This window comes from Neltuma alba, unplaced genomic scaffold, assembly GCF_004799145.2.
Source record: "Neltuma alba isolate B1F8T4 unplaced genomic scaffold, ASM479914v2 tig00011992_pilon, whole genome shotgun sequence".
Classification (NCBI taxonomy): Eukaryota; Viridiplantae; Streptophyta; class Magnoliopsida; order Fabales; family Fabaceae; genus Neltuma; species Neltuma alba.
In genome coordinates, this window is record NW_021636565.1 from 107,391 (window position 1) to 218,614 (window position 111,224).

General features: G+C 33.4%; 8 protein-coding genes and 1 long non-coding RNA gene across 13 annotated transcripts; 5 read left to right on the forward strand and 4 right to left on the reverse strand.

The window, feature by feature from the left end:
- Positions 1-7,417: 7,417 nt before the first annotated feature.
- On the forward strand, positions 7,418-26,588 carry LOC114720614 (homeobox-leucine zipper protein ATHB-13). 2 transcript variants are annotated; one of them, XM_028906274.1, is made up of 4 exons: positions 7,418-7,429; positions 24,772-25,148; positions 25,264-25,646; positions 25,989-26,588. In XM_028906274.1, the coding sequence occupies exons 2-4, from the start codon at positions 25,046-25,048 to the stop codon at positions 26,358-26,360; spliced, it is 858 nt and encodes a 285-aa protein (XP_028762107.1). In that variant the 5' UTR covers positions 7,418-7,429; positions 24,772-25,045; the 3' UTR covers positions 26,361-26,588. The 2 variants fall into 2 exon arrangements, with proteins under 2 accessions (XP_028762107.1, XP_028762106.1); XM_028906273.1 differs by lacking the exon at positions 7,418-7,429 and having other exon boundaries at positions 24,714-25,148.
- LOC114720616 (transcription factor PRE6-like) lies at positions 11,215-11,974 on the forward strand. The gene is made up of 2 exons (XM_028906278.1): positions 11,215-11,512; positions 11,644-11,974. The coding sequence occupies exons 1-2, from the start codon at positions 11,393-11,395 to the stop codon at positions 11,794-11,796; spliced, it is 273 nt and encodes a 90-aa protein (XP_028762111.1). The 5' UTR covers positions 11,215-11,392; the 3' UTR covers positions 11,797-11,974.
- Positions 15,842-19,078, forward strand: LOC114720615 (binding partner of ACD11 1). Of its 3 annotated transcripts, none has more exons than XM_028906276.1 (5): positions 15,842-15,899; positions 16,760-16,904; positions 17,956-18,028; positions 18,211-18,324; positions 18,419-19,078. In XM_028906276.1, the coding sequence occupies exons 2-5, from the start codon at positions 16,789-16,791 to the stop codon at positions 18,857-18,859; spliced, it is 744 nt and encodes a 247-aa protein (XP_028762109.1). In that variant the 5' UTR covers positions 15,842-15,899; positions 16,760-16,788; the 3' UTR covers positions 18,860-19,078. The 3 variants fall into 3 exon arrangements, with proteins under 3 accessions (XP_028762109.1, XP_028762110.1, XP_028762108.1); XM_028906277.1 differs by lacking the exon at positions 15,842-15,899 and adding an exon at positions 15,922-15,936; XM_028906275.1 differs by lacking the exon at positions 15,842-15,899 and having other exon boundaries at positions 16,045-16,904.
- A 20,018-nt stretch (positions 26,589-46,606) lies between the features above and the next one.
- LOC114720623 (transcription factor MYB88-like) lies at positions 46,607-52,770 on the forward strand. The gene is made up of 14 exons (XM_028906288.1): positions 46,607-46,758; positions 47,021-47,060; positions 47,245-47,432; positions 47,520-47,566; positions 47,667-47,723; positions 47,868-47,940; positions 48,176-48,231; positions 48,326-48,505; positions 48,597-48,760; positions 48,920-49,065; positions 49,656-49,792; positions 49,885-50,087; positions 50,197-50,342; positions 52,015-52,770. The coding sequence occupies exons 3-14, from the start codon at positions 47,346-47,348 to the stop codon at positions 52,123-52,125; spliced, it is 1,407 nt and encodes a 468-aa protein (XP_028762121.1). The 5' UTR covers positions 46,607-46,758; positions 47,021-47,060; positions 47,245-47,345; the 3' UTR covers positions 52,126-52,770.
- Positions 48,638-53,397, reverse strand: LOC114720624 (uncharacterized). Of its 2 annotated transcripts, none has more exons than XR_003737982.1 (3): positions 53,088-53,397; positions 49,358-49,457; positions 48,638-48,808 (listed from the first exon to the last, which is right to left on the reverse strand). It is a non-coding gene; the product is annotated as an uncharacterized LOC114720624 (long non-coding RNA). The 2 variants fall into 2 exon arrangements; XR_003737981.1 differs by lacking the exon at positions 53,088-53,397 and adding an exon at positions 49,838-49,921.
- Positions 53,398-54,063: 666 nt separating this feature from the next.
- Positions 54,064-60,139, reverse strand: LOC114720609 (UDP-galactose/UDP-glucose transporter 3-like). The gene is made up of 7 exons (XM_028906269.1): positions 59,993-60,139; positions 59,752-59,839; positions 59,527-59,657; positions 59,411-59,441; positions 59,154-59,257; positions 58,922-59,043; positions 54,064-54,819 (listed from the first exon to the last, which is right to left on the reverse strand). The coding sequence occupies exons 1-7, from the start codon at positions 60,092-60,094 to the stop codon at positions 54,411-54,413; spliced, it is 987 nt and encodes a 328-aa protein (XP_028762102.1). The 5' UTR covers positions 60,095-60,139; the 3' UTR covers positions 54,064-54,410.
- Positions 60,140-70,527: 10,388 nt separating this feature from the next.
- Positions 70,528-73,711, forward strand: LOC114720621 (probable serine/threonine-protein kinase PBL3). The gene is made up of 6 exons (XM_028906285.1): positions 70,528-70,858; positions 71,563-71,900; positions 72,023-72,158; positions 72,437-72,573; positions 72,663-72,786; positions 73,112-73,711. The coding sequence occupies exons 1-6, from the start codon at positions 70,798-70,800 to the stop codon at positions 73,561-73,563; spliced, it is 1,248 nt and encodes a 415-aa protein (XP_028762118.1). The 5' UTR covers positions 70,528-70,797; the 3' UTR covers positions 73,564-73,711.
- Positions 73,712-73,852: 141 nt separating this feature from the next.
- On the reverse strand, positions 73,853-74,478 carry LOC114720612 (probable serine/threonine-protein kinase PBL11). Its single transcript, XM_028906270.1, has 2 exons — positions 74,343-74,478; positions 73,853-74,223 (listed from the first exon to the last, which is right to left on the reverse strand). The coding sequence occupies exons 1-2, from the start codon at positions 74,476-74,478 to the stop codon at positions 73,853-73,855; spliced, it is 507 nt and encodes a 168-aa protein (XP_028762103.1).
- Positions 74,479-74,719: 241 nt separating this feature from the next.
- LOC114720613 (probable serine/threonine-protein kinase PBL11) lies at positions 74,720-76,369 on the reverse strand. Its single transcript, XM_028906271.1, has 6 exons — positions 76,259-76,369; positions 76,101-76,152; positions 75,660-75,985; positions 75,319-75,454; positions 74,991-75,081; positions 74,720-74,885 (listed from the first exon to the last, which is right to left on the reverse strand). Exons 1-6 carry the CDS (start codon positions 76,367-76,369, stop codon positions 74,720-74,722), a joined length of 882 nt encoding a protein of 293 aa, XP_028762104.1.
- Positions 76,370-111,224: the final 34,855 nt, after the last annotated feature.

The window sequence follows — 111,224 nt, forward strand, 5'->3', positions numbered from 1 at the left end:
CCATGGATTTCATAGTTTTTGTGTTTTGATATGATTATTTTCTTTGGTTAAAAATATGATGTTTAATCTGAGTTTAAAGAGATATGATTTTTAGCAAATCTGAGTCTTTGATTTTATCAGATCTGAGTCTTTAATTTTATCTTTATTAAATCTTAGTTGCTTCGATCTGGTGGCTGAAGGTGAAGCTAAGTGACGCTATTATGGTAGGAAAGAATCTATATTTACTCAATCAAAATGTTTTTAACTGGTGAGAGACTTCTTTTGAGGCTTTGTTCTCCCATTCTATTTTGATCAGGAGGGTGAAACGTAACCTGAAAAAACAAAAAATTTTCATGGCGGTTATTTATATAATCACCGTGAAAAGTTACATACCACGACGGTTATTAAACCACTGTGAAATCTTCTACATTTTATGTTGATGGCATAAACGTCGGTCTCAAAACCGTTGTAAAAAGCTTATTTTAACCGCTTTTTGAATGTATTTTTTGTAGTAGTGTGAAGAAAGTAAACAGCCATAAAAAAAATATATCTATATATATATGATAAAATGTCAATAAAACAAAACCAATCTAATTGGATGCATATATATGACATGCTATTGTCAAGATTAACATCATGTCTTGCAAGAAAAAGGTTATTAAAAATGTGATTTGGAAAACACAACCTGTCATCATGAAAGAAAAAAGGAAGTACAAAGTGAATGGTGTCATAATTAGCATAAATAATAAAAAAGATTAGGACCCAAAAAAACCATTCAACAATATGATTGGTGAGTTTAATAATCTTATGTACAATAATCAAGAAAGTCAATTATATTCCTAAAAGGCCTACTATCATCATAGTAAAAGATTGAAAGATTGAAGTTCGTGACTAAAAACCTTTTAGCTATGTCAGTATCAGTCTTGTTTAGAATGACTTATAAATAACTTGATTTTCCAAATAAAAGGTAAGTATGTGAAGAAAATTTTATTTTGACTTATATAAAACATACTTATAAATACTTATAAGAGCATATCCTAATGAGCTAGAATTCAGTTGATTTCGCAATTATCCAATGGATCACAGAATAGTTACGTGCAAATATACGAACATGAACTCTTTAATACTGCAAGTTCGGTTCCGAGGCCCACAAACTAGATGCAGCCCAATTATAGTTGGCACAAAAGAGAAAGAGACCCGAATTATCAGTCAGGTCGGTGGGCTTAATTTTAGGCCCACATTGTAGAGAAAGGAAATTCTATAATGGACTGGGCTCAGCCCGCAATGCAAGTGGGTCACTTCCTTGTTAACAGATGAGCAACGGGTCTAATCCAACCACGACATTTAATTATCACATTTTGGGTCCAACCTTCCTTCCAGTTGTTCTGCAATTTTTCCCCCTTGTGCAATTAATTTATTTAAATGGTATAAAGCTGTGTTTTATGATTATTTATAATATATTGAAAATAAACCCACCTTTGCATGTGGTAAAAAAATTGTTTGATTTGATTATGTTTAATTGTATGAAATTATGTTAACAACGTAAAAATCTCTTGGCTCGTTGATATTGCACGTTTTCTTCTTAGAAAATGTAGCGAAAAATAAGTCTCCACTTTAATTAGAAGAATAAGCGAAAAATAAGTCTCCCCTTTGTTACCCGTTCTTGCCATGCAGGGTGACTGCGTGATGAGTGGTAGTCATTACAAGAATAATAATCCCCCGGTCTTAAAATATAAGGCCCCTATATAAGAGTCTTATATTTAGTACCAGAGGAGTAATATAAAAAATAAAAAAGAGAAAGGACTGAGTCATTAAAGAGTAAAAAGTTTTAGAGATTGAGAAGGTGTTTGAATAGAAATTAAATTATAATTTTAGAAGTAATTTTACATTATACGAAATAATTATATAAAAAGAGTTTTTGTCTCGATGTGCCTGAAAATATTTTTTAAAAATTATTTTTTAGATTAGCCAAACACCTCCTGAGTTATGATTAAAGAATTGAGTTTAAGACGAGTTAAAAGTTAAAAGATTAATTTTTCCTAATATTTTTATTAAAAGAGAGAGAGAGAAAATGAAAGGATGGAGAGAAGAGAGGCATGGATCAAGTGAGGTGGGTCCCGAAACTATGCAGAGAAGGGGCAAAGCAATAGTCTCGTTTTGTTGCAGCCTCAATTGTTTGCTTCAACAATTTACCAAAATCACCCTTTAATTGTCCCTCATTTATAACTCACTCAATCGTTAAAGATAAGTTATATAATACTCTACTACACATGTATGGTTTATTGTTTTTCTTATTTATTCTCTCATTTATTTACTCATTCATACTACCTCTTAATTATAAGATCTCGTCTGCAAAAATTTTATAATTAGAATCAGAAATAGTATTATCATATTATGAATGAAAGGTTGATATGATGCTCATAACCAATATGCTACCTAACATGGTTTTCATATTATTATCATTATGGTTAATTTTAATCCTAACTATAATCTATTTTATTTTATTTATTTATTACTCCCTCCGTTCCTTATTATAAGAGACATTTGATACTTATAGCATGTTCCTATATATAAGAGACACTTAAAAGTTGTCTCTACTTTTTTATGTTGATTTCCTATTTTACCCATATTTATTGTCTCCAACTCACACTCTCTCTCCCTCTCACTTCTTTGTCTTTTAATAATTTAATTGTTCTCTCTCATACTCTCTCCCCTCATTAATGAGGGCATTTTTGGAAAAAAATTATGCTTTTTATACATTGATTGCTCTTAACTAATTTTAACTGCTTTTTTGATCAACATAATTTGATTATTCGTTTCTTATAATAAGGAACGGAGGGAATATTATTTTTAAACGACCTCCATTGACTGCAGTTTGCACAAGAACATATATTTGGAGGGGGGAAGACAGAGAGACAAGCAGGAACATGAAGGCACGTGATGGTGACCTTGGAATGTGCATTTGACCAATGTGATTTATGAAATTCCAAAATAAAACACAATGTTTCTAGTTTTAGACATATTAAAACACTGCATGTGCTTTCTCCATAAACATCATAAGAAAGCTGGAGCAGAATTTCGTCCCTTCGATTACCCCCTACCCTATACTCTCTTTTGGGTTTTGTCCTTTCACTTCTTCACGTGCCTTTGGTTTTTTTTTTTTTTCCTTTTTTTAAGCCTCTCAGTGTATACTCCACCCCGCTACAGTCCAACCAGATTTGTAACAAAATATCTTTTCGCTCCCCCCCCCCCAAAAAAAAACAGAGTAAAACGTCATATATCAAACCAGGAAAAACTTTCTTCAGACATTATAACATTTTCAAAATGATTTGAAAATATTACTCTTTTAATTCTTAATATAAGACCTAATTAACTAGTTTGAATAGATTAAGAATGTTAATTAAATTAATTAATATGATATGTTTTTTTTAAAACACCCTAAACATTTTTCTTAATTCCCTCTCTCTTTCCTAGGTTAATTTGGAAAAATTTATAAATATGTGAATATCAAATTTTAAATTATGTTTTATATTAATAACCGAAAGAGTATAACTGTTAAGCTAAACAATCTTAATCGATTAGTTAAACGGTCCTCACATGCATACCGTTTTTGCTCCCAGCAACTCCATTTACTTTGGCAGACATATTTTGTGGTTTATTAGTACAAGACTAATGGCAAAAAATTATAAGCATTCAGTCAAGTGTTTCTTCAGAAGATTGGACCCATGTTTTCTTGGCGTTACTTTGCTTTGCTTGAAAATTTTTTTGGGTGAATAAAAGACAATCCCTCAGTTTTTAAATATAAAGTCATCTTAACTAATTAGAATAATCCGAAAATAATTAATTCTTATTTTTAATTAACATGCATGTAGAGAATATGATAATATTTGATCTATCAAGTTTGTTTTTATTTTGCTTTTGGTCTCCTTAAGTTTCAAACCATAAGTTTTGGTCTCTCAAAAATCAAAATGATCCAGATTTTTAGTGGATTATAAGGACCAGTGCTCTAAATGAAAAAAATTTAAAAGGTCAAAACCAAAAATATAAAATGAGGATAAAATTGAAGGATAAAAAATTGTATTAACCATTCTAAAAATATCTCTACCACTTAATACACACACATGATAAATTATATATATTATTTTTATTTGTTTCAATAATGTTTGAAAAATAGTACTAAATTTGCGGAGCCGCGTCATAAAAGATACATGCATGCAGCAGCTAGCAGTAGCACCTACCGTCTCAGAATTCTGAGGCTTTCGTGAGCTGAGAAACTCAACGCCCACAGAATGACATGAATTAATTAATGGTCTACATTCAATGAATTTTAAATCTATCGTTTTAATTGCAATTAATTTAACATATCAGTAAAATATAATCAAAATTAACTCACAGAATCTCCTCTTATCTAGGGCTGATGACTGACGACCCCATGATCAGAATTTTAAAATTTTCATGAGTTAAAAACTTGGAAATCTCGATAGCATCGCAACAACAAAATAAGAGATTATTTTTATTTCTTGACGCTATAAACAAAATTATTTTTGTGTGTGTATCATATGATAATTTAAATTAAGAAAAATTAAGGTCTCTCGATTACCAACATTTGGTTAATAAAACTAAAAACTTGATTAATTTGATTACCGTACCAGCGTTAGAATTTTTCTAATTTCCCACCAAGAGCACAGCTCCAAACAGACGTTGAAGAACATACATAACATGGGTGGTTTTTAGTTCCAAGATTCCTGTGTTCTGAACAACCGAAAATGTGTTTTGTTTTTCTCGGACTGACCATATGCATGCAAGTTCAGAGATTATATATATGGTAAATAATAGACTTGCTCTTATATATTTAATATTCAAAAAAATATTATTACCATAATCTTGCATTTTCACCTCATTAATTACCACGCCAATATGAGTCAGTCAAACGCCATTTAGGTGGTGTTTGGGAAACCCAAAACCATAGTTTCAGAAGCACTTTTTCGTAAAACGAGGTAATCTCCTCCACATATTTACTTCGTAATCCGTAAAAGCATTTCTGAAACCATGGTTTGGTTTCTATCCAAACACCCTCTTAGTGTTCATGTGGGCTTGAACCATTGTTTACAGGAGAGGATAAGATACCTCTGACCGTCGCTTTCAACTAGTACACTTTCAAAGAAGCTAATAGATTTTTTTTATTTTTATTTTTATTTTTTTTGTGAGAAAAGAAGCTAATGGATCGCAACAATGGTAAATAGATCTACGTTCCTATTTATCTTCCTATTTATAAGTGAATTGTATTATAAACTTGTAAATCAAGAAATCAATAACTTTTTTCCATTTGTTTTTGTCAATAAAAAGGTATTAAAATATGTTTTATATTTTCTCTCACCTATTTATTTTTTTATGCATTTATTAAGTCAATAAGAATGAAATTAAAAAAGTTCATTAATTACTCTACAATGAAATTAAAAAAGTTCATTAATTACTCTACAAGTGACTTATATATTTAACAACAATTTTTTTTCTTATAAGTAAATTATAAATAGAAATAAAGCGGTATTATATATTCTTTTCTTTTTCTATGAAGACTTCAATGTTAACTTTTCAACCATCCATCTCCATGACCCCGTCTTTTTTTATTGCATGGTTCTACGTGGTAAGAAAATGTTGATTAATTACCAAAATTAACTAGTCTCTTTGCATTTGTATTTATGTGGAGTTCCAGATTTGGCACATTCAGTTTGTTGGTTTATATATGTAATGTCTTGAAAATTGACACGACGTGAAAAGAAGAGAGTTCAAATATTGCAAAGTGTTAAATAGAATAAACTTGGCTTCTCTATTGTCTCAGATAGTGTGTACATTAACTACTGTCTTTAATCTAAAAGTTAATTAGGGTTGAATTTGATTCTAAATATAAAATTTTAATCCTTTTTTTTGTTGCAATTTTATGATTTTGTTCTCGAAATATCCCTGCTTAATTGTATATGTTAAGGGGTTCTTACCATATTTTTAATACATATAATTAAATAAAATGGTTTAGAAAGATCGTCACACATGTCTGTTAAAGCAATCAATTTAATTAATTTCTTTAATACCCACAAACTAATTATCAAATTTTTGTGTTAAAGATAGAAGATAATATTATTTTTTTCCGGATGTGTACATGAAAGAGTCATACATCCCCATTTTATCTTGCCTGAATACATCTCTACCAATTTAACAAAAGCTTAGGCCAATATAATACTTCGACATTAATACTCTGTTTCACCTTTAGTATTCGGATGTGTTTTCTTTAGATTTTGCGCAAAGAACGGGGATATATATATATATATATATATATATTTTCTAATTTATGTCTAAGAATATTTAGAAAAATAAAATCAATGTGATAAAATATATATAATAAACAAAAGCTGATATACAAGTATACAAATATATAGAGAAGCAGATATATAGGAGCAACGTAATAAATAAAAAAGGGTACATAAGTACCATAATGTTATACTGCTCTGATCATATTTATAGGGCAGAGAGAGAAAATTTTTTTAGATCCTATTTATAAGTCACTTTATTAATTTTCCAGTGCGAATGTACTATTTTGTCCTTCATTTATTATGGTGTATGTAGTTATCTTTTTTAAAGAGTATATATATTAAATATGGATAAAATTAAAAAATTATTATATTTTAATAGAAAGTTTATGCATTTTAAGATTTTCTTTAATCTGTATAAAACATATTAGAAGTGCTTTATAAATATTGACTAGAGGAGTACTAAGAAGAGAAGTGGGCTTTGATGCTAAGGCATTACTCCCTCCGTTCCTTATTATAAGAGACGAATAACCGAATTACGTTAATAAAAAAAACAGTTAAAATTAGTTAAGAACAATCAATGTGTAAAAAATATAATTTTTTTCAAAAATACCCTCATTAATAAGGAGAGAGAGCATGAGAGAAAACAATTAAATTATTGAAAGAAAGAAAAGTGAGAGGGAGAGAGAGTGTGAGTTGAAGACAATAAATATGGGTAAAATAGGAAATGAACACAAAAAAGTAGAGACAACTTTTAAATGTCTCTTATATATAGGAACATGCCATAAGCATCAAATGTCTCTTATAATAAGGAACGGAGGGAGTATTTAGATAAAGAGACGTCGACACGTGACCTGTGGGCAGCAAAGATGGACTGGAGATCAGAGCTAACCCTTCCCCATATTGCACTAGAAACTAATTAATTAATCAATCAATTAATTAATGGTTTTTATTATTAAATACTTTCTCCCATCCACGATATAACTAACTTCTACGAAAATTTCTTATCTCTGTTTGGATGAGAGAAACGAGGGAGGAACGACAGGAAGAAAAACTTGATGTTTTCCTTCTTAAGTTTTTAGGATCTGTTTAGCTCAATAAGAGAAAGAAGAGGGGAGGGATTTTAATGGAGGGAGGGGAAGAAGAGAGTGGAAGGATTTTAATATTATCTTGTTTGGATTTATAAAAAAAAAAAGGGAGGGGGAGTTTTAATATTATCTTGTTTGGTTCATAAGAGAAGGGGAGGAAAAAATATTTTATATGGACAATTTTACCCTTATTTTATTGAAAATACATGCATAATGGTCACAATATGACAAAAGATGAGTATAATAGTCACAACTTAGTCAAAATATTGTCCTTTCCCTTCCAAATTGTCCTAATTTTGGAGGGGAGGTTGAGGAGAGGAGGGGAAGGAAAATTTTTAAAATTTTTCCCTCTCCTTCCAAAATTTGTGTGTTGCCAAACAAGGAGAAATGATTAAAATCTTTCTCCCTCCCTCCCTTTCCTCCCAAATCCCTCATACCAAACACACCCTTGGTATTCCCTCCTCCTTATTTATCTCTCGTTTTTCCTCCATCCAAACATAACCTTACTTTATAATATAAGTATTGGAGTGTAATATAATTAATATTTATTTCTCAATTCTATCATTATAATTGATGTTTAAATTTAACTCATTTTACTTTTCTTTCTCCTTCACAACCTCATTTAATAAGGGTAAAGTTAAAAAAGAATTAATTTAAAACAGATTTAATATGTTAACAACCATTTAATTTAATTATGATGAAGTAGTTAAAGTAATCTATGCTGCCTACGATATTTAATATAAGAACTAGTTTGACTTTCAATTTGATCCTAAATATAAGACCTCAATCCACTTGATCTTTCATATTTATCTATTTTTTTAAAGTAGTTCTTGTAATAGCTGCACATCTTAAATGTTTCATCAAATGACAGTTCTAGTTCATATACATGATTAATAAGGATATTCTAGAAAAAACAACATATATTTATTACAAATAATTAATTTAATTACTTTTTTAATCTTTTCAAATTAATCATCTAGGTTTTATATTACCTTCAATTCTTAATATAAGAGCTCGTTTGACTTTTATTTTGATTCTAAATATAAGACTCTAATCTACTTTGTCTCTTATATTTATCTGTTTTTTTTCTAAAGTAGTCATTATAATAATAATAATTCTAGTTAATATACTTGATTAGTAAAGATATTTAGAAAAACAATACCTATTTATTACAAATAACTAACTTAAATAATTTTTTAAATTTATTTAAATTAATTAATTAATTTTTATATTAAACATCGGGGTAGTGTTAAATCTCGGGGGAGGTAGTATTATGTAATGTAATGGAGTATAAGATACTAGTCAACAATTTGGGCTTCAAATTGGAGGGCAAGTGTGCTTTTGTTTTATATATCAAGATTTCCAAATGCAGACAAAAGCGAATGCAAGTGATTCACTGCAAATCGATGAATGATCCTAATATCATGCCGCCACTTGTTTAATGCTACCAAACTAACCAGCTCAATGGCTACCTATTCTTTCATAGCCTTAGCTTCTATAGGCTTTTATATGCCTATGTTTGTGATTTTATTATATTATACATAGAATTGTATGTGGTAGTTTAATTTAAGCAAGTATTTAATATAAAAACTAATTGACTAATTTGAGTTAATTAAAAAAATTTGTTAAGTTAGTTATATGTATTGTATTCCCTAAAATATTCTCGCTAATTATATGTATTAGTTAGAACTATCATTTAATAAAGTCATTAACATGTGCAACTACTACAAGAACTACTTTTAAAAAAATAGATAAACATGAAAAACAAAGTGGATTGAGATCTTATATTTAGTACCAAATTAAAAGTCAAGCTAACTTTTATATTAAAAACCGGAGATAATATTATATCATTAATTATCCAAGTTCAAATGATGATCAAAGCTATAAATGATGTGGATAGTGTAATCTCATTACTTGTAAATGCTATATACTCCACAATTTTTCATATAAGAGTTATTTAAATAATTTCAATAAATAGAACATTAATTAAACAAACAAATTAATTATAATAAATGCATTTAACATATATAGTTGAAAAAAATTAAAATGATAAATATAATAGATAAAAAGAATGCACATTTTATATTTATGATCGAAACACAATTCTTCTAAATAGTTCATATATTTAGTATCAAAAAGAGTGTATATATATATATATATATATATATAAAGTTGTAGTAAGTATTACTGGGATAACACAAGTAAAAACACAACATAGGAGTGAATAAATCGGGTGATAGAAATGAGTGCAATTAACTTTTAGAATGACTTTCAATCCAAATTTTTATTAATTTTTGTGAAAGATGTTGCATAAAAGAGTAACAAATAGAGTCTTATATAATATACAGTAGGATGGGAATACATTTAATAAAGATTTTAGGTTGTGTTTGGTAGGAAGCATTAAAAATGAGGGATTGGAATTAGGATTATAATTGAGAAAATATATTAAAAGAGTATTTAGTACAAGAGATTACTTGTTATATGGGATTAGCCAAACCCATATATGTGGGATTGGAGAATACCATGAGGAGAGTAGGTATTCCCCAATCCCACCTCTATGGGTTTGTCTAATTCCATATAATAAGCAATTACTCATGCTAAATACTATTTTAATATTTTTTTGCAATTGCAATTTCAATCTCAATTCCTCATTTTCAATGCTTCGTACAAAAAGGACCTTAGGGTAAATGTGAACCCAACAGTTTAATCTTTTTAAATAGTGCAATTTTACTCACAATCTATTAAATTTTGGTGCAACCTGGTAATCTATTTTTTAATGTTTTGATTGATAAAAGGAAGCAAATTATTAATTCTAACTGTTAAGATGAATAAAAGAAAAATCATGATTTTAAATAAATAAGAAAAGGAAAGATTGCACGAAATTTAAAAGATCATAAATAAAACTATATCACTAAAAAAAATTAAGATGTTGGGCGTACTTCAGAAATAAAAAGGGGATGCTACTTTACCCAAGACGTTACGTTGTGTAGTTATGAGTAGGATATAAGTTGATAAGTTATTTAAAAGGAATGGCCCATGCACATTCAATGGAATTGCGGAAATTTTTGTAATAAAAAAGAGGGAAGAAGATGAAAAGAAGATAAAATGGGTTTGTGTGGAGAGAGAGAGAGACATAAGAGGACCCGCGTCGTGGGGGCGATGAACAAATACATTGGCCTTGTCCATCGTCCCACCCCTTCTATCCTCCATCATAACCCTAATTTCACGACATACTCTCTGTCCTCCCGCCCTCTATCTCTCTCTCTCTCTCTCTCTCTCTCTCTGGAGATACCATTAATTACTATATATTAAACACTTAATATTACTTATATCTTAGCTTCACACCTATATTAGAGTTAGAAATTCTTGCGTACTACTATCTTCTATCCTTAATGTAAGAATTAATTTAACTTTCAATTTGGATTTAAATACAAGATCTCAATTCATTTTGTTTATCATATTTATCCATTTTTCTTAAAATAGTTTTTATAGTAGTTGCACATATTAAATATTTCATCATATGGTAAGTCTAGCTAATACACATTATTAGCAAGGGTATTTTAAAAAAAACAACACATAATTATTACAAATAACTAACTTAACTAATTTGTTTAGTCTACTTAAATTAGTCAACTAGCTCTTGTATTAATTATCTAACATAGAAATTAACAAGACTGGTGAGTCGTTGTTGATCACATGGTGAAGCCTACTGATAAGAAGCGTAGCCCACCGCTTCGTCCTATGCATTTGTAAACTACCCCTCTTCTTCATCCATCCATTCTTGAAGATTCTCTGCAGGCTTATATATATATACCGACTCGCACCATATTCAACACACCCTCCCTACTAATACTGAATTTCTCTGTCTACCTCTCTGACATGTATATACATGTTCCAGACCCACTTCTTCTTCTATTAATTTGCGACTTATTGTTCCTTAGCTTCTCTCATCTCTCATCTGTGTGGTGAGCAAATTACGATCTTCCAAGCAATAGCAAACAGCCATTTCTGACAGATTTGAGAATGTCTGGCAGAAGATCTCGTTCCGGACAGTCCACAGAGATCAGTGATGACCAGATCAACGATCTCGTCTCCAAGTTACGACGCCTTATTCCCGAACTCCAACCCACTCCCTCCCACAAGGTATTCGTTATATATTCATCTCTCTCTTTCTCAGAAAATATGAAATCATATAATTTCCAACTATATGAAAACAGCAGAAAATCTAGGTAGCTAGTTATTTATTGGAGATGTGGGGGATATGACGGATGCAGGTATCGGCGGCGAAGGTGTTGAAGGAGACCTGCAACTACATAAAGAACTTGCACAGAGAAGTTGATGGCCTAAGTGACCGCTTATCTGAGCTTTTGTCCTCCACTGACTCCGACAGTCCAGAAGCTGCCATTCTTAGGAGCTTGCTTATGTAATTTTAATCTCCTATTATATATATATATATATATATATATATGTCCCTCTTAATAAAGGGCTTTAATATGTGGCCTCCATGGCCGTCCTTGAAGTACGCTTGTAGACTTAGCTTGTAGAACTAATTGTCCGTCTTATCTTGCTATGTGAAAGAATAACACGGACTATATGTATTTGTCTCTTCTTCTTCTTCTTCTTCTTCACTGAGAGAGAGAGAGAGAGAGAGAGAGAGAGATTGGAGCATGGTAAAACTTGACAAAAGATGATTGTGTGGTTTAATTAATGTTAGTGATGCGTATATATAATAACGTGAGAGAAACAGAGAAGTTATGGGTGGAACCATGAAAAGATTTAAGCAGGTTATGAAGTTGAGAATGGGATATAACTTATTAAGTACATGCATGTGACGTTAATTATATGACCTCACAACATTATTAGTTAATGTTTCAGAATAATTAGAAGGACCCCCCGTATTAATAACAAACTCATCAAACACCACCTTTTTCTCGACAAAATCATGCATAACTAACTGCAAACACTCGCATATGGACGAGAAAGGATGTGTGTGTGTGTGTGTGTGTGTAGGATTCACTTTAATTTTTTTTTTTTAGGATTCACTTTAATTATAATCAATCAAAATTTTCTGGGAGCCTCAAAATATTGTCGTTAAGGACGTTAATTACCCAGCTTTTTTGAAAGAACAAAAACCCTAGTGTGTTTAGATTTATTGTTTTAATTCATGACCAAGGTTCAAGACTTCAAGTGAATAAGAGATCTATTTGATTGATTTTTCTCTTCTGTAAATTCAGTAGCATGCTGTATGCTTATCAAACCAAAATAAACATAAAAGATTGAGCCGGGAGCCTAGAATAGCAAGTCATGCTATTAGCGATTTGTAAACATTATATGGTTTCCTGCAACTTTTTATAAATGTAATGATTTAAATTGCCCAAAATGAATTTGGGTAATTTAAATTTAACATTAAAAAAGTAGTACTCCTCTAGTTCTAAATATAAGACTCATTTTGTAGTGTAATTTTTTTAAATATAAGGCCCATTTTGTAGTGTAAAACCGGAGAGAATATATATTTTTTCATACAGAACATTCAGGCGATCGAGGGAGATCATGAATAAAAATAATTTACATTTTACATCAGCCAAGTGGTGCCGTGTTAAATACACGCAACGACGACGGAATCTGGAAAATTGGTTTGGCGTGTTAATATTTATTCTTAACCAAATACTGCTCGGATCTTTAATGTAAGAACCACTTAATTAATTTAATAATATTTAAAAAGTTAGGTAAGTTAGTTAATCATAATAAATGTGATATTTTTTTCCCTAAAATACCATAACCATATTTCTTAATACTCCTTCCTACTTGATTATAGTTGAGGGAGTATCAATGAGAATAATTTTAAAAAAATTAATAAATATGAGAAATAAATATTATATTTAGGACCAAAATTAATTTAACAATTAAATCTTACATTAAAAACCAGAGAAGTAGCATTGAAAAACCTTAATGACGTTTGGTTAATAACAGAGAGAATAGCATTTCATTTGCGTCCCTTGTAAGGGAACTAATAAGATTTTGATTCCTACTAAAAAAAAAAAATAATACAATCAATCTAAAAATAATCATTGTTTCAAGGGACCCAAATATTATTTTGCCTTAATATTATTATAATTAAATAGCTGAAAATGCTCATGGGATTGAATAAACGATTGCGACTTTAAAGTTCACGATAAAGTTATAGAGACGTGACCTATCTCTATCCCAGAAGATTAAAAAGATAATGGAAGAAAATGGAAGAATATATACGAAACCTACAGTTAATCAAGCCAAATAATTTTAATAATAACACTACTTACAATTCAAATGTACAAAGCAGCTCTACAGTGAATTTATAAAGATACTTATAGATCTGTTTTTTTTTAAAAAAATAAAGTGTGACATGAAATATTCATGATTTACAGTTATGAATCATCACCAAATGGATTTTGAAAATGAACATAGTATAAGAGTGAGAACTAGAATCATGTCCCGTTGCATTGCATGGAAATTTGTGGTGTGAAGAAATAAATAAGCAAAAGCTTGGTTTAAAATTACCCACGTCACCATGGCTTCGTGTGTGTGATCAAATTAGATTGGCTACTCTCTGTTATTGCCGTGCGTTGAACAATGTGCGTGAACTCTTTCTTCAAAAGGTGCATCCATTCTTTCTTTCTTTAAATCTCTCAATCTTCAACAAATCTACCTCTATAGAACTACCCCCCTCCTCTCTCTTATGTATATGACTTGCAAGTTGATGTCACAATACAATATTCACCGAGTTACTACACATACAGATATATATATGTGTGTGTGTGTGAGTACATCAATATATAGCAAAAAAAAAAAGAATAGTAAATCCTAATAAAAACAATAATAAACACAGAGATAAATACCAATTAAATCATATTTACATAGATATATATCTCAATAAAAGATATCAACAATATATATAAATACTGAGATTCAAACCTTCAACCATTTATTTAAGTGATGGTGAGAGTCTTTATCACTTACATAAATTTGAGTTTATATATATAGTACTCTTCTTAATATAGGACCCAATTTTTGAGTTGGTTTTGGTCCTAAATATAAGACCCATTTATCATATTTATCAATTTTCTCTAAATTACCCCTATGAATACTCCCTCAACTATAATCAAGTAGAAGAGGAAGAGTGGGTATTAAGAAAGATGATTATGGTGTTTTAGGAAAAATGTGTCACTTTTTTTATAATTAACTAATTTACCTAACTTCCTTAATCTAATCAAATTAGTTAAATGGGTCTTACATTAAGGACCGGAGGAGTATATGCTTAAAATCATTAATACGAGTATACTTTTCTCAATAGTACAGATGAATATTGAATGAAGCGTGCGTTTCATTAGGTCACTTATGAGTTAACAAAACGACTTAATTATTGTGTGTGTGTGTGTGTATATATGTACGGTATATTGCTAGGGTGCAATTTTGTTTATTCACTTATTCATTTACTATATTTATACCCAAACATATTTTTGGGGGTGCTATTTTATCTAATTTGGAGCAGGAGTGCTTAATTCAAATTTTTGATACATTTTATACAGTTATTGGATTTTTGATACTATCAAATCATACTGGAGCATTATTAAACATAATTCTTTGAATACAATTTTTTTGGGGCATGGGCGAGGTGTTTTCTACATATAAAAAAAAAAATCTTGTGTAATCAATTAATTATACTATCTTCAATTCTAATTGTAAGACCTCATTTGTAGGCTACATACGAGTTCTTATAGTTAGAACCGGGTGTAGTACTACCTCTAGTCCTTAATATATGACCTTATTTGAATTTTATTTTGGTCTTACCCCAATCTATTTTGTCTATCATATTTATGTATTTTTTTCCCCAAAGTAGTCTTTCTAATAATAGTAGTTCTAATTAATACACTTGATTAGTAAGGATATTTTAGGAAAGATAACACTTATTTATTACAAATAACTAACTTAACTTTTTTTCTTAATCTTCTCAAATTAATCAACTAGCTCTTATACTTAAGACTGAAGGTAGTATCTTATTCTTCTTCTATATTTTTTTCCCAAACATGAACATTCTTGAATCCAAAAAAAAAAAAGAATAAAAAAGGGAGAATTGCAATGAAGTAAGGAACTTAATTACTAAAAAGCTTCAATAACAAGAGAATAGCTTACAATGATAAGTTTTAGTACAGTAAATGATACAACTACTTACCTGTCATTTTATTTTTTGTTATTAGGATTTTATCGTAATTCTCTCAGTGAAAATACAGAAGCCTGGGTTTAGAATGAGTTTAAAGCCCATGTTTTATAAAACGGCCTATAATCGGATTTATTGGATTTCGTAGAGAATGGAGGCCCACTCAACCTGAATTGGCTGGACTAGGAAGCCCAATTAGTGTTATGTTTCGATTGCCACGTGGCACACATCCCATGGCGACATCGTGAAACAGCAACCGCAGCCAGCACAACGAAGTCGGGAGTCAAAGGAGAGTCTCTCGCAGCTTCTTTATGTACGGGCATTCTACTATTTGAGGTCTGTTTTCTTTCTTCAATCTCTTCGATATTAACCTGTATGAATTTTGGCAATCATGCATTCGCGATTCACTGTTATTTTTTCTGTTTCTTGTTTTTAAAATTTTCTTTCTCGGTTTGGTATTTTGTTCTCTTCGCTTTTATAAAAATTTGCTTCTTCCGCTTTCTCTGTAGTCTTTTTTTTTTTTTTTTCCTTTGCTCTTTCTCAGGAGAGGGAGCTTCTGTTCGCTTTTATTGTTCTTTCAGTTGTGATGTTATGGGAATGTTTGTGTTAGGCTCTCAATTTGGGATATAGGATGAGTTCGCGGACAACTTGATCTAATTTTGGTATTGAGTATTTGGAGAGCTGGGAGTAGGGGAAGTTCAGTAGTGTGACCATTGTATGATATGGTTTGTAATCTTTCTTTATAGCACCTTTGTGATCTCAAATTAACAGTTAATCACTGATTTCGATAGCGGGGGGTAGAACTAGGAATTAGCCACTGAAAAGTGTGAAAAGCTATTATGAAAATAACAGAACTGAAAATGCTTGGTTGATGCTCAAGTCCGGTCCAGTCGTGGTAGGGTGTCGGTTGCCTTGAGAAGTGGTGGAGTGGCTTTGTTGGGCAGTATAGTAGTAGTGGTGTTGGAGTTCTAGTGGGGGAATCGAGTTTAAAGGGTCAAGGTGAATGGACAATGTAAGCGGCTGGCGATGGTGGTTAAAGTAACATGGATTTGATCATAATGGATGAATAGCTTATCTTGAAATGTTGAAATTGCTTATTGCATTTGAAATGTTCTTTCTACTCGTCCGTTGGTTTGCTCATTTCTTCTTTTCTGAAATGATTAATTCCTTCTGCTTTCATTATGATCACTTTGAAGGGAAATCTGCTTGAAAACATATTGGAAAGATGGATTCTGATGGATATGTTGTTGAAGTTACAAGTCTATCCCCACAAGCCACAGAGAAAGATGTCTATGAGTTTTTTGCTTTCTCTGGTGTAATTCAGCATGTCGAAATTGTGAGGTAAATTCTAACTGCGAAACTTAATTCTTATTGGATTTTGAGGATGATGCTTGTGCTACTTCTTGAGGATTAGTTGATTTTGAGGATGATGCTTCTGCTACTTCTTGAGGATTAGTTGTTCCCTTTAGTATATTGTAAAGAGTTCAGTTTGATTGTGTGCGCTTCTTGCTGCAAGGTGAAGGTGGAGTCCAATATATTCAGTCCACAATTTCTCTAAAGTCCATGCTATCTTGGATTTCCGATTCTTAACTGAAATAGCCCTTTCCATAAAAAGAATGCCTTCTCCCAAGTTTATTTAGAATCCAATTATGAAAACAAAACAATTTAATTAAGTGGATTTGCTAAAGAAATTTGCATCCTTATTTCTCTCAACAGCCAAAATGAGCTTCTGAACCACCTCCTCATGGAGGACATTGAAAAAAAGTACAACCCATTTGAATATAAAGTCTCCTCAGTTCCATGAAGCCGTTGAACCTGTAAAAGCTAATTGCGCTTTACAATATTATATGAGGTTTTTCTTATGGCAACTCCCTGTAAAGTGGTTGATTTTTTTATTTTTTATTTTTAAAATTCCAGCTCATAATTTTGAATATGTAATTCACCATAAATTATTTTCCTTTACTTTCTTAGAGCCATTTAACTTGTTTCTTAGTGTTACTTTCATTCTATAGTTTATGGCATATAATTCAGCCTGGAAATACTGGCTATGGATGGTGATGGTCTGAGACGAATCCCATGGGTCTTCGCTTTATTCTCTTTAAATTTGTAACTTAAATATTTAAATCTTTCTTTCGGGAATTTTTTTTTTTTTTTTCCTTCTGTTGGTTTCTTGCTATAATACAGATGATGTATAAATTAGACCTGAAATTGCTGCCCTAGAGATAGACTGCTACTCTTTGTGCAGGGCATGCTGGACATAATTGCTTACCTTTGCTAATTCTATGTGAATCAATCATTTATAGCATTTGCCATAAATTTTTCTTTAACATTAATATTGATTTTTGCATGTTGATTTGTATTTGATATTAATCTCACTTATATTTGCACATAGGTCTGGCGACGCCTGCACTGCTTATGTGACATTCAAAGATGCCTATTCTCAAGAAACTGCTTGCTTGCTCAGTGTGAGTATTGGCCAAAATTCTTTTTCTTGGTATACTTATAATACTTTAAAAAGTTAGTTTTTTGTAATTTGCCGTTCTGCTAATTCACCTTGACAACCATTCCATATTTGCCACTTCTAAACATTATGGCTAACCAAGCATTGTATAATCTTTATTCAAACATTTATTATCTTGTCTTCTAGGGTGCTACTATTTTAGATCAACGTGTGTGCATAACACGCTGGGGGCAGAATAGAGATGAACATGACTTTTGGAGCAGCCCTTCCTATAGGGATGCAGAGGAAACCACTTACACTGTAAGTACCTGCATTTCCTTTCTTCTGCTAAACTGCTGACGATTATAGATTTCTCTTTTCATTCAAACGTTGTTTATTCTCATTTCTATTGCAGCAACCTCAAAGCAGTCATTTTGTGTCATCTGCTGGAGAAGCAGTTACTGTGGCACAGGATGTCGTCAAGACCATGCTAGCAAAGGGATATGTTCTTGGTAAGGATGCGTTAGCTAATGCCAAAGCATTCGATGAGTCTCACCAAGTTTCAGCGACTGCCTCAGCAAAGGTTGCTGAGCTGAACCAGAGAATTGGCCTCTCCGAGAAACTATCTGCCGGAGTCAATGCTGTTAGGTCCATGGATCAGAGATATCATGTCTCAGGAACAGCCATGTCAGCCGCATCAGCTACGGGAAGATCAGTTGCAGCAGCTGCAAATACCGTGGTAAACAGCAGCTATTTTTCAAAGGGAGCCTTGTGGATGTCAGGCGTTTTATCCCGAGCTGCAGATGCAGCGGCTGATCTGGGTGGCCGGAGTGGCACTGGCGGCAGCAGGCAGTGAGCCGTTGGGTCATTTGACCCATATTCTTGTTCATACTTCTGCCGCACTGCCCGATAGGTTTGTTGATACAGTTATAGGTTTATCAATAATGTTCTCAGTTGTTGTATGATATGGTTTCTTCAGGATATGAATGAAGAGGATAATCGTTAATACAACAAATCATTGTGGACAAACTAATCTTACTGACTATTAACTCTTTTTTAACTTGAAGTTGCTTAATTGCTTTCATGGTTTGATAAGTTGTTCTCGGAATGAGTTCTTTTTCCATTCCAGTGTGACTAATTAGGCTTCATTTCACCTTCAAGTACATTTTACGGAAGTCAAAACAAAACTTCTTTCATGGCAAATGATGATTTTAAAAACTAATTGCAAGTCATTCCAAACGGTTCTTCGTATGTTATGAGGATTGGTGCTTAAATTGGGCAAGCAATGAGCAATTTCACAAGGGAAAGTTACTGCATCAGTAATTTAGGAGGTGTTTGGATAGAAACAAAACTAGGATTTTAAAAGTGTTTTTACGGTATACGAAGTAAATATGTAAAGGAGTTTGTTTCGATTTGCAGAAAAGTGTTTATGAAAAGTATCTTTGAGGTTACCTAAACACCCCTTAATCATTAAAAAAATTTTCATAATAAGTACTAGTACAAAAAATTACAAATAGGATTTTTTTTCTTGGTTAGATTGTTTATATGGAGTGATATGATAATTTTTCCATTTTACAACCTAATTAGATTTCAGCCTCGTGCGTCGCACGTGACAATTAGTTCTCGAAATTGCTGTTAATCCTATGATATATCTTGGCGACATGCAGCCCCCAAGTTAGTGTTTGTCTTTCAATCCAGTGGATGTCTGGATATAGTAATGAGGGATCAGTGGCTATAAAAGAAATCAATATGTTTAAGCCAAGAGAAATATTCCGGTTAAAAAAAAAAAAAAGGGTCATGACAAATATTGTGCATGACTCGTAAACATACTGCTAACAGTGAGTTCCAACAAATATATCAGGCTGATTTCAGTTTGTACAAAAATTTTAAAAGGCCAGCCTTCGGCCCTTACCTAAGTATAGGCCCAACCTTCAATTCTTGAGGGCCTAATTAGGTCAGTTCTCAACGGCAAGTTCTTATGGTTAGCCCCAGAAATGAAGGGCGGGAAAAAAAATCTGACCTGGGAATGTGCAACAAGGGAGACAGACAGATAGATTGAAGAAAAGGATGAAAGATTGAAAGATACTGAGCATGGCGTTGATGGAGGCAATATATCTAATCCACCACTGGCTGCCTTGTCCATTCCACATTTTTGGCCATGTCTTCTCTTTTTCTCCCAACAATCTCCTTCACCTCTTGTTTTATTTATTTATTTCAATTCACTCCCAGCTACTAAGCAAAAGAGCCTCTCGTTTCCTTTACATTTCCCAGTTGCCACCCACTAGCTCCAGCTTCAGCCCACTTGTTAGATATTTTCAAATAAAGCCGCCATGCACACACACACACACACACACACACAGATTTTGTTCCATTCCCATGGTTTTCAATATATAATAATTTATCCTCTTTTTTTTAATGTACTAAAAAATGATAATAATTATACTTGGATTAAAATTCTGGCGCAACTATTTTTTAGCATTATAAATTTAGCTTTTCAAAATTAATTTGTCTTGTGAAAAAAAAAAAAAGATTCAGACAACACTATTGCTATAATTAAAGTTGTTACAAAGTACTTCTATAAATGCTATGTCAGTATTAATTATGTTCTTTTCTTCAACGTCTTAGTCCTGATCTGTTTAGTGAAAACGATTCATTTTTTTCTAGTTATAAAAATTAATTAGATTTATGCCTTTCCCTTTATTAATCTCTTTCCATATCGTCTTTTCCACTCTCATTTTATGCAAGAAAGTTCTGAAAATGTTACAATTATCACTTGGTTATCATACTTTTTTTGGCCAAACAATTGGTTATCATACAATCTCAATTTTCCTAAAACATTTATTGAAAACATCAAGAATAAAATTTATTTAAAAATAATATTATTTATATGTTATGAATAAATACAGATAAGATTTGAACATTTCGCAAACCTGTGTACTTTCCTGGTAAAAGAAAGCAATAAGAAAAAGAAAACAATAAAAGCAAAAGCGGACCAGTGGTTGAAGGATCAACATCAAAGCATATCTCCTCATCAAGAAAAATCCAAAAAATCAAACATTTGGAAAATAGAGGAAAGCAATAAAAATAAACTAAAATAAAAGAAGAGGGAAAAAAGAAAAGAAAAGAAAGAGTGCGTTGGAGGAAGCAATACAAAATAGCACATGGGATTTGAGTAGGGCGAACAAACCAGAAGCATAATGCCATGTGGACGAGAAGATTCCATAATTTACCAATTAATTTTTAAATAAATATACAATTATACCATTTATTTATTATTAATAAAAACAAGCCATTAAAGTACATTAGAGTAAGTTATTATATTTTTACGGAGAGTTAATAAAAATTTAAATTTTTTTAGTTACGATCAAATATGTTGAAAGCCTTTATAAATACAATTAGAGAAATAGTTTGTAGATTAAAAAATTAGTTTTTTTAAAATATGTTTTAAATTTTCTAAAATCACCTCTTTAAATATTTTATAAAAAACTACTTTTAAAAAATTTCTTTAACATATGCAATTAGTAAGAAGAGTTTGGGGAATTAGACTCAAGTTCAAAATAACTTGAAAAGATTATGAGTTTATGAAAAAAAAAGAACTCAGGATAAATTTTAATTTTTTTTAAAAAATGAGTCGATATATTATATTTATGGTTAAAATAAACATATCTATTAGTTTTAATATTTAGGATCTAAAAATAATAATAAATATATTTTTTTAAAAAATTATTATTTAGGGGAAAAAAGGAATTGAATGGAGGGAAAGGAGGGGAAAAGGGAAGGAAAGAACATGGGAGGGGGGGTATCCTTTCAGGCTCCAACTAATAAAGTCATGTGAGGCTGAGAGAGCAACTTGTCTTTGCCTACTTCCTTTAAAGCTGTCTTCCCATGTGGGCCCCCCCTTCCATTTCCCTTCGTGTCTTCTTGCCATCCTTTTCGGTGTGTTCTCTGCCTTCGCCATTCAAGCGCATCGCCATCATCTTGTTCGTTCATTTACATCTCATGACCATTTTCAGAAATGACGTGGCATATATTTAATTATTAGATTAAATGGATGGATGAGATTTCCCCTGATTAGAAGTGAACAGGATCCCGTAAGTGCATGCAATCCAAATTCAAATCTGACCCCATCATTTATCAACGCACTCTATGGTTGAACCGGATCTGCAGCATGTTTATTCTTTGCTTGAAATCGTCTATTTTCTTAAAATAAAAATAATTTTTTGCTCATCAAGTTTTTTAAAATAATAATTATTTCAAGAAATAAAATCTAAAATTTAAACAATTCAAATAAGATATTTACAATTGATAAAAAAATTATACTATTTTTTTTAAATTAAAAGAGCGGCCACGGTGAAATTGAACTTACAAACTCTCACATAAAAAGACCTTTCATGTATCTTTCTTTTGATAGGTCCTCTCCTCTACGTCTTGTCTTCTGGAAGATCAGAATCATACCCACTTTGTAAAATAAGGCTGCTCATCACTTTTCTTCATCAAAAGCCACATTTGAACTAACCCCTATTTCATAATTCACAATTCATGCCCATGCATGCACGCGTAATCTACCATTTCCCGTAAAGAAACATTGTACTCTACCCAAAAACCCAGAAACCATATAAACCAGACATTAATATAATCACATTTAATTGATTAATTAGTCCATTTCTTGAAGTTGAAATGCATAGTCACCTTCAGGGCTTGGACGGGTTGGGGAAAATTAGAAAGACAACTAAGCAGGGCAAGTTAGTGAGGTGTCAATATCAGGCTTCCTATTGATCTCATACGTTAAATCAATATATGTAGATGGGACTTCTCAGAAAGAGAGAGTCTCAAAGCCGTTAAGTCATGTAAGAAGTTGAAAGCTTTATCGTGTTCAGCCCATTAATCTGGGACCATATTGTGTTGGACCTTGAATTGAAATCTAATTCGTCTCGTCGCTCAGGTTCATCTCCCTTTTCATCTCTGAAAAGAAAAAAAAAAAAAAACCAGAGACAAAGGAAGCTAAGCAAGTAACTTGAGAAGTTCTTATAGTGAAGTTCCACTGTACTGTACTGAATAGTTATTTACTTCTCCTGTCAGTGTGTGTGTGTGAAGATGTACTTTTCCTCATGTTGCCACATTAATTTGTTGGATACAATTGGCGTATCCATGTATATAGCAAATACAACATCCTTCCCAATGGCAAAATTGTACAATGTCCTTTTTTACTGGCTGATGTGAAATACTAACCCCAAATTTACCAATTTAATTGCAGATACCTGTGCGCACACACATGCACAAAGCCCTTACTTTAATTTTCTGGGCCCTCATTCCTCCGTCTCTCTCTAGTACTGGTGATGTGCAAATTACAGCACATAACTTAGATGAGCTGCTCAAGGCATACAAGGTGTTTGGTTTATGTTCTGAAAGAGATTGACTGTTTATTCTATTGCGAGCATACATGTTTTGAAGGGAAAGACCCATTGGGCTGGCACCAGGAAAAAGTGAACAAGTTTATAGGCCATTCCACGAACACACATCTTATCCAGTCCAATTTTATTTGATATGAAACTTTTTACATTAAGCCAAGTTCACTCACATTTAACGTGTCCTAAACACACGCGCGCGCGCATATATAATTATGTGTTGAAAGTCATTCAAAGGAAGCACAGAACGAAGTGGGGTGGGGTGAGATGTAGTGGAGATACATGTAGAGGATTTGTGGAGAGGACAAAGAAGAGGAGGTGTGTTATGTGTCAAGTGAAGACCTCACATACGTTTACACAGAGAGAGGCTAAACTGAAACTGATGATGACATTGAATGATGCGGAGAAGGAGAAAGATAAGATCATAAGGGTTTGATAGGAAAGGAGGTTCGTCCTAATGCACGATGCTTGTTGGTGGGTTAGGTAGCAACCCCTGCCCCTCCTCTTCGGACCCATCCCCTAGATTCCTGCTCCTTTTCTCTCTCTCTGAAAAACACAATCCATTTTGGACTTCATGTTTTCGCCAACTCATTTCTCTTTTCTCTCAAGTAATCTCCTTTCTTTTCTCTCCACATAAACTTTAATATATATATATATATATATATATATATCACCACAGATATAAACCCACACCTTGTGGCAATTTCTTTTTTTCATTTTCAACAAGAGCTACCACCTGCCCCCTCCTCCATCTCAGGGCTTTTTACTGATATACATATATATATTTATATATATATGCTTTGATTTGTTTAATCTCCATGTCCAGGCCTGAATTCAAGTCTTTTAACAATGGAATCTAGTGTCCAGCTGCGATGTCGATCAATATAATTAAAGACAACTGTCTTTTTAAGGGAAAAAAATACCCCCATTACTTGTCTCCTAACGGAGAAACTAGTGTATCATTAGCAAAATAATTACATGTTATGCGCTTACACATGCAAACCCCAATATCAAATAAGTTGAAGCACATAAGCTACCTTTCTAAGCACTTTCTTTTTCCTTATTCTCCCCCCTCCCTTCATTTTAAGATTTGATTACCATTTTTTTTAATTTAAAAAATGTCGGAGGAATTGTGAGTCCTATTGCGTGTAATAAATTATGGTGGAGTTTCCTTTCCCTGTGCTACTGGTAACTTGCATATAATAAGGAAAATTTCAGTGATATATAGGGAAGTTGAGGGCCGGAATTTAGAACTCTAGATCAAACATCCTCTCTCTCTTCTCCCTACTCTCTCTCTCTCTCTCTGTCTTCCCGACTTCCCCCTCGCACCTTCCTTTTTCTTTTCCAAATATTCACATAAAAGGGGAGAGAAAAAAAGAAACTCTTCCTCATAAACCGATAAGGTATATAAGTCATCCTTCAGAACAATTGTCCCTCCTTGAATAAGCAATAATTTGCTCTTAAATTTAGCAGATCGAGGAAGTCCAAGTCTTTGTTATCATCTTTTGTGCACATCAAGTGACTGTTTAAGGTTTGAGCATCATCAACAATAAGCTTCTCTTCTTTCAACGCAAGATGATCAGAATACCGTACAACTTTTGAAGATTAGTGACAGGCCAATCGTAGCAAGCGAGAAAATGGCTTTCTTCTCAGCAAATTTCATATTACAGAACCCTCACCAAGAAGACCACCATCAGCCTCCACCGTCACTCAACTCAATTCTGCCTCAAGATTATCATGGTATCCTTCCTCTCCCTCTCTCTCTCTCTCTCTCTAAAATCAGCACAGTCAAGGCAAGGTAGCTACTCATATATATATTGTGGTACTGAATTGGGGTCTTTAATGTTTGATGCAGGAGGAGCGTCGCTTCTAGGGAAGAGATCTATGACATTTTCAGGACTTGAACTTGGTGGTGAAGAAGCAAATAATGGTGATGAAGACTTGTCTGATGATGGATCTCAGGCTGGGGAGAAGAAGAGAAGGCTTAACATGGAACAAGTGAAAACACTTGAGAAGAGCTTTGAGCTTGGGAACAAGCTTGAGCCTGAGAGAAAAATGCAGCTGGCTAGAGCTCTTGGTCTGCAGCCTAGGCAGATTGCTATATGGTTCCAGAACAGAAGAGCTAGATGGAAGACAAAGCAGTTGGAGAAAGATTACGATGTTCTCAAAAGGCAATATGAAGCTATCAAAGCAGATAATGATGCCCTTCAAGCTCAAAACCAGCAACTTCAGGCGGAGGTTAGTAATCTTCTTGAGCTCTTGTTAACTGATAAACAGTACAGCTTTTTCTTAGCTTCTTGCTGTTTATGTTGGATGAGAAAGAGAGACTTTTTGTCAATTAGATTCTGTAGAATAAAGCTCGGTAATCATTATCTTTTCTTTCCAAATATATGTTTATGCTTTTTTGACCTTTTCTTTCATTCACTTCCCCAATTAATAATAACTTTGTAGAAAGCTGCTTTCTCCATTTTTTTGCAACCTCTGGGTTGATGATTGGCTATAACTTTATATATATATATATATATATATATATATTGGTGAATGATTAGCTAATTTTATTGTTTCTGAACTGATATGCAGATATTGGCACTGAAAAGCAGAGAAGTGCCAACTGAATCTATCAACCTCAATAAGGAGACTGAGGGATCTTGTAGCAATCGGAGTGAGAATAGCTCGGATATTAAGTTGGATATCTCAAGAACACCTGCTATAGACAGTCCTCTATCCACTCATCATCAAATTACAAGCAGACCCTTATTCCCATCATCGACATCTAATTCTGCTAGGCCTTCTTCAGGAGTGGCTCAGTTTTTCCAAACCTCTTCAAGACCAGACCTTCAATGCCAGAAGATTGATCATATGGTCAAAGAAGAGAGCTTGACCAACATGTTTTGTGGGATTGATGATCAAACAGGGTTCTGGCCTTGGTTGGAGCAGCAACATTTCAACTGAAGAAGAAGCACAGAGAGGGGGTGGGAGAGGGGAGGAGGGAGGCTTCCTATCAATTAAATTACCATACTTTTGTCATTTGAGTTCTTATATTAATTAAAACCCATGTTTTTTATTACTTGATGTATAAAATAGGGTATATCAAGTGGAGTTTTTTTTTTCTTCCCTTTTTGCTTTTGGGGCTTGAAAAATTTTTACATGGAAGAATAAATTAAGGTCTAGCTGCAGCGAAAAATTTATTATTATTTAAACTTGTGGCGTAAACTAATAAACTTCACTGGTTGAGTTATTTCTTGACGATGACCACACTTCTCTTCCCATGAAACATTAAAATAAGAAAAAGAGATTCCTTGTGCTAAATTTTGTGTCATCTTTAACCCAATTTTCCTGAAGCTTTGCTTTGGAATCACACCTTTCTGATGTGCTTTGAAAAGGAAGCCCCCCTGCAATGATTTATGCTGATTTCATCAATGAACAACAACGATGAAGAACAAAATCTACTCGAACTTAACAAAGTTTATCTATATCTATATATATATATATAGATAATGGAAGGGAAGAGAATCAAGCACACAGTCCAAGAGGGAAAGAAGACAAGAGGAAAACAAGGAGAGTTGGAAATGGTCATTCTCGTGAATGGGACATCGTCGATTTTCCGTTGATGAAATGACAAAGGAAAGAGAGAGGGAGGGATCATGAATTGATCAGACACGTTTGATTGTACTCACTTTTTGGCACTCATTACCTTGCACAGTCCTCAGTACTGCTATACACTGGCCCCGCTCTTTCTAAGTGTTCATTTAATAATGTACTTCCCGTGATGTCACTGTCCCCCACTCTTTACTATCCAACAAACTCACTTTCCACCCCTTTTTCATTTCACCCCTTCTCTTACATCATTTCTTGAAAACCATGTCTAAAACTGACGCTACTTCTGTGTGTATACTGTATAACTTTTCTCTCTCCCATCGCAACTTCCTATATCCTAATCCATCAGAGGATCAAATCTACTAAGTTTCACCTGAATCCATGCAAAGTAACAGTAGAAAGCACGAAGCTCAGATGAATGTGTGCATTGCATGCAGAACCGTTGTTGCCTTGGTTAGTAATAAATTTCAGTACTGAATCTTATGTTCACTTTCAGATTAGCATTTTTATGTTTTCTGAACGTCGGGGTCACGAGCTTGGAATGTAAAGCGAGCAGACCATCATGTCATGATACTCATAGTGGCTGTCTCTCGCAACTCACAAATCTTGTCATCTCGTAGTCTGTTTGTGTACCTTCTAGCATGGTTCGCTATGCTTTTTTCCAAAGTTTCTGTCACAAATCGATATCTACAGTTCTCTCCACTAGATGAAACAGCATGGCATATGTGTATATGCATATCACCTTTGATTTAACTTTTTGCCTATAGATTAGGACACGACTGATCTGTTCCCTACCTCACTTACTGCTCACTTTCATATGAATTTACTTCTGTCTCAGCAGAAAACAATGGTATTCTGAGTGAGAGTTCAATTTATTAGACGAATATGGGATCTTTGAGAGACTTTAGATCTGGGGCTCAAGAAATATTGCTTTGGGAGTTTTGTTCGAACCTTGTATTATTAAAGACAAAAGAGCTTTATTCTAATGGGTAGGTAAATTTACACAGTGGGGCTAAAATATAAATATATACACAATTGGCATAAAATTTTCAACGCAGGGGGTCTAAAAAGAAAGTCGCCAACTACTCCTCCAAATTAAATACTGTCCGTCTGTCTGAATATCAAAACTCCACTCCTAAATGATAATCTCATCATGCTGATATGTTATTAAGAAGATACCAGGATTTAATCAAACTGGTAATGATTATCAGTGGTAAATCTGTTAATATAGAAGAAATCGGGGTCAAGTATCATGATATATTGTAGACCATATAGAAAGGATGGTTTAATATTAATTTTCTGTAAATTATAATAACATGCACAGTTATTACTGTGTTAGAAGGAGAATATAATATTGAGATTAATCAAGTATAGTAACATCTGACATATTTTGTAATGATATTAAGAATAGTATTTGTTTTATCCAGGAAGATTCCTGGACATGCACTAAGGTCAAACCAAAAACATATAATTTTCTTGCAAGCAATTGCTTCGCCTGAACTCTTTGCAACCGTAAAGAGTTCTTTTGTTATTTTAATATCTGATTGCCCCTAATTTCTTACGTATGTTAATATGCTTTTCTTAACATCAACGTAATAACTCTCAATGTGTCACAGATATGACTAGGTTTGGTTTTTTTAAGACAAATATTCAAAACATAAAATTTTGACAAATTTTTTTGCACGCCAAATATCAGATCTAAAGAAGTGATGAGGATCATATTCAAATGAAAACCTGAGAAAACACCGAAGCCTTATCTAGCCAGCCATCATCTATCTTCTGAATAAATACACAAGTGCCAAAGAATCCATTCTTGTGGCATGTGAGAAAATCTGTATTCCCATCAAAATATCCATTTATATATTTAAAGAACTGGGCTGCTATGGTTATGGGATCATGTGAACATGTTTTTTTTTTTTTAATTTGAAAAGAGAGGAAGGGGGAAAGAAAGACTTGGTGACATGTCTGAATATTTTGGCATTTCATAAATAATATATTAAAAAAATATAGTGGAATCAGAATATACAGAACCATTAACTGGTGGCCACGTGCATGGTGGTACCTGGCTATATGTTAATGAACCCTAATTAAACCTATATTATAGAGTAGTTAGGATTATTTTGTAAGAGTTGCAGAAGAATAAGAGCATTCCCAGCATGTCTGGGAATATATATATACACATAGTGTTTCCACAAAATGTGTGGATACCATGTGAGTGACTCTTGAAATGTCAACATGTAATGCTTTTCAGATACTACGTTAATATATTTTGTACAGAGTATCTTTTTTTGTTGTTTATTTTAATAGTGATGTTTCTTATGTGTGGAAGTGCATATAAAGAAAAACGACTAGGTAGGGTCAATGTGGACGGTTAATTAGTACTTAAATAAAGATTCCTGATCAGTAATGATTTCAGATGATAAGGTTGTTCTTCCTAGGTTTCGAAGAAAGCGTTAATTATTGATGGAGTAAATTGGAAGTTTATTGATACTGTTAAGTTAATTATATGCATGTTAACAAAAAGTTGTATATATGTACCTTGTAGGATTAGCAAAACCTGCATGAGAAGTATTATACATACATACATATATATATATATATATATAGAGAGAGAGAGAGAGAGAGAGAGAGCGACACTAGTATATTGTTCTATGTGTGGTTTCAAATATGTTACAGGCGGATTGCTTTTGCTGTTCAAGATGGGAAACTTGATTGCTTGGGAGAAGACTGGGCAATTTTAAATTATCATAAGTGATTAGCAAAACCTGGGCATTGTTGTTTGTAGATGCTTTTTATTATGATATACTCCTCCGGTCCTTAATATAGGACCCAATTGTTGAGTTGGTTTTGGTCCTAAATATAATACTCATTTTTTATATTTATCAATTTTCTCTAAATTACCCCTATGGATACTCCCTCAACCATAATCAAGTAGAATAGTGAGAGAAGGTATTAAGAAAGATAATTATGGTGTTTTAGGAAAAATGTGTGACATTTCTTATAATTAACTAACTTACCTAACTTTTTTAATCTAATCAAATTAGTTAAATGGGTCTTATATTAAGGACCGGAGGAGTATATAATAATCTTCATCCATTCCAATTTGATTCAATGTAAAATTTGTCCTACTAGTTTTTTTCACCTATGACCGCCTGCAAGAAACAAATAGTTAAGCAGCTTTGTACGTTACAGAAAACTGTTTTGGAGGGCGACATACCAGCAGATCAAAACACTCGTTTTACATATTCATATATCACAACAGAAGATAAGACTTAGCTTGTACATTTGATTATTACGAGATCTCTTAATAGTGCTAACAAAAAGGATCATTTGATTATTATGAGATCTCTTAATAGTGCTAGCAAAAAGGATCACTAGGGTGAGTAATAAAGCTCTTGTCACTTAGCAAAAGTGGTTGCTTCCTTGCATAATCCCTCCCTCAGAGTCTAAATTCAAGATTAGAGCAGCAACATATATTGCTGAAAATCTGAACTTTTCTGATCCTCACAATTGGGCTCGGAACCTTGTTCGTGAAGCCCAGGACAACTGGGTTTCTTCCTTGGGCTCGGAAAACAAAGGGCAACACATAATTGGGCCTGGCCGGTTTAGGTTGGGCTCATGTCTAATCATCAATATAATCAATAAAAATACACATTATGAAAATTGAGTCTAATAAAAAGAACTAATACCTCGTAATACAAACATACTTATGCATTAAAAATAACACACGTGTCATTTTTCACCCTGTTCTTTATTTTTTCTATAAATTAAGAATGCATCAGCTTTCAGATGTGAGCAAGGAGACTTTCCAGGTCGTATAGAAAAGCAGAATGACAAAAATATAGTAAGAAGTCAAGTAGTCAACGATGGCCAGCAAACATTATCATCATTTTCTAAATGTAAGATATTTGGTCCTCAATATAAGAACTAATTTGATATTTAATTTGATCCTAAATATAAAATCCTAATCCACTTTGTCTTTAATATTTATTTATTTTTTTCAAGATAGTCTTTGTAATAGTTGTATATGTTAAAGATTTTATCAAATAGTAGTTCTAACTAATACACATTATTAGGAAGAACAATACTTATTTATTACAAATAACTAATTTAATTAATTTTGTTAAATTTATTCAAATTAATAAACTAGCTCTTATTATTTATATATATAGTATTCGTGAGAAGAAAATGTACCCGTTTTCAGAGTCATTGAAGAACTGGTTTGAAGTTACAAGCTAAGAAGACTAAGGACCGCTGTGTCTGTTTTCTTCCAAGAATGTCGTCTGTAGCGACAAACTATAAACACGTACTCATTCAGAAACCAGTTTCAGTGTTGTAAGCACTCTAAGCTCATTAGATTTAAACCATTTATATCTCTGATTTAAATGGTCCCAATTTAAAATCTTCAATTAATTATTTTTAAATGGAAAATTTTTTTTTTAAAAAGAATGATAGTTAAAATATTATCTCTATTTTATGTTCTATACATATTAAAATAATGGATGCTTCAAATATGATGAGCTGATGAGCTTTGGGTGCCGAAATGGATTCCTCCTCAATCATTGATCTGATCATTGCAACCATAATGATAATAATAATAATCCCACTCTTAGACAGTGATCCAAATAGTCGTGATCAGTTAGGAGTTTCTAAAAAATGAAGAAGGGTATTGTTTCAGGCGTCGCCATAATTATGGTGTTGACCAGCGTCCTGTTCCCAAGCATTGCCATGGCAAAAGTCCACATCGTCGGAGACGACAATGGATGGCGTGCCGGAGTTGATTACCACCCTTGGGCTGCAAATATGAAATAAGTTCTTCTCCGCCGGTGACTTTCTTGGTATGTATGTATATACATAGAGACACACACACACATATCTTCATTCTGCTTTTTGTGAAGTGATATTTGATGCTGGTGGGTCTGGGTGCATGGCGGTGTCCAAGTACGAAGCTGGAAAAGATCAAGCATGTCTACGAAGTCGACGGGGCTTCATTCCAGAGCTGCAGTTTTCCGGCAGCTGGTGGTTGGTCGAGTGGAGATGGAGTGGTTGTGATCATGGCTCCGGGCCGGAAATGGTTCATCGGCGATCACTCCAATGAGGGCCAGAAGTTTGTCATCAAAGTCTTCCTTGTAGGGTTGCCCTTTACTTTTCCACCTTCTTCTCTGCCACCTGCTCCTTCACCTTCAACCTACTAATGGATTGATTTCACTTCACAATATAATATTTCATGTCTCAACGTCCTCATGTTTAGTTCAGGGCTTCTTCTGTAAATAAATGATCACTCATTGCTTTTCTGTGTTTTTATTAAGATTCATATATGAACACTGGGGCATTTGTACTACTTTCCATTTGTTATTCCAATAAATGGGTCATTCCATTTGGTTTTCGGGTTCTTTGTGGAAACCACACGTATAATTTTATTATATACAGCATGTCTTGTGCGACAGAAATTATAATTGACTTTTGTGAGAGGCGCACACACATATTTATACGGGGTTAAGCTGCGTTCAGCACCATTTTAGAAATAATAAAACTTGTTAATTTGGTCTCTAAAATTTATTTGTATCAATCAAGTCCCTAAAATTTCATCACCATGCATATACAAGCAGCGCACCCTTATGATTTGAAGAGGATAAGATGAGTTATAACAAGAGGTATGTGAATGGAAGATGCCTTGGAAGCAAAGTGGCTGATTGATGAAGATTAAATTTTAGAATTAAATTGATAATTGAGAAAAAATTGAGGAATGAGAAGTTTCATTATCTATAAATTTTATCTTACAATAAGTTTAATAAACTCTGGGACCAATTATGATGATACAGTCAATGTAAACTATATCTTCTCCCAAAGAAAAAATCAATAAATCCAAAGTTCTTCTCCGTTTTATTTTATGAAAGTTGCAAGTAGTTCAAGATTATGGTGTCGTATGAATAAATATTTCTCAAATTTATTAATTTTCTGATGTAGTCTACAAACAAGGTCGAATAATTAAGATCAGAGGTAGTATTTATTTATTTTTAATTAATGAGTATATTTTTTGTCCTTTTGACTTCGCATAGTAGATTTTGTTTTGCTATGCCAGTGTTTATTTTTTAAAAGAATAATATGATGAATTTATGTAATTTCATTTCGATTTAGAACATGATAATTATTGGCATTGGTCAAACACTTTTAAAAATGAACAACGCATTTTTTAGCATAGGACTAAATAGCTGATACACATATCACTTGGGCCCAACGATTTCTCCCATTATTTTTTTTTTGCCATCAATTTCCCCCCGTTTGAGTTGGTTGGGCTATCATCTATAATTGGGCCCCTATGCCTTTCTTACAAGACCATACTTTCATCAAGTTGGGTCCAGTTTCTTTGACATTTATTCAACATATTGTATGAAAAATAAGTATTCTTTTTTTTCTAAGGCCAACATGAAAAATAAGTATTCAATATCTTTTATTCTCATCAATTTTCAGCCCCAAAAAATGTCTGCAACTACAGTTTAAAACAAAAATTTTGGCTGATAAAATTTCTATATGCTTTGCTAAAAAATTTCTACATGCAACTTCCACATATCCTTGATAATGTATCAGAATTCAGAACTGATTTTTCTGTCCAAAAAAAAATCAAAGAAAATTATAAATAATGACTAAGTTAATAGGCTTGGGTTTGTAACGATGGCATGACATGGTTGATGACACAAAGGTTAATATTTTGCGTGAGGGAGAGGATAACTAAAATGTCCCACAAACACACAGTTCCTAAGTAGTCTGATGTTTGATGGACATTTGAAAATCTTAAAGATTAAAGATTTGACTTTATCAGTGTTGTCGGCGCTATTTACTAGTTTGCTCCCATTTTCTCAGTGTGTGGGGACTCGCATTAAGTTTTAAATGTCCTCATTTTCTTTTCCTGCAGTCCCATTTCATCCATGACATTGACTTCACCTTACAACTTCATTTTCACATTAAAGTTTTGTGATTTTATCTCATCCCTATCCCACCTTTTTTTTTAATCACTTTCACACACACGCACTGTTCTTAATTTTCTGGTAAACTAATGTTTTAAAGACATGATATTTACTGTCTCCAAGTCCCTTGTTAAATGTGGTTTAGATACTTCTGGGCAACTATACTCAGCATTAAATTGATTTTGAAAAGTGAATCTCATTCTGTATTGTCTATTCTGGTCAGATATTTCTGTTGTGCATTACCTATTTCTACCTAGACTTTTGAAAAATGGAAAATGTTGTTGGTCTATATGTCACTTGCCTCAAAATCAACACTACCTAATGCTTAATTAGTTTTGTTATGGAGTTTGAGAATCATAACAAGACTTTCCAATTCAACTCCAATCAGTAAAATTACTCAGTAAAAGTTAAAAGTACGCCAGTATGAGCCTTCAAATTCTGTCCTGTCAAAGTTTTTTTTTTTTTCAAAAAAGAAAAAACTTTAGGGTACCAATAGGTGTTAGAGTGGGAATCACCTATTTGGAGGACATGGACTTCAGATAAAAAAGAGGAAAAAGATAAAAGCTTTACAAAAAACAATCAAAACCCACTTACAGATTTCAATTATATTCTTACAATGACCACTCTATTCAGCCTAGAGTTCTGACATAATTTTGTGAAAGGGCTCTTTTAAAAGGGATCAATCATTAGATACAGCTAATACTCCTTCCCTTTGTCTCTCCTCCTACAATGTCACTCTGATCCTCTCTTGCTTGAGATTTCATGCAGCAGCTGTGGCTTTCCTTTACTTCATTCTCTGATTCCCTATTATGAGCATCCACTAAAGGACTTACACATTGCTCTTTGTACTGCAAAATTAGGTGGGGTTGATAGGAAAAGACATCAAATTTACTTGTTCGTTTCTGCTTGAGACACCTTCCTGGAAATTTCTATATGTCTTCAAAGATCTGCTTAATACTAAGCATGCCAATAATTCATTTCGTCTTCATCAGTTTGTCTTTTCTTTTATTACAAGTGTTTTGAGTTAACATTTTACCATATAATCTTAAACTTGAAGATATTGCAGTTCTGAGTTCAAACCTTTCAATTTGATGAAGTCACCAATCTGCCAATTCTCTTGGTCACTTTCATAGAAACTGTTTAAAATTCAACAATTGTTGCTTATAGGACCCTCAAGCAATAATGGTCAATAGGCCAGTGCTGCAAGAAATGATATTTTATACATCAATCAAGTGGTTGGGATAAGTAGGAGCTTCATGCCACATTTTTTTGGACCGAGAAATGGAGCAAAGTCCCACACTTAGTCATCCCCATACTTTCTTTCATTAATAGTTATCAATATCATACTGATATACTCGGGCAGTGCAAAAGAAAAGGAGCCAAAGGGACCAACCTCAAGTCACAAAAGCAACCTGAAAGCTGGGGTTTCTGCTTCATTGGGACTTTTGACCATCTTCAACAACTCTTTTGTTTCAAGTTTTCTCTAAATATAAACATATATATTGATACAAAAGCAAGAATATGCAGAAGTGTGGGTTGCAGGGGCAATGAGGAAGGGAGGGAAGGAAAAAAAAAAAAAAAAGAGGTGGTGTCAAGTCATGGTAGAAGCAGAGAGCATTACCTTCTGTAAGCCACATCTTTATTGAAAGGGGATAAAGAGATAGACCCATTTGGATTATACAGAATGTGATTCATCCATAGTTCCTCTTTGCCAATTGCTTTGCAGGTCTATCATGAGGCCCCCACGCTCCCTACCTAATGTTTGGCAAGCACCTATCTCTAAAGTTGGCGTCAAAAAATCAAACCCATATACCAAATCATTCAGTATTAATCAAACAGCATTTTGTTCTTATAATTCACATTACTTTGATCAATCCATAGTCTAACTTCATCCCATCGTCTAGCTCTGTATAAATTGGTTTGGTTATAAGTTCCTGTTGGATTTCATATTCGACCTTGATGGGCCTTAATATTTAATAAATTAAATTAGTTTGACTGACTAAAAAGATCATATTTGAATTGGTCATGGCCAAAACCAATATATCTTATTTAACTAAGATAGTATAAGTGGTTGGAAGATATTCCTAATATCAACCACTTATCCTATACTTAAAAGGCGGATAAGATACATGATATTTCATATCGTAAATATCCCGCACATCCACTCTGGAAATAGAGGTGGACACTATGAGTCTAAATAGACAGAGTGAAATTATCTGTTCTCTCTCTCATGATAAGGTGCCTCTATTGTGCCCAAATAAAATAGGCTCTAGTATTTGAATTTTTGTGTGAGGGCACCTGTTAAACCACTCTAAACCCGGATCTGGTATGTCTCTCTACCCACATTTATTTTCTAACCGTTCCTATATTTAGTGGCTTGCTACTTCATGACCATTAAGATACTTATACCGCTTGGAAACAGAGGCAGAGGATTTATGTCACTTTCTCAGAGAGATTGGAATCCTCAAGTTTCAACACTTCAAATTAACGGACCCCACTTATTTATCACATATAATTTCCTTTCTAATTATGTTTTTCAGACTCTAGAATTGAGAGGGATATGACATAACTTGTTCTCCTAAGTGTTAATGGATTTCCTTAATGTTATGGCAGAGTCCTCGTGGCTGCAAGTCAAACAAAATTGTAGCATTTGAATTCAAATTTATCAGTGGGAGGCTTAAGCTGATACTATCATGACCACTGAGACACTACTGGAATTTGAATCGGAAAAGCATTCTGATTCTGATCAATATCTATGATCTGTGTTGGAATCACAATAAGTAGAAAGGCACAGTGTCACAATAACTGTATCATTGCAACACTGGTCTTCTGCAGAGAAGCTTCTGCATTTCTCAGTGACATAAAAATAGAAACATAATTTGGAGCACAGAGTTCTTGAGAGCAATAATGACATGGGAATCTTGTTATCTGAAAAGGGACACAGCAAAAAGAGCTGAACTAGGGGAATATAAGGAAGAAGGGAGGCATAGGATTCCCAAAAAACTTTTTCTTTTGTTAGAGCGTGGTATGGTAGAAAAGATAGGGAGAGAAAGTGAGTGAAGTGAAAAACAAACCCACAGAGCCTTGAAAAGGTGGCTCTTTAGTATCAAAAAGAATAGGCTGTGGTTCCCACAAGGAAGTAGGAATCCCAAGTAGATGAACCCCAACATTCATATAAAACTAAAAATAGATATATTATGTAATAGCATTTTGAGCTTCAATTTCTGTTCCACACGTGGGGCCTTTGCTCCTCCTGTTTATCTTTCGTATGGGATCAACCAAAGAATATTTTTCTTTTTCTTCTTTTGATCTTTGATTTTAAAAATTGAAAATAAAGAAAAAGAGGGTTTTGGTGGGGACAGAGACATGCTTTGTGTTTGTATTAGCTGCTAATTTTTCTTTTGTTTCATGCCTCATGTCATGCCGGAAGACTCTTTAGATTAGTGGATTTCACGTTCAGTCTTATCTAACTCTTTCAAAAAATGAAAAAGAACTAAAATTGATTATATCCTCTTTCCTTTGTTGCAGATTCACCCCGTAAATTTATTTTGTCCCACATAAGTGGATCTGTTTCTCATTTTATTAGTGACATTATATGCTTTAGAATTATGGACATTAAAATGAAACTCGAAATATATTATGTCTGCGTAAGATGAAAAGTACTGCTTCAAAATATGCTTGTGAAAAAAAAAATAAAAGGAAAAAAAAGTGTTTGTGTTCGTACTGTTTGATAGGGTTGTTGAGAATATTTTGTAATGAAATACAACTTTATATGTAGGGTAAAATGCTGTCCTTTTCCAGCCTTCTTTTTGGAGCTTCTTGTCCACTTTCTTTGTAAATCCAAATTGATTTAGCTAAAAGGGCATGATGAAAGGAGAGGCCTAAACAAATCTTAATGGCATCCTTTAGAATGAAAAAAGTATTGATTATGTTGTAGGTTGAATAGCCTATGATCAATTGAATGTCAAAAGATCACAAAAGCGCAAACATAAAGAGAAATAAATCTGTACTTAGACTAAAATTTAAACACAGTTCACACGCTATAAAAGTTAGTTCACCAGCTAAAGTTGCTGTCCTTGCGACACATAATATTGCTTTTTCTTAATTTATCCTCTGTAAGAATAAGTAAAAATTGGGGGAACATGGTTTGAGACTTAAGTGCCTTGATTATGTATGTGAATTCATGCACCCCAGATCAAAAAACAACGTAGCTTCGAGACTGAACTTTCCATTTATTCCATTTTATTTTAATTTGCGGATTTCTCTCATTGGCTTTGCCAACTTTGTTCATATATATGTTTTGCTCCTTTTTCCCCACATGCTTTATGGCTTTGTTTTATGCTTAGAAAATTAAAGAAAGGGAATGATTACTTACCCATTTGTATGAAGAATGTAGAGATCTTATTATTATCAAAGTATATATTTTTCCATTTGTGTAAAAGTTCTAAAGAAGAATTGAGGACATGAATTTGGACATAATGAACTCAAGCAAGGTCAAGTGAAAGTAAACTTTATTAGCCTCACTGAGAAGTTGAAAGAGATTAAGTCTACTTCGTATTTTCTGAACTAACACACCACACACACACACACACACACACAGAGTTCATGTATGATTAAGCAACATTGAAGCAAACTTTAGTGACTTGGGACAAAATTTGAGGGTCACACCACTCTAATGGTAACACAAAAAGGCACACCTCAAGCTGTAAAAATAAACAATGAAAATCTCACTTTAGACTCAGCAAATCTATATCCAGATATAAAAGTAAGTGATTGGGTTGTGAATAAGAACAAAGAGTCCTTCAAAGTTATGGTAAAGTGAAGCTACATAGGCAAATCAAGATTAGACCAAATAAGTAGGTGGCAATGAAGTTATGATAAGCTCATTGAATATTTAGCGGTTAATCATTTCTAGTTACACATTTTCTTTTTGTTAAGATTAAAGAGTTTAGAGAGAGAGAGAGAAGACCCCCTCGTCGTAAGGTTGTGTCTTTTTCTCAAGAAATTTTTGTTTTGCCCTTATTTTGCGCAAAAGAGACGTGGGACATATGATTGGGTGGCAGTTTCAGGCTTGACATGATGAAAGTGTTATGAAAAGAATATGCATAAGCCCCACTCTTTCTTGTCAAACATCAATCTCTTTGGGAACTTGGGCCTCTCCACCAAGCTCTCCATATATCCCTTCTTCATTAATAATCTTTTACACTGTCATAATTGGGTTCCCATTTCAATTTTAATTTCGGATTTTAAATTTTTCACCCTCAATAACTCTGTGCGTACCATGTGATATTACCAACTTAGTCAATCTCTGCAGGTTTCCTTTACCGTTGCTTATGTCTGCTACTTTTCTGGTATTGTACGTACTGTACATATGATCATGTCTGCATTAATTTGCATATGTATCTTAAATATGTTATTCTTTTCTTGTATGTTCAAAGAGAAACATCCATGCTGAAACTAAATAAAAGGAACTCGCATCAAAATTTTGGTGATCTAACCAGCTTTATAAATGTGAAAGATTTTGTAATACTTCATCTGCTCATGCATTGTGTTTTCATTTTTGTATCAGTTAGCCCTTCCAGGGTTTACTTAATTTATGTAGCCACTGATCAGCTGTATAAGATTGATTTGATTATGAGTTCGTAATAATCACAAGTTATATACTTATGAAAAGGGGTTTAATTAATCCTATAGAGATAAGCATTGAGAAACAGTAAAGGAATATAAACATGGGATGAAGTTAACATCATTAACATGGGTCCTGAAAAACCCTTTCAATTAATTAGCAAGAAAAAGCCATTGAAATTATGCCTAAACAGACCATTTCTTTTCTTTTACTTTCAACATGGAGGAAGATTAGCTAGCTAGCAAAATGCCAATTCAAATAGGCCAGTCAAGAAATTTCCTGAAAAAGTCCACACAAAACTGGCCACATGCACATTTAAAGGTGTTGTAACCAGTGGTGTATATGTTTACAAAGGGCCCCTTGATAATAATGCAATTAATTTCCCAACTTTGCCCTGTTCATGGCTTGGCCATCACTATTATGAAACCTCACAAAACAATAATATTTAGGTAGGCGCTTCACGGTCGCACTAATGCCAAGCCACAAGGACCCAACATTTTCTTCTCCCTCAAATGTGCCATATATTATATGAACAAAGTCTAGCTGTGACCAGTACAAAAACTAGAACTGCTAGGACCATATACATATATATATTCGAAAACTCTAGTACTGTGAAGCCGTTTTATGGCCCCATGATTGAACGTTTTGAAATTATTCTACTGGACACATGCACACGGGACGACTTGTAGTTTGTGGGTGGATACACACACATTCTGATTCAAATATGGGACATGTAATTACTAGTTTCGTGCACTATGAAATAATGGGTCCTACTAATCTCAGGCGTGAGATTTGTCAAAGATTAAGATGAGTGTTAACGCGTTTCAAATAAACTTTTGTTTTTTACGGGGTTTTCTGATCTTCAACTCGATCGCTGACACGCAAGAATAAATAATGACCATATATGATTTGAAAATCAAAAAGAAGAAGAGGAGGCGATATAGCTGGCTAGGTTTGTAGGTAGAGGATGGGCAGGGGTGAAGAATGGACAAGTAAGAAAGGAACAAAGACGAAGTGTGGCCATGAACATGATCAATCAGTAGCCGAAAAATGACAAATTCATGGCATAATGGAAGGAGAGGAGGTGCAAAGTGTTCACCTTTTTGAAAATGAAACCGTGCTTGCTTTCATACGCATCTATATATATATAAATATATATTATGATCATATATTTTTATTCACGTTGTGTTATGTTTTTGAAAAAACTTTGAAAGATGAGCGAGAAAGAGGGAAGCTTTATGGAATTAGGGTTTATTACTGTCTTTGATGGCTGCTTGTGGGACAAAACATCACCGACTCTGATCTTTTAGTGGACGTACGTAGCTCTAAGGTTACCATATTGCTCGTCACTTGCTCTTTTTTGAGCCATCATCTCCTTGCTTTTCTATCTTGTTGGGGCTTCACCTTCAGATTCCTTCCCCTCACATACAAAAGTTATCTCTTTTATATAATGGGGGACTTCATCACTCTCACATGGCCAAAAAGAAACGTACTAGCTAGTGTGTGTTTCACATTTTTCACTTACTGCTTTATTATTATTGTTGTTCATTTTTGGCCCATTAATATGCTTCAATATATTAATACATTGGTTAAAAGAAGTATGCGTGTGGGAGATTAAAATGGAATGTCCAATATGTCGCCTTTTGTGTGTGGCCACGAAACCTATCTCTTATCCTTAAAACAACAAGGACTGAAATAGTAGTATCAGGAAACAAAAAAAGAAGGAAGAAAGACAGAAAGAGGAGATTTAGTTAAACGAAATCAACAATCCAGATCAATAACACAGGCGATGGAGATGGAGGACATCGTTATCCCTACTCCGATCGCGATCCCTCCGCCCTCGTTATCCCAACTGCGCAGCCCTGAATATATCCGACGGCCGCCGTTGATCTCCACGGCCGAGCGTCGACGACGCCGGAGGCTGCATTCATTGCGCGACCACACATCGTCTTCATGAAACACCGATGAGTCAGTGGCGGCAATGGAGGGTTGGCCGTGGAAGTTATAACCGTGGTAGCTTTCCAAGGGTCATTCGCTCCGGCGGCTTGCGGTCGAATTTCGAATTTGCAGTCAATTCACATATTTCAATATACATTAAATCTTAAAAATATATTTGTGGACATTTATTTAATTAGTAGTTGTTCGAATCGTTTAAAATAAGTGATTTTTGGAATAAAACAAAATTTGGTTAAACATATTTATCATGTACAATATAAAATTAATTTTCTAAGATTAATTCAATCATGCACTAACAATCTCTTTATATCTTATAGCTTTTATTTTTTATATAATTAAAGGAAAAATAAACATCTTAAAATTAGTTGGAGGAAATACATAAGTTTGGCCAAATAAAACAAATTTTTTTTTGTCATTAGCTCCTCATGGGGCATGGTTTTCACTTTCATTTTCTGTATTGGAATTTTCCTTTTTTATTTAATTTATTTAAAATTTCTTGAAGGGTGACGAGATTGAAAAGACTTAATAAATTTTGCCCCGTTATTTAAAAAGATAATATGTGTATATATTTAAAAAAAAAAAAAGATATGGATTTGCTGGGGCCATGAGGATGGGGAGGAACATTGGGTACTTTAAATCAAGATGCGACTTTTGGCGGGAGATTTGGGTGTCAAGACAGGGACCAATGAGGTGTCCATTTTTGTAGTTTTCCCATTTTGGGCTCCACCACCACTTTATTTCCCTTCCCTCTCCTTCTGTTTTCCTTTCTTTTTTAATTGTTTTTTCGGGTAATCACTATTTCGACTTTCAAGATTTTAAAGGGCCAAAAAGCCTCGTTCGCCACCCAGGATTTCTCATTCAAGCTCCTCCTTTTTTTAACTCCCCACGTGTCACACCCACTTCTTGTCCACGTGGCACAGTTGAACTGGTAGGTATGACCTTTTTCTTCAGTTACCAATGATTTATTATTATTAAATAATAATACAAATAAAAAAAAATCATTAGGTTTGGTACAATCACACATAAAAAGGGTTCTAGCTTCCTAATACTCCTATTCTTAACACCTATGTGTTTTCCTATGCTAGTGGACTGGTTAGAGATCTATTGAATGCTCATTGCCTAATTTTTTTTAAAAATAAAATTTAAAAAATTGTTTTGCATGTTTGAATTTTTAAATGGGTTAATTTATTATTGGTCGGCTATTTTGAGGCCCACAGCATTTCAAATTTTGACGAATAAGATGTAAAATTATCATAAATAAAAAAAAATGACTGCTGACTTTGTTAGGTTAATGTCAATTCAATTAGATAATTGCATTGTGTGGGCTCTCATTGCATTATATTTCAGTACTTTCTTTTTCCGTCGCCGTTTGTCAATTTTTGTTTTCAATTTTCGATTTAAACTTTATAATTGACATCACTTTTCTTATTTGGCAAATAATTTATTTGTGTGTGTGTGAATTCCTTATATGTATGGCTCCAAATTTGTATTAATCATTGATTTTGAAGAGTGATGAGCAGAAGTTTGACTTTTTTCATGATATGGTCGAATTTTAAATTTTTAAGAACAAATTAATCATTTGGTCCTTCCACGTTTAAAAGGAGAAGGAACGGACAAGCACCAGTTGGTTAACAGTATTTGTAATCTTCAGTTAAATAATTAACGGTGAGGATGTAATTATTAAACGGACCAAAAAAAATATGATAAGTTAAAAAATGACAAAAAAATAAGTTGAGATCCAATTTTCTTCAAATATGCTAAACAGGTCATAATCGAAATTTTGTTAGCTAATAAGAGTAAACATTTTTCGACACAAAGAATTGATAAAGAATTTTCTCGCACCTTATATTAATATAAGTTTATATTCTATTGTCAATATAAAATACTCCTCCGATCCTTAATATACGGATCTAATTGTTAAGTTAATTTTAATCCTTAATATAAGAATTATTTTTCATATTTATTAATTTTTTTAAAAATTATCCCTATGAATATTCTCTCAATTATAATCAACTAAGTGAGTTAGGGAAGATATTAAGAAAAATGATTATGATGTTTTGAAAAAAATATAACATGTTTTTTATAATTAACTAACTTACCTAACTTCCTTAATCTAATTAAATTATTTAAATAAATCTTATACTGAGGACCGGAGGAGTATCTGGTTGCTGAGTATTATCTAAATACTTTTACAAATACTATTTCCTTTAACATCAAATATAAAAGCCACCCCTACTAGTTAATTTTTTTAATATGGACAATCAGTAAAATAATTTGAAATTTTTTTTGAACTCGTGTAAAATAAGTTAAGATTTTGTATTTGTAATTAAATTAAATTTTCTAATTAATTCCTACATTTCGAACCTTGAGAAAGTATTTAGTATTAAAAACTAAGAACATCACATGAAACTTTCACAAAGTTAAATGAGAGCACATGACATGAACATTATTTAATTACAAAGGAAGAGTCATAGAGACGCGTTTTGACGCTTAGCTGGATTCAGGGTTTGTGATGGTTTTCAAACATACTTATAAGCATATTTTATATAAATCAAGATAAAATTTTTCTTACATATTTATTTTGTATTCTGTAAATTATAATTAAAAAATTACTTACAAATCATTCTAAAGGCTCTTAATCTTACAGTTAACTCCCATACATTTGTCACTGGCCATTTGCCTGAGTAATGTGCGCGTGCGGGTGGGGTGTGTGTTGCGGGCTCGATCCTAACCCATTTAACCCAAAAAAAAAAAAACTCCCATACATTTTCTTATCTGTTATCCATATCCTCAATTTTCAATGTATTATGATATATCATAAAATTTTAAAATAAATTATGTTATTTGCAAATCATAAACCATCTAACTCATTTATTAATTTCCTTTACTGTATGAAAACAAGTGTACTTTTCTTTTGTGAGTACATATAACTATATCTAGATATTTGATATATTTTATTATTGATATAATATTAATATGATAAAAAAATTTATTTCAAAAACAAAATTAATATTCACAACATTTTAATAAAAATCACTCAAATTATTAATTGTCGACAAAAATTGTCCCATCAGACAAGAATCTCACATCACTTATTGGCTGACTGGATATATTGTCCCATTCAAATATGATCAATTCGGTTTGCTGGATGAACTCAAACACAATGTTAAAAGTTATCAACAATTGGAAGCTTTGAGTGTATGATCTTTTAAGTACATATACTAAATTAATTAGCCCCATTTTTCAAATTATTTGGTTTAGCTTTTTTTTGTAAAAAAAATTTTAGGTGAGTTGACTTTGTTAGGAGTTTACCAGGCTTAAAAAACACTCATAGAAATACTTACAGATCCCACCAACAATGTCTTCATGTCAGTAGTAAAAGTTGAACTTGTAATATTTTGGATTATAAGCTAAATTTTGCCGAACTAATTTGTGTATACATTTTTGTGCAGTTAAGCACATTTTTATTTAATAGTAAAAGGATTTTTAGAATCATCATTAAACTTATATAATAAAAATAAATAATTTGAAGAATGTACCTATGGTTCTTTATTTTAATCAACGTGCTGGCAACTCTCTATTCTTGCTAATAATACCCACGTGCTTCTCTCAACTGAATTAATAGTTCAAATTTCTCTGCAATAAGAGGTGGAAGAAGTTAAGAGTTTTTCTTTTCCTTGTTAAGAAGCAATCCACCATCTCATATTTTTAGTACAAAAGCTAATTTAATATTTAATTTAGTTTTAAATATAAAAACCCAATCCATTTTGTCTCTCATATTTATTTATTTTTTCTTAAAGTAATCCATATAATAGTTGCACATGTTAAATATTTTCTTAAATGGTAGTTCTAACTAATACATATGATTAATAAAAATATTTTAAGAAAAATAATATTTATTTATTATAAATAATTAACTTAACTAATTTATTAGAAAATTAGCTCTTATATTAAAGAGTAAAATAGTATTAAGCTAAACTGTTGGATGGACGGTCAAATACAGGTCAAGTAGGATCGTCTCGCTTTGTGCCAAAGATTTTCTCCTATTTAATATCATTTTTGTTTATTGTGAAAAAAACGCATAATACAAATATTCCTTATTTTATTTTATTTTCATACAGTGCTCTCATTATTAATGACACTATCTTTTCTCCTACATTAATATTCTCATAAAAGGGTGTGTCAGGAGAAGTAATACACAAATTTTTTTTTGCAATAATAACAAATAATATTCAACTTAACTAAATTTTCTTAGTATTTATAAATTAGTTAAATATGCTATATAATGACTAAAAGGAGCAAAATGAAACTTAAAATTTTTTTTATCAGGTACCTTTTCAGAATATATGCGAATGATCCTTATTACTACATCCGGTTCTTAATATAAGACTTTGTTTGACTTTCATTTTGGTTTTAAATATAAAACCCCAATTCATTTTATCTCTCATATTTATATATATATTTTTAAAGTAGTCTTTCTAACAATAGTAATTTTAATCAATATACTTGATTAGTAAAGATATTTTAGAAAAGACAACACATATTTATTACAAATAACTAACTAAACTTCTTTTTTTAATCTTTTTAAATTAGTCAACTAGTTCTTATGATTAGAACCAGAAGTAGTATAAGTTATTTGATGGGTACTAATTCAGTTTTTTTTTTTAATATCACCACCCACATTTAAACTTTAAAGACATTATTAACTATGAGAATGTACAGGAAAGGAAGTACCCCATATGTTTAAATAATAAGTAATACACACACACAGAATGCAATGATAGGTTCACCGAGTAATGTACTGTACAGTGCACGCAGCATTCTCATGGAATTCAGCGTTTTATTCAAACTTCCCCTCATGCCCGCGCACTCTCCGAACAATAAATCCGTTGATTTTAATATTTTTATAATTCTCTCTCTTTTTTTTTAAATCGCCATTCCTCTTTTCTAGATTTCTGATTTCTTGTAAGAGAGAGATCAGAGAAGAATAATACGACGCCATGACCGTTTTGAAAAAAGCTCAGGAGAGAGAATGACTGCGTTGGAAACAAAATACTACCAAATGAAACCAGACGCCCCACATCACTCCTCTCTGCTCTAGAATTTAAAAAGCTTTCAATTTTCAATCAATCAATCTCTACGCGTCCATTTACCGAATCCTTAATCACTCTCACTATATTCATTCATTCGTTTGTTCATTGCCCAGGTATTTGCCTGCTCCTCACACAACCACATGCTTCGACTTCAATCTACTTTTGCTTTCTGATATTCCCAAAGTTTATCATTTTTCTTTCTTTTAGATCTACGCACTTTTCTGGGTAATCGATTAGATACCCAAAAAAATACCATTTTGATTTAACCCTATGCGCCCTTTAGTGATCCATTTATGTATTCTTCATTGCCCATTTCCAATCTGTACCATTTCAGTGTCACCTAATTTGAGCATTTGGCTGTGCTTTCTTTTACAGAGGGAGATAGGATCCGAGGAGGGTTTTGGCTTTTGGCAAGGTAACTTTTGGGGATGGAATTTATGCTTATTACGGTTCCCGTTTTTGAAAAACCCAATACACAGTTTTTATTACTAGTACATCGGCGTAAAGGTGAATGAAAGAGAAGGAAGTGGAAGAAAGATGGTTTTTGCCCCCCTTTTTTAATAATTTTTTAAAAAAGTTTTCATATTTTATAAAAGCAGAGAGCGTCGGGCTTAGCATGCAACTTGGCTCCAGTCAAAGGAAGGAGCGTCCGACAAGGAGAGCCTCCCCATTACAATAAACCCTTCAAGCACAGAGAGATATGGGGAAGCTGAAGCAGCAGCAGGAGCTGGGTAAGCAAGAAGAATCTCAGAAGAAGGAGCGTCATATTGTGACGTGGACACAAGAGGTCTTTCAATATTATATTCCATTTTTATCTATTTATTATTCATTGTCAATCCACTTCACTATCTCATAGGTTGTGTGTGAGTTGCAGGAAGATGATGTATTGAGGAAGCAGATAAGCATCCATGGAACTGAAAAGTACTGATTCCCTTCTCACTGTTCTTTTGGGTTTACTAGTGCCACCATTTTCCTGGTTATTTGAAACTGAGGGATTTTGAATCGCATTAACTGTTTGCAGTTGGGCAATTATCGCATCTAACTTCAAAGACAAAACGACAAGACAGTGCAGAAGAAGGTGAGGTTTTTTAAATTGGCAGTGTGGTTTCTTGGAATCCTCTGTTTCATCCTTTTCACAATCAACTAATGAAATCTTTTTTAATGAGTTATTATTGTTTCAATCCGATGATGCCTAAGTAATAATTAGTTGTTAATATATCAGATGGTACACTTACTTGAACTCTGATTTCAAGAAAGGAGGATGGTCGCCGGAGGAAGACTTGCTCTTATGTGAGGTAAACTGATGATTTGATGCTACTTCAAATTTTTGATTTCTTTCTTTCTTTCCTTCTTTCTTCTCTTTTCTTTTTATGTTTTACCCCCACTCCTTCATCGATTTGAGAGATATAAAATGATGGCTAAAAAGATAATCTTCTATGTGAGTAGTTTAGTAGATGATAGAATTTATAATTTCACCAAAAAACGTTTTTGTTTCCCTCGTGTTATCTGATATTATGCTGCTCTATATAGGCTCAGAAACTATTTGGCAACAGATGGACTGAAATAGCAAAGGTGGTTTCAGGCAGGTAAACAAAAGTCCAGTCTTTGATTCATGGAAGTATCAAATATACAATATTCCTGTCGTTGACAGTCAAGCTCAATGCAATGCTTTTTATCCAGAACGGATAACGCTGTGAAAAACCGTTTCTCCACTCTGTGCAAGAAGAGAGCAAAATTTGAAGCCTTGGCAAAAGAGAATAACACTTCGTTCACTGTTTCAAATAACAAAAGAACTATTTCCCAGCAGGGTGATAACAGAGAGTCAACATCAGAGGCTGCGGCACCTGCTAAGAGGATGAGGTATTCATTACATTTATTGGTCTCAAATAAGTGAAATAAACATTCTATGAAGAACATTGATAGATTTCATTCTGTTTCTATCTCAATATAGGAGAGCCCATATCCCTGATGCTACAGAAAAGATCAACTATGGAAACAGATCCCATAAGCAATATGAAGCGACAATAAAACAGCAGCCAAGAGCGCCATTTTCGATTTTGGCTCAGAACTTGTCAGATCAGCATGAAGCCTCCAATGACAAGATCAGCAGAAATGGTAATTTGTTTAAATTGGCTGTGGAGCTTATTCTTGCTATTGTGATACCTGAAATGGAAGAGCAGAAAGGATTAATGTATGACTTTTGGAGCTAGGTTACTGGAGGTTTTGGAAATCATTTTATGCCAATGTAACTCTCAGTTTGTCATGACTTTGCAGCCTATGATTGCAAGACTCAAGGAACATTTCTTAAAGAGGATGATCCAAAGATAAGCGTGTTGATGGAACAAGCGGAGTTATTAAGTTCACTAGCTCTAAAAGTTAATACAGATGATGTGGACCAGAGTCTTGAAGACGCATGGAAGGTGAGGGGTTGGGCTGAGTTTCTGACCATTGTTTACTTTGAGTATTAAATACAACAATGTATGATTCTTCAAGAATGATCTTCTCGGTTGTTGTATATCAAAAACGAGAAGTAACTAGTCAGGAGTCAAACCCGTTGATAGGAAAATCATGAGTCATTCAACATAGTTGGCATTGACTTTAGAAACTCAAATAACTATTCACATTGCTGGAATATATTTTAGGCACTAAGTCTATTCTGCAAGACCTCAATGCATTCATTGCTATGCAAGAACTGATAGTTATGATGCTCACCCGCTCAATCAGAAGCAAACTGCAAATATCAGGCACTACATATTCCGTCTTTTGCCTAATAGCAAGTACCATCTGAATCATCTATATTGGTATTGTTGTCCTGAAAATTCAGAAATAGCTTTATTGATAAGTTTGTTAGCATACAGTCAGTATTAAATGCTTAATAATGATAAGTTCCTAAGTTAAATATGCACTGCCAGCTGCGGTCCATAAAGCTTAGTTCATGAATGATATAAAGAAGAACGTAATTGTTCATATTCTTCAAACATTTTTTGATGCTTTAAAGTGATGATGCTAGGTACTTCAAGAGTTTCTGAACCAAACCAAAGAATCAGATATTCTCAAATATAATATTTCGGATTTACAGCTCGTAGATCTTAAATATATGATGGAGGAATTTAAGAGTAGTAATGAGGGAAGCCAGCAATGTTGGAGGTACATTTTAGATTTATTGAACATTTAATTTAATGCAGGCTCAACCTGTAGTTTCTTGGGAAAAAATCTCATATTTCTTCAATATGTTGAAGGCAACCAGAACTATATGAAGACTCTCCAAGCAGTTCTGAATACAGTACAGGATCAACTCTTCTGCCCCACTCAGCAAGTGATAATCTGGAACACTCTCTGCTTCAGGATATGGCAACTGATCTAAAGCCTATCCAACTTGGAGATCAAAAAGGAGTCAGTGAATGTGGGAAAGAGGATCTCTCTTCTGCAACTGTAGGTCAAGGTAAGATGACCCTGGCCCCTTACAAGGGCAAATATGGTTTTCTAATTTGTGGTATGCTAATATTGTCATGAATCATAACTGGCAAATAATATATTTCTTTCAATGGCAGATATCTTTCCATCTTGTGAGGAACAGATAAGCAATGATGGCATTGCTTCTACCTCATCAAGCACAGAGTTCAATTCCCCTCTTCAAGTTACCCCTATGTTCAGATCTTTGGCCGCAGGAATTCCCAGCCCACAGTTTTCAGAAAGTGTAAGTTGCCCATGCACTTTGAAATTATTTAACAATCTTAAGGTCCAACAGCTAAATTATGGTAGTAATAGTAGTGAAGATTATAACAATCCTTGTAAAACTAAGGGGATTTGAGAGACAAATGAACCCTTTTATCAGCTATAGTAATTCTAATACTACCTCCGGTCCTAATTACAAAATCTCATTTATAGTTTACAAACAAGATCTTATAATTAGAACTGTAGGTAGTGGTTCTTATGCAGTCTCGACATTAACTGGCAGCAAGACTTCCTAAACGCTGAGATGATTATTATTGCAATAGTAAGCTGACTTGAATTTGTCTAAAAATGTGCTTATAAAGAAATCATGTTAAATAAGACTGACTGGAAAAGTTCTGCCTTGCCAGAATCAATATGCAGTTTGTTTTGGCCATACATTCGGTTTGTTGTTCTCTCAGTTCAGATAAATTTTAAAAAGTATGGTTGAAATGGGGCTATTCCTAGTGACACTAAAAGCTTTGCTTTTTTGAATCTGTGGCTTAACTGATCTCATTGAGGAAAATGTTTTATTCTTATAGACATTTCATTGACAGTTCCTTTCTATTTTTCGAACAACATAACATTTTCTTTTGAAAACAAGCATTTTTCGGACATAAGACGGTAAATATTATACATAAATAAGGAATATTTCAAATGAATAAATTACAGTTGCAACGCATTGCTTCTAGTCTCAAATAAAGAACAATTACGACAAAGGAGCATGTAAGATAATTTTGGTCACAATGGAGACAAATTCCTCACTAATTTTGCTTCTATTTTCAGATATGTTGATCATTTAAATGAACTAATTGATTTGTTTCCTTGACAAGATAGGCATATGTAAACTATTGATAAAAAATATGGACGAGGGAGGCATTTACCTAGCATAGGGTCAACCTATAACACCAAATTATCAAAAAATAAAATAAAAAGGAAATAAAAACAAAGAAGAAGCAAACAAGACATCATATTAAGTAAAAAGAGTGTACGCTGTTCAGTATTATCCCATCATCTCCTCAAGATTTTAAGAATGTGTGTGTAACTTTGTCTAGTCTGCTGAACTATGTGGATTGCATGATACTGTACTGCTGAATGGTCCAAGATATTATAACTGAAGAAGTAATAGAGTTTCACATCCCGCATATGAATTGCTTCTTTTCTCTCTAATTTATACATACATACTCCCCCTGGTCCTAAATAGTTAAGATGCTTATTTGTAATTAATATGTAGAGAATCTGTAACCTTTTTTTTTTTTTTTGTAAATTGTCCCTTCCATTTAATAATTAAAATTTAACTTGTAGAGATAAAAATGCCCCAATAAATTTTATGAAAAAGAAACAATTAATATAGGAAATAAGAAGAAATTGAACCTTATATTTAGAATCCAAAGGAGTACTTATTACATCAATCCTATTGCATCATGAGCAAGGGTGGTTATCCACTGATGTACCTATTAATATTCGTATTAAACTTCTATTATGCAATTATCAATAATCTTTGACTAAAAGTTACCAGAGATGTCTCTAAAGTGGAGGGATCTGAGTTTAAATCCCAATGAAAACCAAAATTACAAACACACATTCACACCCTTGTGTGTGAAAGTTTGTTGCAAGACTAACCCCTTGTTTCTTTCTTTGACATCTTTCTTCTGCAGGAAAGGAACTTCCTAATGAAAACGCTTGGATTGGAGTCCCCATCCATGAACCCAAGTGCCAACCCATCACAACCACCACCCTGCAAAAGAGCCCTACTACACAGTCTATAATCTAATCCCCCTCTTCAGTTGGTAATGAAAAATTCGACTCCCTCGCCCCTTCTAGAATCCTTTATCTCTACCCTTGGCAATTCAAGCTCATCTTTGCTTGGTTTTGAGATGAGATCCCTGAGATTGCAACCTCATTGTCTTAATGATCCTAAAATTTTGAAAAAGGCGTCATCCTCTTCCTCTCCCCAAGAATGCTCCGGTGCATTCTTGTGATAATTTGACATATCTAACAATGTCATTCCTCCATACCCCGCAGTCAGTCAGACTTACCCTTTTTTTAAAAGCTGCACTCAAGATTAGTTTGCTTAGTGTGTCATTATTTGGCTTGTTTTTCTCTTGATACCATTCTGGATTTGTTTTGGTTCAATCCAGCTCTTGGTCATGATTTGTTTCTTTTTTGTACAGAGTCTGCTATGTAAGCAGTAGTCATTCTGAGTGTGTATACATCGGCCCATCGCCTATCCTACTAAATATATGAACAGAAACAGAAATAGAAGAGAGAGAAAAAATTTAACCAATGGGAAATTGGTTTCCTATTTGTTGTTTGGGTGTGCATAAAGTATAGAATAATATATATATGGATTTTTGATGTACTGAAACTTCAGAACGGTTGGAGTGGAAATGCATTTTGGTTTTTGGTGTGCCTCTACTGTTTCCGTTGTCTCTTTACTTTTCTGGATTTAATCTAGTGAAGCAACATAACAGAAAGCGAAGAACGTCTCAGTAGAAGAAGATTAGAAGAGTAGAGTTTCGCATTGACTCCACCACCCCCATTTCACCAGAAAGAAGAGAACACTAAATGGAAAAACGCTAGAAAACCATAGAATCATAGGAAAGCCTAAATGTCACCCAATTTATTGATGTTCTCTCTTTCACACCCTTCTGCAAAAGACACAGATTCCCAGCCACAAAAAGCAAAAGAAACTTAACAGGAAATGAAGAACGAAATGAAGTGTACTTACTGATATATACACAGAGAAACTAGTATTATGACCTGGCAGAGGCGTGCAGACCCCTCTCTCTCTCTCTCACGGGGTACAAGGTTTGTTGGCCATGGAGTTCAGGGAGAAGTTGGATGTTATTAAGTAAGAAGCTGGAGAAGGTCGCAAGAGGTTAATGGTGGTGGAAGACAGAAGGCATATAATAATGAGGAAACCAAAAAGTAACTGGTTAAAAGGAAGCGAGGGAACTCCCCTCAAAATAAAGTGCTTTCATTTGTGCCCTCACTTTATCAACGGAAGGTACACCGCCTGCCCCCACTTTGCATTTACTTGATTTAATTTTACGTTACCCGACATTTTTCCTACCAAGAAAAAAAAAATCAACAAGTAATACATCATATACAATCTTTGGTGATATATATCATATAAAATTTGTGATAACATAATTCATAGGTTACAAATAATATAACTTGTTATATAAAAGTCATATATAATATGTGAGAAAATGTATTTAGTACTACTTGCCCATAATTCATATACATTTAGCATTAGTTTAAAGTCGGCATATTTCAAATAGAGTCATCATGTGTCAGTCAATGATGGAAGAAAGAAAGCAATCATTCATTCTTCTAAAATCTTGTCATCCACATTCCTGTAAATTCTCAATTTCTCATTTCAGCATTAATTCTTCGCTTTTCGCCTCTTTGTAACAATCATTGCTTAAACTTTAAAGGAGTGGCTCTGTGGCCTATTGAAATGAATATTTTGTGTATATCAGAAGCCAAGTTCAATCCTACTTACAACCTCAAGCTATTAATACTTACTTAATTCAAAAAAAAAAAAAACACTGGAGTGGTGCCATCTAAACTGCCCGCAGTTGATTTAAGCAAACTTCCACCCGCAAGAGGCTAAACAAAGTGATAGACTGATTAAATGTTGTTACTTCACACGATAATGTAACGTTTGGTTAATCCACTCAATAAGAGTCAGAAGAAACAGACAATGAACTTGAGGATTAAATCCGGAAATCACACTTACAGATGGTAAGGCTCTACACTAAGATACAAGGAGGCAACTAATAGTAACCCCGCCAGAAACGAGCAAGACACTACCTACACTTGTACTACTCAAAAAAAGAAAAGAGGGAGAAGAAAATAAGAACCCATATTTTAGTTGTCGATACGGATGACGCAAATGAAAAAAGGAAAAATCCAATGTATAATTCCATTTGGGCTTGATGCACCTTTCAAAAGTAAAAGAAGAGATAATAACAAGGGGGTTGACCGGCAAATGAGCTGAAAAGGCACTAACGTTTAAATTCAAAATTGCTTAAAGGGTTCTTTTTCACGTCGTCTTTCTCTTTTTCTGAGATCTCAGCAACTTCTGCCACTTGAGGTAGATCTGGTAAGACAATCCAGAGAATACCATGAAAACGCATCCCCATTGCTTGTATGATAAAGGATTCCCGCTCATTAGTGACGACCCCACAATGCCAACAAACTTGCGAGTGGTGGTGATCGTGGTGTTTGCCAGAGATCCAAATCGGCCTATAGTTAAAAAGATGAAGTTCTGGCCCACCGCACCAGACCAACAATATAGAAGAATATCCCATGCTGCCTCTGGATGTTGGACGCAAACGCGAATTGCCTCAGATCCTCTCCCATATGGCAAGGCAAACATGTATATCATATTGTACACGGTAGCCCACAAATTCATGCCCCACATTATACCACAAGCACTTGTTTTTGGGTACGTGAGCAACACAAACATACACTTTAAAAAGTTCCAACTTTAATAATTCAATATAAACGCATCAACCAGAAGCTCAAATATATAACTTTGTGCATGCAACAGACAATTTAGTATTTCCCACAACAAGCATCAGAAATGTTACATATAACAATCAAAAGAAATGATACAAATCAAACACATCCAGCTGAAGTTTGCTTTAAAATGACATATATCAAACCATCAACCAGAGATAATAATAACAGGGACGATATGGCCTGCACGCAACCAGATATCACATGGAAGAAGAAGTAGAAGAGAAAGCCAGAAGAAAAGCTATATATGTATGCATCTAAACTGCAAACTCCGCCTATATTGTATAGCCAGTCCCAAGCCCGGATAAAGAAGGAGGGTTGTGTTAGGCCCTCGATAGTCAACGTAAAAACCCGTCAAATCTCATGAACATGGATCAACGAAGTAATTACGCTAATGCTAGGTCGTTGCCCAGAAGTGACACGCTGTATGGCTCGAGTACAGTGAGAAATGAGCTAGAGCCGCTGCATCGTCGCTCGAATGTAGTGTTAAATGAGCGAGGGCTACCGCACTCTCTTGGACGGAGGCGGCTAAAGGAGTTAGTTCATGAGACTGAGATTAGATTTGGCACTTGGAATATTGGGACGCTGAATGAGAAATCTATGGAAGTAGCAGGAGTTATGAGGGACAGAAGGATTAATATCTTGTGCCTCCAAGAAACCAAATGGACTGGAGAAGCTGCCAAAGAACTTGGAGAGTATAAACTTTGGTATACAGAAAAGGTGAGTGCAAGGAATGGGGTTGGTATCATCGTTGATGGAACATGGAAAAGAAACGTGGTAGAGGTTAAAAGGTTTGAGGACAGAATAATATCGTTAAGAGTAATTGTTGGAAAAGATACTATCAATATCATTAGTGTCTATGCACCTCATGTTGGGGCAGAGACACACCTTAAAGATAAGTTCTGGGAAGATATGGAGGGGTTGGTTCAAAGCATACTACTCGAAGAAAAAATTTTATCGGTGGGACCCTTAATGGACATGTCGGTAAGGAAGCAGGACAATTCAGCGGGGCCCATGGTGGTTTTGGTTTTGGGGAGCTTAATAGTGGAAGACAATATATTCTCGACTTTTCTCTTGCATATAATCTTAAGATTGTCAACACTTGTTTTAAGAAGCGAGAGGAGCATTTAATCACGTACAAAAGTAGTGTCTCAAAATCACAGATTGATTTCTTTTTGGTTAAGAATCCAGACAGAAGATTGTGTACTAATTGCAAAGTGATTCCAGGAGATGGGGTGACTGCCCAACATAGAGTACTTATTCTTGATGTATGTTTTAAGAGTACCAGGCAAAAGTACTATCAAGTGGTAAAACCCAGGGTTAGGTGGTGGCAGTTAAAGGGTGAGAAACGAGAGTTATTCAAAAGGACCCTTGTGGAGGAAGGGATTTGGGAGTCGCAGGGAAATGCAAACATGATGTAGGAAGAGATAGTTACAAGGGTTCGTTTGGTAGGTAAAGAAATTTTGGCAAATCCAAAGGTCCTGGTCAGAGAGATAAGGAGACTTGGTGGTGGGATAAAAGTGTGCAAGAGAAAGTCAAACAGAAAAGAGATTGTTTTAAGGCCATACACTTGTGCAATAGTGTAGAAAACCGGGAAAAGTATCAGTTGGCTAAAAAAAAGACGAAGAAAGCAGTGAGCGAAGCACGTACTAAAGCTTATGAAGGGTTTTATCAGGAGTTAGGAACAAAGACGAGAGAAAGAAATATTTACAAGATTGCGAAGCAAAGGGAGAGGAAAAAGAGAGATTTGGACCAAGTAAAGTGTATAAAGGATGAAGATGGTAAAGTGTTAGTTACTGATGGTGATATTAAGGACAGATGGGAGGCTTATTTTTACAGGTTGTTTAATGAGGGAAGCAATTATGCGACTCAGGACTTACAGGACTTGCTAATTAACGAAGATGATCAGAATTTGGCTTTCTACCGCAGGATCCGTATCAGAGAGGTTAAAGCGGCTCTCAAGAAAATGGACAATGGAAAAGCCGTTGGGCCTGATGGTATCCCTATTGAAGTTTGGAAACGTCTGGGAGATGAGGGTGAGGTGTGGCTAACCAAGCTTTTTAATGAAATTTTATGCTCTAAGAATATGCCGGATGAGTGGAGGAGAAGCATTTTAATTCCTATTTACAAGAATAAAGGAGACATTCAAAACTGTGCAAGCTACAGAGGGATATAAAACTTATGAGTCATACAATGAAGTTGTGGGAAAAAGTGATGGAATATAGGTTGAGGCTGGAGACTTCTATTTCAGAAAACCAATTTGGATTTATGCTAGGGAGATCCACTTCGGAAGCAATCTATTTACTAAGAAGGTTAATGGAAAGATATAGAAAGGGATTTACATATGGTCTTTATTGACCTGGAAAAAGCTTACGATCGTGTGCCAAGAGAAGTAATGTGGAAGGCTTTGGAAAAAAAAAGGTGTACGGGTTGATTATATCAAAGCCATACAAGATATATATGAGGGGGTAACTACCAGTGTAAGGACGCCTGGAGGTGAGACAAAGGACTTCCCTATTCAGATTGGCCTACATCAGGGATCCTCTTTGAGTCCGTACTTGTTCAACATGGTTCTGGATGTTCTAACTGAACCTATTCAAGAAAGAATCCCTAAGTCCATGCTTTTCGCGAATGATATAGTTCTCATGGCGGAATCAAAAGAAGAAATTAACACTAGATTGGAGTTATGGAGAAGGACGTTGGAGTCGAAAGGTTTCCACTTGAGCAGGAACAAAACAGAATATATGCATTGTGATTTTGGGGGGAGGCAAGGCAATGGGGATTTGGAGGTGAAGATGGGGGAGCAAATCATTCCTCAAGTATCAAAGTTTAAATACCTAGGATGCATTATACAGGAAGATGGGAAAATTTGTGGAGACGTTTCTCATAGAATACAAATTGGTTGGTTAAAGTGGAGGAAAGCTACCGGAGTTATTTGCGATAAGAAGGTACCTGAGAAACTTGAAGGAAAATTTTATCGGACTGCTATAAGACCGGCTATGTTGTATGGTAGTGAATGTTGGACAATAAAGGGAAAACAAGAGCACAAAGTTGAGGTAGCAGAAATGAGGATGTTGAGATGGATGTGTGATCATGCAAGAAAAGATAGGATTCGAAATGAAAATATTAGAGCAAGAGTCGGTGTGGCACCTATCCAAGAGAAAATGGTTGAAAATCGCTTAAGATGGTTTGGACATGTGCAGAGAAGGCCATTGGAGGTCCCGATGAGGAGGGTGGATCAGACAAGATGGAGTCCCATTAAAAGGAACAGAGGAAGACAAAAAAGAACGCTTAATGAGGTCATTGAACGAGACCTCCTAGTCAACAACATATCTAAGGACTGGGTTGTTGACAGAGCACGATGACGTCATGTGATTCATGTAGCCGATCCCACCTAGTGGGATAAGGCTTGTTGTTGTTGTATGCATCTAAACTGCACAAGCAAGGTTTGTTACAGTCAATTCAGATGCCTTCTTCCACACTGTATTGGATTTCCCTTTGCCAGGTAAACCAAATCGAATGTACTGAAGAAGAAATAATAATATCATTTCATAACCTCTCTTTTTTTGCCAGAAATTTCTTTCAAAAAATTCTATATTGGGCTCTCTTTGCTTCTATTGGCCATCAAGTACAACCAGTTTATTAGCTGTGAGGTCACGCAACAGAGAAACATTCTTTTGACGGAAAAACAGCGCTGATATCAAATAACGCCTCCCAAATGGCTTGCAAAGCACAGGTCTTAACGCATCTTTGTATCCCATATACAATATAATCACCATTTATGTACATTTAAATGTACTACTAACAGATAACCACTTTAAATGTACTACTAACACATAACCACCACTAAAAACGCAGTTTCATATCCATGACACCAAAGGGAGAGAAAGAAGCAGAACAGAGAGTGGGAGAAATCAGAAAAGACGATGTGAAGTTAATGCAGCGGTTCGAGTTTAATCATGCACTTGCTCTCAGTCAGATTTGAATTGCCATATGCGAAACCAGTACATGGAAAAGCTTCCTTTTCATTGCCTTGCTTTTAAGGAATCCTGAGTAGCATTTGTAAATCCATCGAAAGCAAGGTTTACTAAACATAGCCCATAACCGAGGGGAGCATTTGGATGTGCAAGCTTGCTGATAGTCCTGGAGCTTGTCTGCAAATAAGATAAGAAAACATAAGAAACTGAAAGATGAGCTACATTCATAGTTCTAAAGCGGCCAAAAAATCTAAAATCACGCTCGAATCCTCTAAGACGTTCCTAACCTTTAGAAGTGCAAAAGTTGTTACCCCTCCGGCAACAAGGAATGAACAAAGGTATTCAGGAATAGTGTATCTTATGCCATGGACTAATGTACCCATCAGCGTAACTGCATCATGTGAGTTAAAATATTTTATATGTTAAATGAAATGATAACATTTTAATTTTAGAGTAGTTTACACACAATCCAGAAATTCTTAATTAAACAGGAGTAAGCAAAAGAAAAGTGGAGGGAAGAAAAGATAAAGCGCAAACTACTGACCTGGAATCATTTTAGAGGACTTAGCAAGGACCTGCAAGTAGTGAACATAATATTATGTCGATGATAAAAGAATGATAACGAAGGAGGCCATAAAAGAAATTTGTAAAGGGCCATACCTGCGCCGGGTAACTGATATATTTCAACGCTTGAATTCCCATAGCTGGGCCACTTGTATTGGTAATGGCAGCACTCCAGTCAGACCACCAAGGAGCACCACCAGAACCTTCATCGGACCATATCTTTATCACTGGTGTAATAAACCACCCAGGTCAAAGAAGAAATATTTACAGACCATTTTACACACGTTATGAACAAAAATACCAGTTAGGACAGAAACTCACTGATGTATGACCAGAATACGCGTACTACATTCTGTGCCAAATTTAGAAATGCGAGGTGCTCGAACCTCTGGCCATCAGGACCAAATCGCTTGGTCGACCCATGTGACAAAGGACGAGATACATGAGAATGTTCGTAACTTAGAGAGCATACAGCAGAAACGCTCATATGGATTCAGATAAAGCTCAAAGAAAGTATCGAACGTATCAAAGGGAAATTAGGAGAGGAATATTCTTTACTTACAGAGTTTCGTGGAGAAAACACTGGTAGATATAGGCAGACCAAATCCCGGAAATACAAAACACCAAGAGTAACACACGGCGGATTCCGGCGGTGAGCCTTCATCAAGGCGCCACAATGTGCCCGCCAGTTCCTTCTGCAAGGTAGCTTTCTGGCGGAACAGAACGGGACGGAACAGAGCAGTGAAGAACGAAAAAGCGACCATGAGGAAAGAGCCCCAAGCGTGGCAGAAATTCCACGGGGCAAAATATGATTGGATGCTCCACGTGTGATTAAAGTATTGTCTCTTATTATATTAGTACTCCTCCTGTTTTTAATATAAGACCCATTTAACTAATTTGATTAGATTAAGGAAGTTAGATAAGTTAGTTAATTACAAGAAAAGTGACACATTTTTTCTAAAACACCATAATCATCTTTATTAATACCCCCTCTCTCTCTTCTACTTGATTATGGTTGAGGGAGTATTCATAGGGGTAATTTAGAGAAAATTGATAAATATGAGAAATGGGTCTTATATTTAGGATCAAAACCAACTTAAAAATTGGGTCCTATATTAAGGACAGGAGGAGTATTAATTAATGAACTTGTAATTATAATGCTACTTCGAGCTCCCACAATCTCTCCTCATACCGTACCATGATGCCATGTCATATTCTCACACTTTACCTCACCATCTCTAAACCTTTTTGCTGGGCCAAGTTTAATTTTATATCTGGGCTCTGAACTTTTTTGCTGGGCCAACTTTCTATCACTAAACTCACATCACAACCTTTTTTTTTTTAATTTCTATTAACAATTTCAATAATCATATTTATGCTCTGGCAGACAATATCACAGCAAAAATCTCCTACGAAGTAAAGTTGGTAAGAAATAAGTCATAAGTTCAAATCTTACTATTAATATAGGAACTTTATTTGTAGATAGTTTATAAGTATTTTTATAAAGGCTTTTTAAGTTTTAAGATATGTACTAGTTTTAACGAGCTTTTCAGACCTAACTTACTCAAACATGAGGATTTTAAAACTAGTTTTTAGGAAATTATACCAATAACATTTCTGGTTTCTGGATCGGGCCTTGAAAAAAGTCATCATAACAACAAGGAGTAATTAACATTCTAATTTCCCTATTAATGACTAATTAATAATGGTAAGATGAGATTCCACCTGCCATTTTATTTAATTACATAGTAAGGCCACAATTGCAACATGAAGAGACCAAAATGGTAGGACATTCTGAAGTGGTCAAGTGGCACAGATGTGAGGCAACTGAAAATAATGACCAAGGCCACAGCATATGCCATGTCGCTTTTTTAGTATTTGATTGACGTTGTGAATCTTGCCCCCACTTGACAATTCCACTTCTAATTAATTATTCCATTTTTAATTGGACTCGGTCAACTATCCATTATTTTACTATATATTACCTCTGATTCTTAACATAAGAGATAATTTGATTTTTAATTTGGTCTTAAATATAAGATTTTAATATACTTTATCTTCAATATTTATCCCTTTTTTCCCTTCAACTAATTTTTATAGTAGTTGCATATGTTACGGATTTACTGTCAATTTGTAATTCACATGCACATAATTGATAAGAGTATTTTAGGAATGACAACTTCTATTTATTATAAATAATTAATTTAACTAAAAGACAATGTCTATTTATTATAAATAATTGACTTAATTAATTTTTTTAATCTCCTCAAATTAATCAATAAGGTCTTATATTAACGACTGAAAGTAGTATAAGAGTTTGTTTGACTTTTATTTTGATTTTAAATACAAGATCATAATCCACTTTATCACTCATATTTATTCATTTTTTAAAATCATTCTTGTAATAACAGTAATCCTAGTCAATATACCTGATTAGCAAGGATATTTTTAAAAAGATATCACATATTTATTACAAATAACTAATTTAATTAATTTTTTTAATCTACTTAAGTGACTTAACTAGCGCTCTTGGAAATTTTTTTTTTTTTGGGACTCAAAGCGCTCTTGGAATTTAGCAATGTTGAAATATCAAATTAAACAAAAAGACAAATTATTGTAATTACGAGCTTTGCGTGTAGAGGACACCATCAAGTTGGGGTTGATAGATTCGTTGAACTAAGCAGGACCAGCATTTAATAGCGTTCGGTAGATAAATATAAAAGGAAAAAATTGATCACTAGTCCCCACAAACCATACATAATTTGTTATTCTTTTCAATTACAGGGGCAAGCAGCAAACAGTTTGAAAGCCATAAATAATATCGAACTTACAATCGAACACTTACAAGGGAGCAAAACTATACATAAAGTCATTGACTTGATTTGTAATTTACTAATTCCTAAACTTCATACTTCTCTAAATCAATCCATATTCAAACATAAATTTTAATAAAAAAGAAGTCAGTTGAGTGAAAACAATAACGTTTGGGATGGTTTTGAATGCAATTAAATTTTTACCCAGAATTTATTTTAAAGTGGAAGCAACTAATTTCGGTTTCTGAATGCTCTGGTTTTTTTAAAAAAAAAAATTTTAATATTCTAAAGTTGATTTTTAATATATTATCCAAACAAGTTTCTAACAAGTTAATATTTTAATAAAAACATATTCAACATGAATTACATTACATTAATTATATTTTAATATCTTGACGTGAATTCGCAAAAATCAATTAATTCTTGTAAGCCACAACAACTACAGGTAGGTTTTGTGTTCATGGTAGGTACTAGCTACTAATTACATGAAAGTGCAGGTCGGCAAAAAAAAAAAAAAACAGAAAGTTTAGGGGCTATCATACTAATAATATCATGGAAGTTTAGGGAGTGATTTAGAAGAAATTAAAGTTAAGAGGATATATACATATATATATATATATATATATTTTTTGGCTAAAACAAGATTTGAAAAGGTCAGGTTGTTAGGGGGGAAAAGGCGAGGTCACGTGAATTGACTCGGAAAGGTAGTGAGAAAGGAGAGGACGGATTGTGGTTGGAGGGGGGAACAGTGGAATGGTCCTTTATTAAACTACCTGTGACTTACGCTGATTGATGAGGCGCTCACGCTTATGCCGTGACCCTTGTGTTTCCCCCTCTTTGCACTGGACAGCAAATTTTTGTCCTTGTTCTGCTCGAAAACGACGTCGCATCTTCCGTCTCTCTCCTTCTGTGTCTCATGTAATTAATCTGAGTCGCTGACTGGGGCCCACGCTGCTCCTCAATCACAGATGATCTCTTCCTTTTTTTGACCTTGTACAGGTGATCTCTACTGGACACCGGTTCTTGACCAACGTAACGAGTCATTTCTTGTGGGGCCTGTTGGCAGACGATACTCTTCTCATTCTATTTTTAAATTACTTTTAATATATTTTATATAAATTAAAAAATTTTTAAATTTTATTAACTTTTATTTAAAATTTAATAACTTCCTCACTTTATTCTTATTTAATATACATTATACCTCTTATGAATAAAAGCAATATAATAATAAATAAAGAGTAAAATTGTACATATATACAAATTTTTTTCTTAGTATCTTATAAATAAGATGAAAAAATATTTTCTCTCTCTACTCTATAAATAGAATCACAAGAGTATTTATTTGTCTTTAACATGTATATCAAAATAAACAAAATTCACGACCTATATAATAATTATTTTTTTGGTTTTCCTCTTCGTTTAACATGACATTATTTTAAAGTTTTACTGCTTTGAATAAAAGTATCATCAAAGACAAAGTGAAAATCTAAGTCAGAATAAGTAAGGATGGATGATGAATTGTTTCTCTTTTCCCTGAGCACATGACTTCTTTGATATCGATATACTGTCTGGTATTAAATATAAGTATCACATTTAGTAAGAATTTAAACTTTAATTTCTCATATTATAAAGGACGAGCTGTTTTCATTAGATTTAATTCCTGTTAAAAATAAAATGTGTTTTTTTTTGTCATAATAATTTAAGGATAGCTGCAGGATTAACCCATGACCTCCCACTTCTTTGAAAAAAATTTGTTTTTTTTCCATGCCATTATATCAAAAGATTATTGGTTATTTTTGGATCAGTAAACATTTATCATGTACAATAATTGATTGAAGTATTAAACAGTTTATTAATACAAATTATGTCATCAATTTTTTAAAAAAAGAATTTATCCTCGGATTAAACCAAACCCGGAAAAGCATTTGATGAAACTCAAGTTGCTGATGATAAGGTAGCAAGTGTAGGAAAGTGCCGGAAAATGTTCAGGAACCAACGGTGTAAATTCAAGGGGGAAAATATATTATACAATAGTGCATCTCCTTGGAAAAATACTACCTATATCCTACTTTTATAAAAAATAACAATTGAATATATAAATTTTTGACTTTACAGCTGAAAATGCGTTATATTAACCTCGTGGGAAAATTGAATGACTTCAATTTTTGGCAAAGGAGCAAATTAGTGTAAGGACTCTCTCTCCCTCTCTAAACCTGTTTGGGTGCCTTTTAAAACTATAGTTTGGAAGGCAAAATCATTGTTTAGATAAGATGTCACCCAAACAGCATCAATTTTGGAGAAATAATCCAAGACTATGATTTTGGAGCCCAAAATCATGGTTTCAGGAGAAATAAATATATTCTGTTTTTGGCTCAAATTGGAGAGTATGATTGTACCTGTCAGAGTAGATCTCAACAATAATATGACTTTAATATCCCTCAATTATTTTTTTATAAACATATTTAATCTTATATCTTATAAATATATATACACATATTAATTAATTATTAATTATTAATTATATTATCTTATGTATTATTAATTATGTTGGTAAAAAATATATTATTAACAATTTTATTCCTTCAAATTAAAATATATCATAAAATATATCATTTATATAATTATCATATTAACTTATGTTTTTTTCAGTAATTTGCATATATAAAAAGTGCTTCTAATAACAACTATCCAAACACTCTCATTTCTCAGAATCACTTTTTCACAAAATCTATTCTTCAAAAATCTATTCTCCCCAAAATCTATTTTTGAGAAGTTATTCTTCAAATCATGGTTTGGTTTCATCCAAACACTTCCAGATCTGTCTTTAAGGATGAGTATATTCTATTGACAATAAAGATTAATTCTTCACTTCACTAAAAAAAAAAGATTAATGTTTCGCATGGTATTGAGATCAATAATCCCTTACTAATTAAATTGTTGGATATAGAGGGAAAACAAATGCCACTCGTATCAATTTAACTTGAGGGTTGACGGAGATAAGCCTCCATTTAGCAGATGATACTATCTTCGATTCTAATTATAAGAACTAGTTACCTAATTTGAAGAAATTAAAAAAATAAATTGAGTTAGTTATTTCTAATAAATAGATTTTGTCTTTCTTAAAATATCTTTACTAATCAATTGTTTTGACAGGAATTACTATTATTAGAATGACTACTTTGAAAGAAAAACATAAATATGAGAGATAAAGTAGATTGAGATCTTATATTTAAGATTAAAATAAAAGTCAAATGAGATTTTATATTAAAAACAGGAGGTAGTACTTTTTAGTATTAAAAAGAATTTCAAATTAAAAAAATACTTAGCATTAAATAAATAAATTAAAGTGAAATTTGATTTGCAAGGGAAAATACCCGGAGGCACGCAGCTTGATCCGCAAGTCATGCGTGTTCGCACATGAACCCACAGTCTAACACGCACATGTGGGTCTAACACGCACGTGGCAAAACGCTAATGATAAGTCAAACTACGCATTCTCGAGCAAAGACCTGAAGTTTGAAAAGTCAACATTAAACAATTACACATTTTAATATACTCACAGCTCATCTATACTTTATTAGAGTTTAGCTATATTCCATTTACGCATACTGTTGCCCCTTTTACAACTAGCTCATGTTAATTTTGATCAAAATAATATAAAAATAATATAAAAAAGACATTCATTATGGACTGATTTAGATGCTACTAAAAATTGTTACTCCTCCGGTCCTTAATATAAGATCTATTTAACTAATTTGATTAGATTAAGAAAGTTAGGTAAGTTAATTAATTATTAGAAATATGACAAGTTTTTTTTTAAATACCATAATCATCTTTCTTAATATCTCCCTCTTCCTCTTCTACTTGATTATGGTTGACGAGTATCTAGAAGGGGTAATTTAGAGAAAATTAATAATATGAGAAATAAGTCTTATATTTAGAACGAAAACCAACTTAACAATTAAGTCCTATATTAAGGACCGGAAAAGTAATATATAACCTGCACAGAGTTAGTCTAAGTGTCTAGAGGTGTAAGGCTCCGTTAAATTTCTTTGGGTTTCAAGTTAAAATTCCATAATAGACATCTATACTGAGAGGAGCACTCACAAGTCACAAAACCCAAATTGGATAGTTAGTTGTTCAGAAACCTAGTAATATGATTCAACGAAAACGTAGCATCTCAGATAATAATATAAAAAATTGTTAATATAATTAACTAATTGATTGATCATATCATTTATTAGAATTTAGAAATCCTATACTTTAGAGTTCATTTTTAAAAAAAAGGTTTAGATGATCTAAATATTTAAAAAATAATTAAAATTAAGGCGGGCTTCAATGTTTAAAGAGTTTAAGACAGAATCCTGAACAATTCAACCAATCTTTATTAACTTTTATAGATGAAATTATTATATTATGTTTTGTCATGTGACCTTTTATTTTATTACAACTTCTTTCATATTATTTGTTAATATGAATTTCGATCCACAACAAGTTTACAGTTTTATAAATAATTAATAAATAAATATTTTTCTATATAAAATATTGGATATTAAAAAGAATGAAACTATTATACGTATCTTTTGCTGTATAACCTTGTATATTTATTTGGTGATCTATCAGCATGACCATATTTCGTCATGAATGATGTATTAGTGTGAACCTTGAAAGCAAAGTTGATCGAAGTCAGTCAAAAGGAACTTTCCTGGGAACTTTGCAAATCCCATCCATCTTAATCCGCAAATTATATATTCCAAAAGTTGTCCAAGTCACAACTTACAATTTTACTTTCTTGCTTGGCTTTAAAAAAAAAAAGCCCTTAATATTATTTTGGAAAGTTAATAAAATAAAGCTCTTTAACTTGAATCATAAACTATAATTTGGTTTCATACAAATCTCTTGTCTTTAAAAATCTTTCACACTACTATTAAATTTAAAGTGATTCGGTGTGAATAATCTGAATTTTTTTAAACTTATATAGGGACGGATGCTATATATATAAATTAATAATTGAAGGAACAAGTTTAATTATGTACTCCTTGGATCTAAATATAAAATTTTTTAATAATATAATTTATATTAAAAAAATTTTATATTTAAAATCGAAAGTATAAAACAGGAACTGATTAGTGAAAAAAGAAGATTAGACCATGGGTGCGGACCCCAACGTGGAATTCTAGTGTCCCAATAAGTGGCCTCTCGTGGGCATCTTTTCAAATTGGAATTTTAAGATGCCCTTCATTTGTTTGACCATTCAACATACTTTTTTGTAATTAAAATTTAAACTAAGCATTTAGAAGTTGGATATTAGAAATTTAGAACAAGAAATATTATAAATCAAAGCAATATCCCGTGTTAATTATGTTTTTAGTTACACGTCAAAGCTATTATTCCTTCCTGCCCTCTATATATAAGATACACATGACCAAATTAGGCAAATAAAAAATTAGTTGAAAATAATAAATTAATTAAAAAATTTAAAGAAAGGCGACGGAGACATAGGCACAACAATATGTAATTAATGGAATAAAAATGAAAAAAAATTGTTAAATTTTAAACGTCATAGAAATATATTTATAAATAAAATTATAACCATAACTAATAATTGAAAGCACTAAAGCAGATGCTGATAGAAATAAAGATCGAAGTAAGAATCCGAGTGATGGTGGAGGAGAAGAAGGCGTCCCGCATGATTGTGTTGGGAATAAAATAATGATACATTTATTCAAACAGGCCATGATGCCTTCTTACTTCGAAAACAATTAAACTCACCAAATAAATAATGGTAAAAATACATTTATTATCTTAATCTTATTTCTTAGTCACATCTAATGCCTGATCTCATTTTTCTGATACATCCAATATTCTGATATTATTTTTTTAGTTACATTTAATATCAGATTAGTATAATTTTTAGTCTTTTAAATTTGTTCTTATTCTGATTTTAGTTTCTCAAATTTTAAATTATAGGTTTTGGTTCCTAAAAGGGACAAAATAGTCTGAATTTTTATTGAATTATATCGATTAATGTTATAAATAAAAAAACTTGAGGAACAAAACCTATTATTTGAAATTTAGAGATTAAAACTAAAATGAAAATAAATTTAAGAGACTAAAATTTATATTATCTTTTTAATATCATTCATTAAAAATAAAATTAGAGTGTCTGATGTACCAATCAATGTAATGATGTATTTGAAAAAAGGGTTAGAGTTTACCCAGTAAAAAATTCGGTTGCGAATTATCTTTTTTGTTCGTACCATGTAGGGGCCAGTGTTGACGTTGGTGCTCAGATCAACATGACGATTGACTATCATTACCAGCACGGGCCCCTCTACCACTCTTCCCATTTTACCCCTGTATTTTTTTTTTGCCCGAATTTCTTACATGGATTTCGACTAATCCAGATTAGGCATATTCATAAATCATACCCACAAAGTGATATGTATTAATGTATAATGTATTATTCATTTACCCATATTCAAATCTTAGTTATTCTGTGCCTGTGTTTAGGCAAAAAAAAAAAAGATCCTTTCCATTAATGTTAACACCTGATCATTTGTGACTACAAATATATTCAAGAGTTTTAAATGTATTTTTTTTTTTGCCTTATAAGTACTTTTAGAATAATAGGTATTGTCTTGTATCCTAAAACCTACTATACAGTAATGCAATACATAATTTCTAAAAACTGACGCAATATTAGTTTTATATATAAATACAGGCAATACTACTTTTTTTTCCCCAACCGTTTAAGATTAAGTCAATGATATATGCGAACGTCGGAATATTAATTTTAAAAGATTATGTAAGACATCAATTAGTTCACAATTTTTTTTTTAAATACTCATAACTCTTCCAATTGGTAAACAAAAAATAACTCTTCCAAAAATATATTCGAGAAAATTATGCACTATATATATAATCATATATTTAATATTTATTGCTCCAATCTTATAAATAAGATCTAAATAGTTAAATTATAAAGGGCAAATTAACTAAAATTGATTAAATTCAATAAATGTGTAACAAATATATTTTATTTTCTCAAAAAGTTGTTTATTCATGGAAGGAGTGTGTGTGTGAGAGAGACAATAAGGGTGGAAAAAATTTAGACAGTGATAGTATAATAACTAATTAATAGAACCAAAAATAAAAAAATTAGTTAAAATTTCAGACATCCTTTAAATTATGGCTTATAATTTCTTAATATAAGAATTAGATAATTAGTTTGTGAATATTAAACAAATTAGTTAAGTTAATTATTCATAATAAATAATTATTATTTTTCCTAAAATATTTTTATTAATTATGTGTATTAGAATGAAAACTATTTAACATGTGGAATCACTACAGAAACTACTTTGAGAAAATATGAATAAATTTAAGAGTTAAAATGAATAGACATGTTATATTTAAGACCGAATTAAATTTCAAACTAACTCTTATATTTAATATTGAAATAAATAGGACCATGGTCAAATCTTTGATGATTCTATCATACATGATTGAGTTGCGAAAACTTCTGAATAGGTATCCTATGCCTGATCGAATTGATCGGGTCATATAGGAATAAGGTTCAAGTCTATCGGTCTGTTAAGATGTCTCAGCTGCATACATTACTGACCATCTGTTTCAAAAATCATATCTTATACATAAGTGAATAATATCTTAATTATATTTCACGTGGGCAGTTGAGCACCCTGCTTGCTAAATAATATTTATTTAATAATATCCTAATCTCATAATAATCAAATTTTGGGGCGTGCAATCCTTTCCCCCGCTTTCCTTTGACTTTTTTTGAATAAACAAATCATTCCACGCTTCTCTTTTTTGGGATGAAATTTCATTCCACATTTCGTTGTCAGCGTGGGATCCAAGTCACCATTCTAAGCCCCCCCTGGTTTTTAAATGTGAAACCTCCCTTGGTATTTTTCTTTTAAAACAATTTTCTTATTTTCATGACACAATATATATATTTCTTATCTCGGAGAACTCAAATTGACGTCTATCTACAATCATTAACTAATTTTTACGGGATAATTCGGGATTTTACTATCGACAAGATGATTCGGGTAATGATCCTTAAAAAAAAGGCGTTGACAATTTGACATGAAAAGAAAAAGATTTTATGGAAGTCAAACCAGTACTAAAATAAAATCAGACCAAAATTGATTTGAGGGGTATTATTGTAAAATGATAAGCAGATGAGGCAACGCCCACGAAACAGGATGGAAGGGGAATATAAGCCCCACTGCGCGGTTGTTGTGTCCGCATAGGCAAAGCCAAAAAGGACTGCTTCTTTCCCTGCGTTTTTTCCTTTGTTTCCCTTCCATGAAGGCATCGATTCTTCCGTGGTTCGTCAATAAATTTCTTTTTCTTTCCTGCCAAGAACCCATTTTTTCCCACTTGCTTTCTCTGAGACTTTATACGATACCATAATCAAGTTTTCTACTTTCTCTTGTATTTCCTCTGCGGCATCAATAGCAGAAGCTCAAGCAGCTGAGAGAGAGGAGGGGAGAGAGGTGGGGAGAGAGAATTCTGGCAGAGATTAATGGGTAACTGCCTAGATTCTTCTGCCAAAGTAGATGCAGCTCAAAGTTCCCGAGCTTCTGGTAACTAATCCAATTCTTTCTGCATCACTCCCTCTAGATTACCCTCTTTTTTCTTTTTTTCTCTCCCCCCCCCCCCCGAGACGCGTGATTCTGCTCATTTTGGCTTATCAGTGTTAATTTTCGTGGTATTCTGGGATTTGGATTTTCAATGGGCTGATGTTTTGCTGAATTTCTTGGTTTGGGTCGCTGGGATTGAATCTGCGAGCTCATTTTTCTCAGATTTCGTTTTCTTAACTACGGTGCTGAGTTTTCTGGGCCTATTTATAGTCTTTGGTGTTTTAAGTTTGTTTGCTTTAGCTTTGGATTGTTAAAAGTGTTGCAATTCTTCAAAAATATCCCTCCATGGGTTGTAAATAAATCTTATTTTAAATAATTTATCATAAATTTCTAGTTCTTTTTTGACATGGCTGCTTCCAGAAACAAAGCGGGTGACATGGTTTGATATTGATGCGGTTGTTTTCTGAGCAAGTTCTTTGGGCTTTGGGAGATCAACTTTAATCTCCGCAAGTGGATTGTCTTGTGGGATGATTGATGTGCTAATTCTTCCTCTTCAAATTTAGCTCTACTGCTTAAAGTATGATGTATATTGGTACTGACCTACATGGTTATAGTATTGTGGTTGACTTTGGAAGGTCTTCTAAAACTGCTCGCCTGGTGTGTCGGCATTGTTCATGTGCTAACCATTTTTATTTTTCTTCTGTCAGGATCTGGAATTTCCAAAACTAGCCCTTCATCTGCACCTTCCACCTTATCAATTCCATCGTGCAGTGAAAGAAGCAATGCCTCAAGTCTTCCCACACCAAGGTCTGAGGGTGAAATCTTGTCTTCTCCGAACCTAAAGGCTTTTACATTCAACGACCTGAAGAATGCCACCAGAAATTTTCGTCCTGATAGTCTTCTTGGTGAAGGGGGATTTGGCTATGTTTACAAGGGTTGGATTGATGAAAACACGTTCCAGGCTGCAAGACCTGGATTAGGGATGGTTGTTGCTGTGAAAAGGCTAAAACCTGAGGGCAGCTTTCAAGGTCACAAGGAGTGGTTGGTATGTATCTGCTTTCACACTTTTATTTATCCCTCAACCTTTCTTGCCTTATATAAAATTATATATTTTTGCTTGTTTTCAGTCATGAATGGTCTAGTTACTGAAAACTTGTGAATTTTCAGACTGAAGTTAACTACCTTGGGCAACTCCACCATGTAAATCTGGTTAAACTAATTGGGTACTGCTTGGAGGGAGAGAACCGGTTATTGGTCTATGAGTTTATGCCCAAAGGGAGCTTAGAAAATCATCTATTTAGGAGTAAGTTACGGAAGCCATTACACTGTTATTTTATGATATGTGTCTCTTCAGTTATATATTCATCATTTTTCACCAAATTGCCTCAGGAAAAATGGGAAAGAAGTTAGCAGTATTACTTATTCCAATAATGGTGTTTTATGTTCTTAACTATCATATGGTGACATTAATCTGTCAGTTCGTTGATAGCAGATAGGTTTAAAATCGATTATGAATTGCTCATTGCACTTGGATTTGTAGAAACTTGCTTGTTTGGACTTATGAGTTCATTATGTTGACAGGAGGGCCACAGCCACTCTCTTGGTCAGTGAGGATGAAAGTGGCCATTGGGGCTGCCAGAGGGCTCTCTTTTCTCCACAATGCCAAATCACAAGTCATATACCGTGATTTTAAAGCTTCCAATATCCTGCTAGATGCGGTACGTTCAACAAATGGGGATAGAATTAAAACTTATATGTTTTTATTAGATTGTTTGAACTAATCATTTGTCATGCAATGGGATTGCAGGACTTCAATGCTAAACTCTCTGATTTTGGCCTAGCTAAGGCAGGTCCTACTGGTGATAAAACTCATGTATCTACTCAAGTTATGGGTACTCATGGATATGCAGCTCCTGAATATGTTGCGACAGGTCTGGTTTAACTTCACGCAGAACATTACTGGTGCTTTAAATTGTTGGTGGTCCTTAATCATTTAATGGCCATTTTAATATTTTACTGGACAAATTAATCCTTTGAAAGTCTAGTATGGATCTGATCATTGTATTAGTTCCTTTTTGGTGGTATATGTATAGAGGCTTACATCTTAGGGAAATAATTCTATGAGGTTAATGGATTTCCTTTAGAAAGTCCAATTTTTACATTTTTTTGAAACGGGAACGTGTGGGTCTCTAATTTTATGTTCATCATGTTTACTCTGTTGTTAAACATCATACTAAAGGCCTTACTGATTGGCAGGTCGGTTGACAGCCAAGAGTGATGTCTATAGCTTTGGGGTTGTGTTGCTTGAACTTCTATCTGGACGGCGTGCAGTTGATAAATCAAAAGCTGGTGTGGAGCTAAATCTGGTAGATTGGGCAAAACCATATTTGGGTGACAAACGAAAACTTTTCCGGATTATGGACACCAAGTTGGAGGGCCAATACCCTCAAAAAGGAGCCTGCACGGCTGCAAATCTTGCTCTACAATGCTTGAATAGTGAAGCCAAGTCAAGGCCTCCGATGACTGAGGTCTTAGCAACACTTGAACAGATTGAAGCCTCCAAGAATGCCGGCCGACGCTCCCATTCAGGGCCACAGAGAGCCCATGTTCCTATAAGGGGTTCTCCTGCACGAACCAGGTCCCCACTACATTTAACTCCAACTGCATCCCCTTTGCCAGCTCACCGGCAATCTGCTCGTGTACACTGAACTACAAACATCTTGTGTAAATTCCTTATTATCAGAATGTGTTTTCTATAGGATTTGGTGAGATATGTACTTAGCAAATTTTGGCCTATAATCAAGACAATATTGGTACCTTCTTTCCACAAGCTATGTAAATATAATTCTGCCGAAAGTTTTCCTTTTTCCCGTTTCTTGTCCATCATTGCAGGTAGTGAGAAAAAGTGTACTCAAAACAAGAGGTTGGAAGAAGCTTTCTCTTTTGCCTTACTATTCTTACATCCTAGAACTGAAGTAGTATGCAGAACTTGGGGTTTTAAGAGTGAGAATAAGAATGAGTTCTGGTTCTTCTACTATACGTTCTCTTATGATGAAATCCTAAGTTTAGCTCTATCTGTTCCAAGGCAGCCACGACTTCAGCCATTGTTGGGCGATGTTCAGGGTTTAAGCAGAGGCAATGTAGTATTAGTTGAGCCAACTCATAGGTTCTTTCCATCGGAAAATTATGTCCCAGTCTCTTGTCTATGACGCGGTGAAGTTCCAATTTGTTACTTAGAAATGGTTCAGCCCACTGGGCAAGATTCCCCACTTCCCCATCTGAATGTTTCCTAACTGCACCAGAGCCTGATAATATCTCTAGCAGGAAAACCCCAAAGCTATAAACATCAGCTTTTAGAGTCAAATGCCCTGTAGAATAACGAGACGCTTTAAGAAGCAAGCTTGCATATTTTTCATGCTTATGAACTGAGGATGCCTGAGAGTTTGTGATGTAGCTTCTGTGATATGATCAAGGATGTCTCAAGTACCTGCGGCTATGTACTCAGTCGCAAAATAGACCCTAGCGCCGAGGATTCTTGTGGATACATGGGACTGGTCATCTTCAGGTCCATCTCTAGCCAGTCCGAAATCAGAAAGCTTTGCATTGAAGTTCTGCAATATCATTCTTACGCAGTCGATAATATGAAAATGAACGCCCTTATGCATCATTATAATGGAAGCCGCAATACTAAAAACGAAAGGTTGCTATCAGAAGAGGGAGAGTAAGCATCAATTTTAGCGGCTCACAGCATCTAGCAGGATATTGGCAGATTTAATATCACGATGAATTACTGGTGTTCATAGCTGTGAATATAATCTAAACCCCTTGCAGCCCCAAGTGCTATATTAATTCTTCTATTTCAGTTTAGCTTTCCTCTGCCTGGTGTTCATGGGACTGGTCATCTTCAGGTCCATCTCTAGCCAGTCCGAAATCAGAAAGCTTTGCATTGAAGTTCTGCAATATCATTCTTACGCAGTCGATAATATGAAAATGAACGCCCTTATGCATCATTATAATGGAAGCCGCAATACTAAAAAACGAAAGGTTGCTATCAGAAGAGGGAGAGTAAGCATCAATCTTAGCGGCTCACAGCATCTAGCAGGATATTGGCAGATTTAATATCACGATGAATTACTGGTGTTCATAGCTGTGAATATAATCTAAACCCCTTGCAGCCCCAAGTGCTATATTAATTCTTCTATTCCAGTTTAGCTTTCCTCTGCCTTCTGTTCATGCCAAGACACAGCACAGTACAAGGAACATGTGTCATTCTTAATTCTTTATTATGGCTTTTGGTTCTTAAGTAAGGGGGTGTTTGGATGGAAACCAAACCATGGTTTCAAAAGTGCTTTTATGGTTTACGAAATAAATATGTGGAGGAATTTATCTCGTATTACAGAAAAGTGCTTCTAAGAAGAACTTTTGAGGGTTGCCAAACACCCCCTAAGTCTCAAAACGCTTACCTTCCGAGGGATGGTCCTCCAAGCTTCCCTCATTCAGGTACTCAATCACAAGCATTCTATGCTGACCCTCACGGCAATACCCTATGAGATTCACCGCGTTTGGATGGCTAATTTTGCTCAAATATATCACTTCATTCTGCAGGAACAGATAGTATTCAGATACAGACAGGTACATATTTTTCTGCAAACACAAAAAGCCTCACAAATATGCAGTTTTTTTTCTTCCTTGTAGACTTGGTCAACCACGTGAAAAAAATATCAAATTTATAGACCCCCATGAATGATGTGAACGAAAAAAGCGCTGATTTATTGGTCTATAAACTATAAAGGCGAAACAAGACCAGCCATTCTTCATGTCCTCGTGATCCAAGCCTTCTTATTCTTTTAACAGCAATGGGGAATCCTTCATTTGGTTTTGCAGCTTTCATGGTGTAGTGCGAGAGATATCCCTTATAAACATCAGCAAAACCTCCTTGGCCAACCAAGTTCTTAGTGCTGAACCTGCGTGTGGCATCTTCCAAGACTTTATAGGAGAATTTCTTGAGCTTACCAATTTGAAATCTTATGCCCTTGTCTACTGTCAGAGCTTGCAAATCCCTTGGATCAGCTATATATTTCTTCTTGTAATCTCTCTTCCTCCCTCCTGACCCACAAATCGTTTGAATGACTAACAGAAAGAGGGGGGAAAAAATAAAACCACCCACAAAAGGCATGATTACAAATTGGATTAACATCTGGTTTGATATTGTTCTGTATCTCTGTGATTGTTTGAAACAACAAACAGATTCTTCTGTTCATTGAGAATCCATGGTCTTGCCACGTGGGCATGTCGTCCTGCACGTTAAAAAAAAAGAACAAAAAAACATACACCAGTTGAATAACAGGACATCTGAAGAAAGCAGAGAAAGTCAGTTTAGTTTTAGTGTTATATTGTGAGGACTTGTTCTGAAGGAAGTTGGGCATGAAATGCAGCAATACCATCAGGGTGATGAACTATATTATTGTGGGTTTGGTTGGGATGCTGAGAATTCGTGCTCAAACAAAATTCCATTATTCCTTTTGAGGTCTAAGATCCACAGGCAAAAGATCCAAAGTGGGTTATTTCAACCTGAAAATCTAGAGCTCGGAAAAAAAATAATTTAGCTGCTTAGTTGATAGCTGGTATGGTGAAGTGGACCAAGGGAAAACTGTTTGTGGGGTCTTGTACTGATGTGAATCCAAAAAAAAAAGGGAAACTTTTTCACGGATATAAACGAAGTGACATAATTTTAATTGGATGATCATGTTAAATTGATTGCTTATACAGATAGGAGAGAAAGGATGTTCGCAGGTCGCCACTTCGCGTTCTAATGTCGCCCTTTCATTTTGACCAAAAAAAAAAAATGTCGCCCTTTCATTGGGGGATTAAGAATAAGATACCCGCTTGTGATCACCTTAGACCGTGGTAGCATGTTACTCAACAACACTTTAATTTACTTTGGTTTATAAATTTATAATTTTTTTCCCCTTAAACTCTTTCCATTGATTATACGGAGATTTTTTATAAAGAGAATAATTTTCAATGCAAAAGATTAGGAGGGGTTTTTAAGAAAACAATGTATTTTTCATAAATAATTAATTTAACTTATTTTTTTAATATCTGTAAATTAGTTTTTCAGCTCTTACTTGTGTAGAACCTGAAAAGGTATCATATAACTAAAAGGAGTAATTATAATGAAGTTTTAAGAAAGGAAAATAATTACAAAACAAGTCCTAAAAGTTGTCATTTTTTTACTTCGAAACTTGTCATTACAGGCTGTTTAGGTTGTTATTGGGATTTTTTGATAATTATTTTTCTTGTTTGGGACCTTATTGTAATTCTTTCCAACTAAAAAAAAGAAGCCACTGATAAGTCGAGGTGTATTGAATGGATTCTGCGGGCTCTCTTGTTAAGGTTGTCGACGCATTAATTGAAGCCATTTGTGTGGCAACAGAGGTTGACACTTAATTAGTGTCCTAATCATTTTTGTTTAAAAAACGTCTTAAAGACTAAACAGACTCATGTGGAGCATCGAAATGGTTCACCTTCTAAAAGAAGCAGAGATCCCATGCGCGCTGTGGCCGACACTTAAAAAAAAAAAAAATTTAATCTGCTTTTTTGTGGTACAACGCCACAATAATGCACATATTCTCCACTCCAAAAAGATTCCTGAAATTCCAAAGTAAACATTAAGCAAGTTGTTTGACGTTGGAATAATTATGCACATCACACACACACACACACACACACAGAGGCTGGCAAAATAAAATACCTTTTTTTGTTTCTTAACTTTATTCGTGTAAATTAGTGTAAATTAGTTTTTTTTCAATATAACCCATGTATTCGTGTAAATTTTGACTCTTTTTTAAAAAAAGTATATATAAGTAATGAAGAGTTTCACATTAGATAAATTGAGTTTAATAAATGATATATAATAAATTAAAAGATAGCACTCCGAATTTGAGCTGGAGGAGAAAATTATGTTGCTGTGAAATGACGATGTTATATAATAGTGTTTGTGGCTTCTGTCACCTGAAATAGCGGTGTCTACCGGTTCGTATAATTTCTTTATATATTACCTCTTGTCCTAATTATAAGATTTCGTTTGTAATTTATAAACACCGTCTTATAATTAGAACATAAGGTAGTATATATATATATTGGGATTTAGATCCCCCGTGGCTATTATGCAGTGGGACATTAACTAAATTCTTAAATACTGTAAGGAAAAAAATTTTAAGAAAAGAAATAGATTTCATATACTTGAATGTTTTTGTCACTTATTTCGATAATTCTTTTGGGATAAATAAAAAAAATCAATTACTCCTCATCTTTTAAGATAAGAGCTATTTAATTCATTTGGATAAATTAGAAAAGCTAATTAAACTGCTACCTTTAATCCTTAATATGCTATCTATTTAATTAATTAGAGTAGATTAAAAAACTGAATTAAATTATTTATTTGTTAAAAATATGTGTTAGTTTTTCTAAAATAAGTACCCTCTTAAATTATTGTATTGAAATAACTATTTGATGCAAACTTTGTCAACACGAACAATCAATATGGATTGTTTTAAAAAAATACTCCAATAAATATGGAGGACAAAATAGATTGAAGCATTATATTTAAGAAGGAACTCAATCCTCTAATTAGTTCTTATATCAGGGACTGAAAATAGTATATAATTGTAACAAATGTGACATTATCTCCCTAAAATACTCCTATATAACATAAGATTAATTATATATTGATTTTATAAGTTAAATAGCTTAGTTTGAGGAAAAAAATGATAAATATAAAAGAAATAAATTAAAATTTTATATTTATGACAAAAAATAATTTCTTAACTAGCTCCAATAGACTATAGTTAACTGATGGTGATGGTGAAGGTGAAGGTGAAGGAGTACATAACCTCACCGTTGAAATAATATCATATTGGTGATCGAAAACATTAAATCAAAAGAAGGAAGAAATTGAGCGGGCGTAATGCCCACAATATAGAAGATATAGATAGATACAAAAATAACATTATGAGTTACTCCTCTAATATTATTTATAAGTTATTTTTAACATGTTTCACATAGACTAATAAAAATTTTAAATTTCATTAACTTTCATTTAAAATTTAACAACTTTTTTAACTTTACCCCGATGATGCTTTTGTCGTTAAAGCACTCAATTAAACTAGGTTCCAATTAATTTGTAGTTCAGGATCGACCTAGGTCATTACTTCCAAGGAGTAATTTATGGGTTTCTTTAGGTAAAAATTCAGGTGATAAAAAAATGCAATAAATTGGACCTAAACTAAAATGCAAAATTCTAATTCTAAATGGAAAATGCAAATGTTCTAAAATCTATATGAAAATTAAATTAAACATAAACGAATGCAATGAAATTTTTGGAGGATTTTTTTGGGGAAAAAAATTAAAATGATAAATGAAGAAAATTGACTAAAGAGCAAAGAAAATTAGCAAGTAAAATTTGAGAAGTTCTCTTCAGTAAAGTAGAGGGGACAACTTAGGATTTGCATGGATTTAACCTTCATAACCTTAATCAATTAATTAGACCAAAAGAAAGTGATAAGAGAGTGAGATTAATAAATTTAATAACTTATTTGAAACAAAGAAAACCCTCAATTTCAAAAATCTTTAAACTATTAGAGAACTCATAACAGTATAAGGTTGGTTAATTAAACTTATTAAAACCGATGAAAATAACTCAAATTAAGTCTGGAAATTATATTTGAAATGATCCAATTAAACAATTAGACAATTAACCAATTTAATTAAACAATTAAGAGGCAAAAGAACCCAAATTTTGCAATTCAAACTACATTGATAATTAAACTCATAATGAAAACTCAATTATAAATTCAATTAACAATGCAAAGGTTCTAAACATAAATTCCAACAAGTATCTCGGCACAAATAAGATCTAAATATCAATTCAATCCAAGCATAAAGATGACAATCTAGGACTAAATTGTCTCACAAAATTACAACTTAAAATTATCTAAAACTAAATAATTTCAAGTCTTTGAATTAAAAAGACAAATGGAACATCACTTCCTTATGGTCTTCAAGTGCTAGCCCAAGGCTCAAGTTTCCTCCATGCTCCTCCCAAGTTGCCTCCCTAACAAGCTTAAGGTTCCATGAAAATTATCTTCCTTCCAAAATCGTTAGATGCCGCAGCCATGAGGAGTAAAAAAGATAAGAGGATGATTATATGGATTGTACGTGGAGTAAAAAAGAAGAGGATGTGAATTGATGATAGTGAGAGCGGATGGATAACAATGAATATTTTATGGGTAAGAGATGGAGTAGGCGTTGAGTTCTTCCCTGGGTGTGAATGGAGAAGGAAAGAGTGATCTAGGCGTAGGCTGGAGGGATTATTTTAATGAGAGAAAAGAAAATTTTCTTGGATCCAAAACTCAAGCCTATTAGTAATTAATTGACTCATTTGATATTAGCCATTGGATTGTGCTTGAATTCCAAGAAACAATCTTGCACCATTGGATTTCCTATATGCTCTTTCTTGACCTAGAAGAATTTAAGTGCATCCATTAATGTAGATTATATCCAAATATAATCAAGAATTAAACATTAGATATGCACAAAAATTAGGTAAGAAAGTACAAAACTTTCTAAAAGTAATCTTTCTAAAAATATGAGACTTGTTTCCAAAGAAATAGGAAAATTAATTCCAAGTCAAAAATAGGAAAGCACAAAATATTTATATTTTTAATCCAAAATCTTAATTTTTATGCAAAATCCAAAAATCAACCAATTTATCCAATTATGCATAAAAATCCAATTAACCTCAAAATTATCATTTAAATCCTGAATTAATGTGGGATAAAATATATAAAAATTGGGCTTTATCAATCCCTATTTAATTTATAATATACCACATGAAAACAAAGTCAATACAATAATAAATGAAGAGAAAGACTGTAAATTTAAACGAAAATTTTCTCTCTTTATCATATAAATAGGGGAAAAAAATTTCTTCTCTCTGTTTCATAAATAAAATTAAAGGAGTATCACCTAATTAACGGCCAAATCTAACAAGATGCAGATTATAAAACCAATGTGAATTTGGAAGGGGTGATGAATATTACACATGAATAAAAATGAAAATCATTGGTTCTATTGTGGTCACAAAATGAGTCACAAATGAATTTGTCTTTCTTTTCCTCCTAGATAGGAATCAAAGATATATATATATATATATATATATATTATAGCATGGAAGTATTAATTTTCTCAACAATCTCAACGGTTGGAGCTGCTATCTAATCTATAAAATGTACTTTTTTTTTAATTAAAAGGGGTCTGTCTTTTAATTACTTTTAGTAACATACATACGTGAAATAGATCAGAATACAAGAAAAGAAGCCCGCTATTATATACACACACATATATGTAGAAGATCTGAAATCTAATTAAAGAATTATTTTAGGCCTCCCGTTGTCATTGACGTATAACATGAAACGGTTTTTAAACTTTTACCAGACGTGACATAAAACGGTTTAGTTCTTTAAAGATAAATAATACGAATATTTGACTTTTACATTCACAACCAAAAACACAGGAATGTACATTAACAGAGTTGAATCTAGTTGAATGAGTCAGTTCCTCATAATATGACAAACTAAGGCTTAAATTCTTATTTGGAGAGATGCTTACATTAAGTAACCGAGAGCACTCCAAACAGGATTGCTTCTAATAATAGGAGGATATCTATGCTTAGTAAAAAAAAAATCAATAAAAATAGATTATGAAAAAACTTATAAATTTAAGAAGTAAAATGAATTAATAGCTTACATTTAAGACTAAAGCAAAAACCAAAATAAACCAGCTTCAACATTTATGATTGGTTGAAGTGTATCAAACAAATCTACAGGGCAAAACTGAGGGTTCTGGAAGGGATGATGGACTGTGTGAGTGAGAGAGAGCAATTAATATCTATCTCATCTATCAAGTGACATCAAGAGTTCCCCCAAACACTTCAGTGAGACGCAACCCTAATTGATCTCTCTCATTAGAAGAGCCCACAGTGAAGTGTTTGCGGGGAACTCTAGGGTTTCACCTGATCATTTCTTAGGGTTTTCAAGTCCTGTTTGGGAAATAATAAACTCACACCAGCACATGGTATTTATATACAGTTCTGATACATATACGTGCCATAATTGTTTGGCCACCAAAGAAAAAGCATCCCCATAAAGCAGAAAGTCATCAGAGGCACAAGCGATCGAACCTGGACGGAAGTGTAGACTATATGAATTATGATGAATGCCGCCGACGTCCGACATAGGAATCTTACATCTTAGTGTGTCAGAGTTTGCTTTTTTCCCCCGATTCTTTTATTCCTTGGCTTATGAAGCAAAAACACTACTTACATAAATATATTTTGATAATTTCCAGATTCTGGCATGTCAAACTGTGGTCACCAAGAGAGCACCTATTCTCTGCAAATTGTTGAAGGCTAATAATTAAGTTACTTGCATCAAGCTTTTGAATATATGAGGCTCTTCACGCAGCAGTTAGTTAATTAACTAACTTACATTTATGACAAGAGAAAGCAAATGAGGGAGGAGATCACTGAAACGGTGGAGGGTGAAGATTCGATTCTGATATGGAATGAAACAAAAGTAGTAGGATGCACTGTAGATAAGAAGGAAAAGGAAATAAGATCGCTCAAAGCCACGTTTTTCCACTTCAACAATGATGCATATATATTCCGTTGCCATCATCTTTCCCGCAATCATGGCCAGGTTCAACCACGCATCATTAAAGAGAAATTAAAGCTGAGGTACAGGTGGACTTGTATGAGGCTCTTTCAAATGGAACATATGCAGACAGATCGGTATAAATATGGTGTTTTGTTTCGGGTTTCTTCACCATCAACACAGAACAACATAAACAGACAGACACAGATGATGATGATGATGTTTCATGGGATATAATCATCAGGTCAGGTGTCCCCTAGAGTTCCCCGGAACACTTCACTGAGTATGATACTTGCATTACTATCTATCTATCTATCTATCTCTATATATCTCACTGAAGTGTTTGGGGGAACTCTGGGTGCCATCTGACACCTTACTCTACAACTCCAACATTTCTATATATGCTTCAGTTTCAGTAAGTATATATCTTCATTATATTCTAGCATCATTATATAGTCTTGCTCGATCTTAAACTTCGTAAACTCAGATTCAAAGTGCCAAACCATATTCAGTCATTTTGTCAGCACACAATATAATGTTAAACTCTGTGTTTCTATGTTTGTATATTTTTGCTCATATAATCGCTGATTTTTTTTTTTTGGTTTATGGTCACTCTTCTTTAATTTGATGGACCTGAGGAGGAACAATCTGCAAATGAAAACGATGATGACTTCAAGGAACTAGGATATATGGATGGCTAATGATCAGAGAGATGCAATGAAGGGAATTTAAAAGTGAAGGCAGAAAGTGCAGCTTCATTTTTTGTAATGATTGAAGATGTAAAGCGTAGATTAAATTTGAATTTGTGCTATGTTACGTTAGAAATTAGTTAAAAAAACATTATTCTCTATGTCGTAGGAGCAATCAAAATAATTAATGTACTTGATCTCTTTTTAATATACAAACTCGTAGGCATTCAAGTTGGTATCTAAGATAATCAAGGCCTTGATCAAAAGCAGTACTATTTGAGTTTCTTTCAAGCATTAATTAAATGTGAGTACTTTTTTAGTGAGAATTTAAATATTGGTTCGTTACGTTGTAAGGGACTAATTTGTTCCACCAGACCTAATCCCTGTTGATCAAACATGCACTAAATTCAGTACGAGATAGGCAGCCAGAGTTCAAGATTATTAGCGCCAAGAAGAGTCCAAGAAGACTTTAGAGATAAATGGCGTGCTGAGCGTAAAAACTTCAGAATATTCAAAAAATTTCTTATTATTAATTAGTTTTGTAGTTTTTATTGTGTCCTTAATTCTTATTTTTCTTACTTTGATAGTTTCCTAATTTTTTATGGTCAATAATCAAATGTCTTTAATTAGTTTCTAACTTTTGATAATTTCCAATTTATCTATGAATTAATTAGGAAAGCAGTCAAACAAGATCCTTCTCATTTAGTGGAAGAGATTTTATGATCCATTCCTTCTCATTTATGAAAGGGATGCTTCTTGCCACGTTGTTTCTTTGTTTTGTATATTTAATTAAATTCTCATTGCAGGTACACCGTTTTGGAATTATTTAGTACTCTTCTGATTCTTAATGTAAAACCTAATTTGAGAGTCAATGTTGATCCTATATGTATATGATTTATTTCATATATTTATTAATTTTTTCTAAATTAATTCTACTGATATTCCCTCAATAATAATCAAATAGGACAAGAAAGAAGAGTACTAAGAAAGATAATTATGGTGTTTTTGAAAAAAAATCATATTAACTTATTTAATGAACATTATTAATCTATTCGACTTAGTTAATTAGGTTTTACATGAAGGACTGGAAGAGCAGAATAAGAGAATTTGAGTACTTTTTTTACAAAAGTTGTTTGTGTGATTTATATTCACTCAGAATACAAATTTGACTCATTATCTAGAGATTGATCACCTCTTGTAACGTCCATCGTTGGGATTTTAAGGAATTGAGATTGTTTTTAGAGTTTTAATTGTATTGATTGTTTCCTTCCCATTTTCTAGTTTTTGGGTGCATGGCGAGTGTATTTTTTGAGTTCGTAGGAAAGTCGCCAACAGGTCCATATCAGTAATATACTTAATCATTTTTATTTTTTTCCCCCTCTAAAATGTTCCGAAAATATACTCAAACTTAAGAATTGGAGTTAATATTGCATGATTTTTTTTAATATATGATGAATTAAAAGAATTTCTAACCAATGTGTGAAAAGTAGATATTCAATTGGAAACTATGTGATACCAATATCAATGGTATTTTCAATATTAACTTTACAATAAGATCACCTATTCTTTTTTTAAATATTTCGAACCACTATGTGAAATTATGCATATATATATATATATATATATATAGTTTCATATAGTAATTACATTAGCATTAGTCCACATAGTTATTATGTATTGATGGAAGAAAGTAGACAATGTTAACTCAGGGAAGCCTTTCAGAATAACTGGTAACATTAATTGTCAAAGATCCCCCATTACAAGAGAACTGCCGCCAAAAGGAATTAGATATGCACACTAAGAATGTCTTGTTGTAGGGTAAGGGCAAGTTGAAGCAATATTTGTGAACTATATCCTAATTAACTAACTTTGAATTGTTATATCTTCTGTTATGCAATATATTCAAGGACAATCATCAATGAGTTGTGCTTCCTCCAGTTGCAAATCCTCTTAAAATAAAAATAAAAACAACATCACATTTTGATCATGTAGTGGATATAACATTAAATGCATTCCACAACTGTATCACTGTATATAACAGATAAAGAAATTATCGTAGGCATTTTATGTTCAGAATATAAAAGGACCTTTGTCATGATTTGTTCTATGATCATCAGCTCATTGTCATAGCTACTAGTATGTATATTATCAAGTGTTTTTTCTAATTGGAAATGGAGAAGCGATGATTCTGAGCGTGTGAATCAAGATCTCTGAAAAAATAGCAAAGAAAATATGGAGAGGGCATAATCAAAGGAGGTGCTAACCTAAAATTCACAGATTTCATTTCAACAAAATACATCACTTTCACAATAACATCAAATTTTAGACCAAGAAAGTTCGTCTTCTTTTTTGATATTCCTCTGATCCTAAATATAAGACCCACTTTGTAGTGTGATTTACACTACAAAGTGAGTTTTATATTTAGGATCGGAGGAGTGTATCAGATTCAAGTATTGTTGGAGCTAATTAGAAGTAATTCTCCAAGAGATGTTGTTCTGTAAGTGTTCACACAATTTTTAATTCAAACCTGGTGCTTAAGTTTTTTGGAGAATTACAATGAGGTCCCAATTAAAAAAAATTACAAAATAAGTTCTAGAAGTTATCATTTTTTACTTAAAAACTTGTCATTACAGGCTGCTTAGATTGTTATTATGACTTTTTAGTAATTATTTTTCTTCTTTCGAATCTCATTGTAATTCTCCCTAATATTTTACTTGTTCCAAACACTATTAATTAGTTGAAATTTGAATCCTAACTTAACAAATATTAGCGGGTTAAATTGCCTAGATCTAAGGAAATTTGAAATTAATACTTGATTGAAAATCGCTACCTAACAGCTAAACTTGATAAGAGAAGGAATGCATATGTGTGTATATATATACTCCCTCCGATTCAAAATATAAGCTAAAATTTATTGGAGGGCTTTTTTTTTTTATATATATATAAGATAACATTCACTTTTGTCCAAATATTTAATGAGTTTTTTCCCTAATGTTACCCCTATACATTGCCTTTCCTCTTTAATTTATTTATTGTATCTTTAACTTATTCTCTTCATAAATATTGGCATAATTGGGAAAAAAAAATACATACATTACATATTTATTATTTTAAATTGATTTTAACTAATTTCTTAATAAATGTAAATAGATAAAGTTTATCTTATATTTTGAATCAGGGGAGTATCAATTAAACTAGTTAAACGGTTGTAAGCTCAATGTGAAGTAAAGCAAAATTGAATATTTAGAGAGTATGAACAGGGTGAGTCTCATCATGACGAGTTGCATTGTTCTTGACCTTTTTGGTCTCTTTGATAATAGAGAAAGGAAAAAGAAACTAGAGAACACTGCTAAATAATTAAGCATAAGCTTGCATTTCTCAAGGGAAACTGAATGGACCAAGAAATTGTGAAAAAAGGCAACTAAAAATAAAAGCCATTATACTATCTCTGGTCTTTAATAGTTCTAACCAATAAACTTGATTAGTAAGGATATTTTAAAAAAGATAACACCTATTTATTATAAATAACTAACTTAACTCATTTTCTTAATCTATTCAAATTAATCAACTAACTTTTATATTTAGGAATGGAGATAATATATTCATGCAGCAGCTGGGAGAGCTTCCTTTGCAAACGAGATCAGATACCCCATTCTCTCCTCCACTGAGCAAAGCACTAGAGATCAGAAGCAGACCAATCCCATTTGGCAACTTCTTTCAGAAATGTGTTCCATCATATTGCAGTCATTTTCCATGCACCTAAATCCTGAGTCATTTTAAGTTTAGGATATAGCATAGTTAAAAGAATTAAATTAATGGAAGCAAGAATTCGAAAATACACTGCAAGTAGTACTTACCCAAACGAGTAAGATAAATTAAGGGTAAATTATATAGTTTGGAAGGAGCTGAACAATCTCTATTTCAACTATATCAAGTGGCAACAAGAGTTCCCCCAAACACTTCAGTGTAGTAAAGATGAGAGCCCACAGTGAAGTGTTCGTGGGGAACTCTAGGGTTCACCTGATTTTTAGGGTTTTCAAGACTTGTTTGTAAGGAAACAGACACCAACATATCGTATTTATATAGGGTTCTGATGAGATAAATACGTTTTGTTCATAGGATCGAATGCTTGAGAGTACGGAAGAAAAGCAACTCCATAAAGCAGAAAGCCAGGCACAAGTGAACCTGGACGGATGTATAGACTGCATGAATTTTGATGAATGCCACCGGCCAACTTGAGAATCTTGCAGGTGTCTCAGAGTTTGCTTTTTCTTTCGATCTGTCCATTTTCCTACCTTCACATTTTTCTTTCTTAGCTTGAGTTCTTATGAACAATACTTTTAAGAAATTCTTTTGAATGGCAGATTCTGGTATACATGTGTCAAACTGTGGCCACCAAGAGAGGACCTATATTCTTTGCAAATTGTTGCAGACTAATATAATTAGGTCAATTTGCAGGGTTTGGAAAATATTATGACTCTATACAGGATTAATTCTTTAAGCATCAGTTAGACTAACTCCATATTGTAGAAAAAACCAAAGATGATGGAGCTCATCAGTTAAATGGCACTTGAGGTTGAAGATTTGATTCTGATATGAAAAGAAAAAAAAGTAGAGTGTGTTGATAAGATGGAAAGGGATTGAAAAGGGGATCGATGAAAAAAGCAAAGGAGAGCTCAAGGCCACGCTTCCTCTTCAATGATGATATATATATTCTGTTGCCATCTTCTTTCCCTCAATCACGACCAGATTCAACTACTCATCCTGATAGAGAAATCAAAGCACAAGAAACATGTGGACGTAGCTTTATTGAGGCTCTTGAACTTCTGGACCAACCTAACTAATTCATGGATATAAATACGGTATTCTGCTTCGGATTCCTTCACCATCAACACAAAACAACATGAACAGACAAACACAGATGATGATGTTTCATGGGATAAAATCATCAGGTCAGGTGTCCCCTGGAGTTCCCCGGAACACTTCACTGAGTATGATACTTGCATTACTATATATATATATATATATATATATAAATATGTGTGTGTGTGTGTGTGTGTATCTCACTGAAGTGTTTGGGGGAACTCTGGGTGCCATCTGACACCCTACTTTACAACTCCCATGCAACATTAACATGCTTTCCGGTACAGTGGGTAATAGTGTGCGCGCGTGCGTGTGCATATATCTTCAACATTCTTAAATTTAATTACTGCGCTTTATTCTCCGCTGCATGATCTTGTCCTTTCAAAAGAATATTACTGCTTTATAAATGCATTCAAAATGCCAAAACCAATTCAATTAGCAGTACACACTGTTAATTATATACAATCTGTTCTTGTATTTTGCTCAAAATCTATGATTTTATTTGCTTGTTCCTTTAAATTTTTCCCCTTTGATTGAAGAGCAGTCTGGAAATGAAAAGGATGACTTCAAGGAACTAGGAGACGGATGGTCGTAAGCAGAGAGATATATAGTGATATGGAAGTTAGCAAGAAAACCAAAGCAGAAAAGTGCGGTTTAGTTTTTGTGAGGATTGAAGATGTAAAATTTAATTTTGTGCTTGTAATCCTCTACGTTTCTGTATTTTAATTAAGAAGTATTTATTAATAAAGAATTGGGTTTGAATCATTTTAATTAAGTGGCCTTTAGTTCATTCCTCTTTTAGTACTTCTCAAACTCCTTTACAAAGCACTGTCCATGATCTTCATTGGTATTTCGGACCATCTAAGAATAAGTTGCCAAACAAAATAATCAACTGACTGAATTTTCCACTATAGCAAGTGTTCTAATGTACAAGACACGTTCCAAGTTACAAGCAATTATTTAAAACAATTTTAAATACTTTACCCAGTAGCTACCTATTAGCTTGTTTGGATATGATTTTATAAGTACCTATAAGCATGTTTCATGTAAGTTGAGATAAAATTTTTTTCACATGTTTACTTTATATTTTGTAAATTATGATTACAAAACTATTTATAAGTCATTTCAAACAATACAAGTAAACTCAAATCAACAAAGTATAGAAGAGTTAAGAGTATATATAAGGAGCAATAATATAAAGAGATATTCTTGTGTCGGCCCCACGACTTGTATGTATGTATATATGCCCAATCCCTTTAATAATATATTCAACAAATTTTGTTCATTTGAAGCAAAGTCAATTACAGTAAATGTATTTTACAATACTACACCGCCTTTAATATAAGAGCTAGTTAACTAATTTAAGTAGATTAAAAAAATTAGTTAAGCTAATTACATGTAATAAGAGCTATTGTCTTTCTTAAAATATCATTGCTAATCAAATGTATTGGCTAGAACTATCATCATTATAAGAACTACCTTAAAAAAAAAAGATAAATATAAGAGACAAAATGGATTGGAATCTTAGAGTCAAACAAATTGTTATATTAAGGACCGAAGGTAATATTAATAAGCTCACCAATAGTATATGCATGCTCTCATTTAGCCTTAGGGTCTTTTACAAGCCAAGGCTCAACTTAAACAAGAGTTATCTAACTTGACAGATCTCACACTTACTCTCATATAGATATTTATATGTACAAAATTATATCATTACATAGTAGTAGTACAATATATAATTTATTTGAGGTTAAGGTTAATTCAGCATCACGAAATTTATTTTTTCTTCAATTGCGTGCGTTCAATATTCTAGAATATTTAGTGGCGCAATTTACATGTATTTAAAAATATAATTCACAGTATTAAATCAATCTTAATCCATTTATTTGTTACGAACAAGATCCTTTTAGCCAAGTCAATTTGGGCGTCTTGCGCGTGTGTATTTAGCTCATGACTAGTAACGTGTCTGTAATTTATTGTAAATTGCAACTTGGATTAACGTCTGGTTTAATATTGTTCCGTACCTCTGTGATTGTTTGAAGCAACAAACAGATTCCTCTGTTCATGAGGAATCCATGGTCTTCTCACGTGGACATGTCGTCCTGCACCTTGAAAAAAGGAAAAAAAAAAAAAACACACACACACACACACACACAGTTGAATAACAGGACATCTCTGAAGAAAGCAGAGAAAGTCAGTTTAGTTTTAGTGTTATATTGTGAGGACTTGTTCTGAAGGAACTTGAACGTGAAATGCGGCAATACCATCAGGATGATGAACTATATTATTGTGGGGTTGGTTGGGATGCAGAGAATTCGTGCTCAAACAAATTCCCATTATTCCTTTGAGAGCTAAGATCCACACACAAAAAGAGGTCCAAAGCGGGTTATTTCAAATAATAATTTAGCTGCTTGGTTGATAGCTGGTATGGTGAAGTGGACTAAGAGAGAACTGTTTGTGGGGTCTTGTACTGATGCGAATGCCCCCAAAGAAAAAAGGAAACTGTTTCACCGATATAAACGAAGTGACATAATTAATTGGATGGTCATGTTAAATTGATTGATTAGAAAAAGGATGTTTGCAGGTCGCCACTTCGCGTTCTAACCTCGCCCTTTCATTGGGGGATTAAGAATACGATAACCCCACTTGTGATCAACCTAGACCATGACACTATGTTACTGTATAACGATTTACTTCACTTTATTTCATAAATTTATAATATTTTTTAAACTCTTCCATTGATGATCCATATTAGGGTTTTTTTTTAATAAAGAGAAATTTTTCAATACAAATGATTAGGAGGGACTTTTAAGAAAACAACATATTTTTCACAAATAACTGACTTAATTTAGTTTCTTAATATCTGCAAATTAATTTCCCAACTCTTGACTAATTTCCCAACTCTTACTTGTAAGACCCGAAAAGGTATCGTATAAGTAAAAAAGAAAGAAGCTACTGATAAATCGAGGTATATGGAACGGATTCTGTGGGCTCTCTTGTCAAGGTTGTCGAGGCATTAATTGAAGCCATTTGCGTGGCAACAGAGGTTGACACTTAATTAGTGTCTTGATCATTTTTTTTAAAAAACGTCTTAAAGACTTAAACAGACTCATGTGGGATGTCAAAATGGTTCACTTCTAAAAGAAGCAGAGATCCTATGCGTGCTGTGGCCGACACTTTACAAAAAAAAAAAAAAATCTGCTTTTGTGTTTTTTTTTTGGGGGTCAACGCCACAATAATGCACATATTCTCCACTGTAAAAAATTCCTGAAATTCCAAAGTAAACATTAAGCAAGTTGTTTGACGTTGGAATAATTATGCACATCACGCACACACACTGGCTGGCAAAATAAAATACCTTTTTTATGTTTCTTAACTTTATGATAGTTAGTTTTATTTCAATATAACCCATGTATTCGTGTAAATTTTGACTCTTTTTAAAAAAAGTATATATAATTAATGAAGAGTTTCACATTAGATAAATTAAGTTTAATAAATAATGTATAATAAATTAAAAGATAGTACTCCGAATTTGAGCTGGAGGAGAAAATTATGTTGATGTGAAATGAAGATGTTATATAATGGTCTTTGTGGCTTCTGTCACCCAAAATAACGGTATCTACCAGTTCGTATAATTTCTTTATATATATATATATATATATATATATATATTTTATTGGGATTTAGATCCCCTCCCGTGGCTATTATGCAGTGGGACATTAACTAAATTCTTAAATACTGTAAGATGAAAAAAATTTACAGAATGAAATAAATTTCATATACTTGAATTTTTTTTGTCACTTATTTCTTTTTGAAGCTGATAATTCTTTTGGGATAAATAAAAAAAATCAATTACTCCTCATTTTTAACATAAAAGCTATTTAACTAATTTAGATAGATTAAAAAAGCTAATTAAACTACTACCTTTGGTCCTTAATATACTATCTACTTAATTAATTTGAGTAGATTAAAAAACCTAATTAAATTATTTATTTGTTAAAAATATGTGTTGGCTTTCTTAAAATAAGTAGTCTCTTAAATCATTGCATTAAAACAACTATTTGATGTAAACTCACTTAACACGAACAATCAATATAAATGGTTTTAAAAAAAATGATAAGTATGGAGGACGAAATAAATTGAGGTATTATATTTAAAACGAATTCAATCTCCTAACTATAGTTGCTATATTAGAGACCGAAGTTAGTATATAATTATAACAAATATGACATTATCTTCCTAAAATACTCCTATATAACATAAGATTAATTATATATTGATTTTATAACTTAAATAAATTAGTTTGAGAAAAAATGGTAAATATAAGAAAAAAATTATAATCTTATATTTATGACAAAAAATAATTTCTTAACTAGCTCCCATAGTTATCACTGAAGGCGAAGGTGAAGGAGTACATAATCTCACCGTTGAAATAATATCATATTGGTGAAAGCATTAAATCAAAAGAAGGAAGAAATTGAGCGGGCGTAATACACACAATATAGAAGATATAGATAGATACAAAAATAATATTATGAATTATTCCCATGATTCTATTTATAAGTCACTTTCAAAATATTTTACATAGACCAATAAAAACTTTAAACTTTATTAACTTTCATTTAAAATTCAACAACATTTTAACTTTATCCCTATTTAATTTGCAATATACAACATAAAAACAAAGTCAATACAATAATAAATGAAGGATAAGATTGGAAATTTAAATGACCAAAGGAGTATTACCTAATTAACGACCAAATCTAACAAGATGCAGATTATAAAACCAATGTGAATTTGGAAGGGGTGATGAATCCTATACATGAATAAAATGAAAATCATTGGTTGTACTGTGGTCACAAAATGAGTCACAAATGAATTTGTCTTTCTTTTCCTCCCAGGAATAAAAAATATATATAGCATGGAAGTATTAATTTTCTCAACAGTCTCAATGGTTGGCGCTGCTATCTAATTTATAAAATGTACTCTCTTTTATTTTAATTAAAAAGGGTCCGTCTTTTAATTACTTTTAGTAACGTACATACGTGAAATAGATTAGAATACAAGAAAAGCAGAAAATTACCACTACGATCTATATAGAAGATTTGAAATCTAATTAAAAAACCGGTCCTATTTATAAGGTACTTCCAGTATATTTCACACAGACTAAGGAGAACCTTAAACTTCATTAACTCTTATTTAAAATTTAATAATTTTGTAAACAAAAGTCAACATAATAATAGATGAGAGGTAAACTTGTACATTCATACAAAAAATTTCTCTCAGATCCTATAAATGACAAAAAAATATCTTCTCTATTTGCCCTATAAATAGGACCAAAGGAGTATTTTAGGCCTCCTGTTGTCATTGACGTATCACATGAAACGGTTTTTTAGCTTTCACTAGACGTAACATAAAACAATTCAATTCTTTAAAGATAAATAAAACGAATATTTAAGCTTCTGAGAGACAAATGGAATGCACTGTTAATGGTTTGCAGAAATTTTGCAAAGTCTCAGGTCAAAAGGTGAACTTTAGAAAATCTGCAATAATGTTCTCCCAAAATGTAATTAGAGATGTAACTAGAAGATTGGCAGACAAGGTAGGAGTGCAGTAGGTTGATGATTTGGGGAAGTGTTTGCCGAATAGCTTAACCGCAAGCGGATGGGTCGCAAGTAATATAAAAAGTATCGTTCCCATAGAGACTAAGGCTAGATGAGTTTAAAATCATAATTGTGTTATTGATTAGGTTAAGTGAAGAAAAAGGTGTAAAAGAGTTTGTGAAATGAGATTAGGAAAACAATGATTTAAATCAATATGAAATCAACTTGGCTTTGAGACAAATAAGGATCTAGGGTTATTTTTCACTAAAATACTTTATAAAACTTGATTAATCACTTCTCAAGTAGTAGTTAACAATAAGTTCAGTTAGCCAGGGTTCGTAGAATTGATTAAGTTTTCTCAAGTCAAAACCAAATTTTTACAATCTTAATAAAACAGAGCAATCTCTTGCATTTGTTTGAAAATATTGCACGTTGAAAACCAAAACCCCTTGTTAGGCTATGCTAGGTTAATAGATATATCTCTATTCTATCAATAAACCTTCCATTTAATAAGATAAATTTCTGGACTAGCATGTTTTTACCAAAGTTCATAGAGTAATTTAACTTTCTCAAGCTTTAACCAATCAACTAATCAATCCAAATGATGGCCAATCATAAGGAAGCATTAAGCTTAAGGTAAAAACAACAAAACATTATCATTAACACTAAAGAGGGAGTTAAAACAAGTTTTAATCCATACAATAGATCAAAATATCCCTAGGAAGACTATTTTAGCTATACATGATTAGCAAAAAGCCATAACTATAAGAATAGTTACTAGCCATTATAGAAACAAGGAGAGGGGAAGAAGAAAACCCAGAAAAATTGAAGAAAAAGCTTCCAATATCTTGTAGCTTCGAGCCTAAAGATCCCAAGCTTCAAAATCTCCAAACCCTAGTAGAGCAAGCCTCCAAATGAGCCCCAAAGGCGAAGTGTGTCTAAAAAACACGAGTCTCCCCACATATCAACCTAATTTTTAAGTTACAGCATAAAACGCACAGCTGCGAGGGGTCAGGCGCCATGGCAGATGTGTTCATCTGTCACAACGATATCACAGAATGGGCCTCTTGAAAGGGTTGGATGCTGCAGCGGATGTGATTAAGGGCCGTGGTGCCTTAACAGAATGGCAGCTTCCTTGGGACAGATGGGGGCGCTGTGGGGGATATTCAGTGACGCCGTGACGGATTAAACTAAATTCCCTTCTTCTTTTCTGTTAGAACCGCCGTGGGCTGCTTTCCTCATGCGTCAGGAGGCTTGGTTGGTCTTGTTTTAGCTTCTCTGCTTCTAGTCTCTCTTCCTTGCTCAGTTGGGGTCTTTTCCTGCACAATTAACTTCCAAAACACATAAAAGAGAGCTAAAACAAGTTGAATAAGTAGGATTTTTAAGAGGTAATTGGAAAGTATTGGGTGTTCCTATCTCTATGGAAAATCAAAGAATATAAGTTTTAGCTTCATTTGGGACAAAGTCAAATAGAGGTTGGTTGTGTGGAAGACTTATTGTTTGAGTATGGTAGGGCATGTTACTCTTGCCAGATTCTGTGTAGGGACTATTCCTATGTATTCTACGATGATTGCTGAGTTGCCTAGGACCTTAGTAGAAGCAGTAGAGAAGGTGCAAAGATGCTTCATTTGGGATACAAGGAAGAGGAACGTAAAATGTATTTGATAGGCTGGAAGCAAATTCAGAGATGCCAAAGAGTGGAGGGTTGGGGGTCTTAATCTAAGTAGTAATGAATAAAGCTTATATGACGAAGATGGTGGACTTAAGAAACAAATAAGGGGGGATTATGGAGAGAAGTACTTCTTCATAAGTATAATAAGGGGAAGAGCTTCCTTCAATCCTAAATGTCAACCTTCTGCTTCTCCTATGTGGAAGGATATAGGAAGAGCATGGGAGGATATTGGAAAATGGAGTTGGAAAGGAATAGTTTTGGAAGAGATATGGGTTTTTGGAATGATGCTTGGATTGATAGCGAGACGATTCTTGCAAGTACTGGAATGGAGGGAAGGGAACAAATGGAGGATTGGACGGTCGCAAATGTGGTGAATGAGGAAGGAAGTTGGGACTGGGATTGTTACGTAATATTATTTTTGAAGAACTCTTACAAACAATCCGTGCTAAAGTTTCGCCAGGTAGAGAAGAAGGGAGCGATAATTGCTCTGGAAAGGGAAAAAGAATAGAGCATTTACAGTTAAAAGTGCTCACAGATTATTAAACCAAGACAAGTTACAATTTAAAGATAGAATCTAGGAGGTAATCTAGAGGTGGAGAGGTCCTGAGAGAGTCAGACTCTTTCTTTGGCTTGCTGCTAATAACAGACTCCATAGTAATTCTCTAAGACAAAGAAGATGGGGGGCACAAGGGGAATGCGTTGTGTGCGGATTGGAGGAGACTACACTACATGTCCTAAGAGATTGTGAGAAGGCTAGGAGGACTTTGGGGGAGTTGGGAGTTAAAAGGGATTTCTTTAACAGCTAGTCAACAGTAGAATGGATCAAAAATAATATGCTAGTAGACAAAAGACGAAGAGGTGTACCTTGGAGTATTTTATTTGGGATTTCTTACTGGTCTTTGTGGAAGATGAGGAATTTGAAAATCTTCAATCTTGAAGAAGCAAAGAGATTGTTGCCTAGTCACCTTTTCTGAATCCTTCATTTTAGTCATGAGGTAGTGAAGACTAAGGGTGTTAATCAATCTTCCCCAATCACTATTGCTCGGGGGGGGGGGAGTTAAGAAGTTGGAGTGCCCTGCTCGTTGGTTGGTATAAACTAAATATGGATGGAGCTTGTCGAGGAGATCCTGGGGTTGTAGGATGTGGAGGGGTAATAAGGGATAGCGATGGGAATTGGATGGTAGGCTTCTTTGCAAAGATTGGGTGTTGCTCTCCATTTAAAGCAGAGGCATGGGGAGTTCAAAAGGGATTAGAGTTGGGTTGGAGTTTTGGATTAAAGAAGATAATTGTTGAGATAGATTCCTAGGAAGTGGATTTGAAGCTGAAAGGAAAGGACAAAGTCAGAGACTTCATCTGTGGTCTCTGGTTGCAGATCTATAGTTTGCCTAATAGGACTTGGAGGATTCAAATTAGGAAGATTAATAGAGCTACGAATGGAAGTGCGGATATCATGGCATGAATGAGTTTCAATCTCACCTCTGAGTTTCAAATATGGCGTGAAGTTCCTTCGGAGGTTTGGAGGAGATGGGAAGAAAAAATTCTTGGAGTACTTGATTCATGTGAAGAATCTAATGCTGTCAATAGAGACATGGACAAGGGGTAGGTAGTTTCTTTGGGCTTGGGCCCTTTTTACGTAATAAAAAAATACAAATATTTGATTTTACATTTCATAACCAAAAACATAGGAACGTACATTCACGAGTTGAATCTAGCCAAATGAGTCAACTCCTAATAATATGACGAACTAAGATTTAAATTCTCACTAGAAGAGATGCCTACATTAAGTATTCAATAGTGTTCCAAACAAGATTGCTTCTGATACAAGGATATTTATACTTAGCAAATAAAAAAGAAAAATAGATTATGAAAAAACTTATAAATTTAAGAAGTGAAGTGAATTAATAGCTTACATTTAAGACTAAAGCAAAACCCTAAATAAACCCGCTTTGACATTTGTGATCGGATGAAGTACGTCAAACAAAACTACAAGGCAAAGCCGAGGGTTCTGGAAGGGGTGATGGACTGTGTGAGTGAGAGAGAGCAATTAATATCTATCTCATCTATCAAGTGACATCAAGAGTTCCCCCAAACACTTCAGTGAGAGGCAACATGATTGCTTCAACATTTATTAAGTACTCCATAGTGTTTCAAATATAGTTACCTCTAATAGGAGGATATCTATGCTTTGTAAAAAAAAAAAAAATACACAATCAATAAAAATAGTTTATGGAAAAGCTTTTAAGAGGTGAAATGAATTGAGACTTTACATTTAAGACCAAGACATTAAATAAACCAGCTTCAACATTTATGATTGGATGAAGTAAATCAAACAAATCTACAGAGCAAAACTAGGGTTCTGGAAGGGATGATATGATGGACTGTGTGAGTGAGAGAGAGCAACCAATATCTATCTCATCTATCAAGTGACTTCAAGAGTTCCCCAAACACTCAGTGAGAGGCAACACTAATTGATCTCTCTTATCAGAAGAGCCCACAATGAAGTGTTTGCGGGAACTCTAGGGTTTCACCTGATCATATCTTACGGGTTTCAAGTCTTGTTTGGGAAGTAATAAACTCACACCTGCACATGGTATTTATATACAGTTCTGATATATATACGTGCCATAATTGTTTGGGCACCAAAGAAAAAGCATCCCCATAGAGCAGAAAGTCATCAGAGGCACGAGCGATCGAACCTGGACGGAAGTGCAGACTATATGAATTATGATGAATGCCACCGACGTCCGACATAGGAATCTTACATCTTAGTGTGTCAGAGTTTGCTTTTTTTCCCCCTATTCTTTTATTCCTTGGCTTATGAAGCATGAACACTACTGACATAAATTTATTTTGATAATTTCCAGATGCTGGCATGTCAAACTGTGGTCACCAAGAGAGTACCTATTCTCTGCAGGTTGTTGAAGGCTAATAATTAAGTTACTTGAATCAAGCTTTTGAATATATGGGGCTTTTCACGCAGCAGTTATTTAATTAACTAACCTACGTTTATGACAAGAGAAAGCAAAGGAGATAGGAGATCACTGAAACGGTGGAGGGTGAAGATTCGATTCTGATATGAAATGAAACAAAAGTAGTAGGATGTACTGTAGATAAGAAGGAAAAGGAAATAAGATCGCTCAAAGCCACGTTTTTCCACTTCAACAAAGTATATTCCGTTGCCATCGTCTTTCCCGCAATCATGGCCAGGTTCAACCACGCATCCTTAAAGAGAAATTAAAGCTGAAAGTACACGTGGACTTGTTGATGAGGCTATTTCAAATGGAACATATGGAGACAGATTGGTATAAATATGGTGTTTTGTTTCTGGTTTCTTCACCATCAACACAGAACAACATACACAGACGGACACAGATGATGATGATGTTTCATGGGATATAATCATCAGGTTAGGTGTCCCCTAGAGTTCCCCGGAACACTTCACTGAGTATGATACTTGCATTACTATATCTATCTCACTGAAGTGTTTGGAGGAACTCTGGGTGCCATCTGACACCCTACTCTACGACTCCAACATTTATACGCTTAAGTTTTAGTAAGCATCTATCTTCATTATATTCTAGCATCATTATATAGTCTTGCTCGATCTTAAACTTTGTAAACTCAGATTCAAAGTGCCAAACCATATTCAGTCATTTTATCGGCACACAATGTTAAACTTTGTGTTTCTATGTTTGTATATTTTGCTCATATAATCATTGATTTTTTCTGTTTATTGTCACTCTTCTTTGATGGACTTGAGGAGGAACACTCTGCAAATGAAAAGGGTGATGACTTCAAGGAACTAGGTTGTATGGATGGCTAATGATCAGAGAGATGTGATAAAGCCCAATTTTTATATATTTTATCCCACATTAATTCAGGATTTAAATGATAATTTTGAGCTTAATTAGATTTTTTATGCATAATTGGATTAATTGGTTGATTTTTGGATTTTGCATAAAAATTGAGATTTTGGATTAAAAATATAAATATTTTGTGATTTCCTATTTTTGACTTAGAATTAATTTTTTCTATTTCTTTGGAAACAAGTCTCATATTTTTAGAAAGATTATTTTTAGAAAGTTTTGTAATTTCTTGCCTAATTTTTGTGCAGATCTGATATTTAATTTTTGATTATATTTGGATATAATCTACATTAATGGATGCACTTAAATTCTTATAGGTCAAAAAAGAGTATATAAGAAATCCAATGGTGCAAGGTTGTTTCTTGGAATTTAAGCACAATCCAATGGCTAACATCAAGCGGGTCAATTAATTACTAATGGGCTTGAGTTTTGGATCCACAAAAATTTTCTTTTCCCTCATTATACTATTTTCCTTATTTTTGAAGGAGGAAGGCACGCCTAAATAACACACTTCCATATCCATTCATGAACGGACAATTCAACACCCAAGGATATTTCTTTCCTTCTCCATTCGGCCGCTGAAAAAAAAAACAATTGCAATAAAGATTCATCTCCTTTCCCTACGCAAAAAGCCATCTAGTTATCCATTCAACCAATTCCATTCCATAGTCACTAACTTCATGCGTCACATGGCCGTGCTCCGCGTCAACAAGCTTGGAGGGAAGATTGTTTTGATGGAAGCTTAAGCTTCTTTGGGAGGCAACTTGGGAGGAGCATAAAGGAAACTTGAGCCTTGGGCTAGCACTTGAAGACCACAAGGGAGTGATGTTCCATTTATCTTTTTAATTCAAGGACTTGAGATTATTTAGTTTTAAATAATTTTGAGCTGTATTTTCGTGAGACAATTTAGTTCTAGATTGTCATCTTTATGCTTGGATTGGATTGATATTTGGATTTTATTTGTGTTGAGACACTGGTTGGAATTTATGTTTAGAACCTTTGCATTGTTAATTGAATTTATAATTGAGTTTTCATTATGAGTTTAATTATCAATGTGGTTTGAATTGCAAAATTTGGGTTCTTTTACCTCTTAATTGTTTAATTAAGTTGGTTACTTGTCTAATTGTTTAATTAGATAATTTCAAACATAATTTTCAGAATTAATTGAGTTATTTTTCATTGGTTTTAATAAGCTTAATTAACCAATCTTATACTATTATGAGTTCTCTAATAGTTTAAGGGTTTTTGAAATTGAGGGTTCCCTTTGTTTCAAATAGGTGATTAAGTTTATTAATTCCACTCTCTTATCACTTTCCTTTGGTCTAATTAACTGATTAAGGTTATGAAGGTTGAATTCATGCGAATCCTAAGTTGTCCCCTCTACCTCACCAAAGAGAAACTTCTCAATTTTTACTTCTTAATTTTCTTTGCTCTTTAGTCAATTTTCTTCATTTATCATTTTAATTTTCTATCTTCAAACAAGAAAATCCCCCCAAAAATTGCATTGCATTTATTTAGTTTAATTTAATTTTCATATAGATTTTAGGATATTTGCATTTTCCATTTAGAATTAGAATTTTGCATTTTAGTTTAGGTCTAATTTATTACATTTTTTTTATCACCTGAATTTTTACCTAAAGAAACCCATAACTTGCTCCTTGGAAGTAATGACCTAGGTCGACCCTAAACTACAAATTAATTGGGACCTAGTTTAATTGAGTGCTTTGACGACAAAAAGGCATCATCAAGATGCAATGAAGGGAATTTAAAAGTGAAAGCAGAAAGTGCAGCTTAATTTCTTGTAATGATTGAACATAGAAAGCGTAGATTAAATTTGAAATTTGTGCTATGTTACGTTAGAAATTAGTAAAAAAAAAAAAAAAATTCTCTATGTCGTAGGATCATCCAAAATAATTAATGCACTTGATATCTTTTCTATATATAAACTCGTAGGCATTCAAGTTGGCATCTAACATTATCAAGGCATTAATCAAAGGCAATCCTATTCGAGAAAATATTAGCCATTAATTGAATGTGAGCATTTTTTTGGGGTGGAAATTTGAACACTGGTTTGTCATGTTGTAATGAACTAATTTCTTCCATTAGACTCAATATCCTATTGATCACACAGATCAAACATGCACTAAATCAGTACAGGGTAGGCAGCCCGAGTTCAAGATTAGTAGCATCAAGAGAGGCCCAAGAAGGCTTTAGAGATGAATGGCGTGCTGAGCGTGAAGACTTCAGAATATTATTCGAAACTGAAAAGTTTCTTATTATTAATTAGTTTTGTAGTTTTTATTGTGTCCTTAACTTCTTATTTTTCTTATTTTGATATACCTTCCTAGTTTTTTATGGTCAATAATCAAAAGTCTTTAATTAGTTTCTAATTTTTAATAATTTCTAATTTATCTATGCATTAATTAGAAAAACAATCAAACAAGATATTTCTCATTTAATGAAAGAGATTTTATGATCCATTCCTTCTCATCTATGAAAGGGATGCTTCTTGATATGTTCTTTCTTTGCTTTGCCTATTTAATTAAATTCTCATTGCATATATACCATTTTGGAATTATTTAGTACTTCTTCTATCCTCAATATAGGACCTAATTTGAAAGTTAATGTTGATTTTATATGTATGACCTATTTCACATGTTTATCAATTTTTTCTAAATTAATTCTATTGATATTCCCTCAACAATAATCAAGTAGGAGAAAGAGCAAGGAAATTAAGAAAGATGATTATGTTGTTTTAAAAAAAATCATATAAACTAATTTAACAAACATTCTTAATCTAATCAACTTAGTTAATTAGGTCTTACATTAAAAAATAGAGAAGTAAAATAAGAGAATTTGAGTACTTTCTTACAGAAGATGTTTGTGTGACTTGTGTTCATTCAGAATACAAAGTTGACTCATTACCTAGAGATTGATCACCTCTTGTAACATCCATGGTTGGGATTTTTAGGAATTGAGATTTTTTTTACAGAGTTTTAATTCTATTGATTGTTTCCTTCTCATTTTTCAGTTCTTGGATGTATGGTAAGTATATTTTTTAAGTTTGTAGGAAAAGTCGCCTAACAGGTCCATATCAGCAATATACTTAATCATTTTTATTTTTTTCCCTCTAAAACGGTCCGAAAATAACTCAAACTTAAGAATTAGAGTTAATATTGCATGATTTTTAATATATGTTGAATTAAAAGAATTTCTAACCAATGTGTGAAAAGTACAAGAGACAACTACTTCCCGAAGATATATTCAATTGGAAACTCTGTGATACGAAGATCAATAGGATTTTGAATATTAACTTTACAATAAGATCACCTATTCTTTTTTAAATATATCGAACCGCTATGTGAAACTATGCACATATATATATATATATATATATGTATATAGTTTCATATAGTAGTTGCATTAGCATAAGGCCATATGGTTATTATGTATTGATGGAAGAAAGTACACAATTAATTCAGGCAATCCTTTCAGAATAACTGGTAATATTAATTGTCAAAGATCTCCCATTACAAGAGAAATGCCACCAACAGGGATTAGATATGCACATTAAAAATGTCTTGCTGTAGGTAAGGCCAAGTTGAAGCAATATTTGTGAACTGTATCCTAATTGGGGGCAAAAAATACATGCCTTACATATTTATTGTTTTAAATTGATTTTAACTAATTTCTTAATGAACATAAATAGATAAAGTTTATCTTATATTTTGAATTGGACGGAGTATCAATTAAGCTAGTTAAACAATTATAGTTAAACAGTTATAAGCTCGATGTGCAGTAAAGCAAAATTGAATATTTAGAGAGTATGTAAAAGGTGAGTCTCATCATGATGAGCAGCATTGTTCTTGACCTTTTTGGTCTCTTTGATAATGGAGCAAAGGTAAAAAACTAGAGAACACTACTAATTAATTAAGCATAAGCTTGCATGTCTCAAGGGAAACTGAATGGGCCAAGAAATTGTGAGAAAGGGAACTAAAAATAAAAGCCATTATGTGTTCAAGCAGCAGCTGGAGAGCTTCCTTTGCAAACTTATAAATTTAAGAAGTGAAGTGAATTAATAGCTTACATTTAAGACGAAAGCAAAACCCTAAGTAAACCAGCTTCAACATTCATGATTGGATGAAGTATATCAAACAAATCTAAAACTGAGGGTTCTGGAAGGGATGATGGACTGTGTGAGTGAGAGAGAGCAATTAACATCTATCTCATCTATCAAGTAACATCAAGAGTTCCCCCAAACTCTTCACTGAGAGGCAACACTAATTGATCTCTCACATCAGAAGAGCCCAGAGTGAAGTGTTTGCAGCGAACTCTGGGGTTTCACCTGATCATTTCTTACGGGTTTCAAGTCTTGTTTGGGAAGTAATAAACTCACACCAACACATGGTATTTATATACAGTTTTGATACATATACGTGCCATAATTGTTTGGGCACCAAAGAAAAAGCATCCCCATAACGCAGAAAGTCATCAGAGGCACGAGCGATCGAACCTGGACGGAAGTGCAGACTATATGAATTATGATGAATGCCACCGACGTCCGACATAGGAATCTTACATCTTAGTGTGTCAGAGTTTGCTTTTTCTTCGCCCGATTCTTTTATTCCTTGTCTTATGAAGCATGAACACTACTTACATAATTTCCAGATTCTGACGTGTCAAACTGTGGTCACCAAGAGAGTACCTATTCTCCGCAAATTGTTGAAGGCTAATAATGAAGTTACTTGCATCAAGCTTGTGAATATATGAGGCTCTTCAGGAAGCAGTTAATTAACTAACTAACCTACATTTATGACAAGAGAAAGCAAAGGATAGAGGAGATCACTGAAACGGTGGAGGGTGAAGATTCGATTCTGATATGAAATGAAACAGAAGTAATAGGATGTACTGTAGATAAGAAGAAAAGGAAATAAGATCGCTCAAAGCCACGTTTTTCCACTTCATCAATGATGCATATGTATATTCCGTTGCCATCATCTTTGCCGCGATCATGGCCAGGTTCAACCACGCATCATTAAAGAGAAATTAAAGCTGAAGCTACAAGTGGACTTGTTGATGAGGGTCTTTCAAATGGAACATATGGAGACAGATTGGTATAAATATGGTGTTTTTGTTTCGGGTTTCTTCACCATCAACACAGAACAACGTAAAAAGACAGACACAGATGATGATGATGATGTTTCATAGGATATAATCATCAGGTCAGGTGTCCCCTAGAGCTCCCCGGAACACCTCATTGAGTATGATACTTGCATTACCCCACACACACACACACACACACACACACATCTCACTGAAGTGCTTGGGGGAACTCTGGGTGCCATCTGACACCCTACTCTACAACTCCAACATTTATACGCTTCAGTAAGTATATATCTTCATTACATTCTAGCATCATTATATATATAGTCTTGCTCGACCTTAGACTTCGTGAACTCAGATTCGAAGCGCCAAGCCATATTCAGTCATTTTATCAGCACACAATATATATAATGTTAAACTCTGTGTTTCTATGGTTGTACATTTTGCTCATATAATCGCTGATTTTTTTTTTTTGGGTTTATTGTCACTCTTCTTTGATGGATTAAGGAGGAACAGTCTGCAAATAAAAACGATGACGACTTCAAGGAACTAGGATATATGGGTGGCTAATGATCAGAGAGATGCAATGAAGGGAATTTAAAAGTGAAAGCAGAAAATGCAGCTTAATTTTTTGTAATGATTGAAGATGCAAAGTGTAGATTCAATTTGAATTTTGTGCTATGTTATGTTAGAAATTAGTTAAAAAAACATTATCCTCTATGTCGTAGGATCATTCAAAATAATTAATGTACTTGATATCTTTTCTATATATAAACTCATAGGCATTCAAGTTGGCATCTAAGATCATCAAGGCCTCAATCAAAGACAATCCTGCTTGAGATACTGTCAAGCATTGATTGAATATGAGCATTATTTTCAGCAGGAATTTGAACACTTATTTGCCACGTTGTAAAAAACTAATTTATTCTATTAGACTCAATATCCCATTAATCAAACATGCACTAAATCAGTACACGGTAGGCAGCCGAGTTCAAGATTATTAGCGTCAAGAGAGGCCCAAGAAGACTTTAGAGATAAATGGCGTGCTGTGAGCATGAAGACTTTTGAATATTCAAAAAATTTCTTATTATTTATTAGTTTTGTAGTTTTTATTGTGTCCTTAGCTTCTTATTTTTCTTATTTTGATATAGCTTCCTAACTTTTTTATGGTCAATAATCAAAAGTCTTCATTTAGTTTCTAATTTTTAATAATTTCTAATTTATCTATGCATTAATTAGGAAAACAGTCAAACAAGATCCTTCTCATTTCATGAAAGAGATTTTTATGATCCATTCCTTCTCATCTATGAAAGGGACGCTTCTTGATACGTTGTTTCTTTGCTTTGCCCATTTAATTAAATTCATTGCATGTATACCATTCAAGAATTATTTAGTACTCCTGTTTTCAATACAGTACATGATTTGAGAGTTAATATTGATCTTATTAAATGTACGACTTATTTTACATGTCTATCAATTTTTTAAAAATTAATCCTATTGATATTCCCTCAAAAATAATCAAATAGAAGAAGGAGGAAGAAAATTAAGAAAGATGATTATGATATTTAAAAAAACATATTATATTAACTAATTTAACAAACATTCTTAATTTAATCTATTTAGTTGATTAGGTCTTACATTAAGAACCAGAAAAGTAAAATAAGAGAATTTGAGTACTTTCTTACAGAAGTTGTTTGTGTGACTTGTGTTCACTTAGAATATAAATTTGACTCAGAGCATGCAAGTCTGGCAAGCTATCTTGCCTCATGAATGGAGAAGTAAATTCTTCGCTGGTTCTGATCTTTCTGCTTGGCTTACGTGGTGCACTTGTAGCCACTTCCAAGCTCACGGGTATGACTTCAGGCTCTGGTTTCCTATAGTTTGTCGGAACTTATGGCTGAGTAGGAATGGTCGAATCTTCAGTGATCTATGTTGGAGTGTCGAGACTCTTATTGCACGAACCCAGGCTTGCCTATCTTGGGGCAACCAGAACCCGCTACAGCAACGAACGGGGATGTATTTGCAGCCCATCTGGAAACCACCACCTCTAGACATGGTGAAGATTAACGTGGATGGTTCTCGTCACTTAGATTCTAGCCTTTGCACCTGTGGGGGTGTCTTCCGTGACCATAATGGCACTTTTATGCAAGGTTTCATGTACAAGGTTGGTCGGGGCTCAATCATCACAGCGGAGGCTTGGGGTCTTTTGTGGGCTCTGAAGCTTGCATGGGACAGCAACTTGCGTCACTTGATCGTTGAGTGTGACTGCACTGAGCTAATATCCCTTGTTCATTCTCATATTCCCTCAGAACACCCGGACCACAGCGTCCTGACTGAAATTCAACAGATGATGGGTCGAAACTGGGAGGTTGAAGTGGCTGTTTGTTCACGAGACTCGAACACGGTAGCAGATGCTTTGGCTGCACAAGCACGCGATATGGGGGTTGATTTTGCTATGTTTTGTAGTCCCCCTGATCCCATACGAGACATTCTTCAGCGAGAAGCTATCCAGGGTCAGGCTTTAGTGGGTGCTGATATGTAGTAGTTCTTTTTCCTTTTCCATAAAAAAAAAAGAATACAAATTTGACTCATTATCTAGAGATTGATCACCCCTTGTAACATCCATGGTTGGGATTTTAAGGAATTGAGATTTTTTTAAGAGTTTTAATTCTATTGATTGTTTCCTTCTCATTTTTTAGTTTTTGGGTGTATGGCACGTATATTTTTTAAGTTTGTAGGAAAAGTCGCCCAACAGGTCCATATCATTAATATACTCATTCATTTTATTTTTTTCTCTAAAATGGTCCGAAAATAACTCAAACTTAAGAATTGGAGTTAATATTGCATGATTTTTAATAATATGTTGAATCAAAAGAATTTCCAACCAATGTGTAAAAAGTAGAAGAGACAACTGCTTCCCGAAGATATATTCAATAGGAAACTCCGTGATACGAAGATCAATAGGATTTTCAATATTAATTTTACAATAAGATCACCTATTCTTTTTTAAATATATCGAACCACTATGTGAAATTATGCATACATATATTGTTTCATATAGCAAGTACATTAGCATAAGTCCATATAGTTATACTGATGGAAGATAGTATACAACGTTAACTCAGGTAAGCCTTTCAGAATAACTGGTAATATTAATTGTCAAAGATCCACCATTACAAGAGAAATGCCGCCAAAAGGAATTAGATATGCACATTAAGAATGTCTTGTTGTAGGGTAAGGCCAAGTTGAAGCAATATTTGTGAACTGTATCCTAATTAATTAATTTTAATTTTTGACATCTTTTGTTATGCATATATACAAGGATAATCATCAATGAGTTGTCCTTCCTCTAGTTGCAAACCTCTTTAAATAAAAATAAAAACAAACTCACATTTTGATCATATAGTGGATACGCCATCGATTTTAAATATAAAACCTATTTTGTAGTATAATTACACTACAGAGTGAGGCCGAAGGATTATAATAGTAAATGCATTCCATAAATATATTTGTATCATTGTATATAACAGGTAAAGAAATTATTGTAGGCATTTTATGTTCGGAATTTAAAAGCACCTTTTTCATAATTTGTTCTATGATCCTCAATTCATTGTCACAGCTACTAGTATATTATCGAGTGTTTTTTCTAAGTGGGCGTGGAGAAGCGATAATTCTGGGCGTGCGAATCAAGATCTCTGAAAAAATAGCAAAGAAAATATGGAGAAAGCTCAAAGGAGGTGCTAACCTAAAATTCACAAATTTCATTTGAACAAAATACATCACTTTCACAATAATATCAAATTTTGGACCAAGAAAATTCATCCTCTTTTTTGATATATCAGATTCAAGTATTGTTGGATCTAATTAGAAGTAATTCTCCAAGAGATACTGTTCTGTGTTCACACAATTTTAAACTGAAACCTGGTGCTTAATTTTTTGGAAGAATTACAATGAGATCCCAATAAAGAAAAATAATTACAAAACAAATACTAGAAGTTGTCATTTCTACTTAGAAACTTGTTATTTACAGGCTGTTTAGATTGTTATTAGGACTTTTTAGTAATTATTTTTCTTTCTTCGGACCTCATGGTAATTCTCCTTAATTTTTTACCCCTTCCAAACAGCTATTAATTAGTTGAAAATTTGAATTCTAACTTAACAAATGTTAGTGGGTTAAATTGCCTAGATCTAAGGAAAGTTGATAATTAATATTTGATTGAAAAACGTTACCAAACAGCTAAACTTGATAAGAAAAGGAATGCATATGTGTGTGTATATATACTCCCTCCGGTTCAAAATATAAGCTAAACTTTGTTAGAGGGACTTGGTTTTTTTTTTTTAATAAGATAGTATTCATTTTTGTCTAAGCATTTAATGAGTTTTTTTTTTTTAATTTTACCCTTGTATATTCTCTTTCCTCTTTAATTCATTTATACTTATTCTCTTCATTAATAAGAACATAGTGAGAAAAAAAATACGTGTCTTACATATTTATTGTTTTAGACTGATTTTAACTAATTTCTTGATCAACATAAATGGACAAAATTTATCTCATATGTTGAACCAGGGTGAGTATCAATTAAACTAGTTAAACGGTTATAAGCTCAATGTGAAGTAAAGCAAAATTGAATATTTAGAGAGCATGTAAAAGGTGAGTCTCATCATGATGAGTTGCATTGTTCTTGACCTTTTCGGTCTCTTTGATAATGGAGAAAGGAAAAAGAAACTAGAGAACACTGCTAATTAATTAAGCATAAGCTTGCATGTCTCAGGGGAAACTCAATGGACCAAGAAATTGTGAAAAAGGGAACTAAAAATAAAAGCCATTATATATTCAAGCAGCAGCAACTGGGAGAGCTTCCTTTGCAAACGAGATCAGATACCCCATTCTCTCCTCCATTGAGCGAACCACTAGAGATCAGAAGCAGACCAATCCTACCGGAGAACTTCCTTTCAGAAATGTGTTCCATCATATTGCAGTCATTTTCCATGCACCTAAATCCTGAGTCATTTTAAGTTTAGGATATAGCATAGTTAAAAGAATTAAATTAATAGAAGCAAGAATTCGAAAATACACTGCAAGTAGTACTTACCCAAACGAGTAAGATAAATTAAGGGTAAATTATATAGTTTGGAAGGAGCTGAACAATCTCTATTTCAACTATATCAAGTGGCAACAAGAGTTCCCCCAAACACTTCAGTGTAGTAAAAATGAGGGCCCACAGTGAAGTGTTCGTGGGGAACTCTAGGGTTCACCTGATTTTTTAGGGTTTTCAAGACTTGTTTGTAAGGAAACAGACACCAACATATCGTATTTATATAGGGTTCTGATGAGATAAATACGTTTTGTTCATAGGATCGAATGCTTGAGAGTACGGAAGAAAAGCAACTCCATAAAGCAGAAAGCCAGGCACAAGTGAACCTGGACGGCTATATAGACTGCATAAATTTTGATGAATGCCACCGGCCAACTTCAGAATCTTACAAGTGTTTCAGAGTTTGCTTTTTCTTTCGATCTGTCCATTTTCCTACCTGCACATTTTTCTTTCTTGGCTTGAGTTCTTATGAACAATACTTTTAAGAAATTCTTTTGAATGGGCAGATTCTGGTATACACGTGTCAAACTGTGGTCACCAACAGAGGACCTATATTCTTTGCAAATTGTTGCAGACTAATATAATTAGGTCAATTTGCAGCGTTTGAAACATATTGTGACTCTATATAGGATTAATTCTTTAAGCATCAGTTAGACTAACTTTATATTGTTAAAAAAACCAAAGATGATGGAGCTCATCAGTTAAATGGCACTTGAGGTTGAAGATTTGATTCTGATATGAAAAGAAAAAAAAGTAGAGTGTGTTGATAAGATGGAAAGGGATTGAAAAGGGGATCGATGAAAAAAGCAAAGGAGAGCTCAAGGCCACGCTTCCTCTTCAATGATGATATATATATTCTGTTGCCATCTTCTTTCCCTCAATCACGACCAGATTCAACTACACATCCTGATAGAGAAATCAAAGCACAAGAAACATGTGGACGTAGCTTTATTGAGGCTCTTGAACTTCTGGACCAACCTAACTAATTCATGGATATAAATACGGTATTCTGCTTCGGGTTTTTTCACCATCAACAGAAAACAACATGAACAGACAAACATAGATGATGATGTTTCATGGGATATAATCATCAGGTCAGGTGTCCCCTAGAGTTCCCCGGAACACTTCACTGAGTATATATGATACTTGCATTACTATACGTGTGTGTGTGTGTCTCACTGAAGTGTTTGGGGGAACTCTGGGTGCCATCTGACGCCCTGCTCTGCAACCCCCATACAACATTAACATGCTTTAAGGTACAGTGGGTAATAGCGCGCGCGTGTATCTTTAACATTCTTAAATTTAATTACTGCGCTTTATTCTCCGCTGTATGATCTTGTCCTTAAAAAATGATATTACTACTTTATAAATGCATTCAAAATGCCAAACCCAATTCAATCAGCAGAGTATATACAATGTTAACTATACTCTGTGTTTGTATTTTGCTCAAAATCTATGATTTTATTTGCTTGTTCCTTTAATTTTTTCCCCTTTGATGTGAGAGCAGTCTGGAAATGAAAAGGATGACTTCAAGGAAGTAGGAGACGGATGGTCGTAACCAGTGAGATATAGTGATATGGAAGTTAGCAAGAAAACGAAAGCGGAAAATTGCGGGTTAGTTTGTGTGAGGATTGAAAGTGTAAAATTTAAATTTTGTGCTTGTACTCCTCTACGTTTCTGTATTTAATTAAGAAGTATTATTTATTAATGAAGAATTGGCTTTGAATCATTTCGATTAACGTAGCCTTTAGTTCATTCCTCTT

What these genes read in the sequence shown, in the direction of transcription:
- LOC114720612 (XM_028906270.1), bottom strand. Translation starts at nt 74,478, where the DNA reads ATGATATTGCAGAACTTCAATGCAAAGCTTTCTGATTTCGGACTGGCT. An exon ending in GACTGAGTACATAGCCGCAG is followed by an intron (nt 74,224 to 74,342) that starts GTACTTGAGACA and finishes GTTATTCTACAG; the next exon opens with GGCATTTGACTCTAAAAGCT.
- LOC114720609 (XM_028906269.1), bottom strand. Translation starts at nt 60,094, where the DNA reads ATGAAGGCTCACCGCCGGAATCCGCCGTGTGTTACTCTTGGTGTTTTG. An exon ending in CGTATTCTGGTCATACATCA is followed by an intron (nt 59,658 to 59,751) that starts GTGAGTTTCTGT and finishes TTATTACACCAG; the next exon opens with TGATAAAGATATGGTCCGAT. An exon ending in CAGGATTCCTTAAAAGCAAG is followed by an intron (nt 54,820 to 58,921) that starts GCAATGAAAAGG and finishes TGTGTTGCTCAC; the next exon opens with GTACCCAAAAACAAGTGCTT.
- LOC114720623 (XM_028906288.1), top strand. Translation starts at nt 47,346, where the DNA reads ATGGGGAAGCTGAAGCAGCAGCAGGAGCTGGGTAAGCAAGAAGAATCT. An exon ending in GCACCTGCTAAGAGGATGAG is followed by an intron (nt 48,506 to 48,596) that starts GTATTCATTACA and finishes ATCTCAATATAG; the next exon opens with GAGAGCCCATATCCCTGATG. An exon ending in TTCTGCAACTGTAGGTCAAG is followed by an intron (nt 50,088 to 50,196) that starts GTAAGATGACCC and finishes TTTCAATGGCAG; the next exon opens with ATATCTTTCCATCTTGTGAG.
- LOC114720616 (XM_028906278.1), top strand. Translation starts at nt 11,393, where the DNA reads ATGTCTGGCAGAAGATCTCGTTCCGGACAGTCCACAGAGATCAGTGAT. An exon ending in AACCCACTCCCTCCCACAAG is followed by an intron (nt 11,513 to 11,643) that starts GTATTCGTTATA and finishes TGACGGATGCAG; the next exon opens with GTATCGGCGGCGAAGGTGTT.
- LOC114720621 (XM_028906285.1), top strand. Translation starts at nt 70,798, where the DNA reads ATGGGTAACTGCCTAGATTCTTCTGCCAAAGTAGATGCAGCTCAAAGT. An exon ending in AGAAAATCATCTATTTAGGA is followed by an intron (nt 72,159 to 72,436) that starts GTAAGTTACGGA and finishes TTATGTTGACAG; the next exon opens with GAGGGCCACAGCCACTCTCT. An exon ending in CCAATATCCTGCTAGATGCG is followed by an intron (nt 72,574 to 72,662) that starts GTACGTTCAACA and finishes ATGGGATTGCAG; the next exon opens with GACTTCAATGCTAAACTCTC.
- LOC114720614 (XM_028906274.1), top strand. Translation starts at nt 25,046, where the DNA reads ATGGCTTTCTTCTCAGCAAATTTCATATTACAGAACCCTCACCAAGAA. An exon ending in TCTGCCTCAAGATTATCATG is followed by an intron (nt 25,149 to 25,263) that starts GTATCCTTCCTC and finishes TGTTTGATGCAG; the next exon opens with GAGGAGCGTCGCTTCTAGGG. An exon ending in ACCAGCAACTTCAGGCGGAG is followed by an intron (nt 25,647 to 25,988) that starts GTTAGTAATCTT and finishes ACTGATATGCAG; the next exon opens with ATATTGGCACTGAAAAGCAG.
- LOC114720613 (XM_028906271.1), bottom strand. Translation starts at nt 76,369, where the DNA reads ATGGAATTTTGTTTGAGCACGAATTCTCAGCATCCCAACCAAACCCAC. An exon ending in CTCAATGAACAGAAGAATCT is followed by an intron (nt 75,986 to 76,100) that starts GTTTGTTGTTTC and finishes TCTTTCTGTTAG; the next exon opens with TCATTCAAACGATTTGTGGG. An exon ending in GGAGGACCATCCCTCGGAAG is followed by an intron (nt 75,082 to 75,318) that starts GTAAGCGTTTTG and finishes TGGCATGAACAG; the next exon opens with AAGGCAGAGGAAAGCTAAAC.
- LOC114720615 (XM_028906276.1), top strand. Translation starts at nt 16,789, where the DNA reads ATGGATTCTGATGGATATGTTGTTGAAGTTACAAGTCTATCCCCACAA. An exon ending in CAGCATGTCGAAATTGTGAG is followed by an intron (nt 16,905 to 17,955) that starts GTAAATTCTAAC and finishes ATTTGCACATAG; the next exon opens with GTCTGGCGACGCCTGCACTG. An exon ending in AAACTGCTTGCTTGCTCAGT is followed by an intron (nt 18,029 to 18,210) that starts GTGAGTATTGGC and finishes CTTGTCTTCTAG; the next exon opens with GGTGCTACTATTTTAGATCA.